This window comes from Panthera tigris, chromosome A2, assembly GCF_018350195.1.
Source record: "Panthera tigris isolate Pti1 chromosome A2, P.tigris_Pti1_mat1.1, whole genome shotgun sequence".
Taxonomy (NCBI): domain Eukaryota; kingdom Metazoa; phylum Chordata; class Mammalia; order Carnivora; family Felidae; genus Panthera; species Panthera tigris.
This window is the reverse complement of record NC_056661.1, coordinates 6797198-6941376: the sequence shown is the minus strand read 5'-3', so window position 1 is coordinate 6941376 and position 144179 is coordinate 6797198. Positions and strand designations below refer to the sequence as shown.

General features: G+C 40.2%; 11 protein-coding genes across 11 annotated transcripts in view; 6 read left to right on the top strand and 5 right to left on the bottom strand.

Moving 5' to 3' along the window:
• Positions 1-42783, top strand: part of LOC102953540 (olfactory receptor 7G3) — a 44782-nt gene extending 1999 nt beyond the window's left edge. The window contains 6 exon segments of the mRNA XM_042978095.1: positions 6984-7135; positions 14273-14384; positions 15272-15374; positions 15942-16000; positions 17143-17269; positions 41841-42783. Of these exon segments, the coding sequence (XP_042834029.1) occupies positions 17190-17269; positions 41841-42783 (1023 nt within the window). The 5' untranslated portion in view covers positions 6984-7135; positions 14273-14384; positions 15272-15374; positions 15942-16000; positions 17143-17189.
• On the bottom strand, positions 284-8620 carry LOC102966633 (olfactory receptor 7G3-like). Its single transcript, XM_007079389.3, has 2 exons — positions 8599-8620; positions 284-1230 (listed from the first exon to the last, which is right to left on the bottom strand). The coding sequence occupies exon 2, from the start codon at positions 1220-1222 to the stop codon at positions 284-286; it is 939 nt and encodes a 312-aa protein (XP_007079451.2). The 5' UTR covers positions 1223-1230; positions 8599-8620.
• A 3656-nt stretch (positions 42784-46439) lies between the features above and the next one.
• LOC102967436 (olfactory receptor 7G1-like) lies at positions 46440-47330 on the top strand. Its single transcript, XM_015541335.2, has one exon. It carries the CDS (start codon positions 46440-46442, stop codon positions 47328-47330), a length of 891 nt encoding a protein of 296 aa, XP_015396821.2.
• Positions 47331-51473: 4143 nt separating this feature from the next.
• On the top strand, positions 51474-52689 carry LOC102953818 (olfactory receptor 7G1-like). Its single transcript, XM_007090709.2, has one exon. The coding sequence runs from the start codon at positions 51495-51497 to the stop codon at positions 52428-52430; it is 936 nt and encodes a 311-aa protein (XP_007090771.2). The 5' UTR covers positions 51474-51494; the 3' UTR covers positions 52431-52689.
• Positions 52690-59234: 6545 nt separating this feature from the next.
• On the top strand, positions 59235-60218 carry LOC102954107 (olfactory receptor 7G1-like; the record flags this gene model as incomplete). The annotated part of the gene is made up of 1 exon (XM_007090710.2): positions 59235-60218. A coding segment is annotated over one exon (984 nt), but the record flags the coding sequence as incomplete, so codon positions are not given.
• A 9675-nt stretch (positions 60219-69893) lies between these two features.
• LOC102954399 (olfactory receptor 7G1-like) lies at positions 69894-70850 on the top strand. The gene has a single exon (XM_007090711.2). It carries the CDS (start codon positions 69912-69914, stop codon positions 70848-70850), a length of 939 nt encoding a protein of 312 aa, XP_007090773.2. The 5' UTR covers positions 69894-69911.
• A 7622-nt stretch (positions 70851-78472) lies between these two features.
• Positions 78473-79432, bottom strand: LOC102954679 (olfactory receptor 7G2-like). The gene has a single exon (XM_007090712.2). It carries the CDS (start codon positions 79409-79411, stop codon positions 78473-78475), a length of 939 nt encoding a protein of 312 aa, XP_007090774.1. The 5' UTR covers positions 79412-79432.
• A 9551-nt stretch (positions 79433-88983) lies between these two features.
• LOC102967720 (olfactory receptor 7G2-like) lies at positions 88984-89901 on the bottom strand. The gene has a single exon (XM_007090674.2). The coding sequence runs from the start codon at positions 89899-89901 to the stop codon at positions 88984-88986; it is 918 nt and encodes a 305-aa protein (XP_007090736.2).
• Positions 89902-101397: 11496 nt separating this feature from the next.
• Positions 101398-102346, bottom strand: LOC102954962 (olfactory receptor 7G2-like). Its single transcript, XM_007090713.2, has one exon. It carries the CDS (start codon positions 102316-102318, stop codon positions 101398-101400), a length of 921 nt encoding a protein of 306 aa, XP_007090775.1. The 5' UTR covers positions 102319-102346.
• Positions 102347-108222: 5876 nt separating this feature from the next.
• On the bottom strand, positions 108223-109161 carry LOC102955263 (olfactory receptor 7G2-like). Its single transcript, XM_015541336.2, has one exon. The coding sequence runs from the start codon at positions 109159-109161 to the stop codon at positions 108223-108225; it is 939 nt and encodes a 312-aa protein (XP_015396822.1).
• A 20101-nt stretch (positions 109162-129262) lies between these two features.
• On the top strand, positions 129263-130228 carry LOC102968009 (olfactory receptor 24-like). The gene has a single exon (XM_007090675.2). The coding sequence runs from the start codon at positions 129278-129280 to the stop codon at positions 130226-130228; it is 951 nt and encodes a 316-aa protein (XP_007090737.2). The 5' UTR covers positions 129263-129277.
• The last annotated feature ends 13951 nt before the right edge of the window (positions 130229-144179 follow it).

Below are 144179 nucleotides of genomic sequence, written 5' to 3'. Positions count from 1 at the left end.
TTAGCTTCAAGCCTAAGATAGCATTGAGTTAATAATCAGGTATGTAATATTAATTACTCTTCTCATTTTATAGGTGAATTGAACTCAGAGTTTAGTTAATAAATGACAGGTGCTAAAACACAGGACAGTAGACCTTAGTATAAAGCTATTTGACTTGACTTGAGAGCCAGGATTAACCACTTGACTAGAATTGAATTAGGGAGGAGTCAGGATTTCTAGCACACCCAGTACTTCATTTCCTTTCACTCATTCTAGAAGCCTACACACAAGTCAGATGACAGAATCATGAAAACGAAGACATTCCAGAGATGAGTTTCCTCAAGGCTCCCTTGATGTCCCTGTTCCTCAGGCTGTAGATAAAGGGGTTCATCATGGGAGTGACTACCGTGTACATCACTGAGGCCACTGCCCTCTTCCTGGCAGAGAGAGAAGATGCAGAACTAAGGTAGACTCCAACACAAGTCCCATAGAATAAGCAAACAACAGACAGGTGAGACCCACAGGTGGAAAAAGCTTTGAACTTTCCACCAGTTGATGGGATTCTCAAGATGGAGGAGATAATTCGGGTGTAAGAGAAAATTAACCCTGAGAGAGGACCAACACCCAACAGGCTAGTCACTAAATACACCAGGACGTTATTGATCAGGGTATCAGAACAGGCAAGTTCAAGGATTTGAGCAAGCTCACAGAAGAAATGGGGGATTTTCGAGTCTGTGCAGAAGGACAGGTGCACCAGCATCAGACTGTGGAGCAGGGCATTCATAATGCTAATGAACAAGGAGAGAAGAATCAGCAGGCCACAGAGGCGAGGGTTCATGATGACCCTGTAATACAGAGGGTGGCAGATGGCCACATAGCGGTCATAAGCCATCGTAGTTAGGAGTAAATTGTCCATACATATAAAAACCATGAAAAAGTATACTTGAATGAGACAGCCTCCATAAGTGATAGATTTGCTCTGTGTTTGGATGTTCACCAGCATTTTGGGGACTATAGTGGAGGTGAAGGAGATGTCGACAAAGGACAGGTTGGAGAGGAAGAAGTACATGGGGGTGTGGAGGTGGGAGTCAGAGCTGACGGCCAGGATAATGAGCAGGTTCCCGAGCACGCTGACCAGGTACATGGACAGGAACAGCCCAAACAGGAGGGGCTGCAGTTCTGGATCCTCTGAGAGACCCAGGAGGAGGAATTCTGATACTTCTGTCTGGTTTTCTGATTCCATGTTGTTGAGGTGCCTGCTGAGTTAGAGACAGGAGTTAGTTACGATGAAACAGACACACAGACGTCACTTGCTTGAGAGACATCTTTTATTTATGCTTTAAATTCTAGTAATATTTAAACAATTCTTCCCATCAGGTTCGTCTACGCCTTTTTCCCTTCACCAAGTAAATATTGAGTGACTTCTATGTATCATCCATTTTTCTAATGCTAACATTAAAAATGAAGGGGTGCCTGGGTGGCTCAGTCAGTTAAATGTCTGACTTCCACTCAGGTCATGATCTCATTCTCCTGAGCTCAAGCCCCAGGCTCTAGGCTGACAGCTCAGAGTCTGGAGCCTGCTTCAGATTCTGTCTGTGTCTCTCTGTCTCTCCCCAACTCACACTCTGTCTCTCTCTCTCTCTCTCTCCCTCTCTCTCAAATATAAATAACATTTGGGGCGCCTGGGTGGCGCAGTCGGTTAAGCGTCCGACTTCAGCCAGGTCACGATCTCGCGGTCCGTGAGTTCGAGCCCCGCGTCAGGCTCTGGGCTGATGGCTCGGAGCCTGGAGCCTGTTTCCGATTCTGTGTCTCCCTCTCTCTCTGCCCCTCCCCCGTTCATGCTCTGTCTCTCTCTGTCCCAAAAATAAATAAAAAACGTTGAAAAAAAAAATTTAAAAAAAAAAATATAAATAACATTTAAAAGAAATTTTTTTAAGTAAAATCTAGGATTAGATTCTGTAGTTTCTTCAAACAGTATCAGACCTGGTTAGATGACTTAATTTTCTCAGAAAATCTTAACTGTGTAGTCAACCCTATACTGCTTGACTCTGTTCATAATTGCAAATCTCAAGTAATCCTGGAAATTATAATCTGACATTCTCTATTGCCTTTGTGTGAGAAGTAACACTATTAACCCATTCCTTTAAATGTTCTCTATTTTACAATCACATCAAATCATTCTTTAAAAATTTTTTTAAGTTTATTTATTTTGAGAGAGAGAGAAAAGGGGAGGGTCAGAGAGTGAGAGAGAGAGAATCCCAAGCAGGCTCCAAACTGCCAACGCAGAGCCTGACATGGGGCTTGAAGCCACAAACTGTGAGATCGTGACCTGAGCTGAAATCAAGAGTCAGATGCTTAACCAACCAAGCCACCCAGGTGCCCCAATGTCAAATCATTCTATTGGGACCTATCTTTTTCGAAGGAATTTCTTTTGCTGGACTTGTGACTTGTCATTTATCATCAGCCTACAATGGATGAGAGACATTATAAGAAAAGGTTGAATGAGTCTTGTTATTGTGTCTGCTTAAGAAATGTCATATCCATAGGGGAAATTCCTATCTGTTCTTTAAAACAAGAATACCAAATGCTTTTTATGAACAACTGGTTATTTTCTCTCATAATCACATTCTTTCCCTTCCCTTCCCTTCCCTTCCCTTCCCTTCCCTTCCCTTCCCTTCCCTTCCCTTCCCTTCCCTTCCCTTCCCTTCTGGCTTCTAGAAAGCTTAGAGCTGGGTATATGGGCCATGTCTAGAAACTCAGAGTTATTTTTATAGCATATTTATTTTTTTATTTTTAATATTTTATTTTGTAAGTAATCTCTAAACCCAGTGTGGGGCTCAAACTCACAGCCCCAAGATCAAGAGTTACATGCTCCACCAAGTGAGCCAGCCAAGTGCCCCTGTAGCATATTTCTTTTGACTAATTTTTTCTTGGTAGCCAGCCACCTTCTAGGATATGTCCAAATGGCAGTGGTTTTGTAATGATCCCCCACCTTCCAAGTACCCTTGAGTGCATTTGATTTTGTGCATCTTTACAGAGCAATTTTCCCATAGGTGCCAGCAAAGGGCCAGCACATCCTTGTGGGATACTTCAATGGCTCTCTACCCATTAAACACCCAAGTCCTCAGTGGCATTCAATTTCCTCCATGATCTGGCCCTGTAATAATTACATATGGGATGATGTAGTCTCAGCAATTGCCACCTCATAAAAATAACATTCCAGGGGAGCCTGGGTGACTCAGTCGGTTAAGTGTCTGACTTGATTTTGGCTCAGGTCATGATCTCACAGTTCATGGGATGGAGCCCTGCATCAGGCTCAGCACTGACAGTGTGAAGCCTGCTTGGAATTCTCTCTCCTTCTTTCTCTGCCCCTCCCCTGCATTCTTGAGTCCTCTCTATCTGAAGGAAAAAAAAAAAAAAGAGTGAATAATTCTAGGAGCTGGTATGCAAATACATTATTGATAAAAATGTATCATTTTCTGCTTTAATCAAAACCAAACCATCTCAGGATGTGAATTTGGAAGGATACATATTCATAATGGAAGTGGAGGGAGGGTGGAATGCATGGAGTCTTGAGAGAACAAAGGAGGTGACTGAGCATTTTTTCCTCTGCCCTCACACTGGCCTAAGTGGGGGGAGAGAATTGTTGAACCAGCCAATGCTAACATCAAGGCCACTTGACAGAATTGCAATCCACAGGATGGTTAATGGAGCAAGGGTAGGAGGACATTAGTCATGAAAGGGAGAAGTAGAGCAAAGGTCAAGGGACATTTCTGTCCTTCAAATGAATAGGATGCTCTATGCAGTAAACAAGATAGAAGGGGCACCTGGGTGGCTCGGTCAGTTGAGCATCCAACTTCAACTCAGGTCGTGATCTCATGGTTTGTGAGTTTGAGCCCCGTGTGGGGCTCTCTGCTGTCAGCACTGACCCTGCTTCACATCCTCTGTTCCCCCCTTTCTCTGCCCCTCCCTCTCTCTCTGTCTCAAAAATAAATACACTTTAAAAAGAAAAGAAAAGGTCTCAGTGCTACAGACATACTCTAGAAATATTGGCTGTTCTTATTGCTGTTATTATTTTTATTAATAACAGTATAGTTGTTGTACTAGCCTTTATACTTGATCTTAGCCAAAAGACCAAGAAACAGTGTGGTAGTCTTTATGAAAGAGAAAATATTCAGCTTGGTTTAGGATGTTCCCTTTCCCTTGATTTCCTGATACACAGGCTGTTAGCTTTTTCAATAGTCACTATTGCAGAAATATGAATGGAGGTTATACATTTGGAATTTTTAAAATTTTTTAATTAAAAATTTTCTTATTGTTTATTATTTCTGAGAGGGAGAGAGAGAGACTGAGAGCAAGCAGGGAAGAGGCAGAGAGAGAGGGAGACACAGACTCGGAAGCAGGCTCCAGGCTCTGAGCTGCCAGCACAGAGCCTGACGTGGGGCTCGAACTCACAGACCACGAGATCATGACCTGAATTTCTGGAAATGGATGGTGGATCCCCACCACACTGCCTGACAGTGTGGATGTACTTAGTACTACCAAACTGGACACTGGAAAATGGTTAAAATGGTACATTTTATGTTATGTATATTTCATTATGATTTAAAAATGAATTAATAAATAAAAAATGTTGAAGAAACTTGCTGATTTGCTTTTTTTATGCTCGTGTCCTTCATGGTGGTTTGAGAAATCAATTGCCCCTCATTTTTCACGCTTCATGGGTGGTTCTTAGGGAACAGAACTCAAGAAGCAGACGGATGAAATAGGTGAAGGGGAGTAAGAAGTACAAACGTCCAGTTATAAAAGAAATAAACCATAAGGACGAAAAGTACAGCAAAGGGAACATAGTCAATAATATTGTAATAACTTTGGTGAAAGATGGTAGCTATACTTGTCATGGTGAGCATTTTTTATTATTATTTTTTTATTTTTTAATGTTTATTTTTGAGAGAGAGACTGAGTATGAGTGGGGGAGGAGCAGAGAGAGAGGGAGACACAGAATTCGAAGCAGGCTCCAGGCTCTGAGCTGTCAGCCCAGAGCCCGACGTGGGGCTCGAACCCACAAGCTGTGAGATCATGACCTGAGCTGAAGTTGGACGCTTAACCGACTGAGACACCCAGGCGTCCCCACAGTGAGCATTTTTTAATGTATATAATTGGCAAATCACTTTGTCGTACACCTGAAACCAATATAATATTGTATGTCAACAATTGTATGTTTCATCTTTAAAAAATCCCCACAGATGTCTGTGTTCTACCCAAGAATTTCCCATTGAGTAGGTCCAGTATTTGCATTTCTAACATGTCCCCAGGTGATGCTGATATAGCTGTGTGGAGGGGACCACACTTTGAAAACCATTGCTGTAGAAGTTTCTAAAGTATGGTGTAGAATGAGCCCAGCTGGATTCAAATCCTGTATAAAGCCAATGAAGGAGGGGCGCCTGGGTGGCTCAGTCGGTTAAGCCTCCGACTTCGGCTCAGGTCACGATCTCGCGGTATGTGAGTTCCAGCCCCGCGTCCAGCTCTGTGCTGACTGCTCAGAGCCTGGAGCCTGTTTCAGATTCTGTGTCTCCCTCTCTCTGTGACCCTCCCCCGTTCATGCTCTGTCTCTCTCTGTCTCAAAAATAAATAAACGTTAAAAAAAAATTAAAAAAAAAAGCCAATGAAGGAAATCCATGAACACGCTTGAGCTTTTGTTTGTTATCTGGGTAATGGAAATGAGAATGTAATATCTACATTCCAGGAATGCATATGAAAAGGAAAAATAAAACACACAGCAGAGTGTGTACTCACTGTTCATATTATTGATATCAGCATCACTGGAATTTAAGAAGATCCTGACACGATTCTTCCTTTTGAGTGGCATGTGTTGGAGGGTGTAGGGGGAAAAGGACAGGAAGAATGAGGAAGTGGGAAGGAGAGAGAGAATAGCCATAGAGCAACATCGGTGAGTTGCAAGGAAGACCAACTTGAAATTTCTACTAGGACCCTTGGTTACATTTAGGGGCAAGTTGACTGGGGAGACTGGTCTCCTTTCCTTAAATCTCAGTGCCTCCTTCAAAGGATTGGATTTAGCATTAACAATGTGACCCTAGAGCAGACAGTTTCCCTTCTGTCATACCTGGGAAATAAAGTGGTGCATTGGAGCAGCCTGGAATCCTTAGAGAACTTTAGAAAGTTTCAATTCCTTTCAGTAGGGCATCAGTCGCTGCAAACTTTGGGTGAGGAAAAGGTGTCCACGGAGTCAGTGGCAATTGTGAATCCAGTGCCAGGGGACTTGGGAATATGCCAAGTAGTTAATAAAAATCCGGAGTTCCTTTAGACAACTATTCTCAATCTTGACCGTGGATCAGACTCACCTGAAGGGTTTCTTAAAACACTGGTTGCTGGATGCCACCCCAGAGTCTCAGCATGTCTAAGTGAGGACTGAGAAAGTGCATTTTAGGGACACCCAGGTTCAGTTAGTTGAACGTCCCAATTTCAGCTCAGGTCATGATCTCGCTGTTCATGAATTCGATCCGTGTATCAGGCTCAGGGCTATCAGCGTGGAGTCCACTTCGGATCCTCTTTTCCTCTCTCTCTCTCTGCCCTTCCCCTGCTCATGCTCTCAATCTCAAAAATAAATAAACATTAAAGAAAAAAAAAGCTTTTTAAATAGAGTGTATTTCCAAGAACTCTCCAGGTGATACTTCAGGTAAAAATGGCTGCATCATTTTCAGGTCCCAAGGCAAAATGAAAACGGGGGACCCTTAGCTCATAAATTTCAGAAGGTGACAGCAAAGCATTAAAGCAAGAGTGGGGTTCTCTGTGACTGCCCAGGCTGTGCACACATGAACCCAGCTCTGGCTGCTGGGCTGGAGACAACATTTTGAGAACCACTACATTAGACTTCCTACTTAATTAACCTAGGACTAACTCTACATGGGAATAATAATAATAATAATAGCAATAGTAAATTGTCCCTTTTCTCCAGAACTTACAAGGGATTTCTGTATCTCCAGGATGACCCCACAGAAGACCACAGGTGATGATGGAAGATGTGGATGTGGAAGACAAATTGACTTTTGAGAATTTCAAGCAGACAGTTATGTGTAGAGTTTCTGGACAAGACACATTTTCTAAGAAGTGACACGGTGTCTTCCTTCCTGGTCTGGTAGGTGTGAGATTGTGTGGATAGGGGAGAGGTGGTCTATTTACAGTTTTTTCTGCCCTGAGAGGTTTTGTCTCCAAAGCTCATTAGCCGATCTTCATTCCAATCCAATTCCTACTTGCCGCGAAGGGAGGAAACTACTGGCTTGTTAATTACCCAACTGGGACAAAAGGAATTTGTCCTTTCCCTCTCCTGCCTCTTTTGTCCCAGAGTTAAAGCTCACAGTCCAGGTCTGATGAAGATGCCCACAGCAGACACCGTCACCATTCACCACGCACCACTCGCTTTTCCAGGAGGCAGTTTGCCAAAACTCAGCCATTTCTGATTGTCTTCATGGTTGTTGCCAATCAACTCTTTTTTTTTAATTTAAAAATTTTTTTTATTTTTGGGGGGGGGAGGGGCAGAGAGACAGGGAAACACAGAATCTGAAGCAGGCTCCAGTCAGAGCTGTCGGCACAGAGCCCGACGCGAGGCTTGAACCCGCAAACCGTGAGATCATGACCTGAGCCGAAGTTGGTCACTTAACTGACTGAGCCACCCAGATGCCCCACCAGGTGCCCCAATTAAGCAATTATTAATTGGCATAAGTTTAACGCATCACAATCCTTTTTTTTAAGTTTATTTCTTTATTTTGAGAGAGAGAGAGTGGGGGAAAGGCAGAGAGAGAGGAAGAGAGAATCCCAAGTAGGCTCTGCATGATCAGTGCAAAGGGCTTGAGCTTCTGGAACTGTGAATTCATGCCCTGTGCTGAAACCAAGAGTCAGAGGCTTAACCAACTGAGCCACCCAGGCGCCCTGGTAAATTTTTTTTTAAGGGGCACTTCAAAGTTAGTAAGGAAAGATTTTCTTAAGGGGGACTCTTGCAACGGGAAGATCTGCAAAGAATATGCAGAACAGGGGAGGGGTGGGTGAACAAAGCTTTCATATGCAGAGGCCGGTGGCTTGGGAAAGGGACAGGGTGTGTCTTGAAACTCAGCAGACTGCCTTAAATACGTTAAATACGGCACTAACAGGAAAGACGAGGCTGGAATGTTCACTTGCAGGCAAGTCGGGGAGGGGTGGGGAATCTGGGCCTGACGTGGAGCAAACAAGTTATAGGGGGGAATTTCTCATAAAATTTAAGGTCCAGCCTTCTCAGTCGATTTATCCTAAATTATGTCAAGCTCAGAGTTTGATCAGTTTCATCAAGGTCTCAGCTGGAACATTAGCTCCTCAAAGGGTGCCTGTGTTGTGTCAACTACAGGTCAATTAAAAAAAAAAAAAAAGCCTACAATCGCTAGTGAGGCAGGAAAAAAAAAAGTTCCTGTGCTCACCAGCATCAATCACTCACTATCCCTTTACGATTTACTTCTCTTGTCCTCTGTGCAGCTTTCTTACTTGATTTTTCTGCATAATTATTAGTTGTTTCTTCCACATTCCTGACATTTAGAATAGTGTATGGTATACAGTAGGCACTCAATAAATATTTATTCAGTGAATGAGCGCTTGATAAAATACCCTGCAAAGAGGTGCAAAGACTTAGACTCTCATAGGCAGCGAATCACTCTATTGAAATTTCTGAGTCATATCTTTCTGGATATTTAGGAAGTACCAAGTAAGCAGGAATTAGGTTAATCAGGGCGTATTCTTTGTTTTACCAATAAAGGCACCAATAAAGTGCCCTGTGAAAGTGTAGTCAAGGAGAATAGGGCGTGTCTTTTAATCCTTTAGTCCTTTCAGTTGCATTACCAGATAAAAGTCAGTGACCTTGTGAGTTTCTTCAGCCAGAAAGCACGCCGTAGGGTAGAAGTACGTGAACATCAGCCTGGCTCAAGCCCTTACCTTGATAACCTATGGATTTCTGTGTCTTGGTGAGTAATGGAACTTGCGGCAGGGGTTCCCCACTACCCTTCACTTTGTAAGGGAATTTTTAATTTGCAGAACGTTTGCTCTTGACTGAGGGCATCAGGGTGAACTTTGAGGTTGGGGTATCTTGTGAGATGGAATTTTCCAATTATTTATGTTGGGTAGGTTTTGTCCACAGGATATCAGGATGGGCAGTATATTACCTTTTAATCATGAGTTCTATTATCAAGGTCAGCTTTGTCCTTTTCAAGGGAGCTTGACTAAAATTACAATTCCCAATGTTTGAAAATCAAGAGATTGTAAAAAAAATAATGTAACTTCACTAAGATGTTATCTGAAATCAGAACTGAATTGACTACATGAGATGAGTTTTGCCCAGTGTTAATGAAATGAAATTTATTTCCCAGATATAACATAACAGGAAAATTAGGTATTAGCTTTGGTTTTAAATGGAAGGGATTTGGTTATAAAAAGAGTACTCTTACAGAATTTGAAGCTGTTTACCTAGATAGAATTCATCTTATTTCAAAAACTCAATATATCTTTTATTGTTGCATATATTTTAGCATTTTTTATCATTTAGTATGTTCACACTAAAAAGTTACTGGAGCGAGTTTTTGTTGCCTGTGAGTGGTCCACAAACAGTTATTACTTGCCTACACTGACCTTGTTACTACTGATAGCTCAGTCCCACAGATTTAATGACAAAAAAAAATTACTAAGTGTCAGGTCCCCTGGAGTTTATAGTCCAGCTATTAAGTGTGATAAATGAGGGTTGATTGTGAATTATTGTAAATGAAAGGATTTCAGGAGAGGACTTGCTTGAAGGGTTCTTGGAAAGAAAAGACCTTGAAGCCGCCATCTTAGAAATGACTACAGGACAGCTAGGGAGCGGGCTGGGGCCCTCGTGGGGCTGGGAATGGGAAAAGCATTGTAGCAAGACGGCTTGTGCGAAATCCCTGGAGCAGCCAGGAGCCTGGAGTGCTCAGGGAACTGAGCAAGACAGGACAGGGCTGAGAATAAAGCAAGAGAGGAGGAAGGTGAGCTAGATAGGGAACCTTGAAAGCAAGATAGGGATTTAATTCTAAGGCTGGGAGGAAGCCATTGTGAGTAGGGGTGGCCCATGATTAGATTATCTTTTTTTATGTTTTTCGTTTTCAAATTTTTTTCATTTAAATTGTAGTTAGTTAACATAGTGTAATACTAGTTTCTGGAGTAGAATTGAGTGATTCATCACTTCCACAGATTTGTGTTTAGAAGAGCTAGCTCTTGGAGGAAGTGAGGATGGAGGGCAGGAAGAACAAGCTTGAGGGGATGGAGATGGGATTAAGGATTAGTCCTAAGCATTTAGGAATGAATGACAGCGATCTAGACACTTGGTTTCAAAGTAGAATGAGGGATGGGGACAGATGTTGGAATGGATTCTTTGGAGACTCATTTCTTTACCCAGGATTCTGGGCACTTGATGTGGCTAGTGATGTGCCAGTGACTAGGTATAGTGTTTAAATAAGAAAAGGCCTCTCTTGTACTTTTGAACATTAGAGTCTAGTGGAAGAGAAAGAATGTAAGTAAGCAAAGAACTAAATATGTAATTATCAATTGTGAAGAAGGCTACTCTTAGTAGAATAGCAGCTCTTAGTAAGAGGAGATTAGCTTTACATGGGGGGCTCACAAAGGTGATTCTGAAAAAATGACATTAAAGAGACCGAAAAACAACAGAATAGAATTATACATGTAGTTGGGGAGATTTTTCTCTAGAGAAAGCACCATTATATGACTGATAGGATTTGGGGGTTGAGAGGGGTGGGGGAGGGGGTGTGGTTTGGATTAGTGTGGGTTTTGACCAATTTCCCCTATCCGGAGTAGTTTTAGTTTCAAGGGATTTGTTGCTGTCTTTGGGGGTGGGGGAGAGAGTGTGACAATATTTTTATTTTATTTTATTTTATTTTATTTTATTTTATTTTATTTTATTTTATTTTATTTTATTTTATTTTATTTTATTTATTTTATTTTATTTTATATTTTTTTAAAAATGTTTATTTCCAAAGGAGAGAGAGAGAGAGAGCGCGCGCGTGAGTGGAGGAGGGGCAGAGAGAGAGACACAGAATCCAAAGCAGGCTCCAGGCTCTGAGCCATCAGCACACAGCCTGATGCAGGGCTCAAACCCACAAACCGTGAGATCATAACCTGAGACGAAGTCGAACGCCCAACCGACTGACCACCCGAGCGCCCCAGAGTGTGCCTATATTTTAAATTTTCAACTGCTGTTGTGGGCTGGGGAGAGGAATGGAGGGTGCTGTTAGGTTTTAATTGATTCCAGCCCATGGGGGACCAGAAGTGCTTGTCAAATGGTTAATCTTGTTTCAGTTAACTACAGCTGTGGGATGGGGGAAGGATGTGATGCCAATAATCCTTTCTGCCTACTTTGAGTAGCCAGGGAACTCATGCCTTACTGAGAGTGCAAATGTTTGAAATAAAACTTTCCTTTTTTAAAGTTTATTTGAGAGAGAGAGTACAAGTGGGGGAGGGGCAGAGAGGGAGGGAGAAAGAGAGAATTCCAAGCAGGCACCACATGGTCAGTGAGGAGCCCAATGTGGGGCTTGAACTCACAAACCTCGAGATCATGACCTGAGCCAAAATCAAGAGTCGGATGCTTAACTGACTGAGTCACCCAGGCACCCCAAAACAGTTTTCTGAAACAGATAGTAACTTCAGTTTTTAAGTTTCATCAAAGGAGTCTATGAAAATTTTAGATGACAGTAGTTGAAAAGCAGCAGGATATGGGGTCTTAAGCATAAATTTGAGATCCCAAACTGGACATTTGCATGTTATCAACTTAGAGATGAAATTTAAGTTCAAGGGGATGGATGGGTAGATACAGAAGGCACAGAATAAGGCAAGAAACAGGCCAGGACTGATCCTGAAGGACAGTCAGCAGTGGGAGAAGAGGCTGAAAGAGAGTAGCCAGGGCAGTAAGATGACCACTGGGAGGTTGTGGTCACAAAAGCCCAGGGAAGAAAATAACTTACAGAGGAGAGCAGTGATAGAGTTTTTCCAAGGGACCAACTTAGTCAAAAACAGAAATCCATTCACTGGATTAGTTCTCATTAATTCTCTTCAATCCTTGGCCATCTTGGCAGAATAGTGTCAGTGGACTGGTGGTGGTGAAGGTGGTGGTGCGAACCAGGTTGGAGCATATTAAGGGAGGTGAGGAAATGGGGAGAGTATGAGGGTAGACTACTCTTGCAAGAAGTTTGGTGGTGAAGAAGAGTGAGCGGTAACCAGAGGGCTAAGTGGGACATGAGGCATAAATTTGTTTCAAGATGGGAGTTAATTATGTTTAAATATTAAAGGTATAAGTACCCTGAAACAGAAGTTGGTGGTGTTACCCAAAACTGGGTTCACCTTGTGGTGGGTATTGAGTCAAAGGACACAAGTAAGCCAAAGAATAGGAAAAGGAAGGGTTTTACTTACAACGAATAAAGGAGAACATGGGCCATTTCCCAAAGCAGTGTCTCCTCCAACAACAAAACTGGAAGTTTAAGCTAAGAGCACATACACATTCATGAAGGGGCCTGTGCAGTGGGGAATCGTGCATGGAATTGGGGCGAAAGTCACCTGAAGGTGATAGAGTCCATGTCTTAGTTGGTGGAATTCACAAGGCCGGCGAAGGTCAACATCATCAGTTCTTAGGCTCCCGTTTGTTGTCTGAGTGATCAAAGGAGTTTAAATCCTGCAAAGATAACTCAAGAATGTGGTTTGGGCAAGTAGTGCTGGTCAGGCATAGATTGCAAGGTGGCCTGGGGCCTGAAATGGCTTCTTATGTCAAAAAAGCTATGTCTCCCTTTTTCCTGGGGACCCCTAACTCTTTCTGCTTACAGTGGTGATGGAAAAGAAGAACCAAGGAATAATCAATAGAGTAAGCTTTCTGAGAGAAGATATGAAGGGATAAGACCAATGATTCTTAATGAGGGCAATCTTGCACCCTAGAGTACATTTGGCAATATCCGGAGACAAGTGTAATTTTGCAACTGGAGGGGATACTACTGACATGTACTGGGTAGAGTCTAGAGATGCTGCTAAGCATATGGGCGCCCCCAGAGCAAAGTATCCAGTCCCAAATGTCAGTAGTGCCAAGGATGAGAAGCCCTGGCATAGAAAGGTAAGAGATATTGGCTTTTGGTAAGAAGGAAGAGAGGTGCCTGGCTGGCTCAGTCAGAAGAGCATTTGATGGGGCGCCTGGGTGGTGCAGTCGGTTAAGCGTCCGACTTCAGCCAGGTCACGATCTCGCGGTCCGTGAGTTCGAGCCCCGCATCAGGCTCTGGGCTGATGGCTCGGAGCCTGGAGCCTGTTTCCGATTCTGTGTCTCCCTCTCTCTCTGCCCCTCCCCCGTTCATGCTCTGTCTCTCTCTGTCCCAAAAATAAATAAAAAACGTTGGAAAAGAAAAAAAAAAAAAAGAATAAAACTCAGCTTTAAAAAAAAAAAAAAAAAGAAGAGCATTTGACTCTTGATCTCAGGATTATGAGTTTGAGCTCCATGTTGCATGTAGAGATTACTTAAAAATAAAATGTTCATTTATTTATTTATTATTATTATTTTTTAATGTTTATTTGGTTTTGAGACAGAGAGAGACAGAGCATAAGCAAGGAAGGGGCAGAGAGAGAGAGAGACCCAGAATGTGAAGCAGGCTCCGGGCTCTGAGCCGTCAGCACAGAGCCTGACGCGAGGCTGGAACTCACGAACTGTGAGATCATGACCTGAGCCAAAGTCGGCTGCTTAACCGACTGAGCCACCCAGGCGCCCCTAAAATGTTTCTTTTTTAATAAATTTTTTTTTAACGTTTATCCATTTTTGAGACAGAGAGAGACAGAGCATGAACGGGGGAGGGTCAGAGAGAGAGACACAGAATCTGAAACAGGCCCCAGGCTCTGAGCTGTCAGCACAGAGCCCCATGCGGGGCTCGAACTCACGGACTGCGAGATCGTGACCTGAGCCCAAGTCGGCCGCTTAACCGACTGAGCCACCCAGGCGCCCCATAATGTTTTTTTTTTTTAATGTTTATTTTTGAGAGAGAGAGGCAGAGCACAAGAGGAGGAGTGGCAGAGAGAGAAAGAGACACAGAATCGAAAGCAGGTTCCAGCCACTGAGCTCTCAGCCTAGAGCTCCATGTGGGACTTGAACTCACAAACCATGAGATCACGACCTGAGCTAAAGCGGGACACTAAACTGACTGAGCCACTCCGGCGCCCCTAAAATCTTTCCTTTTTTTTTTTTTTTTTTTTTTTTTTTTTTAAGGAAGACATCTTGTCTGGAAAGTGAAAGAAGTCATGATGGTGTCGGACTACTTTTGAATTCGTGGCAAAGAGAGGAACGATCCTTCTCATCATTGTCACTATTCCTCTGTGAAGTAAGATATCAGATCATTTGTTGTGGAAGAGGGAAAGTGGAGACCATGTGAAATTCAAAATCCCGGACAAATTGTGAAAAGAGTTTTGGATAACTAGAGGGTTAAATTGCCAGTGGAGCTTTTCCTTTAGTGTTGAAGGCCTGTTTAGAGTAGACAAGACCTCAAATTTTTAGGGCTTCCCATATAACTGGTTAGGTGGGAATCATCCAGGTAGGATAGACAGATGGCTGGAATTATCCAGAGCAGGGGTTACAGCAGGACAGAGAAAGGAACTGGAGGTTTTGGGAAATATATTATTGAAATGATGGGCCATGGCGTTTTATATGTAGTGTCAAGGAAATGGGGGTTATAAATAGCAACGTAATTGGAGGATGGACAGCTTGGATGCCTCTCTGAGGTAAAGGAGCAGGTGCAATACAGATTAAAAAGTGAACAGGGTAGAAATATAGCTACTATGTTCAGGGAGTTCAGGGATGCCCGACTTTTTGCTCTGGAGAGGTTAAGAGTCTTAGTGACGATAAATTCAAGGTTTGTAACTGAGATAAAGAAGCCACGGATGTTTGCTAGTTTATGCCCAAGAACATAGAATCCTCTTGAATCAAGGCAGAGAGTCAAAGAGTAGGAGTCAGGTGCCGATGACTCTAATGAGTCAGGTCTATGTGTTGGTGCCATTGCAGATGACAAACCAGTATAGTTGCTCAACGGAGATGGGATTTTTGACAAATGATGGGTAATGTGGTTTGGTGATATGGTAGATTTGCCTTAGGGATGAGGAAGATCAAGAACCCCTGCCATATTGCTTTGAGGTTGTCCAAGGCAAGGAAAACAAAGACCCAGGATCAAATCGCAAGTTTGCAGGTTCTCTTGTTAATGTTTCTTGATTTCAGAGCCCTGACTGCAGTGGACCATAGATGCAAGAAAAAGAGCATCCTGGGCATGTTTATTCAAAGACTTGCAAAATGGCAGCCACACATCTGTCTTCTGGATTTGGTAAGTTCCTAGGATAGATGCTCTTCACTAGAAATACGCGGTCTCTCCACCCCAGGTGGGTACAGAAGCAGGGAGCTGAGTAGCCACAGAGGAGAACTGGGAAGGCAAGGCTGCAATGCGAGGAGGTGGTGTGGAACTCTACAAACTCTTGGAGCCTCATAATTTGCTCATGTATGATTCAGTGCCCTTTGGGATTTTGGAGGAAAGACAATGCACATCTTGGGGAGATGGAAGAATATTTAAGGGTGGCACTTCATTATCCCATCCTTTTGTTCTGTAAAGTTGGGAAAGATAACTCCATCTTTCTGAGTTTCAGTTTCTGTGCCTAGGAAAATTGAGACTAAATCCATTCCTCGTGGGTATTAAGGCACCCTAGTTTCTGGCTCTGGGGGACAGGGCAGGTTGCTCTAGATAATATGCTTTGTGTGTGTTGTGTGTGTGAATGTGTGTGTGGGGGGGGGGGGTGACTCAACTGATGTGGGGCAATTTCTAGGCTCGTGAGTGTCAACAATATTGGATGTGCCTAGACTCCCATGTCACCTTGTCTTTTATCTCTGCCTGTTCTAGACCCTGCTCATGCCCATGCGAGGGTCACAGAGGTGGAAAACATCCACTCTGTGTTACAGGTGAGTCAGGAATCTTTTTCTTTGTCCTACAATACAATTCTTTCCTGGAGTGAATGTGTTTCCTGCCAACACTCTGGAGTGTTAGCCTTAAAAATAAAACTTGTCAGTGATTTTACCAGCAGAAATGGGTTTATTCAGGAATAGCAGAGCATTGCAGTTTGGGACAAGAAACCTATAGCAAAACTATAGGCAAGTCTGGAGAACAGAGAAGGGGAACCTCTTTCATAGAGGAATGGAGGGAGTTGGAAGGCTCCTATAAGCAAACTATCTATTGAATAAATTGGGAGTTCAATGTATGGTGGCTTTCCATTGGCTAAGTTGAGGCAGTCTCATTCCCTGGGCTGTTGCTTAAGGAGGAGAAAATCTTTTTTCCTCCTGCTGGGGTAGTAAAGGAAGGATTTGCGAGATCTGACTCTTCTGGTTGGGTCTGCAATTGACCACTAGGGGTAGGGGGCGAGAGCTCCCCCTGCTGGCTTCCCAACACCACGTCAGTGAGGTTTCCCTTTGAATTTTCGTAGGAGCCTTACAACCCATCCATGATCTTGAGACCTGATGGCAGCTCAGGGACTTCCAACAAAGTTCTTCCGCTACTCTACTATATACAAATTTTTTTTTCAGTCATCTTTGCTGCCTAATGATGTTAGGGGAAGTAAAAGGATATAAAATGTATAGTCATTCTGTGTGGAAAAATATTCATTTAGCAAGTATTTTACCTGCAGTGTGTTCAAGTCTGTGGTGGATCCTGGAGATAGAAAGCGTAAGACTGTAGGGAAGCCTGGGTGGTTCAGTCAGTTAAGTGTGCAACTCTTGATTTCAGCTCAGGTCATGATCCCATGGTTCATGAGTTCGAGCCCTGTGTTGGGCTCTGTGCTGACAGCTCGGAGCCTGGAGGCTGTTTTGGATTCTGTGTCTCCCTCTCTCTCTGCCCCTCCACTGCTATGCTCTCTCTCTCTCTCTCAAAAGTAAATAAACATTAAAAACAATTTTTTAAAAAGAAGTGAGAGGGAAGAGGACTGAGTCCTAGGATTTTGAAATTACTATGAAAGAGGTCTTTCATTCTCAGTGAGGTCACCATGACCCTCTTCCCAAAAATGCTGGTGGGGTTGATTGCTGGTTGAGACAAAATGTGTTAATTATTTTAGAACTCAATAACCTTTGAGGATGTGGCCATGGACTTCACCGAGGAGGAATGGGTGTTGTTGAATCCACGTCAGAGAAAACTGTACAGAGATGTGATGCTGGAGAACTACAGAAACTTGGCATCGCTGGGTAAGGCTGACACAATTCCTTCCTTTATTTATTGAGTTTGAGCATGGATTTCTGGCATGCGTAAGTCCCAGTTACCTTGTGGTATAGGCTATAGGTTTCTTGTAGGTTTTGTTTTGTTTTGTTTAAAGTTGGCTTTTTATTTTCTTTTAAATGCTTATTTATTTTTCAGTGAGGGAGAGACAGCGTGAAGAGCAGAGAGAGAGGGAGACACAGAATCGAAAGCGGGCTCTAGGCTCCGAGCTATCAGCTCAGAGCCCAATGCGGGGCTTGAACTCACAGGCCATGAGATCATGACCTGAGCCAAAGTCAGATGCCCAACTGAGTCAGCCACCCAGGCACCCTTCTTGTAGGTTTTTGTAGATTTTTACATTTAAGAAAAATAGCTTGTATTAAGATATCATTTACCTACCCTAGTTTAGCCATTTAGAGAATACAAAGCAATGTGTTGCGTATGTGTGTCTGTTTTGTGTTTTTAGCACATGCAGAGTTATACCACCATCACTGCTGTCTAATCCCAGAACATTTCCATTGCCTTGCCTACAGGGCATTTCATTCCTCCTCAGTTTCCAGATCCTTGCAATAACTTATAGATTTGTCTATTCTGAATATGTCATATTAATGGAGTCATACCACATGTGGTCTTTTGTGATGTGCTTCTTTCCCTTAGCATCCTATCTAAGTTCATCCATGTTATAGCATATATCGCTACCTAACTCTTACTTATTGCTGAATAATATTCTGTTGTGTAAACATAACACATTTTGTTTGTCCATTCACCAGTTGATGGACATTTAGATTTTTGGCACTTGCTACTATGAATAGTGTTGCTACAAACATTCATGTAATACAAGTTTTTCTGTGGATATATGTTTTCATTTGTTTTGGGTATGTGCCTGGGAGTGGAATTGCTGGGTCATTTGGTAACTCTCTGCTTAACATTTTGAAGAACTGCCAGTTTTCCAAGTTGGCTGTATTATTTTATTTACATTTTCTCCAGCAATGTATAAATGTTCCAAAACCTCTACATTCTTGCCAACACTTATTTCTGCCTGTCTTTTTGTTTATAGCTATCTTAATGTTTTTAGAATGGTATCTCATTGTGCTTTTGTTTGCATTTACTTAATGACTGATGATATTAGGCAACTTTTCATGTGCTTATTGGTCATTTATATATCTTTTTTGGAGAAATATCCTTTTAAATCCTTTGCCCATTTAAGAATTAGATTGCCATTTTTTTTTTTTCTGTTGAGTTGTGAATGTTCTTTATGTATTCAGGATACTGATCCCTTATCAGATATATAATTTTACAAACTTTTTCTTACATTCTGTGTGTTGCCTTTTCACTTTTTTGGTGGTATCATTTGTGGCATAAAGGTTTAATTTTAATAAAGTCCAACTTATTTTCTGGACTCTCAATTCTATTCCAATGGTTTATATATTTTTTAAAAGTTGGTTTATTTATTTTGAGAGAGAGAGCACAAATGGGGAAGGGGCAGAGGGAGAGAAAGGGAGAGAGAGAATCCCAAGCAGGCCGCCTGCACCACCAGTGCAGAGCCTGATGTGGGACTCGAACTCACGAATCGTGAGATCATGACCTGAGCCGAAGTTGGGTGCTTAACCAACTAAACTACCCATGTGCCTCTCCAATGGTTTATATTTCTATCTTATGCCAGTTCCATGCTGTTGGTTGCTGTCATAGCTTTGAAGTAAGATTTGAATTGGGAAATGTATGTTCTCCAACTTTGTCTTTGTTAAGATTGTTTTGACTATTCTGGATCCCTTGCATTTTCATATGAATTTTAGAGTAAGCTTGTCAATTTCCACAGAGAATCCAGGTGGGATTCCAATGTGGGAAGCCACATTGAATCTGTAGATCAATCTGGAGAGTTGCTAATTTAGCATTATTAATTATTCCAGTCCATGACCATGGGATGTTCTCTCATTCATAGAGGTCTTTATAAATTTTAATTAATTAATTATATTTAAAATTGAAGTATAATTAACGTATATTATATTAGTCTCGGGTGCACAATAGAATGATTCCACAGTTTCATACATACAGTGCTCATTAAGATAAGTGCACATATGCTTAATCTCCTTTACTATTTCACTCATCCACCCATCTCCCCTCTGGTAACCATCTGTTCTCTGTAGTTAAGAATTTGTTTTGGTTTTGGTTTGTCTTTTTTTCTTTGTTTTGTTTCTTAAATTCTACACATGGGTGAAATCATATGGTATTTGTCTTCCTCTGGCTTACTTCACTTAGCATTATACTATCTAGATCTACCCATGTTGTTGGAAGTGGCAAGATTTCATGCTTTTTTATGGTTAATATTCCATTGTATATATATACCACATCTTACTTATTATCCATTTATTTAGTCAATGGACACATGGGTTGCTTCCGTATTTTTGCCATTGTAAATAAGGCTGCAAAAAACATAGAGGTGCAGATATCTTTTTGAATTAGTGTTTTCATTTTCTTTGAGTAAATACCTAGTAGTGGAATTATTGGATCATACGGTAATTCTATTTTTAATGTTTTGAGGAAACTCCATACTGTTTTCCACAGTGGCTGCACCAGTTTACATTCCCACCAACAGTGCAACCCTCTTTTTCCTCACATTCTGACAGATGTGAGGTGATAGCTCATTGTGGTTCTGAATTGCATTTTCTTGATGATTAGTGAAGTTCAGCATCTTTTCATGTGCCTGTTGGCCATCTGTATGTCTTTGGGGAAAAAATATCTATTGGAATGTTTGTTTGCTTGCTTGTTTGTTTTTTTAAGTAGGCTCCTTGCCCAATGTGGCCAAGAGTCACATGCTCTACCAACTGAGCCAGCCAGGCACTACTGTAGTGTCTATCTGGTTTTGGAATCGAATGAATTTGGAAAATTTCCTTCTTCTTCAATTTTTTTTAATAGTTTCAGAAGAATAGATAATCACTCTTTAAATGTTTGGTAGTGCTTTAAGTGTTTGCTGAGCTATCAGCACAGAGCCTGATGCAGGGCTTGAACCCATGAATTGTGAGATCATGACCTGAGCCAAAGTCAGATGCTCAACCGACTGAGCCACCCAGGCGCCACCCCTCTAGTGTACTTTTAATTTAAGTTATTGGGTTCTTCATCTCTGATTGGTCATTTTTATATTTTCTACCCATAGAGATCTGTAGGTTCTGTTAACAATGTATTGTAATTCTCAATGCCTAAGTCTTCTGTGAAATTTATCCTTAAGCGTTTTCTTTCTGATGCTATTATCAATGGAATTGTTTTCTTAATTTCATTTCCATGATATTCATTGCTGGTATATAGAAATAAAATTGATACATTGTATATGATTTTTTATCTTGTAACCTAATAGTTGTGTGTGTGTGTGTGTATTCTTTCAGATTTTCTACTTATAAGCTCATGACATCTGTGAATAGAATTGGCTTTTCTTCTTTCCAAACTGGATAACTTTATATGTATTTTTCCTTGTCTAGTTGCCCTGGATAGAACTCTCAATATAATATTGAATGTAAGTGGCCAGAATGGACATCCTTTTGTTGTTGTTTGTCATCCATTTAGTCTATTTATAACAGATGATTTTAAATCTTTTCCTACTAAGTCCAAAATGTGGGCCTTTTAAGGGACATTTCGTTTTGGCTGCTTTTCTTAGCCCTGTATGTGTGGTATACTTTGTTTCTTTGCATGTCTCAATTTTCTCATGAAAATAACATTTTAGATGACATATTTTATCAACTCTAGTATCAGATGCCTCTGCCATCAAGATATATTGTTTTTATTATTGGTGCTTATTTGTTTAGTCACCTTTCTAGCTGAATTCCAAAGATTCTGTAATCCCTGCAGTGTTCAGTCACAGACTTTTCTCCTACCTTTTCTCATTAGAAAGTGCTTATTTTCATTTTTAAGCCTGGTTTCCTGGTCATTATAATTTAGTAGTCCAACAATGATTAGTAATGCTTTCTTAAATGCCTTGCCTATGTCTCTTCATGTCTTACTAAGTAGATCTGTGTAAGGAATCATGCCTTTAAGCTTCAGGTAACTTATAAGACAGGTTATTTTTCACTTTCTACTTGGGCAGGGTCCAAAAGTCAACCAAAGCTAAGTGACTTGGGTCTTAGCCATTCCTAGATCTTTCCTGGGCGTGTCCATAGCCTTGCTTGTGCACATAATTCTGGATCTCCAGGAACTTATTGGAGCTTTTCAAATTCCCCAAGGTAATGCCTTGGGGGTAAGAGCTTTTTTCCTGCTGAGCTCTGAGTAGAATCCAATAGCCACAACACTCTGAGAATATAGGTTTTCTAGGGAGCTGCGAGCTGAGAAAAATAATAATGACTGTATTCTGGGGCTGATTCTTTTAACAGAGCCAGATCTCTTTGTTGACTGCAAGGCTGGTGGTTTTTAACCATGATGCCATGGAGCTGAGGAGAGGGGAGTAGAAATAATCTGAAGTTAAAATGTCAAAGACCATCTTCTCTTACCAAAGTTCATTGGTTTTTTTTTTTCTTGGTTAGACATTTTTCCATTTGTTCTTTAGCTTTGGCTAATTTCTAGAGTTCTGAATTGATTCTATTTGTTTGGTCCATCATTTGTTGTTCCAGTGGGAGAGACGAGCTAAACGGAATCGTCATCCTGTCATTCTGAAAGTTGATCTCCCAAGTGCTTGACTTTTGCTTTGTCAGCTAGAAATTTGTTGTAATCATGTTGCTGCTCCTGAAGTCACACTTACCTATCTTCAGAACCTCAAAGATGAAGTTGTTACCACAGTTTTGTGGTGGTTTTTGTTGTTACCACAGTTTTGTGGTGGTTTTTGTTGTATACTGCATGGGTCTCTCATGTGCATTGTTCCCCATTATAGAAAAGCAGCTCAGCAGACCTGCTCTGATCACCCAGATGCAGCAGGAAGATGAAATGAAATCAGAGACAAGAAATCACCAAGATACTTGTTCAAGTGAGCAGTGGACATATATGAATGTTTTGTACCAGATCTGGTGGGGCTGAGAGGGAGGTATGTTATGAAAAGTCAAACAGGAAATTTAAACCAAATACCCTTTAAACTCGAGGAGAAAGCAGAGACCGTTTGGTGTGGGCTTATTTGTGTAACTTCAGCGTTCTCTAGTATTTGGCTTTTAACCTGTCATACTTTCTTATGTTCTGAAAGAAAGACCTGTCTTGCCTTTTAATATTTACATTTAGAATCACTGTCTAATTCTTCCCATTTTGCATATATAGCCTTGGTCTTTGCCTGTTAACATAATTTTCAGTCATGATAGAACGTTCCTCAGTAAATTATATAAAACACTAAGGCAGGTAAATATCATTCCTTTGATCAAGAATGTATTTTTCTTGCACATTGTCTTCCTAAGGTTAGGGTCTATTTGAAGAGAAGTCCACATGGGTCTTAGTTGTGTCCTAAACATCCCATCATTTAAATTTTTTTTAATGTTTTATTTTATTTTTGAGACAGAGAGAGACAGAGCATGGACAGGGGAGGGTCAGAGAGAGAGGGAGACACAGAATCTGAATCAGGCTCCAGGCTCTGAGCTGTCAGCACAGAGCCCGACGCGGGGCTCGAACTCACAGACCGTGAGATCATGACCTGAGCTGAAGTTGGAAGCTCAACTGACTGAGCCACCCAGGAGCCCCCATCCCATCATTTTATATTCTGGGTTGTTTCTTACTTGTCTCAGATTGGACTAGGGGTTTACCTGCTTTTGCCAACATATTGTCACCACTTCTTTCCGAAAACTTACTTTCCCCCCAATTTGTTCAGATGGGATAGTTCTCCCTAAAACCACACAATCACAACATAAACAAGATGTTTTGGAGAAAGAAGCACTACATGGCAAGAAGGTAAGAGTCATGTGAGAATTTCTTGCTCTCTATTAGAAGTCCAGAATTCCATGTAATGGAAAAGGAACTCATGAACTAAGGGGTAATTTGAGGTTCTTATTTTAACAATAGAAAATGGAAAATTCTATAAATCATGAGTTGGAAGGAAACTCACGTCCTAGCTCTAAAAATAGTTTCAGAGAATCCCCAAAGTAAATACATTCATAATGGAAGTTAGACATTAAATATTTAAGACATAATTCACTCCAAAGCAATTATATGTTAAACACTAAAGAGACCCTGTTGGGAGCCATCTGGTGTAACATTCCTCTTATTCATGCTGATAAACTCAGACAGGAGCTGTGTATATTCTCTAAGAAAATACTAAGTAAACTCTTACTCTAAGTGTATGTCAGAATTTATGTTGGGGGGGATTCTCAAATCAATACGATTGATGTGATAAATCTTGTGATCATAACTCATTTTAACCAATAGGAACAAACTCATGGAGGCAGACCCATTGAACGGAATAAAATTGCCTTGTGCATGAAATCTAGCATTGCCCAGAATCAGAGAATTCATCCCAGAGAGAAACCCTATCAACGCCTTCACCCTGGGAAACCCTTTAGAGATTGTTCTCACCTTAACCCACATGACAGTGTTCATTCTGGGGAGAAATCCTATGAATGTAAAAAAGATAAAAATACCTTTATCAGGAGTTCTTTCTTAGGTGCACATGAGAGAGAACATACAAGAGAGAAATCCTATGAATTCAGTGACTCTGGCAAAGTCTTAAATTCAACCTTCTACCTTAAGAAGCATGAAAAAACTCACATTAGAGACAACTCTGTTCAAGGTAGGCAGTGTAGTAAAGTATTGCAGAGCCGCTCATCTATTACATTGCACGTGAGAACCCACAGTGGAGAAAAACCTTTTAAATGTAACCAGTGTGGGAAAGCCTACAGTTCAAGCTCTTATCTTAATCGGCACAAGAGAATTCACTCTGGGGAGAAGCCCTATGGATGCCGTGACTGTAGAAAAACCTTCAGAGATAGTTCACTTCTTAGACAACATGAAGAGATTCATTCCAAGGATAAACCCTACAAGTGTGATCAGTGCAACAAAACATTCAGTAGAAGGTCTAGGCTTAACACGCACAAGATATTACATACTGGAGAGAAGCCCTATGCCTGCAATGATTGTGGGAAAACCTTCAGTATTCTCCCGTACCTTAAAAGACATAAGAGAATCCATACTGGAGAGAAATCCGTTGTGTGTAACCTCTGTGGAAAAGCACTAAGTAGTGAGTCATACCTGAAGACACACCTGAGGATACATACTGGAGAGAGACCTTACAAGTGTGGTCAGTGTGGGAAAACTTTTAGAATGAGCTGTAATCTCATAGTGCACAAGAAGATGCATGCTGGAGAGAAACCGTGTATATGCAAGGTCTGTGGGAAATCCTTCAGGGACCACTCGTGTCTGAAAGAACACATGAGAATTCACACTGGAGAGAAACCCTTTGCATGCCATCAGTGTGGGAAAACCTTCAGAGTGAATTATTTCCTCATTTTGCACAAGAAAATTCACATGAGGACGAAACAATATGAGTGTAAGGAATGTGGGAAAGCCTTCAGTGGTGTCTTATCTCATAGGAGACATATGAAAAAGCACACCAGGGAGAAGAAACCCTTCAACTGTAGTGAGTGTGGAAAAGCTTTTAGGAGGAATGCATCCCTTACAATACACATGAGAACCCACACTGGGGAGAAGCCCTACGAGTGTGATCAGTGTGGGAAAACCTTCACTGTAAGGGGTAATCTTACCGTGCACAAGAGAGTGCATACTGGCGAAAAACCCTATCAGTGCAATGTCTGTGGTCGTGCTTTCAGTAAGCTCTTATCCCTTCGGAGGCATCATGAGAGCACTCATGCTGGACAAAACTCCTAGCAATGTCCCTGTGGAATAGTTCTTGAACTCTCGATCTTTATGGCATACAAGCAAATGCAGAGAAAAACTGGATGTAAAGAATGAGACAAGGCCTCTGAATAATCTGTGGGAGAAATCTAAGTTATGTAATGATTGTGATCAATCCTTTATTCATCCCATAGATAAGTGACCGCTTGACAACTGAGAGGAAAAAATTTTAGTATCTCCAAGGCTTGTTACTTGAGAAAAATAAATGCCTAATGTTTTAAGCCACCATATTTACAGTGTGTTCATGTGTGTCTTGGGAGGAAGGTTGTTTTATTTACAAATGACTGCTGTCACTAACCAATATAACCCACGTCAGGTTTAAAAAACTTTTTATATATATAATTTAAAAGTTGGATTATTACAGGGGTAATAATAGGGATATAGGTGTGTTTATCTATTATTATCTTTATCTATTTGATAAAGACTTTAAGTTGCATTTGTAGTTCATCCAGATCATGTTTCTTAACCTACCATTTCCTGACACAAGGTCTGAAATGAATCTTCCCACCAAAATTGTGAATGGTTGAATCTTTGAAATTCTATACTTTTCACAGCACACTGTTTCTACTTAAGATAAGTGTTAAAAAATTTACAACCCAATGAATGTCTGACAAGGTAGAGTACATCTCTACTAACTACTACACACACTGGGCGAGAACTAGAACATTATCAGCACTAGAATCCTCCTTCACTGCTTCCTTCCACTCACTAATCACTCTAATTCCTGCCACCAGAATATATGTACTCTATGGAATCATGCATTTTTTTAAAAAAGATTTTATTTTATTAAAAATTTTTTTCACATTTATTTTTGAGAGACAGAGTGAGACAGGGCTTGAGCAGAGGAGGGGCAGAGAGAGAGGGAGACACAGAATCCGAAGCAGGCTCCAGGCTCTGAGCTGTCAGCCCAGAGCCCGACACGGGGCTCCAACTCACAGACCACGAGATCATGACCTGAGCCGAAGTTGGACGCTTAACCAACTGAGCCACCCAGGTGCCCCTGGAATCATGCATTTTAAGAGCTTCATTGAGATATACTTTACATGTCATAAATTTCACCCATTTGAAGTATAAAATTGAGTGGTTTTTAGTATGTTTACGGATTTATTTGCACTATTGTACCTGATACGTTATCATTTGTGCCTGGCTTCTGCTCAATGTTGTCTTTATGAGATTCATCTATATTCTTCATTTAGCAGAATTTTATTCTCATTGATACATAGCTTTTCCATTGTACGAATACACGCAATTTATTCATTCAACTGTTCTGAATGTTTAGGTTGTTTATAGCTGGGATATTTTACCTGCTATGAACATTCTTGCACATGTTTTAGTTCTCAGTTGTACCTGTTTTTGTTGAGCTAATATTTTAGGAGTGCAGTTTGTGGGTCATAGGGAATACACACAATCACATTTATTCAATACTACCAGATAGTTTTACAAAGTAGTTGTGACAGTATGTATGTCTGTAATCTTGCTAGTATTTTATATTGTCTTTTTCATTTTGGTTATTTTGATGTATATGGCATAGATAGGACCATATTTTGATTTTTAACTTTTTAAAAATTTTGAACTAGTTTTGCACTTCCTAGAAAAGTTGAAAAGATTGTACAGAGTTCCTGTATATTCCTTTTTCCCAATGTTAATGCAATTCATTTTTAGGGTTTTTTTTTGGGGGGGTGGTTTGTTTTGTTTTAGAGAGTGAGCACAAGCAGGGGAGAGAGGCAGAGAAAGAATCTTGAGCACTGTCCACGCTCAGCACCAGAGCCCAATGTAGGGATAGATTCCACTACCATGGGATAATGATCTAAGCTGAGATCAAGAGTCACGTGCCCAACCAACTGAGCCACCCAGGTGCCCTATGATTGTTGGTTTTGATGTCCGTTTTTTAGGCAACCTCCAAAAGTCCTGCCCAAGTAACTAGAAAATTGGTTTCTCTGAACTCTTTACTATAATAGAACTAACCTCATTCACAAAGGAACTTCAGTTAAAAACAAAAAAATTCTTAGAATGACGAGATGATCCGGTGAGATAAGCTCTGTATCCCCAGTCTCTGTCCTTGTGGGGACTTACACACCAATAATATCCGACTTGGAGAAAGCCGGGAATTGGTTTAATGAAAAACTCATCAGCTCTCTTAAGGTCAGACCCAAGAAATCCAAGAATTAAGTTTCCTACCTGGAGGTGAGAGGAAACGTGGGAAAAGAATGATGTATGTCTGCCCTCTTAGGGTCAGGAAATCAGTCACCCAGGAGTTCTTTATTTTTAAAAAAATTTTTTTAATGTTTATTTTTGAGAGACAGAGTGTGAATGGGTGAGGGGCAGAGAGAGAGGGAGACACAGAACCTGAAATAGGCTCCAGGCTCTGAACTGTCAGCACATAGCCCAATGTGGGGCTTGAACTCACAAGCCATGAGATCATGACCTGAGCTGAAGTCAGACACTTAACTGAGCCACCCAGGTGCCCCCAGGATTTCTTTCTATGAGCTGTGCTCCATAGGGATTTGAATTGTCTTGTGGAAGAAATGACAGTACACATTTGGCTAATGAGGAGCTTTGGAAATTGAGCCCCCAGGGCCACAGAAACTGTAGAGTCTACCTGTGACCATTGCCCTCAAAGACCTGCTCAGGTCAGGAAACAGCACACCTAGGTCTCCTTCTGAGATGCTCCCTCGTGCCCAGGAGCCCAACTGACTTGGCCCACCTGCTCTTCTTGGGGACAGATTTCCCATCTCTATCCTTCAGTATCTAGAGGAAGGGTGAATTACTCATTGATGACTTCAAGGTAATCTGATGTGTTCTAATAAATTCTGTGCAAAATTGAACAGTTATTTAAAATCAGTCCATCTGGAGGACATCCAAGAAGTTAGAGAAGGATTAAGGATTAAGTAAGATTAGGTTACATTGAATTTGCAATTAGCTTTCATTTCTGGCTCCTACTTTGCCTTTTAAATTCCAGGGACTCTCTTTTACCACCTGAGCATGAATTCGCCCCTTCAAAAATTGGACAGATGACTCTACAATTCTCTGGTTTCCTCATTTTTGCTCTTTCTTTCTTTCTTTCTTTCTTTCTTTTCTTTTCTTTTCTTTTTTTTTTTTTTTTTTTGGCTGTAAGACTGGGATGGGTGAGTTTGGCTTCTCAATTTTCCCATATCTGGTTTCAGATTTTATCCTTAGAGGAGAACTCAAGTCTTGTCCCTACCTCTTAACTGTGAGGACCTTGGGAGAGGAGGTTGAGACACATTAGTCTACCTTTCCAGTCTTTGAAAACCCCTGCAAAAAATATGGAATATTTTAAACCTTCAAAACAGCACAGTGAGCATTAATATAAACAGCCATACAACGACTGGTGGTATAATATACTATTATATTACCATATAATAGTAAAGTATTATACATACACATGAGGTCCTATTATTATATTTTAAACTGAGTTTTAGATCCAAGTCCCACACAGAAAGACCTTTCTTCGCCCTCAGACAGGGATAACTATCATTATGGACAAATCCTCTCTATTATTTATTTCCCTCCTCCCCTCCCAGAGGTTGCCACTAGGGAATTTGGTGGAGATTTGCTATGCGTAGTTTAACACTATCAGTACGTGTGAACATGTCTCATAAATCTCTACTATAGGAAAAAATTGTAATAAACCCAAATGCCCATTGATGTGAGAATGTATGTTAAATTTGATAAACCAAATCTGCTTGTGTCAGTTTTGATAAATATAGAAAAGACCATGATTAAGCCAAAATAGTTGCTAAATTGAATAGTTGATACTATGTCTAACAGATAGGAGCATGTAATACATAGAGTAACATAAGCATACGATGCTTGTGGATACATCATTACTCATATGAGATATTCCAGGGGAATGATACAGGCAAGACTTCAGGATCCTGTTTAACCATGGGGAAGGGAGGTCAGTATTGAGATTGTGTAGGAATATGCGGGGGCTTCACGGAGATCTGCATTGTTTTATTAATAAAGAACACTGGGGGTGCCTTTGAGGCTCAATTAAGCATCTGACTCTTGATTTCTGATCAGGTCATGATCTCATGGTTCGTGGGATCCGTGCTAACAGTGTGGAGCCTGCTTGGGATTCTCTCTTCTCTCTGCCCCTCCCCTGCTCATGCACATGCTCTCTCTCCCTCTCAAAATAAATGAACTTTAAAACTTAAAGCAAAAAGAAAACTACAGCAGGTGTGGCACAATTTTGAATTTGATCATGCTGGCTGGTGGGCTTGAGCCCTTCATTGTCACTTTGTCCTTATTTGGATACTTAAATAGAACATAAAACATGAAAAACTGGTTTATTTATATTTATATAAATTTCATCCTGCTATAGCTATCATATAGACTATTCTCCTTTAATGATTTTTTCTTAATATATGAAATTTATTGTCAAATTGGTTTCCATACAACACCCAGTGCTCATCCCAAAAGGTGCCCTCCTCAATACCCATCACCCACCCTGCCCTCCCTCCCACCCCCCATCAACCCTCAGTTTGTTCTCAGTTTTTAACAGTCTCTTATGCTTTGGCTCTCTCCCACTCTAACCTCTTTTTTTTTTTTTTTCTTCCCCTCCCCCATGGGTTTCTGTTAAGTTTCTCAGGATCCACATAAGAGTGAAACCATATGGTATCTGTCTTTCTCTGTATGGCTTATTTCACTTAGCATCACACTCTCCAGTTCCATCCACGTTGCTACAAAAAGCCGTATTTCATTCTTTCTCATTGCCACGTAGTATTCCATTGTGTATATAAACCACAATTTCTTTATCCATTCATCAGTTGATGGACATTTAGGCTCTTTCCATAATTTGGCTATTGTTGAGAGTGCTGCTATAAACATTGGGGTACAAGTGCCCCTATGCATCAGTACTCCTGTATCCCTTGGATAAATTCCTAGCAGTGCATCTCCTTTAATGATTTAAAACCATTTTTAAAAATTTAAATTTAAGTTAGCTAACATACAGTGTAGTCTTGGTTTTAGGAGTAGAATCCACGGATTCATCCCCTACATATAACAACCAGTGCTCATCCCCAAAAGTGCCCTCCTTAATGCCCATCGCCCATTTCACACATTCCCCCCCAACCCCTTCAGCAACCCTCAAGTTTGTTCTCTGTATATGAGAGTCTCTTAGGGTTTGCCTCCCTCTTTATCTTATTTTTCTTCCCTTCTCCTATGTTCATCTGTGTTGTGTTTCTTAAATTCCACATGAGTGAAATCATATATTTTATTTTTTAAAATACTTATTTTGAGAGAACAAGCATGTATGTCTGTGCAAGCTGCAGAGGGGGAGAGAGAGAGAGAGAGAGAGAGAGAGAGAGAGAGAGAGAGAAACCCAAGCAGGCTGTCACCATGACCCTGGGATCGTGACCTGAGTTGAAATCGAGAGTTGGACACTCAACCGACTGAGCCACCCAGGTGCCCTCCTTTAATAAATTTTTATTTAATTTTATACAGCTAGCACTAATGTAAATATTTTGATTTTGCATATTTAAAATAATGAACATTTAAAAAATTAAGGATGATATACTATAAAATAATATTAAAATAACAAGGTGTACCGTGACTTTGCCATAACTTATGTATGTATTCCTATAAAGATGTTTATATATGGGGTGCCTGGGTGGCTCAGTGAGTTAAGTGTCCGACTTCAGCTCAGGTCATGATCTCATGGTTCACGGGTTTGAGCCCCGTGTCAGGCTCTGTGCTGACAGCTCAGAGCCTGGAGCCTGCTTCCGATTCTATGTCTCCCTCTCTCTGCCCCTCCCCCACTTGCACTCTGACTCTCTCTCTCTCAAAAGTAAATAAACATTAAAAATTTTTTAAAAAGATGTTTATGTAGATGATTTCTTTCCTCTATTTCATTATACTGAAGGCTCCCAGTGGGGATTTGAGCAAATCCTACTACCAGCCTTGACATTATATTCTTGAGGTGTCCTTCCTTGTCTCTCTGGCTTACTCTCAGCTTCCCTTCTAGACATCAGGACTTGTCCATAACTAAAACCAAAAGTGATAGGAAAAGTCGTTGCAAGGCCCCATACTGCTTGGTGCTTTTCATCTATTCATTTTTCATCCGCACAATAAATAACCTTTATGTATTTTTTTTAAGCAGTTGCCATTATAAACATGAGAAAATTGAATCTTCTCAGAGAGGTCCAGGGGCTTTCCCATGTCACAGATCCATGTTACAATTGGGGGATTCATGATTAAGCCAAGGAGTGTCTGGGTTCAAGTCTTATTCCTAACATGGTTGATGGTTGTTTGTTTGTTTTATGATCCCTTGTCTTTCTTTGCTCAGGACCTCAATTTGTTAAACAAAGGGCTCAGTTTACATGGACTCACTGTACCATTCAACTGTACACATCTTGTGATTCTACAGTATATTTGAGGTACTGTTACAGAAATTCTTTCAGCTCATTACTTCATAAGAATGGTAGGCAGATGCTTAGACACTGTCAGCCCATGACAATCCTTTATTGCCTCTTTTGTGGGCATCAGGATTCAATTTCTCAGGAATCTGGATAAGGCAGATGAGACAGGAGAGGCTTGGAGCTGCTCCTGTGTTGGTCCACCTGGGACTCCTCCCCTGGAGCAGGCACTAAGGTGACCAAACAAGGAATAATAGGAAGGGCGGGGGGGGGGGTGTCTGATCTATGGCTTACTCTTAAATTTTTCTTTATTTTAATTGAGATATAACTGAGATATAACATTGTAATAGTTCTAGGAATACAACATAATGGCTTGACATATGTAAATATTGCAAAAATGATTACCAAAATAAGTTCCAATAACATCCATCCTCACACATGGTTACACATTTTTTTTCTTGTGATGAGAACTTTAAAGATAACATTTTTATATTATCTATGATATAAATGAAAGACCTGGATTAAGGCAAAAATAGGAGGGATCTTTGCTACTGGATAAACAGGGTTAATTTCCATTTCCAGAAACTGCAGTAAGAAAGGAAAAATGGGAGAGAAAGACACTGATGGGATATGCATTAAGGAAGTAAATAAAAGGGGAAATGGATCTATCTATGAATCTAAGCACAGAGCTTCACTATAATGACTTCCATGGACAATTGAAAAATTTTAGGAATTAATTATCCCCTTTCTTTTTATTCATTATGTGTTCAAAGAGTGTTAAGCAGAAAAGATCATGTATGTATATTTTATCTTTATTTTTTGCTATTTATTTTTTAAATTTTTAAATTTAATTTATTTTTTAAATTTACATCCAAGTTAGTTAGCATATAGTACAACAATGATTTCAGGAGTAGATTCCTTAATGCCCCTTACCCATTTAGCCAATCACTCCTCCCACAACCCTCCAGCAACCCTCTGTTTGTTCTCTATATTTAAGAGTCTCTTATGTTTTGGCCCTCTCCCTGTTTTTAAATTATTTTTGCTTCCCTTTCCTTATGTTCATCTGTTTTGTCTTTTATTTTTTTATTAAAAATTTTTTAAAAAATATTTATTTATTTTTGAGACAGAGAGAGACAGAGGATGAGCAGGGGAGCATCAGAGAGAGAGGGAGACACAGAATCCAAAACAGGCTCCAGGCTCTGAGCAGTCAGCCCAGAGCCCGACGCGGGGCTTGAACTCACGGACCGCGAGATCATGACCTGAGCCGAAGTCGGACGCCCAACCGACTGAGCCACCCAGGCGCCCCTGTTTTGTCTTTTAAAGTCCTCATATGAGTGAAGTCATATGACTTTTGTCTTCCTCTGACTGACTAATTTCACTTAGCATAATACCCTCTAGTTCCATCCACGTAGTTACAAATGTCAAGATTTAATTCTTTTTGATTGCTGAGTAATACTCCATTGTGTATATATATATATATATATATATATATATATATATATATATATAATATATGTGTATATTATATATATATACCACATCTTCTTTATCCATTCATCCATGGATGGACATTTGGGCTCTTTCCATACTTTGGCTATTGTTGATAGCACTGCTATAAACATGGGGGTGCATGTGCCCCTTCAAAACAGCATACCCGTATCCCTTGGATAAATAGCTAGTAGTGCAATAGCTGGATCAAAGGGTAGTTCTATTTTTAATTTTTTGAGGAACCTCCATACAGTTTTCCAGAGTGGCTGCACCAGTTTGCATTCCCACCAGTAGTGCAAAAAATACCCTCTTTCTCCGCATCCTCGCCAACCTCTGTTGCCTGAGTTGTTAATGTTAGCCATTCTGACAGGTATGAGGTGGTATCTCATTTGTGGTTTTGATTTGTATTTCCCTGATGATGAGTGACGTTGAACATCTTTTCATGTGTCTGTTAGCCATCTGGATGTCTTCTTTCAAAAGTGTCTGTTCATGTCTTTTGCCCATTTCTTCACTGGGTCATTTGTTTTTTGGGGTGTTGTGTTGGTAAGTTCTTTATAGATTTTGGATACTAACCCTTTATCCGATATGTCATTTGCAAATATCTTCTTCCATTCCATTGGTTGCCTTTTAGTTTTGTTCATGATTTCCTTCACTGTGCAGAAGCTTTTTATTTTCATGAGGTCCTCATAGTTCATTTTTACTTTTGTTTCCCTTGCCTCTGGAGATGTGTTAAGTAAGATTGCTGTGGCCAAGGTCAAAGAGGTTTTTACCTGCTTTCTCCTCGAGAATTTTGATGGCTTCCTGTCTTATGTTTAGGTCTTTCATCCATTTTGAGTTTATTTTTGTGTATGGTGCAAGAAAGTGGTCCAAGTTCATTTTTCTGCATGTCGCTGTCCACTTTTCCCAGCACCACTTGCTGAAGAGACTGTCTTTTTTCCATTGGGTATTCTTTCCTGCTTTGTCAAAGATTAGTTGGCCATACATTTGTGGGTTCATTTCAGGGTTCTCTATTCTGTTCCATTGATCTGAGGGTCTGTTCTTGTGCCAGTACCATACTGTCTTGATGAATACAGCTTTGTAGTATAGCTTGAAGTCTGGGATTGTGTTGCCTCCTGCTTTGGTTTTCTTTTTCAAGATTGCTTTGGCTATTCGGGGTCATTTGTGGTTCCATAAAAATTTTAGGATTGTTTGTTCTAGCTCTGTGAAGAATGCTGGTGTAATTTTGATACGTATTGCATTGAATATGTAGATTGCTTTTGGTAGTATCAACGTTTTAACAATATTTGTTCTTCCTATCCAGGAGCATGGAATATTTTTCCTTTTTTTGTGTCTTCTTCAATTTGTCATAAGCTTTCTATAGTTTAAGTGTATAGATTTTTCACCTCTTTGGTTAGACTTATTCCTACGTATTTTATGGTTTTTGGTGCAATGGTAAATGGGATCGATTCCTTGATTTCTCTTTCTGTTGTTTCATTGTTGGTGTATAGGAATGCAACTGATTTCTGTGCATTGATTTTATATCCTGCAACTTTGCTGAATTCATGGATCAGTTCTAGCAGATTTTTGGTGGAATCTTTTGGGTTTTCCATATAGAGTATCACGTCATCTGCGAAAAGTGAAAGTTTGACCTCCTCCTGGCTGATTTGGATGCCTTTTATTTCCTTGTGTTGTCTGATTACTGAGGCTAAGACTTCCAATATAATGTTGAATAACAGTGGTGAGAGGGACATCCCTGTCTTGTTCCTGACCTTAGGGGGGAAACTCTCAGTTTTTCCCCATTGAGGATGATATTAGCATTGGGTCTTTCATTTATGGTTTTATAATCTTGAGGTATGATCCTTCTATCCCTACTTTCTTAAGGGTTTTTTTTTTATCAAGAAAAGATGCTGTATTTTGTCAAATTCTTTCTCTGCATCTATTGAGAGGATCATGTGGTTCTTGTCCTTTCTTTTATTGATTTGATGAATCACATTGTTTTGTGGATATTGAACCAGCCCTGCATCCCAGGGTATAAATCCCACTTGGTCATGGTGAATAATTTTTTTTTTTAATGTATTGTTGAATCTGGTTGGCTAATATCTTGTTGAGGAGTTTTGTGTCCATGTTCATCAGTGAAATTGCTCTATAGTTCTCCTTTTAGTGAGGTCTTTGGTTTTGGAATCAAGGTAATGCTGGCTTCATAGAAAGAGTTGGAAGTTTTCCTTCCATTTCTATTTTTTGGAACAGCTTCAAGAGAATAGGTGTGAACTCTTCCTTAAACGTTTGGTAGAATTCCCCTGGAAAGCCATCTGGTCCTGGACTCTGTTTTTGGGAGAGATTTTTGATTACTAATTAGATTTCGTTACCGGTTATGGGTCTGTTCAAATTTTCTATTTCTTCCTATTTCAGTTTTGGTAGTTTATATGTTTCTAGGAATTTGTCCATTTCTTCCAGATGGCCCATTTTAATGGCATATAATGGGTCATAATATTCTCTTATTACTGTTTGTATTTCTGCAGTGTTGGTTGTGATCTCTCCTCTTTCATTCTTGATTTTATTTATTTGGGGACTTTCCTTTTTCTTTTGAACAAACTGGCTAGGGGTTTATCAATTTTGTTAATTCTTTCAAAGAACAAGCTTTTGGTTTCATTGGTCTGTTCTACTTTTTTTTTTTTTTTTTTTTTTTTTTGATAGCATTGATTTCTGCTCTAATCTTTATTATTTCCTGTCTTCTGCTGGTTTGGGGGTTTATTTGCTGTTCTTTTTCCAGCTCTTTAGGTGTAAGTTTAGGTTGTGTATCTGAGAACTTTCTTCCTTCTTAGGAAGGCCTGGATTGCTATATACTTCCCTCTTATGACCGCCTTTGCTGCATCCTAGAGGTTTTGGACTGTGATGTTATCATTTTCATTGGCCTCCATGTACTTTTTATTTTCCTCTTTAACTTCTTGGTTAGCCCATTCATTCTTTAGTAGAATGTTCTTGAGTCTCCAAGCATTTGTTACCTTTCCAAATTTTTTCTTGTGGTTGATTTCGAGTTTCATAGCGTCGTGGTCTGAAAATATGCATGGTATCATCTCGATCTTTTTATACTTGTGTAGGGCTGATTTGTGTCCTGGTATGTGATCTATTCTGGAGAATGTTCCATGTGCACTGCAGAAGAATGTATATTCTGCTGCTTTAGTATGAAATGTTCTGAATATATCTGTTAAGTCCTTTTGGTCCAGTGTGTCATTCAAAGCCATTGTTTCCTTGTTGAATTTCTGTTTAGATGATCTGTCCATTGTTGTAAGTGGGGTGTTGAAGTCCCCCACTATTATGGTATTATTATCAATGAGTTTCTTTATGTTTGTGATACATTTATTTATATATTTGGGTGCTTCATATTTGGAGCATAAATGTTTACAATTGTTAGGTCTTCTTGGTGGATAGACCCCTTAATTATGATATAATGTCCTTCCTCATCTCTTGTTACAGTCTTTATTTTAAAGTCTAGATTGTCTGATATAAGTATGGCTATTTTGGCTTTCTTTTGTCTACCATTAGCATGATAGATGGTTCTCCATCCCCTTACTTTCAATCTGAAGATGTCTTTAGGTCTAAAGTGGGTCTCTTGTAAACAGCATATAGATGGATCTTGTTTTCTTATCCATTCTGTTACCCTATGTCTTTTGATTGGATCATTTATTCCATTGATGGTAAGAGTGAGTACTGAAAGATATGAGTTTATTGCCATTATGTTGCTTGTAGAGTTGGAATTTCTGGTGGTGTTCTCTGGTCCTTTCTAGTCTTTCCTGCTTTTGGTCTTTTTTTTTTTTTTTTTTTTTTTTTTTTGGTTTGTTTCATCTTTTCTCCCCTCAGAGAGTCCCTCTTAAAATTTCTTGCAGAGCTGGTTTAGTGGTCACGAACTCCTTTAATTTTTGTTTGTCTGCAAAACTTTTTATCTCTCCTATTTTGAATGACAACCTTGCTGGATAAAGAATTCTTGGCTCCATATTTTTCCAATTCAGCACACTGAATATATCCTGCCACCCTTTCTGGCCTGCCAAGTTTCTGTGGACACGGCTGCTGCAAACCTGATTTGTCTTCCCTTGTAGGTTAAGGACTTTTTTTCCCCTTACTGCTTTCATGATTCTTTCCTTGCTTGAGTATTTTGTGAATTTGACTATGATATGCCTTGCTGATGGTCGGTTTTTGTTGAATCTTATGGGAGTCCTCTGTGCTTCCTGGATTTTGATGTCTATGTCTTTCCCCAGGTTAGGAAAGTTTTCTGTATGATTTACTCACATAACCCTTCTACCCCTTTTTCCCTCTCTTCATCTTCTGGGACCCCTATGATTCTGATGTTGTTCATAATCATTTTTAATGAGTCACTGATTTCTCTGAATCTTAAATGGTGCTCTTTTGCCTTAGTCTCCCTCTTTTTTTCTGCTTCATTATTCTCCATAAGTTTGTCCTCTATATTGCTGGTTTGTTGCTCTGCCTTATCCATCCTTGCCAGTGTTGCATCCATTGGAGTTACAGCTCAGTTCTAGCATTTTTTATTTCATCCTGACTAGCTTTTACTTCTTTTATCTCTGCAGAAAAGGATTCTAATCTGTTTTCGACTCCAGCTAGTATTCTTATTATTGTGATTCTAAATTCTGGTTCAGACATCTTGCTTGTATCTATGTTGATTAATTCCCTATCTGTCATTTCTTCCTGCTCTTTCTTTTGGGGTGAATTCCTTCATTTCGTCATTTTGAAGGAAGAAAAGGAACTAATAAGGTAAAAAAACTAAAATTAAAAAATTAAAAACACACACACAGAAAAAAAATCAAATAAATGTTACTAGATCCTGGGTGGTTTTGGTCTGGTTATTGGAAGGAGCTTGATAGATTAGAGAAAAAAGGGGGAAAAACAGAAAAAAAAAAGAAAAACAAGAAAAAAAAGGAAAACATTTGAAAATTTGAGAAAATGAATACAATAAAATAGAATAAAATGAAATGATGGAAGTAAAATAGAATTTGAAAATTTACAAAAAAGTAAAAAATATGGTAGAAAAAATAAAGAAAATATTTTAATAAAAATTGAAAATAAAAATAAATTTTTTCTCTTTCTGTATTCAAGAAAAAGAAATGAAAAGAAAAAAAGAAAATTGAATAGATAGACCAAGAGTAAAATATGATTGAAATTACATCGTTTTCTCCTAAAAGTCACTATGAAGCATTTTATAGTCCGTAAACTAAGCAGGTGGAGAGACTTGTGTGTGGTTCCTGAAGAGTGAGGTTGGCCCTGTTGGGCAGGGCTTGGTGTGACGGCTCCGTTCTCCACTAGGTGGCGCTGCTTAGTTTACTGGGGTGAATTGTGGCGCTCGTAGGTGTGTATGCGCATGCGCGGGAGGGGTGAAAAAATGGCATCTACCCAGGCTCTAGTATCGGAATTCTGTGTCTCCCCGAGCAGCAATCGCCCGCCTGTCCTTTGTCTTCGGCTTCCATCCACTCCCCGCTCTTTCCCTGTCCGTGAGCAAGCCATCAGGCTGCAGGCGGCACCTCCCTGCTGAGTTTTATCGCAGATGCGGCTTTGTTTCCCGACCCCTCGCTTCTGAGGGGCTGCGGTTTTGTCCCGCTCACACCTTCTGGGGGAGGGTCTCACCGAGCAATGGCCGGTGCCGGCGGCACCCAGGACCGTTCGCGGGACTGTGCCGCCCCCGATGCCCAGAGACTGCGGCTGGGCGCCACCCCGCCCCGGAAAAAGCTCCCATGATCTGTAGCAGCAGCGTTTCAGAGATTACGGAAAATCGCGACACGCGTCTGGCACCAGGTTTCCCCTTAACGCCCTTGTTCCGGCACCAGCGAATGTGGCTGTTCTCCGGTCTGCCGGCACCTTTGCCTGTGTGGGGGCCGCACGGCCTCTACCGGCGGTCCTCCCAGCAGGGGAACCGCCTCTCCCCGTGTGGCCCGAAGGCCCCCGGACTCCACTCTGCTCCTGGGGATTTGCCCTTCCCACCAGAGCACCCCCAGGTATGGAACTGGAGAGTTTCAGACTCTGCGCTCCCCCTGTTTGTAGATTCGTAATGGCATATAAACCCTCTCCTTTCTCCCTTCTCCCTTTTTAGTTCAGCCCCTGTGGCTGTTTCTACTTTTCTACTTTCTCTCCAGCTGCTTTGGGGGGGGTGCTTTTCCCATACTCTCCCCCATCTCTGTCCTCTCTGCACAAGCAAAAACAACTCCCTGCCCTCTGCGGCTTCTCTCTCCCCCAGTTCACTTCTCCACGTGGTGTACCTGCTGAGTTCTGTGGTTCAGGTCGTGCAGATTGTTGTTAATCCTCAAATCAGTTTTCTAGGTGTGCAGGATGGTTCAGTGTTGATCTGGCTGCATTTCATGAACACAAGATGCAAAAAAACCTTTCATGCGCTCTTTTTTTTTTATTTATTAATTTTTTGGTGCAAAAAGGTGATTAAAAAATTCTTTTAATGTTTATTTATTTTTGAGAGAGAAAGAGTGTGAGCATGGGAGGGGCAGAGTGGGAGGGAGACAGAGGATCTGAAGCAGGCTCCAGGGTCTGTGCTGACAGCAGAGAGCCCGATGTGGGCTTGAACTCATGAACCATAATATCATGACCTGAACTGAAGTCAGATGCTTAACACTGGCTGAGCTACCCAGGTGCCCCAAAAGGTGATTTTATTAAAGCATGGAGACAGGACCTGTGGGCAGAAAGAGCTGCCCATGTGTGTTTATTTTAGAAATTACCAGTGAGGAAGAGGTAAGAAGCTTCAATAATTGTCATTTTTTTTCTCCTGAATATAAAGATAATTAGATAAAACACACTCAAATGTTATCTTTTACATGTACCATGCCAAATATTTTGCATTTATTATTTTATATCCCAACATTACCCTGAAAGTGTAATTATCCAGGTGTATTTGCTTCTATTTCCTTCTTTTTCTTCACCAGCCTTTCTGGGGGGCTCGAATGTTCAGAGGCCTCCATATCAGGCAGGGTTAGCTCATTAAGAGATACTTTCTCTTTAGGACTATGAGGATGCACATTTAACAATTTTATTTATTTGCATAAGACCCCTTATATATCATTCTCTCTCCCACTATTCTGTTTAAAAAAAAAAAAAAGGGGGCGCCTGGGTGGCTCAGTCGGTTAAGCGGCCGACTTCGGCTCAGGTCATGATCTCGCGGTCCGTGAGTTCGAGCCCCGCGTCGGGCTCTGTGCTGACAGCTCAGAGCCTGGAGCCTGTTTCAGATTCTGTGTCTCCCTCTCTCTGACCTTCCCCCATTCATCCTCTGTCTCTCTCTGTCTCAAAAATAAATAAACATTAAAAAAAAAAAAAGCTTCACTCTAGCTTCAGAGAAGAACATTTGAGAAAATTGCAGCAACGTATTTTCCCAGCATACTTATTTTTCTTTATCCTGTAGGGTAAGAGTCAAGGAATTTGTGAAACATTTTAAATCCACCACTACCATGAGTAGCAAGGTCACATATTCCAAATGAGACAACTGCAAGACTGTGGGCCCCCAGCAGCCTGGTTCCCTGAGTGTGGCACGGGACCCCTGTGCCCAGTGTCTGTTAACATCAATGACATATGTGCATCTGTCTAATTCGTGACAGATTCACACAAGCCTCCTTTGATCTGGCAGCATTTTCTAAACTTGATTTCAGGCCCTGCAGATGTGCTCTGTTTTGATGTTAGTCACTACACCCTACGAGGGAGCAGACAGGCATGGGAAACTGAAGATCAAGGCATTGACGAGTATAGAGCAACTTTCATGCCTAACCCGTTAAGGGAGACCTGAATCTGTGAGGTTCATTTCAAAAGGACTCAGGAGGCAAGATGAGGAGTGTTGACTGACCAAAGATGGTACATGATACACAATGTTCATTTTTGGATAATGCTGAAAAACAGTTTACTGTTTGAATAAGTGATGAATGCAGGACTCAAGATGTATCCTGCCTTCTAAGAACACAACCCTCAGGGGACCACCTATTTAATTAGGGAGGGTTACTCTTTTATGGAAGTATTTTAGCCAATAAATGAAGACAGAACTAGAATGTCAGCTTTCTGTGACTCCCAGCGGATTAGTGGATCCAGACAATAGTTATTTCAAGAAGCAAGACAGTATATATCTAAAGACATACTTTAAAATGTTTGCACCCCCCCTCAAAAAACAATTGAGCCTAAACCTAATTAGGCTTCTAGACTAGAGGTAGGCAGACTTTTTCAGTAAAGAGCCAGATGGTAAATATTTTAGATTTGTAAGCCTCTGTCACAAGTACTCAACTCAGAGGTAGCATACAAGCTACATGCATGAGGTATAAATGAATGGTTATGTTCCAATAAACCTTTATTTACTGTATCTTGTCCATAGGGCTGTATTTTCTCAAACTGTATTCCAGAGTACAACCTCAATGATTTCATTCTATTTTTTTTAACGTTTATTTATTTTTGAGACAGAGAGAGACAGAGCATGAACGGGGGAGGGTCAGAGAGAGGGAGACACAGAATCTGAAACAGGCTCCAGGCTCTGAGCTGTCAGCACAGAGCCCGACGCAAGGCTCAAACTCACAGACCTCGAAATCATGACCTGAGCCGAAGTCGGAGGCTTAACCGACTGAGCCACCCAGGCGCCCCGTCAATGATTTTATTCTAGAATTATTTACTTGGAGGCATCTTAACAGGACTTTTCAGTCCTCTTTTCTACTCGTTAAGTACCTCTACTTGACAAAGAATTGTAGAATATAAGAACTTGGGACAGGATGGTGTGTGTGTGTGTGTGGGGGGGTAAGTGTTGAGGGAAATGCAAAGCAAGAAAGGGAGAGGAAAAGAGATGGGAGAGAGGGACGCAGGAGAAAAAGATAGATGTATTTAAGAAAGTTTCTCTTAAGTTTTGTTTTCTTGTCACCTCCATCTTTTCTATCAAACCCCTCAGGAACATGAAATCAGGAAACTTCTCAGCTGCTACAGAATTCCTCCTCCTGGGACTGTCAGAGGATCCACAACTGCAGCCCCTGCTATTCTGTGTGTTCCTGTCTATGTACCTAGTCTCTGTGTTCGGGAACCTACTCATCATCCTGGCCATTGTGTACGACTCCCACCTCCACACCCCCATGTACTTCTTCCTCTCCAACCTGTCTTTTGTTGACATCTGTCTCACCTCCACTACCATCCCAAAGATGCTTGTGAACATCCAGACACAGAGCAAATCCATCAGTTACACAGGCTGCCTCACCCAAATCTGCTTCGTCCTGACTTTTGCTGGATCAGAAAATGGAATTCTGGTAATGATGGCCTTTGATTGATTTGTGGCCATCTGTCACCCATTGAGGTACAAGGCCATCATGAACCCCAAGCTCTGTAGGCTGTTGGTTCTGCCGTCTTTCCTCATTAGTGTTCTGGATGCCCTTCTCCACACTTTGATGGCACTAAGGCTGTCCTTCTGCACAGACCTGGAAATTCCCCACTTTTTCTGTGAATTAGCTCATGTCCTCAAGCTTGCCTGTTCTGATATCCTCATCAATAACATCCTTGTGTACTTAGTGACCAGCCTGTTGGGTGTTGTACCTCTCTCTGGGATAATTATCTCTTACACTCAAATTGTCTCCTCTGTTCTGAAAATCCCATCAGCTGGTGGAAAGTATAAGGCATTTTCCATCTGTGGGTCACACTTAATAGTTGTTTCCTTGTTCTATGGGACAGGTTTTGGGGTATACCTGAGTTCTGCAGCTACTCACTCCTCCCGGAAGAGTGCAATAGTATCAGTGATGTATACCGTGGTCACCCCCATGATGAACCCTTTTATCTATAGTCTGAGGAACAAGGACATGATGGGGGCTTTGAGGAAGCTCATCTCTAGAATATCAGCTTCCCATTAATGTGTCAGCTGCTTTGGGCTTACACACACTGCTGCAATTTGACAGAGAAATAATGTGCAATCCAGAAAGCCTGACCAACATTGAATATATGAAACCAGAGGTCAAGTGGTGAGGGTAAGAATTTTGGAATCAGACCAGCTGGGTTTGAATCCTACCTCTGCTGAAACATAGCCATGTGACCTTTGACAATTTATTTTAACTCTCTAAACTCGGTTTCCTCGTCCATAAAATTGGCATGATTATATTAGTTTATATTTGGAGGGGGTGTGAGATACTTCAACTCAATCAGTGAGGATGCATGACTTCAACTATAATAAAGCAAAATTCTCAACTCCAATAGGGTCAGATGATAAAAACAATTATCTTTCCTTACAAAAACTTCAGGGATGGGGCACCTAGGTGGCTCAGTCTGTTAGGTGTCTGACTTCGGCTCAGGTCATGATCTCACTGCTTGTGAGTTTGAGCCCCGTTGAGTTCGAGTCCCGGGTCGGGCTCTGTGCTAACAGCTCGGAGCTTAAAGCCTGCTTCAGATTCTGTCTCCGTTTGTCTGCCCCTGCCCTGCTCTCTCTCTCTCCCCCTCCTCAAATATAAAAATAAATAAATAGATAAAACTTCAGGGATATTGTAGGTCCAGGCAGAGAACCACAGGGCTGCATTTCACTCTGCCGTGGGTTGGCTTTTGCCTACAGTCATCTTCCTGGTGGTCCCTGATGCCTGCAACAGTGCAGAGACCTTTCAGACCCAGAAATGAAAACCAACAGCCTCTCCTTGGGTTTCTTTTCAACACAAACATAATCGTTCCAAGGAGACATCCAGAAGGCATTGTTTTTCTCATGAGCCCAAATTGAGATAAGTGTCCTGTATTGGTGTCGTATTGCCATTGTAACACCTTACCACAAGCTTAGCAGCTTAAAACAACACGAATGAATTCTGTTGCTGTCTGAAACCAGCTACATGAGCTAAAGTCAAAGTGTTAGGTTCCTTCTGAAAGCTCTTTTGAGAAAAAGCTATCATTTAATTGGTACAGAATTTCTGCTTGGGATGATAAAAATGTTCAGGAGATGGATAGTGGTAATAGTCATACAACATTGTGAATATTCTTAATGCCATGGAATTGCACACTTAAAATGGCTGAAATAGTAAATTTTATGCTATACATTTTTTACTCCTCCTCCTCCCCCCTAAAAAAATTCATTCCAATGTACCAAAGCGTTAAACACAAGAATCAGAGGGGTTAAATATTTCAGAAGATGATATAAGAAAATATTTTTATTACCACAGAGAAATTAAGCATTTCTTAAAAGAATGAGCACAATCCAAAAGGTAAAGACTAAGAAATTCAAGCACTTTGGGGCAGCTGGGAGGCTCAGTTGGTTAAGCATCTTACTTCAGCTCAGGTCATGATCTCGCGGTTCGTGGGTTCGAGCCCTGCGTCGGGCCCTGTGCTGACAGCTCAGAGCCCGAAGCCTGCTTCAGATTCTGTGTCTCCCTCTCTCTCTGCCCCTCCCCAACTCACGCTCTGTCTCTGTCTCTCAAAAATAAATAAATGTTAAAAAAATGTTTAAAAAGAAATTCAAGCACTTTACAAATGAGCCACTAAAGCAAGTGACTCATTAAATGAAAATTCAGAAATGTTCTTTCAATATCACAAGAATAAAAAAGCAGGGAAAATAAACTTCCCGAAATATTTCCTGATGAGATCTTGCTCACCCTGCCAGTATCAATATGATTTTAATAGCACAGACACACCTATTAATATGTTCCAGCACAATAAAAAATCAATCCTTTTCTTCCCTCCCCTGGTAACCACATTCTACTTTCTGTCTTTATGAATTTGCCTCTTCAAGTTACCTTAAACTAAAATTATACAATATTTGTCCTTTTTTATCTGGCTCATTTCACTAATGTTTTCAGGGTTCATCCGTATTGTAGCACCTGTCAGGATTTCATTCCTTCTTATGGCTGAATTATGTATATATGGTTCACACCTACAATTCTCAGGCTTCCTGATATCATTGATTACATACAGATGCCATTGGTTCTATCTTAAAATTTTTTTTAAATGTTTTTTCATTTTTGAGAGACAGAGACAGATTGTGAGCAGGGGAGGGACAGGGAGAGAGGGAGACAGAGAATCTGAAACAGGCTCCAGACTCCAAGCTGTCAGCACAGAGCCCCATGCGGGGCTTGAACTCACAAACTGTGAGATCATGACCTGAGCCAAAGTGGACCCTTAACCAACTGAGCCACCTAGGTGCCCCCATTGGTTCTATCTTTAAAAAAAGGAACACTGGAACTCAGCCAAGGAAGGCATGTCCACATTTGCAAGCTCTGTGATATAGATGTGAGCAGAAACAGAGAAATGAGTGGTGAACACCTAGACTCATAAGGTCAACCATCTGGAATTCCTCATTTCTATTGTTTTAGTCTTAAGAGAATTTGCACTGCCTTGGGATCAGAATGACAATATAATTGTTTGGTTAATGAAGAGCTTTGGGTATTGATCCTCCAGAGGCACAGAGACTATAAATTGTGACATCCTCACTCACAGCCCTGCCCTAGTAAAGACACAGCATACCTGTGTCTCATCCCAGCAATGATCCCTTTTGCCCAGGGGCCTGGTGCTTCACTTGGTCCCTTTCCTCTTCCTATGGATAGAGCTCTGGTCTCTATCATTCAACACCTAGCAGAGACGACCTGCATTATTCCACAGTGATGTCACCTAGGTAAACCGATGTCCCATAGTATTTGGAAATGAGGGCATGTATTTTACTACGTTTATCCAGCAGAAACTTTGAGAAGAGTACATACATAAAAGGATTAAAATCAAGATATCTGTTTGCCTCCTTCCTGTCTTCTATCTTGTTGACATGTTCCCTTGTATCTTTCCTCCAATCCCCAAATAGTTATCATTCTGCCAGTCCCCTATTCTCTCTCTATAAGGAAATACTATTTTCCTTCTCAGTAAGAACATGCTCATTTGCAAATACGGTGATTGTTACCAAGAGGTAGCTTGGGCATTTTCCCTCTAACTTTTAATTCCTTTTCTCTTTGCCAGGCTGTGAGGTCTCTGTGGAAGGAGCTGGAGATCCAGATAGACTTATCAGTCTGATTACCTGTTTCTTGTAATAAAGCTATCAAATGGTTTTGTATTTTATTTTACTTTTATTTATTTTTTTTAACATTTATTCATTTTTGAGAGACAGAGAAAGAGCATGAGCAGGGAAGGGTCAGAGAGAGAAGGAGACACAGAATCCAAAGCAGGCTTCAGGCTCTGAGTTGTCAGCACAGAGCCCAATGTGGAGCTTGAATTCATGAATTGTGAGATCACGAACTGAGCCAAAGTCAGATGCTTAACCGACTGAGCCACCCAGTTGCCCCCAAATGTTTCAAATGATCAAAACAGAATGAGTAGTGTAATTTTAAAAATGACAACTCCTCAACTCTTTCCAGAATTAACAAATGTTTACTCGTTGCTTTACTAACTTTAAATCTTTCTTCAAAATAACAAAATAATATGCATAAAGAAGGCATCTCTCCACTTAAGTCTTTCCTTTCCCAACATGGTGCTTGCATTTGGTGATACTCCTGCCTGCCCAGGAATCAACATTTCATTGCCTTGTTACCACATCATTTCCATCAGATTCATCAACAATATGGAACTCAGAAATGAAACAAGCATTCTAGAATTTCTTCTCATGGAAGTGACAGAGAATCCAGAACTGCAGTCCCTCATCTTCAGCCTGTTCCTGTCCATGTATCTGGTCACCATCTTGGGAAATCTGCTCATTGTCTTGGCTGTTAGCTTGGACTCCCACCTCCACACCCCCATGTACTTCTTCCTCTCCAACCTGTCTTTTGTTGACATCTGTCTCACCTCCACTACCATCCCAAAGATGCTTGTGAACATCAAGACACACAGCAAACCCATTAGTTACACAGGCTGCCTCATCCAAATCTGCTTTGTCTTCGTTTTTGCAAGTTTGGACAGTTGTATTCTTTCAGTAATGGCCTATGATCGCTATGTGGCCATTTGTCATCCACTGAGGTACAATGTCATTATGAACTCCCATCTCTGTGGCCTTTTGATTCTTCTTTCCCTGTTTATTAGCATCGTGGATGCCCTGGCACACAGTCTGGTGGTGTTGCAGCTGACCTGTGCAGACCTCGAAATCCCTCTCTTCTTCTGTGAAGTTGTTCAGGTCATCAAGTTCGCCTGTTCTGACACCCTCATCAATAACATCCTGATATATTTTGCAACTAGTATATTTGGTGGTATCCTTCTGTGTGGAATCATTTTCTCTTACACTCAGATAGTGTCCTCTGTTTTGAGGATGCCACCAGCAGGTGGAAAGTATAAAGTACGTGTGGGTCTCACCTCTCAGTTTTCTTTGTTCTATGGGACAGGTTTTGGAGTCTACATTAGTTCTGCCCTTGCTGACTCTTCCAGAAATGCTGCAATGCTTTCAATGATGTACACTGTTGTCCCTCAAATGATGAACACTTTCATCTACAACCTGAGGAACAGGGCATGGAGGGAGCCTTGAGGAAACTGATAAGTAGAACTTCTCTTCTGTGACTGTGTTATCTGCGTGGACTGGGGTTTCTAGAATGAGTCAAGGTGACAGAAATATTGGGTGAGCCAGAATGCCTGATTCTTGCATCCCCAAGTTCTTCTAAAATGACTATAGAACATGATGGGTAGTTTCATCTTAACTTTGGGTTGAAACTTTATTTGTTCTTTGTACAGTTCTGTGATGTTTCAAGAATGAGTTCCATTGTCAAACTCAGTTTCTTTGGTCAGGTCCATAAAGCTGAACCCAAGGTAGGGCATTTAGTGATTTTGTTTGAACACTCAAAGAAAAGAAGTTGGATGGATCATGGAGAGGATCCAAATAAGTCTGTTGTCATAGAGACAAAATTCTGCCAATTCCACAGATTATTATACTTTTTGAACTGCACCTCGAAAATAAGCCTGCTATGACACACAGGAGGAGCTGATCTTTTATACCTAATTTGGCAATTGCCTGAGTGATCACTGGTAAACTGTATCTGTGCAAAGACACTATCAGCATCTACTACACTCAGTTTCATCATCTGTAAAATTGCTATAATCTGATTATCTCAGTGGTTTGAGATGATACTGAAATGATGTATCTTAATTAGTAAACAAAACAAAACCAAACCCTTTGTTCCTGCTAAAAGAAAGTAACTGTGCCTCTAAAAGACACAAGCAATAAAGAATGTTATATATATATTTTAAGTTTTTATTTTAATTCCAGTTAGCTAACATATAGGGTTATATTAGTTTCAGGTGTACAATATAGTGATTCAACACTTCCATACATTACCTGGTGCTCATCATGAGAAGTGTCCTCTTGACCCCATCACTCATTTCACCCATCCTCGCCCCCCCACCTCCCCTCAGGTAATCATCAGTTTGTTCTCTATAGTTAATCTATTTCTTATTTTGCCTCTCTCTCTTTTTTTCCCTTTGCTTGTTTGTTTTGTTTCTTCAATTTCACATATGAGTGAAATCATACAGTATTTATCTTTCTCTGACTGAGTTATGTCACTTAGCATAATATTCAAGTGCTCTGAATGGCAAGATTTCACTCCTCTGAAGCAGCCTCCAGGCTCCAGGCTCCGAGCTGTCAGCACAGAGCCTAATGTGGAGCTCGAACCCATGAACTGCAAGATCATGACCTGAGCCAAAGTCGAAATTTTGAATCTGGCCATTCATGGAGCCCTTGAATATATGATATGATATGATATGCTATAAAAAATATAATAATATATATAATATACCATGTCTTTACCCATTAGTCTATCAATGGACACTTAGGCTGTTTCCATAATTTGGCTATTGCAAATAATGCTGCAATAAACATCAGGGTGCATGCATGTATCTCTTTAAATTAGTGTTTTTGTATTTTTTCGGTAAATATCCCGTAGCACAATTACTGGATCATGGGGTAGTTCTATTCTTAACTTTTTGAGAAATCTTCATACTGTTATCCACAGTGGCTTTACCAGTTTGCATTCCCACCAACAGTGCATGACGGTTTCTTTTTCTCCACATCCATGTCCATGCCTATGGTTTCTTGTGTTACTGATTTTAGCCAAGGAATGTTATATTATTTTTTTAATGTTTATTTATTTTTGAGAGAGAGAGACTGAGCATAAGTGGGGGAAGGGCAGAGAGAGGGAGACACAGAATCCAAAGCAGGCTCCAGGCTCTGAGCTGTCAGCACAGAGCCCAATGCAGGGCTTCAACTCACAAGCTGTGAGATCATGACCTGAGCCAAAGTTGGACACGTAACCGACTGAGCCATCCAGGTGCCCCTGGAATGTTATATATTGTTAAAAAAATTTTTTTAATGTTTATTTATTTTTGAGAGAGATGGAGACAGAATGCAAGTGGGTTAGGGGCAGAGAGAGAGGGAGACACAGAATCCAAAGCAGGCTCCAGGCTCTGAGCTGTCAGCACAGAGCCCAATGCAGGGCTTCAACTCACAAGCTGTGAGATCATGACCTGAGCCAAAGTCGGACGCTCAACTGACTGAGCCACCCAGGTGCCCCAGAAATGTTATATATTCTTGATAACTACTTAAGAGGTAGGGAATATAGAGGAAAAATTATTCATTTTTCCATGTGGTGATTGTGTCTAGGGCTTGTTTCCATCACGGGCACTGATGGCTGCAACAGATACAGGCATCTTATCCAGATATGATGCCCGAAGACAGACGTCTGTCGAACTCTGGCTCTATTGTTACTTGATATTGCCCGGAATCATCCTGAATATATCCCCTTTAATCTATTCTCTGAGAATAGGATTGTATGCCATCCACTTAATGTAACCTTGGTGTGGCAAAAATAATTACTGATTGTATGAAATGTAACTCCTGCTGATGAGTCTACCCTCAAAAGCATTGTAAGCACTTAGGACAACGCATGACAGGTAGCAAGTACTCCACAAGATTTAACTGTTATCATTGTGTTCCATATTTTACATGGCTTAATATAGCCTATATATTCTTAAGTCTTGTCTTCTCACATATTTTTACCGCTGGCTTCAGCAATTTGCTTCATTTTGTTATAGTTATTGTTTTTTAATGTTTATTTGTTTTTGAGAGAGAGAGAGAGAGAGAGAGAGAGAGAGAGAGAGAGAGAGAGAGAGAGAATGAATGAATGAATCTGAAGCAGGCTCCAGACTTTGAGCTGTCAGCACAGAGCCTGATGTGGGGTTCGAACCCATGAACCACGAGATCATGACCTGAGCCAAAGTCAGACACTTAACCGACCGAGCCACTCAGGCACCCCTCTTTAATTTCTTTCATAAGTGTTCTATAGTTTTCAGAGTACAGATCTTTTACCTCTTTGGTTAGCATCATTCCTAGGTATCTTACTGTTTTTGGTTTTAAATGTATTATTTATATCAATATATATGAACTATACTTTCACAACTAAAATTGGTATCAGACTTACTGATGTCATTCTTTGGATAGAGATCCCTTCATTAATAGCTAAAAAAAAAAAAGCAGACTGCATTTCAATTAGTGAAGGATGGTGTACCTATATTTGCAAAGGATTGAAATGGAGATGAACAGACCCAGGTGGACATGGTGTACACCTGGCCTTATGGGGTCAAGAAAGCACCATCTGTAATTCCACCGTTCTAGAGTCTTGGTCTTTAAGGATTTACACTGCCCTGGGATCTCTGGGACAATACAATTTCTTGGTTAATAAGGAGCTTTGGAAATTAAACCTCCAGGGATACAGAGACTGCAATCTGCCTGTGCCCATCTCGTTCAACAATTCCTCCCGTGAAAAGTAGTAGCATTCCTGAGTCTCCTCCCATAGATGATCTGTCTTGTTAGGAGCTTGGGTCTCACTCAATCCCTCTGCCCTTCCTGAGGGCAGATCTTCCATACGGTACATCAGAGATGGCAGTCATCCTTCCACTATGATGCCAACCAGGTAACCTCACACCCCTTACTCAATGTTTGGAAATGAGGGCAGGTGTTTGACTACAGGTTCATCCAGGGGAAGCTGTGAAGAGAGCACACACACCACATGATTGAAACCAACTCACCCAGGGTCCTCCCGTTTGTCCGTTGTCTTCTTCACGTGTTTCCTCGTGCTTTTTATTAATGCTCCATTTACTAATATCATATTCACTCTCGAGTGTGGCCAGGACCATTTCTTCCTGAATAGAAATCTGTCTTTCAAAAAACATGATGACTGTTATAAAATTTTCTGACATTTACTTGCAGTTTAGAAGTGGTAGGAGGGCAGGAAGTTTGGAAAAGTTCACCTTGACATATGTATGTATTATCTCAGTTGTCTGCCTATGACATCTCTGGGGATCCAGACAGACTCTTAAGCTGCCTCACCAGTTTGTTTCTCTTTATAAAATCACCAAATATTTTAATAAACAGAACATCATAAACAATGTAGTTGTAAAAAATGACTACCTAGTCATCCTTTCCAGACTTAACAATTGTTGATGCCCTACTATATCAGCTTCAGTCTTTTTCATTTTTAAAGAAACAGAATAATACACATACAGAAGGCACCCATATCTTATTCCTCTCTATTAGTCTCCATCCCATCCCAAGATGGTTTTTGCCTCCAGTGATGCTCCTCCTGCCAATCTCGGAAACACACATTTGATTAAATCTATCTTTTCCATCAGATTAATCACCAATATGGAATCTAGAAATGACACACGTGTTTCCGATTTCCTTCTCATGAAAGTGACAGAGGATCCAGAACTGAAGCCCTTTCTCTTTATTCTGTTTCTGTCCATGTACCTGGTCACCATCCTGGGAAACCTGCTCATCGTCCTGGCCGTCAGCTCGGACTCCCACCTCCACACCCCCATGTACTTCTTCCTCTCCAACCTGTCCTTTACTGACATCTGCTTAAGCACAACCACGATCCCAAAGATGCTGGTGAACATCCAGGCCCAGAGTCAGAGCATCACTTATGCAGGCTGCCTCACCCAGATCTGCTTTATCTTGGTTTTTGCAAGTTTAGAAAGTAGCCTCCTTGCAGTAATGGCCTATGACCGCTATGTGGCCGTTTGTCATCCACTAAGGTACACAGTCATCATGAAGCCCTGCCTCTGTAGTCTGCTGATTCTACTCCCCCTGTTCATTATCATCGTGGATGCCCTGGTGCACAGTCTGATGGTGTTGCAGCTGACCTTCTGCACAGACGTCGAAATCCCTCTCTTCTTCTGTGAGGTTGTTCAGGTCATCAAGCTCGCCTGTTCTGACACCCTCATCAATAACATCCTGATATATTTTGCAGCTAGCCTATTCGGTGGTATCCCTGTGTGTGGAATCATTTTCTCTTACACTCAGATAGTGTCCTCTGTTTTGAGGATGCCATCCGTGGGCAGAAAGTATAAAGCGTTTTCTACGTGTGGGTCTCACCTGTCAGTTGTGTCTTTGTTCTATGGGACAGGTTTGGGGGTGTACATTAGTTCTGCTTTTACTAACTCTTCCAGAAACACTGCAGTGCTTTCAATGATGTACACTGTTGTCCCTCAAATGATGAACCCTTTCATCTACAGCCTGAGGAACAGGGACATGAAGGGAGCCTTGAGGAAACTGATAAGTAGAACTTCTCTTCTGTGACTGTGTTATCTGTGTGGACTGGGGTTTCTAGAATGAATCAAAGTGACAGAAATATTGGGTGATTCTGAATGTCTGATTCTTGCATCACCAACTTCTTCTAAATTGACTAGGTAACATCATGGGCAACTTGATTGTAATTTTGGGTTGAAATTTGATTTGTTCTTTGTATAGCTCTGTTGTATTTCAAAAATAAGTTTTCATTCCTAAGCTTGGTGTTTTTGGTAGGTTCCTCACAAGCTGTCCCAAGGCAAGGGTTATACTGAAATGTTAAAAGAGAAGTGGGAGAAGTTGGATAGGTCAGGAAAAGGATCAAACAAGCTTGTGTTTTATAGCAGAGATTTGATTCTGCCTAATCTCATGGTTAGGGCCGTGTGGATTATACTCCAGAGACAAACCAATTGTGAGACATGGGAGGAGCTGTTCTTTCATACTCCAGTAATTCCTGATACCTGTCACTGGTAAACTGTGTCAGTGCAGGGTTAACATCAACATTCACTATACTCAGTTTTATTGTCTACAAAACTGTTATTATGTGATTATCTCAGTGGTTCGAGATTTTGGTTACACCTTTGATCCTGATCAGTGAGGAAGCCATCGTTTCTACTAAGACAAAGTAATGCTGATTGTAAAATGCCAAAATAATAAAGATATTTGTATTTCCCTGATGATGAATGATATTAAGAAATTTTTCATATGTCTGTTAGCCATCTGGATTACTTCTTTGGAAAAATGTCTATTCATGTCTTCTGCACATTAAAAAAAATTTTAAATTTATTTATTTAAATTCAAGTTAACATACAGTATAGTATTGGTTTTAGGAGTAGAACCTAGTGATTCATCACTTACATGTGTCACCCAGGACTCATCCTAATAGGTGCCCATCACCCATTTAGCCCATCCTCCCACCCAGCTCGCCTTCAGCAACCTTCAGTTTGTTCTCTGTATTTAACTTCTCTTATGGTTTGTCTCCCTCTCTGTTTTTATCTTAGTTTTCTTTCCTTTCCCCTATGTTCATCTGTTATGTTTCTTAAATTCCACATACAAGTGAAATCATGATATTTGTCTTTCTCTGACTAACTTATTTCACCTAGCATATTTTTAAATTGGGTTATTTTGGGGGGGGTGGAGTTTTATAAATTCTTTACATATTTTGCATACTATCTCTTTATCAGATATGTCCTTTGTAAATATCTTCCCCCATTCCATAGGTTCCCTTTTAGTTTAATTGTTTCCTTCACTGTGCAGAAGCTTTTTATTTTTACAAAGTCCCAATGGTTTATTTTTGCTTCTGTTTCCCTTGTCCAAGGAGACATATCTAGAAAGAAGTTGCTACAGCCAGTGTCAAAGAGGTTGCTGCCTGTGTTTTCCTCTAGAATTTTTATGCTTTCAGGTCTCATATTCAGGTCTTTAATAATTTTGAATTTATTTTTGTTTATGGTATAAGGAAGTGGTCTAGTTTCATTTTTTTGCACGTTGCCATCCAGTTTTCCCAACACCATTTGTTTTTTCCATTGGATATTCTTTCCTGCTTTGTGAAAGATTAATTCACCATATTGTTGTGGATTCATTTCTGGGTTTTCTATTCTTTTCCACTGATCTTTGTGTCTGTTTTTGTGCTGGTACTGTACTGTTTTGATTACTACAGCTTTGTAATGTAACTTGAAGTATGGAAATGTGATGCCACTGGTGTTGCTTTTCTTTCTTGTTTTTCATTTTACAATCAGAAAGAATGAAATCTTGCCATTTGCAACTACATGGATGGTACTGGAGGGTATTATGGTAAGCGAAATTAGTCAGAGAAAGACAAAAATCATATGACTTCACTCATATGAGGACTTTAAGAGACAAAACAGGTGAACATAAGGGAAGGGAAACAAAAATAATATAAAAATGGAGGGGGACAAAACAGAAGAGACTCATAAATATGGCGAACAAACAGGGTTGCTGGAGGGGTTGTGGGAGGGGGGATGGGCTAAATGGGTAAGGGGCACTAAGGAATCTACTCCTGAAATCATTGTTTCACTCTATGCTAACTAATTTGGATGTAAATTTTAAAAAATAAAAAAATTTTTAATTATATCCAAGTTAGTTAAAATATAGTGTCATATTGGTTTCAGGAGTAGAGTTTAGTGATTCATCACTCACATATAACATTCAGTGCTCATCCCAACAAGTGCCCTCCTTAATGCCAATCACCCATCTAATCCATTGCCCTACCCACCACTCCTACAATAACCTTCAGTTTGTTCTCTGTATTTAAGAGTCTCTTATGATTTGCCTCCCTCTCTGTTTTTAACTTATTTTCAGAATTCCTTTGGCTATATGGGATCTTTTATGGTTCCATACAAATTTTAGGATTGTTTGTTCTACTTCTGTGAAAAAATGCTGTTGATATATTGATAAGGATTGCATTAAATGAATAGATTGCTTTGGGTAGTATAGACATTTTAACAATATTTGTTCTAATCCATGAGCATGGAATGTCTTTCCATTTCTTTGTGTCTTCAATTTCTTTCATCAGTATATTATAGTTATAAAAGTCTAGGTCTTTCACCATTTTGGCTAGGTTTATTCCTAGGTATCTTGTTGTTTTTAGTGTAAAACAAAATTGTAAATAGGATCAATTCCTTATTTTCTTTTTATGCTGCTTCATTATTGCTTCATATAAATGCAACTGATTTCTGTACATTGTTTTTGTGTGCTTTACTGAATTTGTTTATCAGTTCTAGCACTTTTTTGTTGGAGTCTTTTGGGTTTTCTGTTTAGAGTATCATGTCATCTGCAGATAGTGAAAGTTATTTCCTCCTTGCTGACTTGGATACCTTTTATTTCTTTTTGTTTCTGATTGCTGTGGTTAGGACTTCCATCACACACAAAAATAAACTCAAACTGGATTGAAGAACTAAATGTGAGACCTAAACCCATAAAAGTCCTGGAGGAAAACACAGGCAGTAACGTCTTTGACAATGGCTGTAGCAACTTCTTTCTAGGTATGTCTCCTGAGGCATGGGAGACTAAAGCACAAACAAACTATTGAGACTTCATCAAAATAAAAAAGGTTCTTCATAGCAGAGAAAACAACAGAACTAAAAGGCATCCTATGGAATGGGAGAAGAGATTTGCAAATGACACATCTGATAAAAGGTTAGTATCCAAAATATATAAAGAACTTATAAAACTCAACACCCAAGAACTAAATAATCCAAACAAAAATGAGCGGAAGACATGAATAGACATTTTTCCAAAGAAGACATCCAGATGGCCAACAGACACATGAAAAGATGCTCAATATCACTGACCTTCAAGGAAATACAAGTCAAAACAACAATGAGATATCACCTCACACTTGTCACAATAGCTAAAATCAGCAGCACAAGAAACCGGTGTTGGTGAGGATGTGGCGAAAGAGGAACCCTCTTGCACTGTTAGTGGGAATGCAAACTTTTGCAGCTACTGTGGAGAACAGTGTGGAGGTTCTCAAAAAGTTAAAAATAGAACTACCATATAATTCAGCAATTGTACTAACAAAAAATACAAAAAATACTAAACCAAAGGGATTCACGCATCCCAATGTTTATAGCAGCATTATCTACAATAGCCAAATTATGGAAACAGCCCAAGCGTGCATTGATTGATGAGTGAATAAAGAATACAATGAAATATTACTCAGTCATAAAAAGGAATGAAGCATTGCCATTTGCAACAATAGGGATGGAGCTAGAGAACATTATACTAAGGGAAATAAGTCAGTCAGAGAAAAATACCATACAATTTCACTCATGTGGTTTAAGAAATAAATGATGGGGAACCTGGGTGGCTCAGTCGGTTGAGTGTCTGACTTCAGCTCAGGTCATGATCTCGCAGTCCGTGAGTTCGAGCCCCACATCAGGCTCTGTGCTGTCAGTTCGGAGTCTGGAGCCTGCTTCAGGTTCTGTGTCTCCCTCTCTGACCCTCCCCCCACTTGTGCTCTGTCTCTCTCTGTCTGAAAAATAAATAAAAACATTAAAAAAATAAAACAAATGAGCAAAGGGAAAAAGGAGAGAGGCCAAACGAAAAACAAACTCATTTATTCTGTTTTACTTTTCTTCTTTTAAAAATTTAAATCCCAGTTAGTTAACATATAGTGTAATGATGATTTCAGGAATAGAATTTAATGATTCGTCACTTACATATAACACCCAGTGCTCATCCCAGCAAGTGCCCTCCTTAATGCCCATTGCCCATTTACAAAGAACAAACCTTCCATTTGTTCTCTGTATTTTAGAGTCTTTTATGGTTTGTCTCCCTGTTTTTATCTTATTTTTGCTTCCCTTCCCCTTTGTTCATCTGTTTTGAAGAAACAGACTCTTAACTATAGAGAAGAAACTGGTAGTTACCAGAGAGGTGGTGGGTGGGTGGGGCTGGGTTAAATAGGTGATGAGGACCATGATGAGCACCAGGTGATACATGGAATTATTGAATCACTGTATTGTGAACCTGAATCTAATATAGTACTATATGTTAACTAACTGAAATTTAAATAAAAACTAAAAAAAAATGGGAAAAAAAGTCTCTTCAACAAATGGTCTTGGAAAAACTGGGCAGCCACATGCAAAAGAATGAAACTGGACCACTTTGTACACCATACACAACTTTCATGATTTTTAAGTATGCAATTTAATGGCAAAATTACATTCACAATATTGGGCAACCATTGCATCTATTTTCACAGCTTTTCAGAATCAAACAGAAAATCTGTAGCCATTTAGCAATAACTCATTCTAATGTCACACAACCAGCCCTTGACAACCTCTAGTCTACTTTCTGTCTCTTATGATTTCTCCTACTCTAGATATTTCATATAAGACACATCATAAAATACATGTACTTTTGCATCTGGCTTATTTCACTTAGCATGATGTGTTCAAGGTTTGTCCATGTTTTAGCATGTTTCAGAACTGCATTCCTTTTTTTGTTGCTATATTTTTATTTTTTTTTAATTTATATTCTAGTTAACATACTTGGGGAGTAGATAAAGAAGACATGGTATATATACACAATGGAATACTACTCAATGATGAAAAAGAATGAAATCTTGCCATTTGAAACAACATGGTTGGAACTAGAGGGTACTATGCTAAGTGAAATAAGTCAGTCAGAGAAAGACGTATATCATATGATTTCACTCATATATGGAGTTTGAGAAACACAACAGATAAACATATGAGAAGGGAAGGAAAAATAAGATAAAAACACAGAGGGAGAAAAACCGTAAGAGACTCTTAAATACAGAGAACAAACTGAGGGTTTCTGGAGAAGAGTTGGGTGGGGGGATGGGTTAAATGGGTGATGGGCAGTAAGGAGGGCACTTGTTGGGATGAGCACTGGGTGTCTTATGTACGAGATGAATCACTGGGTTCTACTCCTGAAGCCATCTTAACACTGTATGTTAAATAACTTGAATTTAAATCTAAAAATCTTATTTAAATATATACATATAATATAGCATAAAATATATACTATTTAAGATATATTAAAATATATATAATAGATATATGAACTTGCACACTGTACTCTTACATCCCAAATAGGTACCAAAATTCTTGATGTCATTGATTAGAGAGCAATGTCTTTGTCCACAACTAAGACAAGAAGACTCTTATCCAATTAGAGAAGGATGGTGTGTCATTTACCAAGCATTTGAAATGGAGATGAGCAGACATAGGTGAGGAAAATTACATGGTGTGCACCTGGACACACAGGGTCAGGGAAGTCCTTCCTTCCAGAGTTTTGGTCTTGAAGGATTTGCACTGCCCTGGGATCTCAGTGACAATAAAATTGTTTGACTAATGAGGAGCTTTGGAAATTGAATCTCTAGGGATACAGAGACTGCACTGTGCATGTGACCACTTACTTATTTCAGCAATCCTTCCTATGAAAAGTAGTGGCATATCTGAGCCTCCTCCCATAGATAATGCATCTTGCTCAGGAGCTTAGGTCTCATTCAGTCCCTCTGCCCTTTCTGAGTACAAATCTCCCAGATGGTGCATTCGAGGGTAATGTCAATCATTATTACACTGTGATACCAGCCAGGTAACCTACATCAATGTTTGGAAATGAAGGCAGATGTTTTACTACAGGTTCATCCAAGGGAAGCCATGAAGAGAGTACATGTATTAGATGATTAGAACCAACTTATCCAAGGTCCTTCTGCCTATGCTATTCTTCATATGTTTCCTTGTACTTTGCACCAATACTCAGGTGTCTCCATTAATTAATGTTGTATCCACTCTCTAGTATGGCTAGGACCATTTCTTCCTAGGTAGAAAGCTGCTTTTTAAAAAAAATAAAACAAAACAGGATGACTGTTAAACAAGTCTGTGGCATTTACTTACAATTTTGTGGCAGTGAGAGGACAGGAAATTTGGTAAAGTTTACCTAATCTTCCTATTCCTGGTTCTCGACATAATTGTATATTATCTGAGTTGCCTACCTCTGAGGTCTCTGGGGATCCAGACAGAATCTTCAGCTGCCTCCCCAGTCTGTTTCTCTTCATAAAATTACCAAATGTTTCAAATAATCAAAATGGTACAGATAGTGCAATATTTGAAACTAGCTACCTCTTGATCCTTGTGGGAATTAACAATGGATGACCCTCTGGTGTATCAGCTTCAGGTTTTGTTAAAGGAACAGAATCACATGCATACAGACGGCACCTTCTTCTTAATCCTCTCTGTTAGTCTCTGTCCCCTCCTAAGACAGTGTCTGTCACTGGTGATGCTCCTCCTGCTGGTCTAGAAAACACACATGTGATTGTGTTGTCACTCCACCTTCTCCATCAGATTCATCGACAACGTGGGACCCAGCAACAAAACAGCAGTTTCCGAATTCCTTCTCTTGGGATTGACAGAGGATCCAGAACTGAAGCCCTTTCTCTTTATTCTGTTTCTGTCCATGTACCTGGTCACCATCCTGGGAAACCTGCTCATCATCCTGGCCGTCAGCTCGGACTCCCACCTCCACACCCCCATGTACTTCTTCCTCTCCAACCTGTCCTTTACTGACATCTGTTTAAGCACAACCACGATCCCAAAGATGCTGGTGAACATCCAGGCACAGAATCAGAGCATCACTTATGCAGGCTGCCTCACCCAGATCTACTTTGTCCTGGCTTTTGGTGGTTTGGAAAGTTTTCTTCTTGCGGCAATGGCCTATGATCGCTATGTGGCCATTTGTCACCCACTGAGGTACACAGTCATCATGAACTCCCACTTCTGTGGCCTGCTGATTCTAGTCTCCTTGTGCATTAGCACTGTGGATGCCCTGATGCACAGTCTGATGGTGTTGCAGCTGACCTTCTGCACAGACGTCGAAATCCCTCTCTTCTTCTGTGAAGTTGTTCAGGTCATCAAGCTCGCCTGTTCTGACACCCTCGTCAATAACATCCTGATATATTTTGCAACTAGCCTATTTGGTGGTATTCCTGTGTGTGGAATCATTTTCTCTTACACTCAGATAGTGTCCTCTGTTTTGAGGATGCCATCCGTGGGCAGAAAGTATAAAGCGTTTTCTACGTGTGGGTCTCACTTGTCAGTTGTGTCTTTGTTCTATGGGACAGGTTTGGGGGTGTACATTAGTTCTGCTTTTACTAACTCTTCCAGAAACACTGCAGTGCTTTCAATGATGTACACTGTTGTCCCTCAAATGATGAACCCTTTCATCTACAGCCTGAGGAACAGGGATATGAAGGGAGCCTTGAGAAAACTCATGGGTAAGATACCATTGTTTTTTCAGGAGTGTGTTGTTTAATTTCCCTATACTTGTTAGTTGCCATTTTTCCTTCTTACTTATTTCTAGCTGCACACTGTGATGGTCAGAAAAGACACTGTACGATTTCAATATTTTAAATTTATTGAAACTTGCTTTGTGGCCTTGATATGATCTATCCTGGAGAAGAATGGGTCTTGTACTGTGGTTGGATGGAATGTTTACATATATTGGTTTTGTTTGTTTATACTGTTTTTCAAGTTCTCTCATTGATCTATCCAAGGGCACTAACCTTTGTGGAAAGTGATGTATTGAAGTCTCTAAGTATCATTGTGGAAATGTGTATTTCTTACCTCACATCTGTCATGTTTGCTTCATGTATTTTGAGGCCCTGTTGTTTAGTCTATGTATGTTTATAATTGTTATATCATCTTGATTATTGACCTTTTAATCCCTGTCTCTGTGTATCTATTTATTTTCCATCTTATTTTCTTTGTTAATTTTAATATTTTTGACTTAAAGTCTATTTTTCTTCTCTGATATTAGTTCTTTTTTGGCAATGAATTGGCTGGAGTCTATTTTTCTATTTTTTCATTTAAAACCTATTACTGTTTGTGGATCCATAGTGAGTGTCATAAACAACCTATATTCACATCATGTTTCCTTTTTTTAAAAAATTTTTATGCTTATTTCTTTATTTTGAGAGAGAGACAGAAAGAATCTGGGGTGGGCCAGAGAGAGGGGGAGAGAGAGAATCCCAAAGAGGCTCTATACTGTCAGTTCAGAGCTCGACATGGGGCTGGAACTCACAAAGTATGAGATCATGACCTGAGCAGAAACCAAGAGTCTAATGCTAACCAACTGAGCTACCCAGATGCCCCATTCACATCTTGTTTCCTTTATCTTTCTTCCAATCTCTACCTTTTGATTGGAGAGTTTAATTACTTACTTTTAACATACTTATTAATAAGGAGATACTTAATTTTTCCTTGAAAAATTTTATTTTATTTATGTCTGATACCTTTTTATGTTCTTTATTTCTTCCATGAATGCCCTCCTTTCTTCCTTGCTGATTTATTGTAGAAATATTTTGGGATCCATTCTCGTTGTCTTTTTGGAATATATCCAAATAATTGTCTCTATGGTTATCATGGGCATTACATTTTATATGCTAAATTTATAAAAATATAGTTTGAATTCATGCCAGTTTTATTTCAATAGCATGCAAAACCTCTGCTCAAAACCTCTGCTGTTATATTGCTTGGTCCTTTCTTCTTTGTGTCACAAATTAAATATTTATCCATTGTTGCTGATAGTATAGATTTAAAATGTTTTACATTTTTTTTTTACAACCAATGGGAAATAAAAACTGGAATTATTAACCAAAAATACAGTACTGTTTTTTATTTGTCCATGCATTTATCTTTATCAGAAATCTTTATTTTTTTTCATACAGCATTGAATTACTGTGTAGTGTCTATTCATTTTAACCTGAAAGAATCTGTTAGATATTTTCGTAGAGCAGGCTTAGGGGTAATGAACTCTTTCACCTTCATTCTTCTGGGAATGTTTTACTTCTCCCTCATTTTTGGAAGAAAAATTTTGTTAGATATGAAGTTGTTGGTTGACAGTTTTTTTCAGCACTTTAAATACATCATCCCAATGCCATCTGGCCTCCATGGTTCTGATGATAAATTGGCTGTTCATCTTATTGAGGCTCTATCGTATGTGCAGAGTTGATTTTCTCATAAGTTCTTGTACGTGATGAGCTCCTTTCAAGATTCTCTTTTTCCCTTTGGCTTTGTCAGTTTGATGATAATGAGTTTTGGTGTTAGTATCTTTGAATGATCCTCCTCGGAGCTCACTGGGTCTCCTAGATTTGTGGGTTCATTTATTTCATCATGTTTGGGAAGTTTTTATTCATTTTATCTTCAAATAGTCTTTTCACTTTCTCTTCTCCTTCTGGGACTCCCATAATGCATATGTTTTTTCACTTGATGATGTCCTATAGGTCCCTTAGGATCTGCTCACTTTTCTTCATTCTTTTTTCTTTCTGCTTTTCAAAGTCAATAGTATAATAATAGCTCTGGGTATCCGAATCTCCTCTTTTTCACAGTTTTATTGAGAAATAATTGACATACATCACTGTATAAGTTTAAGGTATACAGCAGGATGGAGTGCTTTATGTATATTGTGAAATGATTAGCACAGTAGGTTTAGTTAACATCCATCATCTTATACAGACATAATAAAAAGGAAAGAAAAATATTTTCTCCTTGGGATGATACTTCTAAGGATCTACTCTCTTAACAACTTTCCTATATATCATATAGCAGTGTTAACTATAGTCATCATGTTGTGCATTACATTTTTCACACTTCCTTATCTTATAACCAGAAGTTTGTACTTTTTGACTGCCTTGCTCCAATTTTCCTCCACCCCCACCTCTCACCTCTGGTGACCACAAATATGATTTCTTTTTCAATGAGTTTAGTGTTTTAATTTTTTAGATTCTACATATAAGCGAGATCATACTGTATTTGGCTTTCTCCGTCTGACTTATTTCATTTAGCTTAATACCTTCAAGGTCCATCCATGTGTGTCCATTAATGGATGAATGGATTAAGAAGTTATAAGATACATATATATCACACACACACACACACACACACACACACACACACACTGGAATATTACTCAGCCATAAAAATGAGGAAATCCTACTATTTGCTCTTCAAAAAATTGTTGAAAGTGGCAGTAATCTTTATAGGGACTTTCCCAGAGTGTATTTGCAAAGACTTTAATTATTTTTTTTAATTAAAAGATTAAAAAAATTTAATGTTCCTTTTTGAGAGAGAGAGAGAAAGAGAGAGAGTGCACGCGCACAAGCGGGGGAGGGGCAGAGAAAGAGAGGGAGACACAGAATCTGAAACAGGCTCCAGGCTCTGAGCTATCAGTACAGAGCCTGAGCCTGGTGTGGGGCTTGAACTCAGGAATGGTGAGATCATGACCTGAGCTGAAGTCAGATGCTTAATGGACTGAGCTACCCAGGCGCCCCTAAATATTTTTTTTTAGTTTATTTATTTTTGAGAGAGAGACAGAGACAGCGCGCGCGAGAGTGCGCATGAGTGGGGGAAGGGCCGAGAGAGCGGGAAACACAGAATCTGAAGCAAGCTCCAGCCTCCAAGCTGTCAGCACACTACACTGATGTGGGGCTGGAACTTGTGAACCACGAGATCATGACCTAAGCCAAAGACGGATGCTTAATCGAGTGAGCCAACCAGGTGGCCCGCAAAGAGTGTAATTCTTACTGTATGTGGTCATTGAAATCTATATTCCTTCTTTTGTTCAGCTAGTGCTTTGACAGATTTCCTTAAATGCCAGGAGTGATACAAACAAACAGCTCTCTCGGTCTTTGTAGATTGGATCTGTGCTGCAGTACTCTTTCAACACTTAACCAGTTTGCACTGAATGTAGAGATCAATGTGAAAGTTTAGGATCTTCTGCTCTTTTAGAGTATATGTCTTGCCATGGCATGCATGTGGCTTTCTAAATTCTTCCATATACTTGTTTGCATTTTTTTAAAAAAATGTTTATTTATTTATTTTTGAGAGAGACAGAGAGAGTGCGAGCAGGGTTGGGGCAGAGAGAGAGGGCCTAAGCAGGCCCTACACTGTCAGCACAGAGCCTGACACAGGGTTTGAACTCACGAACCATGAGATCATGACCTGAGCTGAAATCAAGAGTCAGACGCTTAGCCAACTGAGCCACCCAGGTGCCCCTACTTAGTTGCTTTTAAACATCCTAGTTTCCTAAAGAAAAATTCTCCTGTTTTGCTCTTGGGCTTAGCAGAACTACATTATGTTTTGACTTTAATCTTTTACCATAGGTGTGTACAGGCTGCTAGTTTGTTTGGTGGTGTTTTTTTTTTTTTTTTGTTGTTGTTGTTGTTGTTGTTTTTTAAGCTCAAAGAATTTTATTTTATTTTTTAATTTTTTTTCAATATATGAAATTTATTGTCAAATTGGTTTCCATACAACACCCAGTGCTCATCCCAAAAGGTGCCCTCCTCAATATGTTTGGTGGTGTTTTTGAACCATGCCTACTATTTTTGCAGCCTGAGGTCATTCCTTGTGTCAGTCCTTCAGGTAGCTCCCAGGCCAGTTACAACAGACATACCGAATGATTTGAAAAAAGATCTACTCTGCCTCTTCACAATACCTGGACCCAGGTCTCATACTGAGAACACAGGCTGGGACCTTTTCTGAACTGACTCTTGTCATGCCGGGGAAGGGGAGGGGCAAGGACAGGTAAAAATGACACAACACTTTTCTACCAGTTAGAAATTGCTTTTTTCTTCATTGAGCACTCACTTGGTTGCCATAATTTATTTTTTTAGAGAGTCCTAGCAGAGAATGGACAGAGAGAGGGAGAGAGAATCTTAAGCAGGCATCGTGTCCAACACAGAGCCCAGTGTGGGGCTTCATCTCATGACTGTCAGATCATGACCTGAGCCAAAATCAAGAGTTGGACATTTAACTGACTGGGCTATGCAGGTGACCTGGTTGCTATAAATTTTGACTATTTTCAAGAGCTTTGTCAAAGTTGTGCCAATTCTGCTTGTTTTTTTTTTTCCCAGTGTTTCTGTGAGAGGACAAGACCTTTGGGCTGCCTAATCTGCCATTTTGCTGAGGTTACTTTTCCACGCATAGTTCATTTTGATTATAGGGAATACATTAGAAACTACTGAATATAACATGTAGAAACAGACTACAATGAGCCATACATGTAGTTAGTCTTTAGAATTTGCTTTTTAGGGTATATATGCTGTATTATCATGCATATTATCTCTTGCATTTTATAGGTTATGTATCTACCCATCCATCCATCCATCCATCCATCCATCCATCCATCTATCTTATCTATTCATCTCCATATAATAAACCATATTTTTGAGTTTAAATGTCCTGTCTGTCCTCCTTAGATTGTTGCCATAAAGGGTGCCTTTGAATGTACCTTAGAAAACAAGGCTAGAATCTAATTACAGAAGGGAACTGCATCCATGTATAAAAGAATCTTGAAATGGATGTGAAAAGAAATAGGTGGACAGACAAGAATCACAAACATTTGGCCTCCCGGGATGAGGGAATTAGTCAGTTGTAAGTTGTTCCTTCTCTGAGCCTTGTTCCTTAAGGATTTTTGCTACCCTAGGATCAGCAGAATAGCAAAAGAATTTGACTAAGGAGGGACTTTGGATATTGAACCCTGAAGGGCCACAGAGTGCAAATTGTCTGCCTGTGGCCACTCTGCTCAGGTCACTAGGTGGCACATGTGAGCCTTTACTCAGGGACCATCACTTTTGCACAACAGTCTAGTTCATTCTGTGTTTTCATTCTCCCTGAAAACAGGGCTTCCAATGATCTCCTTTAGTATCAAAGGGAAAGCAATGCTGAATGCCATTCCTTAGGCCTGGCAGCTAGGTACTCTGAAGTTCCCTAGTCTACGGTTTTCACCTAGGGAGAGGTGTTTGTCTACTAGTCCTTCGGGACTGTGGATGGGAATATGCTGAAGATGCCCTGATCATATTCACCTGTGAAGTGACTAATTATTCATCATCTGACATAAATATGTTCTTTTGCAACAATACCTAATAGATCTGCTTATTTTCTACCCTGAACCCTAGGGGCTTTTTTCCATCCTCAGGAGAAAATTTCCCTGGCACAATTTTGTGGAAAGTTCTAGAATTCTCTAAAATGTGTCTTAATTTCGGACACAGAATTGAAGTGGATGGTCAGCATATGTTTTTCCTTCCATGTCTGTTTTTTTTATATCCCTTTGTAGGGATGACCATTGGTCTTGACACTTGTGCCTGTCTATGAGGATTCTGACACAGGAGATGGACCAACTACAGTGGTTCACGAGTTCAAGCCCCACGTCTGGCTCTGTGCTGACAGCTCAGAGCCTAGAGCCTGCTTCGGATTCTGTGTCTCCCTTTCTGTCTGCCCCTCCCCCACTCTTTCTGTCTGTTTGTCTCTCTTAAAAATAAATAAAAATATTAAAAAAGGCTTTTTCAGTTTATTTATTTTGAGAGAGACAGTCTGAGTGGGGGAGGGGCAGGGAAAGAGGGAGAGAGAGAATCCAAAGCAGGCTCTGCACTGTCAGCACAGAGCCCCATGTGGGGCTTGAACCCACGAAGCCCTGAGATCCTGACTTGAGCTGAAACCAAGAGTCGGTTGCTTCACTGACTGAGCCACCCGTGCACCCCTGATGAACCTTTTTTAAAAAGTAATCTGCACACCCAGTATGGGACTGGAACTCACAACCTAGAAATCAAGAGTTGGATGCTCTACCGATTGAGCCATCCAGGCAACCCCTGATGAGTTATTTACCCTGAAAGCATCATTAGAGAAATTTTTCTAAATCATTGCCTCATAAGAATTATAGACAATATATGGATGCACCCAGGACTGAGCCAGTTAAGTCTTCCCTGTTTGGAAGAGTCTACCATCAATATCCTAAAAATATCTCATCTTAATCCAGGAAATGGGAGTGTCCTAGAGTTGATGCTGGTGCATATCTTCTGAATACATTCAGGAGGCTCTGCCCAAAGCTGCCTGACCCAAGCTTTAGTGGGGCACAATTAGAAAGAAAAAGGAGGAGTGCCTGGCTGGCTCAGTTGGTAGAGGATGTGACTCTTGAGGTTGTGAGTTCAAGCCCCATGTTGGGTTGTAGAGATTACTTAAAAATGAAATCTTAGAGAAAAAAAGAAGGAGGATTGAACTTGCATGGATGGGTTTTTTATAGTGTAACCATGACACATAATCAACTAATTAATTTCTAAAAGTGCTTTATTTTAGAGATGATTGACATGTAAAAAAGCTATACATACTAACATATACAACTCAATGAATTTGGGGTAAGTATACACTCATGAAACCATCACCACCATCAAGACCATAAACATACCCATCATTTCCCCAAAGTCTCCTTCCTTCCTCCCTCCCTTCTTTCCTTCAGTCCTTCCTTCCTTGCTCTTCCTTCCTTCCTTCCTTCCTTCCTTCCTTCCTTCCTTCCTTCCTTGTTCTTTCTTTCTTTCTTTCTTTCTTTCTTTCTTTCTTTCTTTCTTTCTTTCTTTCGCTATCCTATCATGTGTAAGGTGATTTCACGTTGTAGTTTTGGTTTGCATTCCTCTAATGATGAGTGATTTTGAGAACCGTTTCTTATACGTGTTGGCCATTTGTGTGTCTTTGGGGCAGAAATGTATTTTTAGGTCTTTTGATCACTTTTAAATGGGATTGCTGTTTTTTGCTATTAGTTTGGTTAGTAACTCGTTAACAAATGTATGATTTGCAAATATTTGTCCAATTTTGTGGGTTGTTAGTTCATTTTGTTCTTTCTTTCCTTTTGCTGTTCATGCTGTTTAGTATGATGTGTCCTAGTTGTTTATTTTTACTTATGTTGCTTGTGCTTTTGGTGCCCACAAACCCATTGCCAAGGCCATGCCAAAGGGCTTTATCCTTATGTTTTATCCTAGAAGTTTTACAATTTTAGGTCCTCTAAGTCTTTATAGTCCATTCGAGTTTATTTTTTTAATGAAAAAAAATTTTTAGTGTTTATTTTTGAGAGAGAGAGAGAGAGAGAGAGAGAGAGAGAGAGTGTGAGTGAGCAAGGGGTAGAAAGAGAGAGGGAGACACAGAATCTGAAGCAAGCTTCAGGCTCCAAGCTGTCAGCATAGAGCCCGACACGGGGCTCGAACTCATGAATGGTAAAGATCATGACCTGAGCCGAAGTTGGACGCTTAACCTACTGAGCCACCCAGGTGCCCTGTCCAGTTGATTTTTTAAAAATATGTATCTCTTTATTTTACTTTTTTTAAATTGGAGTATAGTTGACACACAATGCTAGGTTAGTTTCAGGCATACAACATAATGATTCAACAAGTTGATAAGTCATGTCATGTTCACCACAAGTGTAGCCACCAGTTATCCTGATACCTTGCTATCAAAATAACATTGACTCTATTCCTTATTCTGTGCCTTTATTCCCATGACTTATTCATTCCATAACTGGATGCTTGTATCTCCCACTCCCTTCTCTCATAAATAGAGGAAAAAAGATAAGGAAGATGTGATATACACTTACAATGGAATATTAGGCAGCCATAAAAAATATGAGATTGTGCCATTTGAGACAACATGGGTGACCTAGAGGGTATTATGCTAAGTGAAATAAGTCAGACCCAGAAAGACAAATACCATATGATTACATTCATAATTTTTTTTGGTAGGGTTAAGATATGCATCCAATTTCATTCCTGTGCATTTGGATATCCAGTATTCTTAACACCATTTCTTGAAGAGACTACCCTTTCCCTATTGAATATTCTTGGAACCCTTGTCAAAGATTAGCTGACTATATATGTGTGAGTTTATTTATGGGCTCTCTGTACTGTTCCATTGGCCTCTCTGTCTGTTTTTATGCCAGTATTCTACTGTTTTGATTACTATAGATTTGAAATATAGCTTGATATAAGGAAGTGTAATGGCTTCAGCTTTGCTTTTCTTGCTCAAGATTGCTTTGATTATTTGGGGTCTTTTGTGGTTCGATATATATTTTAGGATTTTTTTTCCCATTTATGTTTATGTATTGTATAGTGAATGGTATATATCCAGCCTCAGATTAAAAAAAAAAAAAGGCAGTCATCCTGGATTCCTATCTCTGGAGTCTTGGCATTGAAGGATTTGTACTGCCCTGGATCACAGTGACAGCAAAATTACTTGGCTAATGAGGAGCTTTGGAAATTGCATCTCCAGGGATACAGAGACTGCAATCACCCTGGGACCACCTGCTTCAACAGTTCTTCAGAAAAGAAGTAGCACATCTGAGCCTTATCTCATAGATGATCCTTGTTTCTCTGGAGCCCGAGGGTCACTCAGTCCCTCTGCCCTTCCTGAGTATACCTTCTATATGGCACATTCAGAGAAGATGTCATATCATTCCAGTACAATACCCACCAGGTAATCTAATGACCCTTCATCAATGTTTGGAAATGAGGGCAGGTGTTTTACTATAGTTTCATCTGGAGGAAGCTGTGGAGAACACATGCATCAAAGCCACCCATGGTTTTCCTGCCTGTCTGTCATCTTCCTTGTGCTTTGCACCAATACTCAAGGACCGCCGATTTACTAATATCATATGAATGTTTACTACGGCCAGGAACATTTTCGTACTGAGTAGAAATATGCTTTTTTCTCTAACAGGATGGCTGTTATAAAAGTATCTGCAATTGGTGGTGGGAGGCAGGAAGTTTGGTAAAGGTCACTTTATCTTCCCACTCCTGGTTCTTGACAAAATTACGTTATCTCAGTTGCCTGCCTCTGAGGTCTCTGGGGATCCAGACAGTCTTTAACTGTGACCCCAGTCTGTTTCTCTTTATAAAATTACCAAATGTTTCAAATAATCAAAATGGTACAGATAGTGCAATATTTGAAACTAGCTACCTCTTGATCCTTGTGGGAATTAACAATGGATGACACTCTGGTGTATCAGCTTCAGGTTTTGTTAAAGGAACAGAATCACATGCATACAGATGGGACCTTCTTCTTAATCCTCTCTGTTAGTCTCTGTCTCATCCTAAGACAGTGTCTGTCACTGGTGATGCTCCTCCTGCTGGTCTAGAAAACACACATGTGATTGTGTTGTCACTCCACCTTCTCCATCAGATTCATCGACAACATGGGACCCAGCAACAAAACAGCAGTTTCCGAATTCCTTCTCTTGGGATTGACAGAGGATCCAGAACTGCAGCCCCTAGTCTTTATTCTGTTTCTGTCCATATACCTGGTCACCATCCTGGGAAACCTGCTCATCGTCCTGGCCGTCAGCTCGGACTCCCACCTCCACACCCCCATGTACTTCTTCCTCTCCAACCTGTCCTTTACTGACATCTGTTTAAGCACAACCACGATCCCAAAGATGCTGGTGAATATCCAGGCACAGAATCAGAGCATCACTTATGCAGGCTGCCTCACCCAGATCTACTTTGTTCTAGTTTTTGCTAGTTTGGAAAGTTTTCTTCTTGCAGCAATGGCCTGTGATCGCTATGTGGCCATTTGTCACCCACTGAGGTACACAGTCACCATGAACTCCCGCTTCTGTGGCCTGCTGATTCTAGTCTCCTTGTGCATTAGCACTGTGGATGCCCTGATGCACAGTCTGATGGTGTTGCAGCTGACCTTCTGCACAGACGTCGAAATCCCTCTCTTCTTCTGTGAAGTTGTTCAGGTCATCAAGCTCGCCTGTTCTGACACCCTCGTCAATAACATCCTGATATATTTTGCAACTAGTGTATTTGGTGGTATTCCTGTGTGTGGAATCATTTTCTCTTACACTCAGATAGTGTCCTCTGTTTTGAGGATGCCATCCGTGGGCAGAAAGTATAAAGCGTTTTCTACGTGTGGGTCTCACCTGTCAGTTGTGTCTTTGTTCTATGGGACAGGTTTGGGGGTGTACATTAGTTCTGCTTTTACTAACTCTTCCAGAAACACTGCAGTGCTTTCAGTGATGTACACTGTTGTCCCTCAAATGATGAACCCTTTCATCTACAGCCTGAGGAACAGGGATATGAAGGGAGCCTTGAGAAAACTCATAAGTAGGACACCTTCTCCTCTGTGACCATGTCATTGGCATTGGACTGGGATTTCTGGAATGAGTCAAGGCGACCAAAATATAGGGTGAGACAGAATGTCTGAATTTTGCATCATCAACTTCTTCTAGAAATACAAGGTATCATAATGGCCATGTGCATTAGGAGAATGAATTTGCACTTTATCCAGCTCTGTTGTGTTTGGCAAGTGATTTCAAATCTCTAATCTCAGCTTCTGAGTTAGATTCCCCAAAAGAAGAACCTGAGTCAGGGGTTCTTGTGGTAGTGATTTTGTGAGGTTTGTTTTCAGAAGAGAAGTGGAATAAGGTGGATAAGGCAGGGCAAGAATCTAAATGAGGATGTGGTGATTCTACCCAATTCCAGAATCATACTGTGAGAATTGAACTTCAGTGTTGGAACTCCTTGGAGGCCACATGTGGAGATTTTTACCCCAGTTCAGTGATCACCCAGTCCAGTCACTGGAAACTGTATCTGTGGAGGTCAACATCAGCATCCACTACGCTCAGTTCCATTAAATATACATTGACATTATTAGGTTATCTTAGTGGTTTGACATGATAGGGGATAATTAAACTTTATTAGTGAGGAAGTCTTTGATTGTAATAAGAAAAAGATCCCCTGATTCTAATATGCTCAAAACATGAAGTTTTTTGAGGTGAAGGATATGTTAATTAACTGTCTTGTGGTAATGAGTACTCAGTGTATACGTAAATCAAGTCACCACCTTGTACACCTTAAATTTACCCAGTTTTGTTAATTATATCTCCATAAAGCTGTACAAAAGAGATGTTTCGTTGTAAGGACTTCAGAAGTAGGAACATGCAGGAACTGGACAGTAAGTCTTCATTCATTGTTCCACATGGTGGCTTCCTCTTAGGTCTGGCTCCCCTTGTGGTCCAGATGGTTGTAACAGATGGAAGGGATCTATGGAAGAATGCATTTAGAATCTGGAATATGAGCATGTTTCCTAAAGTTTTCTTGTTAAAATATATACAAAATAGTACATAAAATGTACCTATAATTAAAAAAAAAAATAGTAGCCTAGTGAAAGACATATACCTCTCACCCAGGTGAAGAAATAGTGCCACAAAGAATCCACTTGATGGTGTCCCAGCCACATTACCCTCTCTCTCCCCAGTGACAAACACTGTATTACATTTTGTATTTATTGTTTTGTTTGATGTTCTTCTATGAGGTTGAATCCTATGAAGTTGTCAGTATTTGATCATATTTGCCCTGTAAAATGGGCAATGGGATTCAATGTTATTATCACCCATATGTATCCCTATCCATTTTGTCAATTTTCTTCTTTTTGAACAAGTTAAAAGTTAAATTTTAATGTATGCATTTTGTGTCTTGATTCCTTTTCTATCTTTGTGTTTTCAAAGTGATTTTAGCAGTAATTTATTTTCATCTCTGTTATTAAGTATCTGTGACAAGATAGGTATTCTTGTGAGGTTGAAAGATGTTTTGGCTGGTATTGTCTTCATCTATAAAGAAAATTGCTTTTCAAATCAGTTTGAATATTATCATAAACTTTTTTTTTTATTTTAAATGTTTATTTTTGAGAGACAGAGACAGAGAGACAGAGCATGAGCAGGGGAGAGGCCAAGGAAGGGAGACACAGAATCCAAAGCAGGCTTCAGGCTCTGACCTGTCAGCACAGAGCCCAACACAGGCTGGAACTCACAAACCATGAGATCATGACCTGACTTGAGCTGAAGTCAGACGTTTAACTGATTAAACCACACAGGTGCCCCTGAATATTATCATTAACATTTAATGGAGGAGAAAAGAATGTTTTATATTTGGAATCGATTATTATGTATATGAATATACTTCTTCTCCTTTAGATATTTCTTTAAGTTTATTTTTTTTGGGGGGGGGGGGAAGGGCAGAGAGAGAGGGAGAGAGAGAGAATCCCAAGCAGGCTCCATATGGTCAGTGCAGAGCCCAACACAGGGCTTGATCCCATGAACCATGAGATCATGACCTGAGCTGAAATCAAGAGTCAGATTTTTAACCAGCCGCACCACCCAGGCACCCCTGGATATTTCTAAAGACTTTTCCTAAGTGATTGAATCACTTAACAAGCTCACCAAAATTTCCTGGTGATGCATATCATCACCTGCATGTTTTCATTTATACTGATAATCTAGCAGGCATAAAATTCTTTTATTATTTGGCATTTCCCCTATCAATGAGGTTGAATATTATTTCATATATTTATGAACCATTTATTTTTACTCTTGTTAAATATCTGTTTATGGGGGCACCTGGGTGGCTCAGTTGGTTGGGTGTCCAACTGCAGCTCAGGTCATGATCTTGTGGTTTGTGAGTTCGAGCCCCACGTCGGGCTCTGTGCTGACAGCTCAGAGCCTGGAGCCTACTTCAGATTCTGTGCCTCCCTCACCCTTTGCTCCTACCCTGCTTATGCTGTCTCTCTTTCAATAATAAGTGAACATTAAAAAAAAAATTTTTAAAATCTGTTTATGGCTTTTCTTTTTTGCAGAAGTTCTTTTTTTTCAGCTTTAAACCATTTTATTTTATTTTACTTTTTTTTTTCCCTGGCTGGATATTTATGGTTTTTCTTTCTTTTTTTGTTAAATTTATTTTTGTTTTTTGACAGAAAAAGAGAGAGTGCGAGCTGGGGAGGGGCAGAGGAGAGAAAGAATCCTAAGCAGGCTCCAGGCTCAGTGTGGAGCCTAACACGGGGCTTGGTCCCACTGCCCTGGGATCATGACCTGAGCTGAAATCAAGAGTTGGACACTCAACTGATGGAACCACTCAGTCGCCTCCGTCTTTATTTTTTCTGATTGAGGTACAATTGGCATAAAACATTATATTAGTTTCAGGTGTACAACACAATGATTCAATATTTGTATATATATTTTGAAATGATCACCACAATTAGTAGTGGTCATGATAAATAGTTACAAATATTCTTTCTTGTGATGAAATTTTTAAGATTTCCTCTCTTAGCAACTTTAAAATATGCACTACGATTTATTGCATTACATCCCCATGATGTATAATTGGAATTTTGTACCTTTTGACCACCTGCACCCATTTCACCTACCCCACCCCCCACCCGTCCCTACCTCTGGCGACTACCAATCTGTATTTTGAGGCTCAGGTTTTTGTTTTGTTTCGCTTCATTTTGAACTCAACATATAAGTGAGATCATATGGTATTGCCTTTGTCTGTTTTACTTATTTCACTGCACATAATGCCCTCTAGGTCCATCCATATGTCTTGAATGGCAGGATTTCCCTCTTTTTTATGGATGAATAATATTCCATAGTTTGTATGCACACCCGTGTGTGTATACATTCATCTGCCAATCACATTTCTTTATCCATCTATTGCTGTTGGACACTTAGGTTGTTTCCATGTCTTGGCTCTTTGTAAACAATGCTGCACTGAACATGAGAGTGTACATATCTCTTTGAGACAGTGATTTCATCTTCTTCAGACATATTCCCAGAAGTGGGGTTGATGGATCATATGGTAGTTCTATTTTTATATTTTTGAGGAACATCATACTGTTTCCCATAATGACTACACCAATTTACATTCCCACCAATAGTGGGCCTGACTTCCCTTTTCTCCATATCCTTGCCAACACTTCCAAAAAGAAGTGTACAGAAACCATTTCAGGCTTCCAGAGGAGCTCAATCAGGTTACAGATACAGGCTTATTAGAGCCCATAACTTGGGCAACAGTTGGGGAAGTATGCAGTCAAACACATTACAGGAGAAAAGTGGGAATTGTACCTCTCTTGTCTTTTTGGTGATAGCCATTCTAACAGGTGTGAAGTGATACCTTATTGTGGTTTTGATTTGCATTTTGTGATGACTGGTGATGCTGAGCATCTTTTCATGAACATGTTGGGCATTTGTATGTAAAAACCTACAGCTAATATCCTAAGTGGGGAAAAACTGAGAGCTTGTCCTCTATGGTCAGGAACAAGACAGGAATTTCCACTGTCACCACTGTTATTTAACAGTACTGAAAGTCCTGGCCTCAGCAATCAGACAAGAAAACGAAGCCAAGAGCATCCAAATCAGCAAGGAAGAAGTAAACTCACTATTTGCAGATGATGTTATACTATACATAGAAAACCTAAAACACTCCACCAAAAATTTGCTAGAACTATATGTCTTCCTTAGAAAATATCTATTTAGTTCCTCTGCTAAATTTTTATTTTTATATAAATGTTTGTTTTGAGAAAGAGAGAGAGAGAACAAGCAGGGAAGGGGCAGAGGGAGAGGGAGAGGGAGAGGGAGAGGGAGAGGGAGAGGGAGAGGGAGGGAGGGAGGGAGAGAGAGAAAGAGAGAGAGAGAGAGAGAGAATCCCAAGGAGGCTCCACACTGTCAGTGCAGAGCCCAACTCAGGGCTTGATGCCATGAACGGTGAGATCATGACCTGAACCGAAATCAAGAGTCAGATGCTCAACCGACTGAGCCATGTAGGCGTCCCTTCTCTGCCCATTTTTAAATCACAGTGTTTATTTTTTCTATTGAGTTATATGTTTTTTAAAATATATTTTGGCTATTAACCTCATCAGATAGATGATTTATAAGTATTTCATTCCATAGTTAGGCCTTTCATTTTGCTGTGCAGATGCTTTTTAGTTTGATGTAGACACACATTTATTTTTGCAATTGTTGCTTATGTTTTTGGTGTCATAACTGTTGCCCAGACTAATGTCAAGGAGATTTTCCCCTATGTTTTCTTCTAGGAGTTGTATGGTTTTCAGGACTTATGTTTAAGTCATTAGTCCACTTTGAGTTAACTTTTGTGAGTGATGTAAGATAAGGGTTCAATCTCATTCTTATGCATAAGGATATATAGTTTTTCCAACACTGCTTACTAAAGAGATTATCCTTTCTCTTTTGAGTATCCTTGACTCCTTTGTCAAATACAAGTTGATTGTATTATGTGAGGGTTTATTCTGGGCTCTCAGTTCTGTTCCATTGGTCTATGTGTCTGATTTAATGTGAGTATCACACAGCTTTGATCACTGTAAGTTTGTAGAATAGGTTGAAATCAGGACATCTGATGCCTCCATCAGAATTGTACAGAAACCAGGGCACCTGGGTGGCTCAGTCGGCTCAGTGTCTGACTTCAGCTCAGGTCATGATCTCACAGTTCATGAGTCTGAGCTCTGTGTTGGGCTCTGTGCTGACAGCTCAGAACCTGGAGCCTGCTTTGGATTCTGTGTCTTCCTCTCTCTCTGTTCCTCCCCCACCTGTGCTCTGTCTCTCTCTCTCTCAAAAATAAATAAAACATTAAAAAAAAATAAGTGTACAGAAACCATTTCAGGCTTCCAGAGGAGCCCAATCAGGTTACAGATACAGGCTCATTAGAGCCCATAACTTGGGCAACAGTTGGGGAAGTATGCAGTCAAACACATTACAGGAGAAAAGTGTGAGCCTTGTGTTTTCGCAGCCTCCCTCTTTGCTGAGCCCAGGAGTATAACCACATGTACCTGTGTAAAAACTGCCCATTGGTTTCCTGTGGTATCTGGGGACTTGTAATGCCAAGCCACATTGCTCTCAGCTAGATGATTTGGGAGCCAATCCCTAAGGTTTACCATAAAAGTTGGCGCCCTATGTGTGTGGTCCTAACCCTTCACTCCTCAGGGATAAGCTGAGTCTGGGATTCTCTCCTGGTTGTAAGGTGCTGTCCCAGCGGGTGGGGTCGATGGTATGAGCATAACTCAGCTTTTCTTACCTGTTTCTATGTAGGTCCTTTCTCAGTCCCCTGATATGTATGAGCCACCCAGCCAGTTTCTGAGTTTCTCTCAAAGGAAATTAATCTGTGTGTACCAGTATGGTCAGTGTAGGAACCTCATATTCTGCCATTTGGTGATGTTGGTGAGAATTCATTAAGTTTAAACTTCTAATAAGGTCAATATAAGGTCAAATTTATTTAATTCATAGAATTGGGTAATGTTAAGGAGTGACAAAGACACATTAGGGTCCTATAAAAATGACAGTTTTGTGGGATAAGAATGATCAAATACTGGAAATCAAATACTGGCTGCATGAGGGGTGCCTGGGTGGCTCAGTCGGTTGAGCGTCCAAGTCTTGGTTTCAGCTCAGGTCATGATCTCACAGTTTATAGTTTCGAGCCCCCTGTCAAGTCCTCTTCTGTCCCTCCCCTGGTCACACTCTTGTGTGCTTTCTCTCTCTCTCTCTCTCAAAAGAAATAAATTAAAAAAATACTGGCTGTATCAATGTAATATCTGTCTCCACGGTCACATTGCCTCTTTCTGTGTCTCCTTCACTCCCATCTATTTTATAAGGAAACATATCATTTATGGTTAGGACCCACCCATTTAATGCAGTATAAGTACATCTCTTGCAAAGGCCCTTTTTCCAAATAAGTATGTTCATCCTTTCATTATATACAAGTTACTTTACTTTTTTTTTAATGTTTATTTATTTTTGAGAGAGAGAGAGAGAGAGAGAGAGCGAACATGAGCAGGGGAGGGGCAGAGAGAGAGGAAGACCCAGAATCTGAAGCAGGCTCCAGGCTCTGAGCTGTCAGCACAGAGCCCGACATGGGGTTTGAACCCATGAACTGCGAGATCATGACCTGAGCCGAAGTTGGACACTTAACCAACTGAGCCACCCAGGCGCCCCCATTATATATGAGTTACTAATCACAAATTAAGGGGATTGGGATATTAGCCATATTGGACTGAGGGCCACCATTTAACCTCCACCAGATGTCTTTTGGTTGACTCCATCAAAAGGCCTGTTATCATCTGACCCTGGGAAGGACAATTTTCTGTCTCTGGAAATCAGGTGCAAGTATGGCATCCATATTTGCTGCCACTATCTTGTGACTTGAAGAGAACCAGTCCTAGGACAAAGCCACCAAATGGAGAAACAGAGTGAGGCCTACTCCCCTGTTCCTGTACATTCCCTATCTCTAAAGTCCTAGTAATGACAAACAACTGTTTACCGTTTGACCATATTAGAGATAGGAATTTTTTCTTATTAGAACCGAAGACTTCCTCACTGATGAAGTACAAATAGCTCATAATTATTTCAGACTGAGATGATATCATCATACCAATTTTATAGATAATAAAACTGTGTATAGTGAATGCTAAGATTGCCTCAAAAGAATACAGTTTACCAGCGAATGGTCTCTATGATTACTAAATTGGGGTGTAAAAGGTGAACTCCCTTGCCTCACTGTAGGCCTGACTTTGGGTTTCCACTGACACGTTCTATTGTGGGATAGATGGAAGCCAGTGTCTAGATCTGACCACAGCTGCACTTCTATCCTGTCTCTGAGCTATCCATATTCTACAGCTTTCCTTTTTCTGAGAATCATCCATATAAACATTATAAAACTTTAACTTCTGCCTCAGGTTCTGCTTCTATGGAACTGAGAAAAAAATTGAGGAATTGCAATAATTGGTCAAACATAACAAAGCTAAATAAATGTAAAAGTCAGGTTTCAATCCCAAGTCAAAATATACTTGGCCGTTATGTTATCTAGTCATGTTAGAGGCATTTGATGAAAGAAGAATCTAGCATCCGAGTCCTCATATGACTCCTATAACTTTGATTTATTCTAAACACCCAGCCCAAAGTGGATGGCACAATCACAGAAGAGAAGGTATCCTACTGACAAGTTTCTTCAAGACACCCTGCATGTCACTGTTCCTCAGACTGTAGATAAAGGGGTTCATCATTTGAGGAATGACAATGTACATCACTGAAGCCATGTTAGTCTTCCTGGAAGAGTCAGTAACTGCAGAATTAATGTACACTCCAATACTTGTCCCATAGAACAAGAACACAACTGACAGGTGAGACCCACAGGTGGAAAAAGCTTTATACTTCCTGCCCGCTGATGGCATTCTCAAAACAGAGGAGAAAATTTGAGTATAAGAGAAAATGATTCCAGAGAAAGGAACACCCCCAAGTAAACTAGCCATAAAATATACTAGGATATTATTGATGAGGGTGTCAGAACAAGCAAGCTTGACCACCTGACCAAGCTCACAGAAGAATTGTGGGATGTTCAAGTCCTTGCAGAAGGAAAACCGTAGCACCATCAGACTATGGAGCAGGGCATTGGCACTACTAATGAACAGTGAGAGCACCATCAGCAGACCACAGAGTCGGAGGTTCATGATAACGGTGTACCTCAGGGGATGGCAGATGGCTACATAGCGGTCGTAGGCCATTGCTGCAAGAAGAAAATTTTCCAAACCAACAAAAACCAAGACAAAGCAGATCTGTGTGAGGCAGCCTGCATAAGTGATGCTCTGATTCTGTGCCTGGATGTTCACCAGCATCTTTGGGATCGTGGCTGTACTTAAACAGATGTCAGTAAAGGACAGGATGGAGAGGAAGAAGTACATGGGCGTGTGGAGGTGGGAGTCTGAGCTGATGGCCAGGATGATGAGCAGGTTTCCCAGGATGGTGACCAGGTACATGGACAGGAACAGACTAAAGACTAGGGGCTGCAGTTCTGGATCCTCTGTCAATCCCAAGAGAAGGAATTCGGAAACTCCTGTTTTGTTTCTGGGTTCCATGTTGTTAATGAATCTGATGGAAAAGATGGAGTGAAAATAAAATAAGATGAGTGGTCCCCGACCGAGTGGCAGCAGCATCAATGGGGACCTTGTTAGAAATACAAATGCTGGTATCACTCCAGACATGCTAGTGATAAACTCTGAGGTGAGGACCAGCGACTGATGTTTTGGCAAGCTCTCCGGATGAATTTGACATATGCCAAAGTTTGAGAGCCAGTGCCTTCTAAAAAATGAAAATGAAAAAAAAAAAAAACCTATTTAGAATCAATGTGAACATTTCAATCTTTCCCTCTGCTAATTTTTCCCTCTATCATCTTCTTCCCTCTTTTCCCACTATTGGCCTTTATATCACCAGCTCTGTTTCACACACTGTGCTAAGTGCTGAGTCTAAAATGAATAAGAATGGTGCTTCCTTCAGAAGTATTTCTTGCCTTCGAACAAATAGATGAGAATAAAGTTATCCAATCTCTCCTGCAGAGTATGCTTCCCAAACTTTGACATGCTCAGAATCATCTGAAGGTTTGTCAAATTACTGATGACTTAAATCATATTACTCCATTCTCCCCTGGGGACACTCAGATGAGACGAGATTATATCATGGATGTGAAGTACACAGTGTGTGGAAAAGACTAGATCTGAGTTCAGGTTGTCTGACTGCTGATTTGATGGTCTTTTTTTTTTTTTTTAATTTATTTAAACTCCAGTTAGTTAAATACAGTGCAGTTTTTAAAAATTTAAATCCAAGTTAGTTAACATACAGTATAATAATGGTTTCAGAAGTAGAATTCAGTGATTAATCACTTACATATAACACCCAGTGCTCATCCCAACAAGTGCCCTCCTTAATGCCCATCATCCACTTAGCTCAATCTCCCCACCCGTCTCTCCTCCAGCACCCTCAATTTGTTCTTTATATTTAAGAGTTTCTTATGGTTTGCCTCCCCCTCTGTTTTTGTCTTATTTTTCATTCCCTTCCCCTCTATCTGTTGTGTTTCTCAAATTCCACATATGAGTGAAATCATGATATTTTTCTTTCTCTGACTGACTTATTTCACTTAGCATAATACACTCTAGTTCCATCCATGTTGTTGCAAATGGCAAGATTTCATTTTTTTGATTGCCAAGTAATATTCCATTGTGTGTGTGTGTGTGTGTGTGTGTGTGTGTGTGTACCACATCTTCTTTAATTATTCATTATTCATGAACATTTGGAGTCTTTCTATACTTTGGCTATTGTTGATAGTGCTGCTATAAACATTGGGGTGCATGTGCCCTTTTGAATCAGCAAATCTTTTATTTGAATCAGCAGTATTTTATTGCATTTTAAATACAGTGCACTATTAGTTTCAGGTGCACGATACAGTGATTCAACATCTCATAATACCAGGTGCTCAACACAAGTGCCTTCCTTGATCCCCATAACCTATTTGACCCATCCCCCCACCTCCTCCCCTCTGGTAACCATTAGTTTGTTCTCCATAGTTAAGAGTCTGATTCTTGGTTAGCCCATATCTCTCTTTTTGCTCTATGCTCATTTGTTTTGTTTCTTAAATTCCTCATATGAGATGAGTTGAGTGTCTTGACCAATCATTGTTAATGCCTCTGGATGATGCAGCATTAGCATTCTTAAACCATTTCTCATGTTTCATAATTTCCTTTTAAAATTTTAATATTTTCATCCTGAAAAATGCCTCAAATCTTTTCCCTCAGCTACAAGGCATGTCCACCTGTACCCATGAAATAGAGTAGCAGTGTGAAAAAATACAGTAGGTCATGGCATCCATTCAAGTATATCCTCTGCACCTAAGCATAGATTTTAAAATGTTGCTTATAAACCTGAAATTCATAGGACTCCTCCATGGACATGTTAGTCACCTGTGTTAGTGATTCATTCTAAGAGAAACTGGACAACTATGTCAATGATGTTCTCCATCCTAAGGGGACTTTTCCGACCAAGGTGATAGGTAGGGTATCATTTTTAAAGAACAGCTAAATGAGAGAAAAAATAAAATGCATAGACACTTAAGGAAATAAAGGGAAATCACAGCAGTTATTGACCCTTGGAAGACAAAGACTTTCAAGAGAGTACAGATTTATAAGATACTCGTAAGATAATCAAGTGCCCTAACAGAAATGTTTCTGTAAAGCAGTCGTTCTCCTTTGCCTGGGGGAGACAGAAGTGGTCATGACAGCCTTTATCATTTGGTGTGTTACTTAGACTCAAACATTCTGAATTTAATCCAAACCACCACTTGCTTTGTGAATAGGGAAAATTGTTCAACGGTATGAGATGCCTTGGTGTCCCTGATGTAGAGTGGAAATTGTCAAAGTCTTATGGGGATGCTGCAGTGATGAGCAATGCATAGAAAACAAGCAGCCAGCACAGCACTGAGTATATGGGACCCTCCTAATAACATTTCCTATTGTGTGTGTGGTGTTTGGTCCATGAACAATGGCACCTGGAATATTTCAGTTCTCAGAAGGAAGCAGTGGGGTGGGCAACAGAGGAAAGACAATAAAAAAAGAGTACATCCCTAGCATGATAACTGCAAATTTCAGGGAAGCATTTATGAGCTGAACCTCTAGCTGGGAACCTTCATTGTGTGGAAAAGGTATGAAATGAACACGAATGATATCAATATTCATTTGGCATGGGCAGATGATGAAATATATAGCAATTAAAATGAATTAAATAGTAAAATGAATCATATTTATAAGTTGAGAAAAAATAAAAACCTATATATTATGCTAAGTGAAATTAGTCAGAGAAAGACAAAAATCATATGACTTCATTCATATGAGGATTTTAAGAGACAAAACAGATGAACATAAGGGAAGGGAAACAAAAATAATATAAAAGCAGGGAGGGGGACAAAACAGAAGAGCTCATAAATATGGAGAACAAACTGAGGGTTACTGGAGGAGTTGTGGGAGGGGGGATGGGCTAAATGGGTAAGGGGCATTAAGGAATCTGCTCCTGAAATCATTGTTGCACTATATGCTAACTAATTTGGATGTAAATTTAAAAAATAATAATAAAATAAAAGCAAAAAATGTAAAAAAAACCTATAAAAATTTATATGACAGTAAGTCTATAGCATGAGAAAACATGAAATATATATTGAAATCTTTCAGATAGTAATCCATAATAAAAATAAACCCAAGCAAAAAATAGCAGAGATAACAACAAAGGTCCATGTTTCCCACTGGTTGACATCATTAAATTTAGACACTTTACTGTCCTCATTCTAGGTGTTTTTATTGTAACATAATATAGATATAGGTGAAACCCCCACATCATAAATCTGCACCATCAAATCTTGATTCTTTTCCTTCCCCAGGGGAACCACTACACTCACTTTATATACATTATTCCCCTGTGATTTTTACTATGATTGGTATTATCATTTTATGAAAATTACATTCTCTTGCATTTTAAAAGCTTCATATAAATGGAACCATACAGCCCATACCATGTAAAATGAGCATTCTTATGGAATTTATTTTCTGATTATGTTGGTATATTTATTACTATTTATTTCTCCATTCCCTATCAGATAGATATGATGTTAATGCCTTTTATCCTATACCTGTTTATGAAAACATGTGCAATATAAAGCCATGCATGGGGGGATGACATCATATTCAAGATTGTATTGTCTCTGAGAAGGGGAACAAAGAAGAACTGGGTAGGGACGCCTGGGTGGCTCAGTCGGTTGAGAGTCTGTCAACCTAGGTCATGATCTTGTGGTTCCCAAGATTGGGAACCACATCGGGCTCTGTGCTGACAGCTCAGAGCCTGGAGCCTGTTTTGGTTCTGTGTCTCCCTTTCTCTCTGCCCCTCCCCCACTCACGCTAGGTCTCTCTCTCTCTCAAAAATAAACATTAAAAAAAATGAAAAGGAGGTGTATAGAAAGAGGTGCTTTCTTTTTGCGCGCGCGCGCGTGTGTGTGTGTGTGTGTGTGTATAACTTTATAAAAATGACCTGAAGCCAATACAGCAGAAAGTCAACATTTAAATGTTTACTAATTCTGGAATGAGTTGAAGGGTGATCATATGTTTTTTATTGTATATCTCTGCTATAGTTATATAAAATGATTGGTAATTTTACCGAGAAATATGTGTACTAGGAAGGTAGCCAGCTATATCTTTGTATCTTGTGTCTCCTTTGTGTCCTCAAGGAAGCTACAGGGATAATACACCCTTCTATGCAATGGTATATCAAGAATCAAGAAGGCAAATAAAAGGAAAAGCTGACCAAACTCGTTCCCTACAACCACCACAAGAATTCAAGTAAATGTCAGAGAGTTTATAATAGTCATCTTGTGTTAAAAAGAGCAGATTTCTAAACCATCAAAATCCTAGAGAAGAACATAGGCAGCAACCTCTTTGACCTTGGTGGCAACTTCGTACTAGACTCGTCTCTGCAGGCAAGGGAAACAAAAGCAAAAATGAACTATTGGGACTTTATCAAGATAAAAGGCTTCTTGCACAGCAAAGGAAACAATCAACAAAACTAAAAGGTAGCCAATGGAATGGAAGAAGGTATTTGCAAATGACACATCTGATAAAATGTTAGTATCCAAAATCTATAAAAGAACTTACCAACCTTAAACTCAAAAAACAAATAATCCAGTGAAGAAATGGGCAGAAGACATGAACAGACATTTTCCCAAAGAAGACATCCAGATGGCTAACAGAAACATGAAAAGATGCTCATCAGGTAAATACAAATCAAAACCGCAATGAGATACCACCTCATACATGTCAGAATGGCTAAAATCGACAACACAGGAAACAAGTGTTGGTGGGATGTAGAGAAAGAGGAACTTCTTACATTGCTGGTGGGAATGCAAACTGGTACAGCCATTGTGGAAAACAGTAGGGAGGTTCCTCAGAAAGTTAAAAACAGACCTACCCTATAACACACTAATTGCACTACTAGGTATTTACCCAAAAGATACAAAAATATTCATTTGAAGGGGCACATGCTGAGAACAGAGGGTTGCTGGAGGGGAGGTGGGGGGGAGGAGATGGGATAAATAGGTGATGGGTATTAAGGAGGGCATTTGCTGTGATGAACACTGTGTGTTATGTGTAAGTGATGAATCACTAAATTCTACTCCCAAAACCAATATTACAGTATATGTTAACAAGAATCTAATAAAAATTAAAAAAAAAAAGAAATTGAAAAAAAAAAAAAAGAAACCAAAAAAGGACAACAAAAGTTCCTTGTAAGCTTATACCTATAGGTGACTTTTCTTTACATTAATATTACACATGCTGCTTTGTTTTGTTTTTTTTTATTTTTTTTAACATTTACTTATTATTGAGAGACAGAGAGACACAGAGCATGAGCAAGGAAGGGGTAGAGAGAGGGGGAGACACAGAATCTGAAGCAGGCTCCAGGCTCTGAGTTGTCAGCACAGAGCCTGATGCGGGGCTCGAGCTCACAAATTGCGAGATCATGACCTGAGCTGAAGTAGGACGCTTAACCAACTGAGCTACCCAGGCACCCCTACCCATGCTGCTTTGTAATTTACTTTATCCACTTGAAAGTATATCATGATTTGCTTCACATGTCAAATGTCCTTTTACATTAAAAAAAGGGAGGGGGAGATTTCCACTCAGGAGGGAAACAGGTTCAGTTATTTTTTATTTTTCTGTCATTTTTAAGAGAGTTTTGGAGACCAGCAGATTGAGAATTGGGTGAGTGATTGGTACAAAGATAGATGGGAACTAGTCAACAGGAAGTCAACCTGGAGTGCCATTGGATACTCGGTTCCCATCATTCCATGCATGCACACCCCTCATTGCTTCTTCTGGATGAATCTAGTAAAATACCTGTCCTCCTTACAGAAGCATTAACTAAGGTACTTTCATTTACCTGGCTGGCATCAATGTGGAATGATGTATGACATGTCACTGAGATACAAAGATTGAAGATCTGTCTTCTGGAAAGGCAGAGAGACTGAGTAAGGCAATGGGCTTGTGGTCAAGAAAGATCATTCCTGGATGGAACCTCAGGTGTGCTTCTTCCTGACTAGGCAAGGGCTGTTGGAAGAAGCTGTCACAGGCTGGCACTTTACAGTGTTGTATCTCTGGGGATCAATATCCAAAGCTCCTCATTAGACAATACTTTTAATGTCATTCTGATCCCTGGGCTGTGAAAATCCTTAAAGACCAAGACCATAGAATAGAGGAATGTATGATGGCTAATCCTTGACCCTATTAGGCCAGGTGTATGCCCTCTATTTTCTCTACCTGCTCATGCTCACCCTCATTTGAAATACCTTGTGCACATATACACAGAATCCTTTTCTAATGAATTCTAGGTTTCTTTTTTTACAGTTACAAAGAGAGGCATCACTATGTGATTAATGATGTATTGAAACCTGATTCCAATTTTAAGTGTGCAAATATTGTTTATGTACTGGGTATAAATACCATATTTGTGATTATAGTTAAGATATTGTAAAATTCAAACTCCTAGGCATATTTCACCTCTAGAGTTACTGAATGTTTCCTGTACCTTTTTTCCTTTTCTCCGTATTTTACATGGCAGATTCTCATCTATCCTTTGTGATCCTTGTAGCTGCGATCAATGTAGATAGGCTTCATCCTCTCCTTTTAAACTTTCATAATCACTGGTTCCAATTCCACAAATGGGTTCAATGTATATTATTCTTCACACTGGGAAATTTTGGATTGAATTATGGTTCTTCATTTTTTTTAAGTTTTTTTATTTTTGAGAGACAGAGAGAGACAGAGCATGAGCACGGGAGGGGCAGAGAGAGAGAGGGAGACACAGAATCCGAAGCAGGCTCCAGGCTCTGAGCTGTCAGCACAGACCCCAATGTGGGGGTCGAACCCACAAACTGTGAGATCATGACCTGAGCCAAAGTTGGATGCTTAACGGACTGAGCCACCCAGGGGCCTCTGGTTCTTCATTTTTAATTGTGTTGTGGTAAAGTACAACATAACTGAAAGGCGGTAATGTACAATTTGTCCATTACCCAGAGATTTCATCTGTGATTTAATAGGTATAGATGATATTCCATGTTAATACTCAAAAATATTTTTCTTTAAGGACTTCAGTATTTTCATGTATTCACCAATTTATTTCACATTTTAACACCCTCTAAAGGAATTTTCTTTATATTTTGAAATATAATTTTCAAAAATAAAGTTATGACAAGATGGCCTTGTAATATCACTCTTCCCCATATTAACACTAATGAACTTGAAACACATGAATAATAGGGAAATACGAAGACTTTGCTGAGGTCAAAAAATGATAAAGTTTCCCACGTACCAAAAATAAACAAATAAACAAAAAAACCATAATTGGTAGGTGGGCTGGAGCCAAGCAGTTCTGCTGATTTATGTAAACAGGTGAGTGGATACTAACTCTTCTTGGTAATGAGGATTAAAGAATGAAACTGGGTCCCAATCTTACACCACTCACAAAAGTCAATTCAGAATGGATTGAAAACTTACACGGAAGATCTGAAACTGTAAAGCTCTTAGGAGAAAATGTGGAGGATAACCTCCCTGACGTTGGTCTTGATGATGATTTTTTGGACTTGACACCAAAAGCAAAGGCAACAAAGCAAAAACAAACATGTCAGACTATATCAGACTTAAAAGACTCTACACAGGAAAGGAAACAATCAACAAAATGAAAAGGCAACTTGTGGAATCCAAGAAAATCTGCAAAGCTCGTATCCAATAAGGGGTTGATATCCCCACTATATAAGGAACTCATACAACTGAATGGCAAAAATACAGATAATCTGATTTAAAATAGGCAAAGGACCCAAATAGACAGCTTTTTAATTCATTAATTAATGAATTTTAATGTTTATTTACTTTTGAAAGAGAGAGAGAGAGAGAGCACAAATGGGGGAGGGACAGAGAGAGAGACAGGGAGACACAGAATCCAAAGCAGGCTCCAGGCTCTGAGCTGTCAGCACAGAGCCTGACACGGGGCTCGAACTCACAAACCATGAGATCGTGACCTGAGCTGAAGTCAGATGCTTAACCGACTCAGCCACCCAGGCGCCCCTATTTTTTATTTAAATTCCAGTTCGTTAGCATACAGTGTAATATTAGTTTCAGGTGTATAATTTAGTGATTCAACACTTACAGCTTTTTTTAAAAAAAGACATAGAAATTGCCAAAATGTACATAAAAAGTTTCCCAACATCACTAAACATAGGGAAATGCAAATACAAACCTCAATGAGATATCACTTTATACCTGTTAAGATGGCTATGAGTAAAAAAGACTAGACAACAAATACCAGCAAGTACATGGAGAAAAGGCAACCATTTTACACTATTTATTGGAATATAAACTGGTACAGCTGCTATGGAAAACAGTATAGCAGGTCTTCAAAAAAATTAAAAATAGTTATAAATAAGACTCAAATAAATAGAAAGAACACTCTATTTTTGGATAGATATATACAATAGCATAGAAATGTCAATGTGTAGGGCACCAGGATGGCTCTGTGGATTAAGTGGCTGGCTCTTGGTTTTGGCTCAGGTCATGATCTCATGGTTCATGAGTTTGAGCCCTGCTTTGGACTCTGCACTCATAATGCAGAGCCTGCTTGGGATTTTCTCTCTCTCCCTCTCTCTCTACCCCTCCCTTGTTCACTCTGTCTCTCTCAAAATAAATAAACGTAAAAGAAATGTCAATTTGCCTTAAATACCTTTATAGATTAAATGGAAATTCTGAGATGTTACTGTATTTGAGGGACAGATTTTAAAATTTATATGAAAGAGCAGTGGAGAAAGAATACTTGACTTGATGAGAGAGAAGAACAAAGTAGAGTAATTGCTTTCACATCTATCAAGATTAATTATGGAGATACAGTAACTAAAATGGTGTGGTTCTGGCACAGACTGAAAAGCAGAACCAATGAAACCTGCACACATGTGAAGATTTATTGAGGACAGAAGCATTGGACAATTTACTTATGACAATGTGTTTTTGCAGGGGAAGGATGGTGTCATTCAACAAAAGCCTTTAGCTTATAGGACTCAGAATATTTAAACAAATTGGTTAGCAGGAAGCTGGCACCATTGGAGTTCTTGTTATAGAAGATTATCAGGAGAATTGGTAAAGGAAAGGAGACCTTAATTTGCCAAATTCCTTCTCTTTCCTAAATTCACATAGGCTGATTATCTCACGCTGAGAGACTAAGAAATCTATGCTTTTCTCTCTACCTCCTTTTAAAATTATATGTTTAAGGTGCACATAATGATTTGATATACAATGGGATGTAATGGAATTATTACCTTCTGCTTTGATGGTTCCAAAAAAAAAAAAAAAATCAAGCTCAGAGTGTCCACATAAATTTTCAAAGATACCAAAGTTAAAGAAAACTAAAGTTGTTTTTCAAACTAACTTGAGCTACTCTTATGGTATTTAACCACTGAAACTTAAGAACTTAATGAAGGAAGGGTCAGACAATCTGACTCTCCCAATATTCCTGCACTTTGGCTTACCCTAGAAGCCCAAGACCAAGACAGGTAACACAATAATAAAAAAGGAGATGTTTCTCAGATCAGTTTCCTCAAGGCTCCCTTCATGTCCTTGTTCCTCAGGCTATAGATAAAAGGGTTCAACATTTGAGGGACCACGGTATACATCACGGAGGCTACTGCAGTATCCTTGGAAGAATGAGTAACTGCGGAACTAATGTACACCCCAAAAGCTGTCCCATAGAACAAGGAAACCACGGAGAGATGAGACCCACAGGTGGAAAAGGCTTTATGTTTCCCCCCAGCTGATGGCATTCTCAGAATGGAAGAGACAATTTGAGTATAAGAGAAAATAATCCCAAGGAAAGGAATACCACCCAAAACGCTAGTCACTAAATACACCACGATGTTATTGATGAGGGTATCAGAACAGGCGAGCTTGATGACCTGAGCAAGTTCACAGAAGAAATGAGCAATTCCCAGGTCTGCGCAGAAGGAGAGTCGCAGCACCATCAGACTGTGGAGTAGGGCATCTACAATGCTGATGCTCAGGGAGAGTAGAATCAGCAGGGCACAGAGGTGGGGGTTCATGATGACTGTGTACCTCAGTGGATGGCAGATGGCCACATACCGGTCATAAGCCATTGCTGCAAGGAGAAAGTTTTCCAAGCCTGCAAAAAACAGGACGAAGCAGACCTGGCTGAGGCAGCCTGTGTAACTGATAGATTTGCTCTGTCTTTGGATGTTCACAAGCATCTTGGGGATGGTGGTGGTGCTGAAACAGATGTCAGTGAAGGCCAGGTGGGAGAGGAAGAAGTACATGGGTGTATGGAGATGGGAGTCAGAGCTGATAGTCAGGATGATGAGTAGGTTCCCAAGCACAGTGGTCAGATACATGGTCAGGAATAGCCCAAAGAGAAGAGGCTGCCATTCTGGATTTTCTGAGAGACCCAGGAGGAGGAATTCTGTTACACCTGTTTGGTTTTCTGGTTCCATGTTCTTGATTAAGTCTGATGGGAAAAATACAGGTGAGACAACACATAACAGAGAGGACACATAACAAGGATGCCTTATTTTAAAGTTTGTTTATTTAGAGAGAACGAGTGGGGAAGGAGCAAAGAGACAGGAGGACAGAGGATATGAAGCAGGCTCTGTGCTGACAGCAGAGAGCCTGCTGTGGGGCTTGAACTCACAAAATGTGACATCATGACCTCAGCTGAAGTCGGATGCTCAACTGACTGAACCACCCAGGCACCCCAGTGATGCCTTATTTTAGAAAATCCTGACATGAATCGAATTGAACTCAGGCTTCCAGACTTTGGAGCTGAACTCATAACACCATATGATGCAATCTCTGACTAGTGCAGATTTAGGTGTCCTAAAGCATTGATCAGACTTCATCGCTTGCCTTTTGGAAGTTTCCACTGGCATAAGACTGCAAGTGCTTTCCTGGTGCTTTAAGCTGTTGTGGTTATTATTTTAATAGGATTCCCTTTTCTCCTAACATTAGAGTATTTAAACACTCACAGGGTGCCTGGGTGGCTCATTCAGTTAAGTGTCTGACTCTTTTTTTTTTTTAAGTTTATTTATTTTGAGAGAGCAAGAGAGAGCGAGAGCAGCGGAGGGACAGAGAGAGAGAGGAGAGAAAGAGAATCCCAAGCAGGCTCCTTGCTGTCAGTGCAGAGCCCAACACGGGGCTCAGATTCACAAACTGTGAGATCGTGACCTGAGCTGAAATCAAGACTCAGACATCTAACCAACTGAGCTGCCCAGGCGCTCCAAATATCCAACTCTTGATCTCAGCTCAGGTCATGATCTCATGGTTTTCAGGATCGAGCTCCAAGTCGGGCTCTGCTCTGACAATGCAGAGCCTGCTTGGGATTCTCTTTCCCTCCCTCTCAGAGCCTCCCCTGCATTGCCTGTGTGCTTTCTGTCTCTCTAAATAAATAAATAAATAAATAAACAAACAAACAAACGTTAAAAATGTAAAAAAAAAAAAAAAAAACCCATTCTTATAAGGTGATACATAACACATCTCTGTTTTTTTCCCCCAAACTGAGGAATTGGACGAAGGAGGAAATGCACGGGGGCCTTGAAAGAAAGAGAAAAAAAAAGCAAAAACAACAATTTGTTAGTATGTTAAAAGCAGAATCCTGGGATGAGAAAGGTAAAATCTACGGGCACTAATGTTCAGGATGTTTGACAGGAGCATTGCTGCAGTAGTGAGAAGAGGAAGCAGATTGTCAAGTTAACCCTAAGAGGGGAAACGGAAATCAAGAAAGGTATATCTGGATACCTCAAACCCCTTGCTGGTGGGACTTAAAAAGTTTAATCAATATAAATGGGAGCTTAGTTTTAGGAATGACTTACCTTCCCCCACCAGGGACAGGGACACACACACACACACACACACACACACACACAGAGCAACAGCATATGAAATAAATACATGTACACTCCTTAATTGCCAGTCACATTTTTACATGCAAAACAATGGGAAAAGACTATAAACAAATTCAAATTTTAGAATAACAAGTTGATCATTATCTTCATTAATAAGCAATTACTTCTAAATCAACTTTGACTGTTTTCCTTTCCAAGGTACCTTCTTGAGATCAGTGCCTTCTTTCGTTTTCCTCTTTTTATGGTAGTTTATGGACCACCCAGGCACCCCTCATTTCCCTCTTTTTTTTTTTTTTGCTTAAATATGAAATTTATTGTCAAATTGGTTTCCATACAACACCCAGTGCTCATCCCAACAGGTGCCCTCCTCAATACCTATCACCCGCCCTCCTCTCCCTCCCACCCCCCATCAACCCTCAGTCTGTTCTCAGTTTTAAGAGTCTCTTATGTTTTGTCTCCCTCCCTCTCTAACCTCTTTTTTTTTCTTCCCCTCCCCCATGGTCTTCTGTTAAGTTTCTCAGTATCCACATAAGAATGAAAACATTCCCTCTTTTTACGGTAGTTTATAGAAATAATCAATCCCTTCCTACTCAGCAGTTTAATTGATTTTCTGTTGCTTTTTGACAAACGACAACTCTGTCTCTATTGTAAAACAGATAATTTTAAGGAAAGAAATGTTGAAAATCAATGATAGAAATTTAGATCATCCTCTTTCTATGTCTTTTAGGCCCCATCAAGGTCTGGGTCAGGCAGCATTGGCCAGTCGTTTCCAAAGGAATCCTTAGTTTATGTATCAGGAAGAACTCAATGACACTCCTATTTCCTGTATTACAGTGAGCTCCTGAGAATAATGTTATTGGATTACCTCAAACAGACAAGACATAATTGGCTATGTCCTGGGTGCATCAATGGACCTGCTAGATACTCTTATGAACCAAAGTTTTAGAAAAAGTCTAAAAAGTTTTCTTCTGTGAACAGTCCATTAACATACTAATGTTTAGAACTGAATGGCCCTAGGTAATCTCTGTTTCACCAATGAGAAAATATGAGCCCTTAGCATGGAGTCATAAAAACAAGCAACCGAGAGCATCCATCAGTATTTCAATTCGGACACATCTAAGTTTAATTCTGTCTCCAGTACTTGCTTTGTAAAGAAGGGCATTTTGTTTTTTCAACTGTGTGAGAAGACTTGGTCTCATTTGGATAATGTGAGACACTGTAAAACCTTATGGGAATGTTGCAAGAATTAGTAATGAGTAGACCAAATCACCAAGCACAGTGTTTGATATATGAGACACTTTTAATACTTCCTATTGTGATTTGGTTCTGTCACAGACACAAGTGTACCACCTGGCGTGATTCATTACAAAAGGGAAGTGATAGGTGGGACAAAGTGTAGGAAGAGAGGAGAAACAAAGGATATCTTTAGCATGGCAACCATAAAATTCAGGGAAAAATGGATGTGTTGAATCTCTTTGCAGAATAATTGCTTACATAGGGAAACAGAGGTGAACAATCTGAATGGACATCAATGGTTAATGCTCATTTCTCATAGACATGATAAAATGTATAGCAAATAAAATGAATACATTAGACCCAGATGTATCAACACAAATAATAAAAACTCCAAAGAGAAAGTAATTCGCCTAACAAGACCTATATCATGATACAATTTAAGTGTTTTAAATAACACTGATCTTAAAACTTTAATTTCTTATTATAAAACATTTCAAGTATACAAAAAGTATAGAGAAAACAAAGTCCTGGGTATCTACCACTAAGGACCACTAAATTAAAATGTATTGCCATATTTTAGTAAATATTTTAAAGAATTAAATTAATACATATTTATTTTCCCATGTCCTCAATAACTTTTTCTTGCCCAAGGGAATCACCATATTGAATTTAGAATTCATTATTCCCTTGTGGTTTTAATATTTGAATAAAAATACATAAGCTTTTGTTTTGCATTTTAAACCTGACATATTGCGTTTGATTTTTGTTTATTTTTTAGGAAGTTTTTAAAACTTTATTTTAGAGTGAGAGAGCAACATGTGCACGAGTGGGAGAGAGAGGCAGAGAGGGAGAGGGAGAGAGAGAGAGAGAGAAAGAACCCCCAAGAAGTCTCCCTGCTCAGCACAGAGACTGATGCAGGGCTCAGTTCCATGACCCTGAAATCACAACCTCAGCCAAAACCGAGAGTCAGATGCTCAACCGACTGAGCCACCCTGGCACCACTACAGTTTGCTTTTAAAAATAATACATTTAAGGTCTTGGTACTTTTTTCTCTGGTTTATTAACTTTAACTATCTTACTTTATTCTAATGTCTTATTACATCACAATTTAACTTTTTTCCAGCTGAGAAGCATTTTATTGTTGCCTTTTATACATCCCTCCCCCCCCCCCACACACAATGTGTAAACAATTTAAATAACATGTGGAGACCAACCAAATTCAAGACTGTGGTTGCCTCTGGGAATGGAGGGGAACAGAAAGGGTATGCTGTCTTTATTTATGTTATTTTGTTACCTTTTAAAGGTTTTTTTTTTTTTATTCCAGTATAGTTAACATACAGTGTTGTATTAGTTTCAGGTGTACAATTTAGTGATTCAACAATTCTACACATTACTCCGTGCTCATCACAATAAATGTACTCTTAATCTCCCTCACCTATTTCACACAGTGCCCCCAACCCCCCGCCGTGTCCCTCTAATAAACAATAGTTTGTTCCATGTTATTTTGTTATTCAAGAAAAGAACTCTGTGTGAAAAATAATATGGATGTTCCTCAAAAAGTTAAAATAGAACTACCGTATGATACAGCAATGGAGCTACTGGGTATTTACCCAAAGAATACAGTAACACTAATTCAAAGGAACACACACTCCCTTTGTTTATAGCAGCATTATCTACAATAGCCAAAATATGGAAGCAGCTCAAATATCCATCAATTGATGAATGGAGAAAAAAGAGGTGGTGTATATGCATACAATGGAATATTTTACTCAGACATAAAAAAAGAATGAAGTTTGCCACTTGCAACAACATGGATGGAGCTAGAGTGTATTATGCTAAGTGCAATAAGTCAGTTAGAAAAAGACAAATGCCATATGATTTTATTCATGTGGAATTTAAGAAACAAAACAAATGGGCAAAGGAAAAAAAATAAGAGAAAAAGAGAGAGAGAATAAGAAACAGACTCTTAACTATGGTGAACAAACTGATGGTGAACAAACTGATGGTTACAAGAGGGGAGGTGGGGGTGGTGGTGAGTGAAATAGGGGGTGGGGATAAAGGAGTGTCCTTGTGATGAGCACCAGGTGTGGTATGAAAGTGTTGAATCACTGAATTGTACACCTGAAACAAATATTACACTGTATGTTAACTAACTGGAATTTAAATAAAAACTTAAAAGAACTCTGGTGGCAAAATAATCAAGTCTTACTAAATCTTGAAGCATGGGTACATGCTTATTTGTTTTATTATTCTATGCTCTTTTGTCTTTTAAATATTTCATAGATTACTAAAAAGAAACAGGTAGGCTGTGGTGTAGTTTTGGGATCTGCCTCATTCTCTACCTCCTCTTTCTCAGAATACTTACAACCAGGAAACAGTGTCAAAACCAAAGATCTCCTCTAGAAAGGAGTATCATGAGCCAGGAGAGGAAAGGAAAGGAGAGGCTGGCCATACATCTCTGTACTATGCCGAAGAAATTTTTAAAAATGTTAGAGAATTCTAGAATTGTATTCAAAATTGAGCAAAAGTAGATTGCTCTTGAGAAGGGAAAAAGTACCAGGAATTTAGGATCGGAGTCGGTGATTAGCAGGATGAGAGATGGTCAAGCATTGGTGCAAAGGTGAAATCAAACAGGTGGAGGAGAAGATTGATGGACCATTAGGGAGGCACCTCAGAGGTGGCCCAATTCTCATCTTCTGCGTGTTCTCATCTCAAAATCGCCAAATGGACCTGTAAACAAAGAACTGTCCTTATTGTAAAACATAAAGTACGGGACTTGAGATTACCTGGGTGTCAACAGTAAGGAATAACATTCAGTTCTTCCTTGGGTGTGAAGAAGAAACACGAAAGCCCTGTTCTCATTGAGCACAGAAAGATAGTGAAGCACTGGACTCCCCTGCAGAAATAATGGACCCTGAGACTAGCCCCAGGTGGGTGCGGCTGTTGAGTGGGGTGGTCACAGGTAGACTATTTGCAGTCTCTTTGTCCTTTGGGGGTTCAATATCCAAAGCTCCTCATTAGTCGAACTCTTTTACTCTCATGTGATCACAGGGCAGCACAAATCCTGGAGGCTTGTGGCTCAGAGATGAACTCTGTTTCGTCTGATGCTCTCACTCTGAGTGGTCAAACATATGCTTATCTTCTTCCTCCACAGTTCTTGGCTCACATCCATTTCAAGTCACCTACACACCCAAACACATCTTTCTTCTGTTATTAGATTCTAGTCTTTTTTAGAGGTCTGTTTATTTGTTTTTTTCATGTTTATTTATTTACTTTGAAAGGTGGGGGAGGGGCAGAAAGAGAGGGAGAGAGAATCCCAAGCAGGCTCTATACTGGGGACAGCCTGACACAGGGCTCCGTCTCACAAACCGTGAGATCATGACCTGAACTGAAACAAAGATCAGATGCTTAACTGACTGAGCCACCCAGGAACCCCTAAAGGTATATTTAAATTCAACCCTGTTTTATTATTTATTTATTTTTTTTTTTCAACGTTTTCTGTTTATTTTTGGGACAGAGAGAGACATAGCATGAACGGGGGAGGGGCAGAGAGAGAGGGAGACACAGAATCGGAAACAGGCTCCAGGCTCTGAGCCATCAGCCCAGAGCCTGACGCGGGGCTCGAACTCACGGACCGCGAGATCGTGACCTGGCTGAAGTCGGACGCTTAACCGACTGCGCCACCCAGGTGCCCCAATTCAACCCTGTTTTAATAACAATCTCAAGAAGACCTACACATACTACATTTGAGCTAAAAACATATAATTTCCTTCCATGGATAGATAAATATTACCTGGATTAATACATGTGATAATGTAGGAAATATGCCTTAAAAATGCAAACACTAAGGGCTAATGTTATGTATGGCTCATTGAGTGCTGATTTCACCTGTGCATATTATATTTAGCAGTTGCTGATATAGTCTATGTACTCAAGTGTAACAGACATTTGTTCTCTTTATAAAATTTCATTACCAACTTTTCCCAATTCAATATTAATGGCTTAAATACACTTTTTTTTTCACATCAAGGACCATGGGTTAAAATTATGGTTCTTGGCTATCCATATTGTTGCACTAAATTACAAATTATCAGAGTAGCAGTCAATCTGTGATGCCATATGGCTCTGAGGATGTAATCATAAGATTTGAGGACTGTTTACTTGTTGGGGACAAGAAATTTTATTTTAGCTGTAGGATACAATTTTTTTTTTAAAGTAGACTTCATGCCCAACACAAAGCCCAAAGTGAGGCTGGAACTCACAACCTAGATCAAGACCTGAGCTGAGATCAAGAGTCGGACATTAACCGACTCAGCCACTCAGGCACCCCATGTTATGAGACAATTATTAAGACATTGACAGAGACAAGTGATCAGAAGCAAGAGCCCAGATATGAACGGGCAACTTTTTTTATTGAAGAAGTGGGATTACAGTGAATGAATGAACTAATTAAAAGGTACAGGGACATAAAATGAATTTAGCTACCGATATCACATCATAGTCAAGGTCAAACTCCAGGTGGGTTCATGCCTCAAATGTACAAGCCAAAGCTATAAATCCTTTATTTTGAGGTAAGTATGGGTTATAGAAACAAGACTATTGAGAACAAACCACTCAAGAAAACATTGACAAATTCAACAGTAGTAAAACTAAGCATTTATGTTCATCCAAAACACATTGCAACTTATTTACAAAATAAAGTACAAAGTTTTTGAAACAAATTTTCAATGTATGTAACTAAAAACAATTTACCATCTCAATTAAATAAAAACTCCTATGAACTAATAAGAAAAAATAGGTAGCTCAATAGAAATACCATAAATAGATATTTCACAGAAGAGGAAAAATAAATGGCCCATAATAAGTGACAAGATACTCTCTCTCAGAATAAGAGAAATCTAAATTATTGAGATAATGTTTTACAACCACTAGATTGTTAGAGTCGTGTTAGGAAGTGATGTGGATCTCAAGAAACATCATATGAGAATTAAAATTGACTCAACCACTTTGAAAAACTTGTTTGAACCACCCAAAGGAGAATAGGCCCTTATATCCAATAACTTGGTTCCTAGTATAAAACTTTCCCTCATTTTTGCCAGGAGATACATATGAGATTATTCAAACTGTGGTATTCATAATAGTGGAAAACAAGCTACCAAATGTTCTATCCATGTAGGAATGGACTACTATTTTGTGATATCATCCTTCACAATGTCAAATTATATGATATAGAAAGTGAATAAATTAGTGCTATACCCCACAAAAGGTTTGAAACCCAATGGCAAAATGATGCAAAAAATAAGACACAGAATTCAAACTTAAAGACTAAACTTTTAATAAGTTCAAAAAGAGGCAAATTTATTTGTAGAATATAGTTAACAAATGGTATAGGGATATATACAGGGTGATAGAAAGACGCAGTTGAATCCTATGAATATGTCTGAGTGTAGAGGAAACATGACAAAATACAGGCAATTTCATAGAATTCAATGGACTAAAACATTAAAGAAATGGTGCATATAGAATTCAGAATAGTGGTTACCTCTGGGATGGGAAAGGTGTTGTGACCTGGAAACTCTTTGAGTATATTCTTTTTCTTTTTAAAAACATTTTTTTTAACGTTTATTTATTTTTGAGACAGAGAGAGACAGAGCATGAATGGGGGAGGGTCAGAGAGAGAGGGAAACACAGAATCTGAGGCAGGCTCCAGGCTCTGAGCTGTCAGCACAGAGCCCAACGCGGGGCTCGAACTCATGGACCGCGAGATCATGACCTGAGCCAAAGTCAGATGCTTAACCAACTGAGCCACCCAGGCGCCCCTCTTTAAGTACATTCTATGCTTTAACCTGGTAATGGGTATTATGTTTTCATCATATTACCATTTAAGAACTATAGATGTATTTTATATGCCACTTCATCTACGATGTTTTAACGAGTAAAATTGAAGTAAGGTCTTTCATATTCTGAAATACAAATATATTCTTCCACTTTCTTTTAATATTTATGTCATGTTTCTCAGACTTTGGAGTGTATCAGAAATTTACAAAGTACTTGTTTACAAACTCATCCTTTCGATGTCTCTCCAGTGATACAAAGTCAGTAGTTCTCAGAGGCAGATCAGAAATCTGCAGTGTGGACAAGTGCCTCAGGCCATCCATCTGTGCAGGTGTTCTGTGGGTGTCAATGGAGAGAGTTCTGCATCAGAAGACTCACCAGGGCAGCAGGCAGGGAGCTGTCCCCCAGCTGGGTGCTGACACAATACCTCCTCAAGGAATGGCACTCTTTTGGTTATCCTGGGAGACCTCTGTCCTTCTCCCCTAATACACACATCCATAAAGATACTTCTGTCTGATGGCTCCACATTTTTGTACTTGTGGAAAAAGTGATGGCCCCTAATGCTACCAACTTCTTTTCTCCTGTCTTATTTTACACTCAACGTCTTCTCTGCAGAAACACTGTTTTCTTCATAATAACACATGATAATGTTTTGCATAAAAGCCCTAATTTAGTAGCCAACTCTTTAAGACTTCAGTCATTCCATCAATTTTACTCAGTCATATATGTCTGTGTGGACCCCTCCTGAGATGAGTGAGAAATACTGCATGGAGAGGTAACTAAAGAAATAAATTAAAGCACAGATAATTCTTTTATTTTTTTAAGGTACATTCTTTTTTTAAATTTTTTTTTTCAACGTTTTTTTTAAATTTATTTTTGGGACAGAGAGAGACAGAGCATGAACGGGGGAGGGGCAGAGAGAGAGGGAGACACAGAATGGGAAACAGGCTCCAGGCTCCGAGCCATCAGCCCAGAGCCTGACGCGGGGCTCGAACTCACGGACCGCGAGATCGTGACCTGGCTGAAGTCGGACGCTTAACCGACTGCGCCACCCAGGCGCCCCCAAGGTACATTCTTAATACATCAAAGAGGGGCACCTGGGTGGCTCAGTGGGTTAAGCGTCTGACTCTTGATTTCTGCTCCGGTTATGATCTCAAGGTTCGTGAGATGGAGCGTCGTGTTGGGTTCTACACTGACAGTGCAGAGCCTGCTTGGGATTCTCTCTCTCCCTCTCTGCCCCTTCCCCTCCCTCTCTCTCAAAATAAGAAGGCTTTTTACAAAATAAATAAATGAGTAGGAATCAAAGCAAATAGAGTGTCAGAAAAAAAGATGAACACCCATTATCCTACCTACTCAATAATTAATGATTATATTGCTCAGACCAGAAAAGCTGCAGTAAAGATAAACATATAAATGTAGAAACAGGTGGCAAAAAGATGTGAGTTCAAAAGGATTATTAAACTTATGTATATAGATAAGATATGAAAAACTATGATACCAGTTAGATGCTGTTGAGTTCCCCAGTATGTCAGGCATTGTATTAGGTGCTTGTAATAGTTATGACAGTTGATTGTTCAACAAGAATTAACCTCAGAAAGTCAGTCTAAGGCTTTGATTTTAATCATTTCTCCCACACCAGTAATTAGATTAAGAAGGAGCATATGATTCTCTTCTCAGCGATGAGACTTAAGGGGATATCTTCTGAATGATGCCATGGAAAGACCAATTATCAAATAGCTCAGGGAAAGACAGTATTCTGTCCCTGGGCATCATGACTGAATATGACACCTGTGTCTGCTGCCACCATCTGTCCTTGAATGAAGCCACTTCATCTAAAGCTAAATAAATTCCTACTCTCCCATCCATGTACATTCCCTATCTCTGAAGTCCCTGTATGAAAAATAGCTCCTGGAGAACCTGAGTGGCTCACTCGGTTAATACTCTGACTCTTGATTTTGGTTCAGGTCACAATCTCATTATTTGTGAGATCAAGCCCCAAATGGGGCTCTGTACTGACAGCGTGGAGCCTGCTTGGGATTCTCTCTCCCTCTCTTTCTGCCCTTCCCCTCATGCTCATGCTCTCTCTCTCTCTCTCAAAATAAACAGGTAAACTTAAAAAAAAAAAGAAGAAGAGGGGTGCCTGGGTGGCTCAGTCAGTTAAGCATCCGACTTTGGCTCAGGCCATGATCACACAGTTTGTGAGTTTGAGCCCCACATCGGGCTCTGCACTAATAGCTCAGAGACTGGAGCTGTCTTAGGATTCTGTGTCTCCCTCTCTCTCTACTCCTCCCCCAATTATACTCTGTCTCTCTCTCAAAAATAAATATTAAAAAATTTTTTAAAAGAAGAAAAAAGATAGCTAACTTTCTTGTTTGAGAATATTAAAGAAATTGTTCTTTTTATTATAAGAACCAAAGACTTTCAGTTTCAAGTTCACATATCTCACAACTGCCTAAAACCACTGAGATAATCAGATTTCACTGATGCTACAGATGATAAAACTGAGTTTGGTGGATTCTTATGTTGCTCCAGAGAGATAGAGTTTGATAGAGACAACTCTCAGTGATTACTGCGTGGGAGTAAGAAAGGCCAGCTTTCTTGCCTCATGGTGTATGCCTGTCTGGGGGAAGATTCTCACGGTCTTAACTGTGGGATAAGGTGGAAGTTAGTCTGTACCTGTAACCATGACGTTGCATATACCTTTTGCCTGCCCTATCCATCTTCTCCCACCTTATTCTGAACATGCTGTCCCCCAAAATCACTATAACAAGATCCCAGGATTCAGGTTCTCCCTCTATGGAACATGACCCAAAAAAACTGATTTTAGACATTTGAAATCACTTGTCAAACATCACAAAATCAGATATGAAGCCCAAGTTGATGTGGCCATCATGTTATCTGGTCATTTTAGATGATCTTGGTGATAGATATGAAACACCAGAATACCTTTTACTTTGTTTGACTCATTCTGAAAATCTGACCCAAATATGATGACAGAATCATTAAATAAAAGTTATCCTACCTGATGATTCTTCTCAAGGCTTCCTTCATATCCCTGTTATGCAGGCTATAAATAAAGGGGTTCATCAATTGAGGAACCACAGTGTACATCACTGAAGCTACTGAAGTCTTTCTGGAAGAGTCAGTAACTGCAGAACTAATGTACACCCCTAATCCTGTCCCATAGAACAAGGAAACAACTAAGAGATGAGACCCACAGGTGGAAAAGGCTTTATAATTTCTGCCAGCTGATGGCATTCTTAAAAGTGAAGATAGAATTTTAGTATAAGAGAAAATGATCCCAAAGAGAGAAATACCACTCAGTGTACTAGCCATAAAATTAGCCAAGAGGGTATTGATGAAGGAATCAGAACATGCAAGCTTGATGACCTGTGCAAGTTCACAGAAAAAGTGGGGGATTTCCAAGTCAATGCAGAAGGACAATTGCAACACCATCATACTGTGGAGGAGGGCATCCATGATGCTAACATACAAGGGGAGGAGAATTAACAATCCACAGAGGCAGGGGTTCATGATGACCGTGTACCTCAGTGGGTGACAAATGGCAACATAGCGGTCATAGGCCATTGCTGCAAGGAGAAAATTTTCAAAACCAAGAAAAACCAAGACAAAGCAGATCTGGGTGATGCAGCCTGTGTAACTTATGTGCCGATTCTGTGCCTGGATGTTCACCAGCATCTTTGGGATCATGGTTGTGCTTAAACAGATGTCAGTAAAAGACAGGTTGGAGAGGAAGAAGTACATGGGGGTGTGGAGGTGGGAGTCAGAGATGACAGCCAGGATAACGACCAGGTTTCCCAAGATGGTGACCAGGTACATGAGCAGGAATAGGCAGAAGAGTATGGGCTGCAGTTCTGGATCCTCGGTCAATCCCAGAAGAAGAAACTCTGATACATCCGTTTGGTTTCTGGGTTCCATGTTGTTGATATAAAATATTGGGTGACAAGAGAATAAAATGTATGGCCACTGGACCAACAGCAACAGTACCTGGGAATTTGTTGGAAATTGCAATTTTTGGACTCCAGACTTATTGAGGAAAAGCTCCAGGGTGGGTGATCAGCAGTCTACTTTAACAAGGTCTCCAATGATTCTGACATATGATAAAGTCTGAGAACTGCTGTTCTAGAAAAATGTTTATCTATATTGTGAACCTAAATGGATATTTGAATCTTTCCCTCTGTGTATTTCTCCCTGCATCCTTCTTCTTTCCCTCATCTTCTTCCCTCCATTCAGTTAATCAGCCAAAATTCTAATGAGCAATGAATGTCTAACACATTGTGTCAAGTCAAGAATGAAATAGAGAAGACATGGCATTATTCCTTTAGAATTATTCCACACCTTCAAACAATCAGAAATATAAGAATAAAATTACAAAATCAGTCTCATCTTTAGGGATCTTCTTCCGCTAATACAGTAGGTGACATATGATTACAAACAACAACAACAACAACAACAACAACAACAAAAAGCCCAAGCTAAATGGGAGAAAGGATGAAATGCATAGACATATAAAAATAATAGCAATTTGTCTTTGGAAGACAGACTCATAAGATGACACTGGCACCAGGCATCCTAAGAGGCTTGTCCCTGTGCAATAGTGATTGTCTTTTCTTGTGGGACACAGTGGCCATCAGAGGATCAATCACTTGGTATAATACTTAGATCCACACACTCTGAACTGAATCCAGGCTCCAGTACTTGCTTTGTGAATAGGGAAAAGGTTTTAACTGTATTAGAATCTCGGTATTCTTGTGTGTATATTAGGAACTATCAGAATACTTTATGGAGTTGTGATGATAAAAAATGAATAGGCTTGGGGCGCCTGGGTGGCTCAGTCTGTTAAGCGTCCGACTTCGGCTCAGGTCATGATCTCACGGTCTGTGAGTTCGAGCTCCCTGTCGGGCTCTGTGCTGACCGCTCAGAGCCCGGAGCCTGTTTCAGATTCTGTGTCTCCCTCTCTCTCTGCCCCTCCCCTGTTCATGCTCTGTCTCTCTCTGTCTCAAAAATAAATAAACGTTAAAATAAAAAAAAAAAGAAAGAAAAAAAATGAATAGGCTTAAATCAGTCTGCGCAGTGTTTAGCTAATGAGACCCTCATAGTGACATTTCCTATTGTGATTTTTTTTTCTGTCATAAACAACAGCATCTGGCATGTTTCACTCCTAGGATGGGTTGGGGCAAGTTGAGGAAAAAGAAAAGTAAGAAGACATCCTTAGTGTGATAATTGCAAATTTCAGGAATGGGTTTACGTGCTGAAACTCCCTTGGAGAATCTTGATCATATTACAGGGGAAAGGGGAGAATATCAATATATCAATGTTTATTTGGCATGGACATAAAGCAATTAAAATAAATTAAATATTACAAGAAATTGGATCTGTGAATCAATATAAGAAATGAAAACCAACAAGAGATAAAATTATTCATATAAAATACCATAAATATATACACACATATCATATACATATACACACATACAACATGAAAGCATGCTTGGGGGACACCATTACTCTGGTGTTTCCTCTGTGAGGAGGAAATAAGGGGTACAAGAAAAGAATGCCTTCTGCATTTACATTATTTTGTTAATTAAAAAAATAGACATGAGATGATATAGTAGAATGCCAACGTGTTAATTCTGGAAATGTGTTAATGGTAGCATATTAAATGTATTGTTATAATATCTATGCCATTCTTGTAATTTAAAATATGTGGTATTTTTATGAAAAGGAATGCACAGATAAAGGAGATAGCCTGCTCTGTCTGAGTCTACACTTCTTTCTTCTAGGTTTTCACAGCCAGGCTACAAATATAACACCAAGGTTCTTCTGTATAATGTACGGGAGTTAAAATGAAGCTGATATCTCTCCCTTCCGCCACCAAAGGATACAAGTAAGTGTCAGAGAATTTCATAATAGTCATCATGTTTGTGAAGGGGAGGATTTAAGCTCATGAGCAAAATGGTTCCTGCCATTAAATAGACGGAATAGAAAACTAGCAGAATAAGAGCCTCATTAGCATTGTTGAGGAGGTACGAAATAACATGTCAAGATGATGATATTCAAGCAGGAGTCCCATTGGGGATTTAGTACTGGTCATCTTAGGCATGGACTCTCCGGATGGCTATGCAGGGTTACAACTCTAGTAAACACCTTCCCTCATGTCCAAAGCATTGTCTAAGGGACTCTCTGTTACCTGGCTGACATCATTGCTGGATGACACTTGACATCTCTGGATTTGAATGATGGAAACAGAAGGTCTGCTCTGATAAGGGCAGAGCGATCGAGTGAAGCCCCACATTTCTAGGCAAGTGGGATCATTTCTGGGAGGTGCCTCACGTGTTGTTTCCTGACTGGGCAGGGCTGTTGAGTGAGGTGGTCATAGACAGACTATTTGCAGTCTCTGCATCCCTGAGGGTTCAATATCCAAAGCTCCTCATTAGATAAACACTTTTATTGTTATTTGGATCCCAGGACAGTGTAGATCCTTAAAGACTAAAACTGTAGAAGAATAGAATTCAGGATAGTTGATCCCTGACCCCGTGAGGTCACACACACACACACACACACACACGCCATGTAGTTCTCTCCATCTGTTCATGCTCACCCCCATTTCACATACTTTGCATGTGTGGACACACCATCCTTCTCTAATTGGATTCCTGTCTTTAAATTTTTTTATGTTTATTTTATATGAAAGAGAGAGCACAAGCGGTGTAGGGGCAGAGAGAAAGATGGAGACAGAATCTGAAGTAGGATCCAAGCTCTGAGCTGTCAGCACAGAGCATGATGCTGGGCTCAAACTCAGGAGCCATGAGATGATGACCTGAGATGAAGTCGGATGCTCAACCAACTGAGCCACCCAGGCGCCCTTGGATTCCTGTCTTTAGATATAAGCAAGGGCATCTCTATCTAATTAGTGATATCAGGAAACCAGATTCTAACTCTAAGTGTGAAAATATGTTTATATATGTGGGTATAAAAATATATATTTATAAATACAGATAAGCTACATAAAAATGCAAACAGTGATGATTTTTTCCAAGAGTCATTGAATGTTTCTTGAACATTAATTTTCATTCTGTATATTTCATATGGCAGATTTGAGTCTATAATCTGTAAACAATTCTGACTGTGATCAATATAGACAAGACTTTAGAATTTCATAAACAACATTTTCAATTTCATCATGATGGTTTCAGTGTACATTTTTTTCACATCAGTGGATCATGGGTTGAAATTATGACACTTTTTAAAAAATAGAGTTATGGGAAATTACAATGTCATGGAGAAGGCAATAGTATGCTGGTTCATCCATATTCTCCATGAAATGAGTGTGATTTCAGCCATAATTTAATAGGTAAAGATGCTGCTTCATGTTAATACTTAATTACAAACTTTCCATTATTTAATGAATTTAATATATTCATGCGCTTATCAATTTATTTTTATCACATGTTAACTTTTCTATATAACTTCATTTTTAAATCAATAGAGTTCTTGCTCTAGTATTTGAAACCAACATGAGACAATGTGGCATTTGAATGTCATCCCTTGGGGCACCTGCATGGCTCAGTTGGTTGAACATCTGACTCTTGATTTCAGCTCAGGTCAGGATCTCATGGTTCATGAGTTCAAGCTATGCCTGGGGTTCCCCACTGACGTGCAAAGACTGCTTGGGATTCTCTCTCTTTCCCTTTCACTCTGCCCCCCCCTCTGTTTGCACATGTGCGTGCTCTCTCTCTCTCTTTCTCTGTCTCTCTCTCTCAAAATAAATGGGTGAACTTAAAATAAGTAATTTCTTTAAAAAAATAAGAGAAGAGATAACATGTTGGCAAAGGTGTGGAGAAAAGGGAATGCTTGTGCACTGTTGGTGGGATGCAAATTGCTACAGCTACAATGGAAAACAGTATGGAGGTTCCTCAAAAAATTAAAAATAAAGCTACTATATGATCCAGCAATTCCACTTCTTGGTATAGATCCAAAGGAATTAAGATCAGGATCTTGTAGTGATATCTGCTCTAGCATGTTCACTGCAGCATTATTCACAATGGCCAAGTTATGAAAACAACCTAAGTGTCAGCAGATGAATGGGTAAAGAAAACATAGTATATATACAGCAAAATATTATTCAGCCATGAAAAAGTAGGAAATCCTGTCTTTTGTGACAACTTGGATGAACCTTGAGGACATTATGCTGAATAAAATGAGTCAAACAGAGAAAGACAAATACTGTATAATGTTATATGTGGAAAATCTAAAAGAGTTAAACTCACAGAAACAGCCACCAGGGGCTGGAAAGTGGGGAAAATAGAGCGTTGGTCAAAGGATATAAAACTTCAGTTATAAAATTAGCAGATTCTGGGGATCTAGTATAGATCATGATAATTATAGCTAATAGCAGTATATTATATACTTAAATATTGATAAGAGAGTAGAATCTTAAATATTCTCACCACTAGAGAAATGGTAATTAAGTGCCAGGATGGAGGTTTTACCCATGCAATGGTATAAAATCTGCACATTGTATACCTTAATTTTACACAATGTTATATATAATTATATCTCAGTAAAGCTGGGAGAAAATGACCAAATACTGGAAATTAAATACTGACTGCATAAATCCAATTTCTGTCACCATGGTTACATTGCCTCCTCTTTTTTTCTGGGTCATTTCCATTTCTGTTTATCTTATAAGGACACATGTGATTCTATTTAGGGCTACCCAGAAAATAAGGGAATAAGCTAATATACAAAGACTCCAAATAAGTACAATTCACTCTTTTATCACAAAATGTTAATATGTTAGAGGACTAAGACATGGACAAATTCTTTTGAGGACCACCATACAACCTGTTGCCATTGTGGTTCTAGTTGACTCTTCTAGTTGACTCTGTGGAAAATTCTATAATCATCTGACTCAAGAAAGGACAGTCAAAATTCTTTCTCTGAGAATCATGCCCAAATATGACATCTCCATCTGGTGCCACTACCTCATGACCCTGAGGAGAACCAATCCTAGGTCAATAGAACCCATGGAGGACTGAATGAATCTCTACTACCCTGTTCCTGTACATTCCCTGCCTCTAAGTGCCTGTAATGAAAGATAGCTCTCTATATTGTTGGTAATATTAGAGTTAGGGATTCTTTTTCTTATTGCAACTGAAGATTTCATCACTGATAAAGTTTGAATATCTCACAATCATCTCAAACCACTGAGATAATGTAATCACATAATTTTCATAGATAATACAATGAAATATGGTAGGTGATGAATTTCCTCACAAACATACAGTTTATAGTCAACAAATTAATTACTAAATAGGTATATAAAAGGTCAATTCCCCTACTGTATTATAGGTATAACTCCTAAGTGCAATTGCCATGGCCCTACACTGAAATCAGGTGGAAGCTAGTCTCTAGATATGACCACAGTCTTGCTTCAATAGTTTCCCTGTCCTATATACTTTCTTCAGTATTCTTTCTGACAGTGATCCAAAACAAAACAAAACAAAAAAATAAAACAGAACAAAAGAAACCAAACCCAAAAAACCATTATAACTAGAACCCTTGCCTCAGGCTCTGCTTCTGCATAAAACCCAAGCAAAGAAGCTGAATTTAGAGAATTGAAATCATGTGTCAAACATCATAAGACTAATCAAAAAAAGCAAAGTATGTTTCAACCCCAAGTTAAAATTAGCTTGAGCAATCTGTTGCCTGGCTAGCTTAGAAGAATTCGGTGATGGAAGAATCAAGAATTATGGCTCATCCAGGATTCCTATCCCTTTGCCTCCTTCTAGAAACCCAAGTCCAAAACATATGGCACAATCACAGCAAAGAAGGCATACCATTGATGAGTTTTCTCAAGGCTCCCTTCATGTCTCTGTTCTGCAGGCTATAGATAAAGGGGTTCATCATTTGAGGAACCACAACATACATCACTGAAGCTACTGCAGTCTTCTTGGGAGAGTCAGTAACTACAGAACTAATGTACACTCCAACAACTGTTCCATAGAACAAAGAAACAACTGATAAGTGAGATCCACAGGTGGAAAAAGCTTTGAGCTTTCCCCCTGCTGATGGCACTCTCAAAACGGAGGAAACGATTTGAGTATAAGAGAAAATGATTCCGGAGAGAGGAATACCACCAAACAGGCTAGCTACAAAATATATCAGGATGTTATTGATGAGGGTATCAGAACATGCAAGTTTGATGACCTGAGCAAGTTCACAGAAGAAGTGAGGGATTTCCAAGTCCTTGCAGAAGGATAACCGTAGCACCATCAGACTATGGAGCAAGGCAACCACAGCGCTAAAGAACAGTGAGAGTAGAATCAGCAGAACACAGAGTTGGGGGCTCATGATAACGGTGTACCTCAAGGGGTGACAAATGGCCACATAGCGATCATAGGCCATTGCTGCAAGGAGAAAATTTTCAAAACCACCAAAAGCCAGGACAAATCCAACCTGGGTGAGACAGCCTCTATACGTGATGCTCTGATTCTGTGCCTGGATGTTCACCAACATCTTTGGGATCGTGGTTGTGCTTAAACAGATGTCAGTAAAGGACAGGTTGGAGAGGAAGAAGTACATGGGGGTGTGGAGGTGTGAGTCAGAGATGGCGGCCAGGATGATGAGCAGATTTCCCAGGATAGTGACCAGGTACATAGACAAGAACAGGCAGAATAGGAAGGGCTGCAGTTCTGGATCATCTGTCAATCCCAGGAGAAGAATTTCTGGAACACCTGTGTGATTTCTGGGTTCCATTTTGAAGAATCTAATGGAAATGGAAAAGATGGGTTAAAAATAAAATAAAGTGAATAGTCCCTGGATGAGCAACAGTAGCATCATCTGGGAAATAGTTAGAAATGCAAATTCTTGGTATCACTCCAGATACACTGCTGATAAACTCTGAAGTAAGGACCAGCAATCCAAGTCTTAACAAACCCTCCAGATAAATTTGATATACATTGAAGTTGGAGAGCCAATGCTTAAACAAAAAGAAATCTTTATGTATATGGTAAACCCAAGAGAATATTCAAATCGTTCCCTCTGCTAATTTCTCCCTTCATCATCATCTCTTACTTTGCTCCACTCAAAGTTTTGCTTTGATTTTTATTGATCACCAACTCTTTTTCACACATTGTGCCTAGTGCTAAGACTGAAACAAAGAATAAACTATGGCACTTCCTTCAGAAATATTCCTCATCTCAAACATACAGAAAGACGAGAATAAAGTTATCCAATCTCTGTTAAGAGTTTGGTGTCCAAACCTTGGAATGCCTCAGAATCAACTGAAGGGTTTGTCAAATTACAGATGAGTTACATCGTACCATCACTCCATTTATCTATAGGAAAACTTAGGTGAGGTGAAGTACACAGTGCCTGGAAAAGATAAGATGTTAAGTGGTTTGACAGCTCAGCTGACTGTCTAGACCAATTATTGGTAATGCCCCTGGATAATACAGAATTAGCATTCCTAAACCAACACCCAGATTTCATAAAACTTCCTTTAAAATCTTAATGTAGTCATCTTGAACAATGCCCCAAATCTTTTCCCTTGTCTACAGCACATGTCCACCCCTACTCATGAAGTATGGTATAGTAGGTGCACGACATCCATCCCAGTATCTGCTCTGTACCTCAGCAAAGATTAGAAAATGTTGCCTATATGGGTGTCTGGGTGGCTCAGTCGGTTAAGCGTCTGACTTCAGCTCAGGTCATGATCTCGTGGTCCGTGAGTTTGAGCCCTGCGTTGGGCTCTGTGCTGATAGCTCAGAGCCTGGAGCTTGCTTCAGATTCTGTGTCCCTCTCTCTTTCTGCCCCTACTCCTGCTCACACTCTCTCTGTCTTTCTGTCTCTCTCAAAAATAAATAAACATTAAAAAAATTAAAAAAAGAAAGAAAATGTTGCCTGTAAACTTGAAGCTGATAATCCCCATAAAAACACTACTCACCTGCACTAGCAATTAATTCTAGGAGAAGCTGGGCAAATATCAGTGCATTCTCTACCTTATCCTAAGGAGACTTTTTCCCTAGGTGATGGGGGCAGGCATATCATTAAAAAACAAACAAACAAACAACAGCTAAATGAGAGAAAAAGCATAGGCTTCTAAAAAATGGGTGAAAATAGGGGCACCTGGGTGGCTCAGTTGGTTAGGCATCCGACTTCGGCTCAGGTCATCTCGCAGTTTGTGGGTTCGAACCCCGCGTTGGGCTCTGTACTGACAGCTCAAAGCCTGGAGCTTGCTTCGGATTCTGTGTCTCCCTCTCTCTCTCTGCTCCTCCCCCACTCATACTCTCTCTCTCTCTCTCTCTCTCTCTCTCTCTCTCTCTCTCTCTCTCTCAAAAATAAATAAAGCTTAAAAAATTAAAAACAAATAGGTGAAAATAGCAACAATTATTGGTCCTTGGAAGACAGAGAATTATAAGCTAAGACAGACTTATATGGTACTTACAAGATAATTGGGCATCCTTAACAAAATTGCTTCTGTGAAGCAGTGGTCAAGATGGAAGTAGCCATGACAACCTTTATCATTTGGTGCATCACTTAGACTTAAACACTGAATTTAATTCCGATCAGTACTTGATTGGGGGTAGGGAGAATTGTTCACCTGTATGAAAAGTCTAGTGTCCTCATTTGTATGATGGGAACGATCACAAAACCTCATAGGGAAGTTGCAGTGATGGAAATGAATAGAAACACATCTGACACAGTACTCAGTGTATGGGACCCTCATGCTAATATTTCCTATTGTGCTTGTGTGTTTTTTCCTTCCACGAACAACGGCACCTTGTATATTTCAGTCCTCACAAGGAAGCAGTGGGGTGGGGCCAGTTGGGGAAAGACAACAGAAAGGAAGAACCCTAGCATCATAACTGCAAATTTCAGGGAAAAGATTATGAGCTGGGAACATTTATTGTGTAGAAGAACAATGAAGGAATCATCAACCATATCAATATTTATTTCAGATGAACATATGATGAAATATATAGCAATTAAAATAACATGATAAAATGTATTAGTTATACAAATTAGTATAAATAATGAAAACTTATAAGAGAAATATTTTCAAGTGACAAAGTATACATCATTAGAAAAATTTTAATTTATTTTGTACTGTCGTAAGGAATAATCCATAATAAACATAAACTTAATGGTTTTTGTTTTTATTATGGATTATTCAAGTGAAAAAAAGACCCACAGAGATAAATGAAGGATGGTACCCACCAATCAACAGTATAAAATTCATACACATCACCATCTTCAATCTAAGTGTTTTTATTGCAATAAATATTACAATATTATAAATATGTGAAGCCCCCACATCATGTATTTGAACAATCTTGATTCTTTTCTTTCCCCAGGGGAGTCACTACATGAACTTCATATACATTATTCTCTGGCATTTTTTTACTATAATTTGTATTATTGTTAATATGGTAACATAAACAACTACATTATTTTCAATTTTGAAAGTTTATATAAACAAAACCATATAGTACATGTCATTTACATTTGGCATTCTTATGTAATTTATCTTCTTTATTATTAAAATATTTAACCTCACTTTATTAATTTTAATTGCCAGAGAGTAATCCACTGTATTGTTATGTTATGATTTATTTCTCCATTCCCTAACTGATAGGTAATATGGTTAATGCCTTTTATCCTGTATATGTTTATGAAGACATGTACAATATAAAGTCATGTCCATCACATTCAAGATGATGTTGTCTCTGAGACGGGAGTAACAAGAACTGAGAATACAAAAGAAATGGCTTCTGTAAGCATATTATGTCATTAAAAAGACATGAACTTTGTATAGCAAAATGTCAACATTTGTTGATTCTGGAGTGCATTGGAGGGTGTTTTAAAATGTATTGTACTATCTCTGTTGTTCTTCTTTAAAATAATTGGTAATTTTATAAAGTAGAAGAGGTATATTAAGAAAGCAGCCAGCTAGACCTCTCTGTCTCCACTTTCTCCCCACCGTCCTCAAGCAAGCTACGGGGATAATAAGACTCTTCTGTGGAATGGTGTATCGAGAATCAGGAATGCAAATAAAAGGAAAAGCTGACCAAAACCCTTCCTCATGACTACCACAAAAATTCAAGTAAATTCCAGAAAGCTTCATAACAGTCATCTTGTATGAGAAGGGACAGATTTCTGCTCAGGAGAATAACAGATGCTGCCATTTTCTAGGGAGATTAGGAGACCAGCAGACTGAGAACAGGGTGAGTATCACTGCAAACATAGATGAGAACTTGTCAGCAAGAAGACTGGAGTGCCATCGGACACTAACACTCGGTTCCCATCATTTCATGCATGCACACCCCTCATTGCTTCCCCTGGATGAATCTGTAGTAAAATACCTGCCCTCCTTACAGAAGCACTAACTAAGGGACTTAAATTACCTGGCTGGCATCAGTGTGGAACGATATCTGACATATCACCTGAATATTGAAGACCAGAAGATCTGTCTTCTGGAAAGGCAGAGAGACCAAGTGAGGCAATGGGCTTGTGGTCAAGAAAGATCATTAGTGGATGGAGCCTCAGGTGTGCTTCTTCTTGACTAGGCTAGGGCTGTTGAATGATGTTGTCACAGACTGACTCCACAGTCTCTCTCTATGTCCCTGGGGAATCAATATCCAAAGCTCCTCATTAGACAAATATTTTTAGTATCATTATTCTCACCAGGCTGTGCAAATCCTTAAAGACCAACACAGGAGAGGAAAGTAATTCATGATGTCTAATCCCTGATCACGTGGGGCCAGGTACACACCATGCTGTTCTCTCCACCTGCTCAATGTTCACCTCCATTTCACATACATTCATGTGTAGACACACATCCTTCTCTAATTGGACTCCAATCTTCAGGTTTTAGAAATAGGCAAAGGCATCTCTATCTAATTAGTGACATCAGAAAGACAGATTCTAAGTGTGAAAACATAGTTTTATATGTGGGTATAAAATATATATTTATAAATACAGCTAAGCCATGTAAAAATGCAAACGAGAAGTGATGATTTTGTCTAAGAGTCATGGAATGTTTCCTGAGCATTCATTTTCATTCTGTATATTTCATACTGCACATTTTGACCTGTATTCTCTAACAATTCTGACTATGATCAATATAGACAAAACCTGAGAATTTCATAAACACCATTTCCAATTTCATCACTATGGTTTCAGTGTACATTTTCCTTCACATTCATGGATCATGAGTTGAAACTATGACATTTATTTTTTTTTTTCACTCTGCTACTCTTTTAAAAAGTTTTGCGGGGGGGGGGGGCGCCTGGGTGGCTCTGTCAGTTGAGCGTCCGACTTCGGCTCAGGTCATGATCTCACGGTCTGTGGGTTCGAGCCTCGTGTCGGGCTCTGTGCTGAGGCTCAGAGCCTGGAGCCTGTTTCGGATTCTGTGTCTCCCTCTTTCTCTGACCCTCCCCCATTCATGCTCTGTCTCTCTCTGTCTCAAAAATAAATAAACATAAAAAAAAAATTTTTTAAGGTTTTGGGGGCACCTGGGTGGCTCAGTTAGTTAGGCATCTGACTTCAGCTCAGGTCATGATCTCACAGTTCATGAGTTCGAGCCCCATGTTGGGCTCTCTGCTGTCAGCACAGAGCCTGCTTCAGATCCTCTGTCCCCTCTTTCTCTGCCCCTCCCCAAATTTAGTTCTCTCTCTAAATAAATAAATAAGTAAATAAACAAACATTTAAATGAATAAGTAAATAAATCATTAAAAAAGTTTTTATTGGGGCACCTGTACGGTTCAGTTGGTTAAGTGTCCTACTCTTGACTTCGGCTCAGGTAATGACCTCACAGTTTGTGAGATTGAGCCCTGCATGGGGTTCTGTGCTGACAGTGCAGATCCTGTTTGGGATTCTCTTTCTCCCTCTCTCTTTGCCCCCACCCCACTCACATTCTCTCTCTCTCTCTCTCTTTCTCAAAATAAATAAACATTTTTGGGGGCACTTGGTGTCTCAGTCAGTTAAGCGTCAACTTTGGCTCAGGTCATGATCTCACGGTTCATGGGTTCGAGCCCTGCGTCGTGCTCTGTGCTGACAGCTCAGAGCCTGGAGCCTGCTTCCAATTCTGTGTCTCCCTCTCTCTCTGCCTGTCCCCTGCTCATGCTCTGTCTCTCTCAAAAATGAATAAATGTTTTAAAAATTTTTTTAAAAATTTTTTAAGTTTTTATTTAGGAGAAGAGTTAAGATGGCAGAGAACTAGGGGAACCCTGGGCTTTCCTAGTCTCAAACACAGCTGTATTGAGTCAGATCATTTGGGGCACCCAGAAAATTGATCTGCAGACTGGCAGAAGGATCTCCACAGCTGGAGGGAGACAGTGTAACAGGTGCAAGGTGAGTGGATGTGAATTGGGGGAGAGAAAAATGGCAGTGCTAGGAAGGGGACAGAGTCCTTTTCTTGGAGAGACAAAATGGAAAGAAAGAGAGAAGGGTTAAGAGAGTATGGCATCAGGGTCGCACCAGAGGAAAACCTCTCTGGACCACGGACTGGGGGGAGAGAGAAGTACTGAGTGTTGAGGGGTTTGTTTGTTTTTTGTTTTGGCAAATAGTGTTTCGAGTTCAAACACTGTTTTAGAAGTGCTCAACTTTATCATGAGGAGAGCTGTGGCACGCCCTCCTGGGGAGGAGAGAGCTGGTCCCAGAGTGCATAATGTAGGGATCTCTGGGGCACACTGAGAGAGAACATTCCCCTTCCTTTTGGAAGATGGTATATTGCCTCCCCAAGGACAAAAGACCCTGCAGGTGCCAACAAAAGGGTTTTCATCAGCAGGGGACAGAGGCACACCCAGAGAAAATATAACCTTTGCTGCTTTTAGCCGTGCTACACCATAGATTCCGCACACTGTGCAGGCATGGGACTGTTTTTCAGGAATAAAGGACTTCAGACACAGCGCAGAGATGCTCTACTCCAGAGGAGGGGGTGGGTCTGGGTGGTGTCAGGTCCTTTAAGACTTCAAGTTTTGGGTGGCTCAGTTGGTTGAGCGTCTGACTTCAGCTCAGGTCATGATCTCACGGTTCGTGGGTTCGAGCCCTGTGTCAGGTTCTGTGCTGACAGCTCAGAGCCTGGAGCCTGCTTCAGATTCTGTGTGTCTCTCTCTCCATCCCTCTCCCCCTCATGCTCTGTCTCTTTCTCTCAAAAATAAATAAACATTAAAAGAAAAAAAGACTTCAAGTTTTGAATCCCAGCTGCGCACCTAAGAAAAAGCTCATCAAGGGACGCCTGGGTGGCTCAGTCAGTTGAGCATCCGACTTCAGCTCGGGTCATGATCTTGTGGTCCATAAGTTCAAGCCCCATGTCAGGCTCTGTGCTGATCACTCAGAGCCTGGAGCCTGCTTTGGATTCTGTGTCCCCTCTCTCTCTGCTCCTCACCTGCTCATGCTCTATCTCTCTGTCTCTCAGAAATAAATAAACATTAAAAATTTTTTTTAAAAAAGAAAAGAAAAAGCTCATCATAAGTGCCCTCTTTAATGCCCATCACCTATTTAACCCATCCCTCCCCCCCAACTCCCTCCGGTAACCCTCAGTTTGTTCTCTATAGTTAAGAGTCTGTTTCTTGGTTTGCCTCTCTCTTTTTTAGTCCCTTTGCTCGTTTGTTTTGTTTCTTAAATTCCACATATGGGTGAAATCATATGGTATTTGTCTTTCTCTGACTGACTTTTCTCACTTAACATTATACTTTCCAGCTCCACCCATGTCATAGCAAATGGTGAGATTTCATCCTTTTTTTCTTTTATAATAGAGTTATTAGAAATCTCAAGGTCACTGGCAAAGCAATAATATGTTGTTTCATTCATACTCTAGGTAGAATGAGTGAGATTTTAGTCCTAATTTAATAGGTGAAAATGGTGCTCCTTGTTAATAATTACTTACTTTTCTTCAGTTAGTGAATTTAACATGTCTAAAAGAAAATAAAGAAGTACAGAATTCTGTACGCTTAATGCAAAATTAATATTTTAAACACATTGCTCGGTCAAGTTTTGTTGAATTAATGCTATTTGACAGTAAGGATTTGACAAATTAACTTCCGCCCTTCAAATCCTTCCTGCAATCTGTAGCAGAATCCATTGCAAATGTTGCCAACATCACCAACCCACAGAGCTTCATGGCCCTCAGTCACCTCTGTGTCAACGCCGTTGACCAAAACTGATGAAGGTTCTTCCCAGAGCATCGTGTTGATCTCCAGAGCAGATGTTTATGTCGTGAGTCATGCTGTTGCAAGTGTCAGAAATGCTTGTGGCTAATGTATTTTCTTCTTTTTCCTTTCTTTTTTTTTTTGAAAGGAGCAAGCTTTTTTATTGGTTTTTTTTTTTCCTGTAACCCATTTCATTTTATTTTTTCTAAACTTATTTATTGTTTAATTTACATCCAAGTTAGTTAGCATATGGTGCAACCATGATTTCCGGAGCAGATTCCTTAATGCCCCTTACCCAGTTAGACCATCCCCCCCTCCCACAACTCCTGCAGCAACCCTCTGTTTCTTCTCTATATTTAAGAGTCTTTTATGTTTTGTCCCCCTCCCTGTTTTTATATTATTTTTGCTTCCTTTCCCTTATGTTCATCTGTGTTGTATCTTAAAGTCTTCATATGAGTGAAGTCATATGATATTTGTCTTTCTCTAACTGACTAATTTCACTTAGCATAATACACTCTAGTTCCATCCACCTAGTTGGAACTGGCAAGATATCATTCTTTTTGATTGCTGAGTACTACTCCATTGTGTGTGTGTGTGTGTGTGTGTGTGTGTGTGTGTGTGTGTGTGTATACCACGTCTTATTTATCCATTCATCCATCGATGGATATTTGGACTCTTTCCATTCTTTGGTTATTGTTGATAGTGCTGCTATAAACATTGGGGTGCATGTACCCCTTTGAAACAACGTATCTGTATCCCTTGGATAAATACCTAGTAATGCAATGGCTGGGTCGTGGGGTAGTTCTATTTTTAATTTTTTGAGGAGACCCCATACTATTTTCCAGAGTGGTTGCACCAGTTTGCATTCCCACCACCAGTGCAAAAGAAATCCTTTCTGTCCGCATCCTCGCCAGCATCTGTTGTTTCCTGAGTTGTTAATTTAGCCATTCTGACAGGTTTGAGGTGGTATCTCATTGTGGTTTTGATTTCTATTTCCCTGATGATGAGTCATGTTGAGTATTTTTTCATGTGTCGGTTGGCCATCTCGATGTCTTCTTTGGAGAAGTGTCTCTTCATGTCTTTTGCCTATTTCTTCACTGAATTATTCATTTTTTTAGGTGTTGAGTTTGAGAAGTTCTCTATAGATTTTGGATAATAACCCTTTATCTGATATGTCGTTTGCAAATATCTTCTCCCATTCCATCGGTTGCCTTTTAGTTTTGCTGATTGTTTCCTTCACTGTGCAGAAGTTTTTATTTTGATGAGGTCCTCATAGTTCATTTTTACTTTTGTTTCCCTTGCCTCTGGAGACGTGTTGAATAAGAAGTTGCTGCGGCCAAGGTCAAAGAGGTTTTTGCCTGCTTTCTCCTCTAGGATTTTGATGGCTTCCTGTCTTACATTTAGGTCTTTCATCCATTTTGAGTTTATTTTTGTGTATGGTGTAAGAAAGTGGTCCAGGTTCATTCTTCTGCATGTCACTGTCCAGTTTTCCCAGCACCATTTGCTGAAGAGACTGTCTTTATTCCATTGGATATTCTTTCCTGTTTTGTCAAAGATTAGTTGGCCATGCGTTTGTGGGTCCATTTCTGGGTTCTTTATTTTATTCTCTTGACCACCTTTGCTGCACCCCAGAGGTTTTGGGCTGTGGTGTTAACATTTTCATTGGCCTCCACATATTTTTAAATTTGCTCTTTAATTTCTTGGTTAGCCCATTCATTCTTTAGTAGGATGTTCTTTAGTCTCCAAGCATATGTTATCTTTCCAAATTTTTTCTTTGGTTGATTTCAAGTTTCAGGGTTCATCTATATTGTATCATGTGCCAGAACCCCATTCCTTTTTATGATGTAGTAATAATCCATTATATGCACATACACTACTGGGCTGTCCTTGTGTGTTAACAGATGCTAAGTAGCATCCCTGACTTCTACTTGCCAGATGGCAGGAGCACTGTTCTCAATTGTGACAACCAAAACATTGCCAGATATCTGCTGGAGCACAAAATCATCCTGATTCAAAACCACTATCTTTGCTTCTTTCTACCTTAATTCACTAGGGAGATATACATTCAGGAATGACATTCATATTTAAATAATAGAAACATCATTACTGAGGCCTAGCTGACAATTTCAATATGGCACTCTACTGAGGTCATAATGTCTACCCAAGGCTGACACTCAGGTAAGCTCCTATTCGAGGTGTAGAATTCTTATCTACTGGGGCTCTCAGGGACCGGGGTTCCCCCTTGTAAATAGGCAAGAGTCACCCACGTACTGATCATGTTCCAGAGTTTACCGTCAGAGGGTGCCCACCCTTACTCATCTCATTCCACATGGCTTCGTGCACCTGTAGTCACATAGTAGGTGTTGTCCCAGCACATAGTAGGTGTTGTCCTTCTGTGTATTTGTACACAATTCTCCACAGTAAAATCTGACTCATAATTGTGTGTCTAATGGGATACCATTTTCTTCTAAGGAAAAGAAAATTATACCTATATCTGTATCTATCTATATCCATTTCTCTCTCTCTCTCTCTCTCTCCCCCTCTATAGATAGATAGATAAGATCAAAGCCCTGGGCAAGAAGGATCAAATCGACTTCCCCTTTCTGAATGCAAATAAGAAACACCAAGTCAGTCAACCATAGTAAATTCCCATAAAACCAAAAATTTTGTTTGATTTTTTAATCTCATGAGAGGCAGAGTTCCCATCCTGCTCATGCTTTTTTGTCACTTTTTATTTTGAACTATTTTTCGACTCACATAAAAGTTGCAAAAACAGCACCAAGAGCATTTCAGTGTACATTTCCCAGAGCTCCCCTTGATGGTGACATAATCTTTCATAATCTTCGTAAATTACCCAAACAAGGAAACAGACCTTAGAGCAATACTATTAACTAGAACTATATGCCTTACTGGGATTTAACCTGAGTTCCCTTTTGGAAACACAGAAGAGACAAGGCTTAATGCATTCACGCTGAATCAGATCGGAAGCCTTTGTCTGATCAAAGTCTTAGTTCACTCAAAGAGGACATAGCCATAGTTGAAAGTATGAATAATCTATCCATTTCCAGGCTCCATGTGTGCCAGTCTGCATTCATCAAAAAGGAAATCACTCTAGGACACCCCTTTTTACATTAATCCACATGCATACATGCATGTCTTTTCTGTCTCAGTTGCTCCAGGCTTCAGCTCTCAGGCCTGGCTGTACTTTCCAAACCTCTCATAGTGCTTTTGAAAATTCCAGTGCATGAGACTCCTACTGGAGCAATTATGTTAAAAATCTCTAGAGGTCAGATTTTTAAAATTCTCCAAGGATCCCAAACCACAGCCCAAGTTGAGAATCTCTCTCACAGATTTTGCAATAAGACTCAAATCGACAGTATCACAGGCTAACCATAAGCTGTAGTGGAAGACAGCCTCCCCACTGAGTTTCACATCAAGGCTCATTTTAATTTGTGTGGCTGAGAGCTGAAGGGACCTGTCCTCTACTGCCCTCCAAGATCATCATGAACAGCTGGCCAAGAAAGAAAGAGGACAGAGAAAGACCACAACCAGAGGCCACTTGTGAGCTAATGTCAAGGAGAAAAATTTGACATCACATCATTTAAAAAATATCAGAAGACATTAAAAAAAATTCTCTACTGGTCTAGTCTTTAGGAGTGGTCATATTATAATCAGACCCAAAGGAAGAAAGTCAAACAGAAATGCCCAGCAAGGGAGTTGAACCTCCTCGTTTACAAATGTGATTACCAGATGGTAAATCTGAGAGCAGATTTCTGTAACATCCAGTTAGAATACATAGGACTGGAAACAGCATACTGCAGGCATGCAAAAAATGACTTAGTCCCTTGAAGTTAAGACTACGAACCAACTAAAATAACTTACTTATCAAGACTAATACTAGGCTCGTTAAGATTCACTTCCACTCTGTGTTGTGACCATCATGCAAAACTACTGTGTTATAAACTGCCCTATCCTAACCAGTCCCTTGCCTTACAAGACCCTAACTTGAAATCACCCACCCAGCCTAAGACCCTACAAAGATCCTTCCTTGATTTACCCCTCTTGGACAGTATTGAGATTCTCTCAAGGTGGTGTTTTCCTTTGCTATGGTAAATCTAATAAGCTCAGTAGCTTGTTTTACAGCATTTTCAGGTGGTGTTTTGAAGAGTCAACCGTTGACAACAGCTTCAAGATTCATGGTTACATCACACTTTAAAAGTCCACATGGGGGAAGAATGATGTCAGCAAGATGCAGCATAAGGGTCACTGGTGATCATCTGTTCCCAGAAACATCCTTCAAAACGATGAAGCACACAGGAAAATACCTTCAGGAGATCTAAGATTCAGGTGAGGGATTACAGCACAGAAATAAGAGAAGATGCATTGAAGCAGATGGGGAAAATCAGTTTCACATTGCCTCAGCAACCCTCTCCCAAGACCAGGCAGCACAGATGGATAGAGACACCTTCCTGGGGTGCAGGGAGAGAGAAGTGAGCGCCCTCTTTCACCATGTACACCAGCACCAGGGTAACTCTCACGGATCCAGGCTCCTGGCCCACCTCAGTGCCAGTCCAGCCCCTGTGGACCTAGAATCTGAACCAGTTTCCATAAGCTGAGATTCCTGGAGCACCCCAGCACTCTGGCAGACCGAGGCTCTAGGCAGGTTCCCAGGCACTGAAGCTCCTGGCCAGACTAGTGCCAGGTCAGCTATTATAGACCCAGATTCCTGGCTCACTCCATGGCCAAGCTGAATCGTGTGACCCCAGGTCCCTGGCTTGCCCCAACACCAGGCCTGCCCCTGTGGACCTAGAATCCAGACCAGCTCCCCTGGACCCAGGCTCCTGACACACTATGGCAATGGACTGACCTCTGTGGCCCCAGATTCCAGGTAGGTACCCACAGACTCAGCTTCCAACCTTGCCCCAGGACCAGATCAGCCCCAGACTCCCAACTGGCCCTAGCACTTGGCTGATCCCTGTGGCCTTAGGCTCCAGATTGGCTCCCATGGACTCAAACTCTGGTCTTCCCTGGTGCCAGGTTGGCCCCTGGACTCCCAGACCAGGTACCACAAACCCAAACACCAAAGCCACTTCAGTAGTCTCTGATGCCTGTTTGGTCTCCATGAACCCAGGATCCAAGCCCAGTCATATGGACTCAGGTCCTAAGCCCAAGTCTGTGAATCCAGGTTGGTCCCCATGTATCTAAGCACTGGACCCCTGTCCATCTGGCAACCCAGGTAAGACTGCCTGCTTGAGAACTCCAGTAGCAAGCATGTAAAAAAGCCAGTTTTATTGGTCAAAAATAGTGGAATGTTGGCAATTTCATATGACTCAGCCTAGTATTACGTTCTCTACTTTTGCCTATGGTTGGCTGATTTCCATAATTAAAGGTTTTTAAAAACTGGCACTTAATGTATCAATCAGTTCCGTGGGTGCTTATTGAGCGGACATATGACCTGAGATTTCTGGCAGTGACCTCCTAAAACTGAATTCCTAAATATGCAAAGATAGAGACTCCCACAGATGCCACCCTGGGACCAATATTCAGAGCAAGGGTCTGGTTGCAGACCCATGCAGCCAGCCTCTCTCTTGGCGTGTGTCCATCAGGTGAGATTCCACTTGCCCCCTTAGCAGAACTGGAAGGCAGCCACGGTGTCTTTACAGACAGCTGCCCTCTTGGGGGTAAGTGGGGCTGGAGGTAGTCTTTGTTTCTTGGTGTGACATCACTGGGTGAATGTATGGAGGTATTTCTTGGTTCTTGAGCTGATGAGGAACACTGGCTTCAAAGAAGAGTGGTCACCTCCTCTAGGGGAAGCCCTTGACCTTGGAGAGATCCCCAAGGAGAGGTTGAAGAGCCATTGGGAAACCTACAACTTGCACCCAGTTGCCTCCTAAAGACCTGAAATAGTCAATACAGGCGTCCTACTTCCATATCCCAGCCCCCACAGGAAACTGAGGTATTCAGGGAACAGACGTGAAATTGGACAATTTGTCTAACAAGGAGCCTTGGGAATTGACTTCTCATTGGCCCAGAAATTGTAAATATTCCCTCTGTTCTTACAATTCATCCCCACCCTAGCTTGTCTTCTTTGAGCCAGGTGGATACCTACCTGTGCCTCTGTGAGGCATCCTCTTTGTCTCCGGGATCTGGTCCTCTTTGGGCAACAGAACCAGGATCTCCATTGACCATCACCAGGGAGGAAACTGAGCCAAGTTTGCCTCAGTGATAATGTCAAGAAGAGGAAAGATATCCCAGTAAGTGGGTTTGGAGGACAAGGAGAGAGAGCAAGAGAGAGAACCTTGATGAATGTTGGCAAAGTGAGTAGGTGGCAGCCTTTGTGTTTCCAGAAACACTGGGAGATTTTATGTGGCTGAGTTCACTCATTTCCCAGCCCAGAATTCAATAACCACACCTATCTACCTAGCTCAACCTCATGCAGCTATGATGCCACCAATCTCTTTCCAAAACCAGTGATTTATAACACAGTTCCTAGTATCTGAACCTGATTTTCCAAGCCCACTTGAGCACCTTGAAGAACAGAGGCATTCCCTCTAAGACATTTGTATTATTCCCACCACTGAGTCCTTGAAGCCCTTGGATTTCTTGATGTTTTCAGGCTGAGAGGCCCTAGAAACAAGTCCGGGGATTCATCTAGGGTAGGATTTAGGCCTACTTGAGTAGAGCCTAACCAAGAAGATGAAGGGAGCACATGAGTCTCCCAGTTCCTGAGACTTAAAGCTTTCCCAAGAGCTTTGGACAGACAAGGAGGGACAGAGTAAGTGGGTGATAGCCTAGGTGTGCAGGACAGAAGAATGTGAGATGAGCACATTGATTCAGTTAGTAATTTAATCTATAGGGTACTCACTAGCTCCTTTTAGTGTTAAAAAAATACCTGAGTCTTTTAGCCAAATTATGATACCATGAGGTAGGATGTTGTCAGTGCCACAGAGTGGCATAGCCTCTGATCTGATGCCAAAACACAGAGTAAGAAACCACCTTTGACAAGGGGGCTCTGTAGCAGTGAAATCTGGTGGAGCATGGTCAGGGGGACAGGGAACTCCAGGAAGAAAGAATATAAAAGGACAGTGTGCCTCAGTGGAAAGGCTGTGAGCTTTGGACTCAGGAAGACATACAGCAGAGCGAAGCTCACCTTTAGGAGCTGTGGGAGCTACGCCTCCTTTCTCCTCTTTGGGCCTCAATGATCACACCTGTAGAAAGGGATCATAATCCCTTCCCCATGGTTTGTCACTAGGATGATATGTCATATATGTAAGCATCTATCCTAGTGCTTGGCACATATTATGAACTTATTAAATGATTTGAAATGTGAAGAAGCATGGAGACAGAAATAGCAGGGAAGGATGGGATTTTAATAAAGGGATTGACCTACTGTCCCCCAAATCTACTGTAAAACATAATTTTAGGAGGGCAGTAGTAAATAAAGTGAGAAGTATAGATTTGCATGGGTGTCTGAACCTTTGAAGAAATAAACACTTCTTCCAGACTTCATGGACTGACTTCAGTAAGAGAACAATTTCACTTGTGGGCGGGGGTATGCTGGAGCATGTGGTGACCCGGGGTCTAGCCGTGTGGGGTGCTAAGTGCAGGGGCTTGTGGTGGCTTGGACAGGGAGGTGGTGATGTCTTTTCAGCCCAGACTTCTGGGACCCACAGCGTTGACACCTGTGTGGTGGGTGGTCCTTGGTGAGTGCTGCAGGGAGGTCTACAGTGGCTGCAAGGGCTCTTGGGGTCCTCAGCAGTGCCTTCAGATCCTTCGGCTAGGGAACTCAGCAGGCAGCAGGGGTGGCTGGAGCCAGTGAGGTGCACGCACTTGGCTGTGGGGACCAGGGGCAGGTGCCTATATATGGCAGGGGCTGGTTGCAGACACACATGTAGTGGGGGGGGCAGGGTAGCAGCAAGGGCTGAGGCCAGCTATGGACTCGCTGGCAGCTTGTGGAGGCCCTGGCTATTGGCATGCTTTCCCATGGCTGCATACACGGAGGCCAATAATGGGTAGCAGGCCAAGAGCTTGTAGGTACACAGCTGGGGTGGCTGGTCCCAAGCACACACATGGTTGTGAGGGTCAGCAGGAGAGTCTAGTCTGGCATCTTGCACTTGTGTGGCTGCAGAGGCCTGAGCTGACTGCAGGTGAGGTTCCTGGGTTCTTGCCCGGGCAGGGAGGGACCCAGGCAGCTGGCTTCCATGAATGGAAATCCCTGTGGGGTGAAAGCTGGTGAAATCTTCAGGTAGTCCTGGCAGCTGTGCTTATTTACCATTGATTCCTTCTTCGGGGGTAAACTCTGCTGAGTTTAATCTGCAGAGCAGATCACTGGGAATTGTAGTCACTTATACTGTGGGGCTGCTTTTCTTCCTTGTTTTCAGCTGTCTCTATACATTTCAGCTTTGTAGGGTTTGGGGAGGGTAAAACCGAAGCGAGTCCTTTACACGGTGCTCCAGAAGGCTGGAGAAGCTGGCTGCTCGCCTGACTCCTTCTTTACTGGTAAGGGGATCTCTCTGCAGCTGGGAATGTCCCTCTTGATGCTTACCACTGCTAACTTGGGGGATAGGATAGTGCAGGCAAACAGATGCTGTCTTTCTTCTTCTCTTCTGTGATTGATCTCTGGTTTTGTGTTCCACTGAGTTGTGAAAACTCCTTGAGTGGATTCTAGAGTTCTCCCAGAGCTTGTTTTTATTCAATAGCTGGCTAATTGTTGATCTTTGCAGAGGGGCAGAAAGGCTGGGTCTTCTGTGTTGCCATTTTGGTCCTTTGTGCTTCTTGGCTGATTTTAGTCAACCTGGGATGATTTAAAAATATCCTTTAGCTGTGGGGTGCCTGGGTGGCTCAGTCGGTTAAGTATTTGACTTCGACTCAGGTCATGATCTCACAGTTGTGGGTCTGGCATCATGCTCTGTGTTGACAGCTCAGAGCCTGGAGCCTGCTTTGGATTCTGCGTCTCTCTCTCTCTCTCTCTCTCTCTCTCTCTCTCTCTCTCTCTCTCTTTCTCTGCCCCTTCCCCGCTCATGCTCTGTCTCTCTCTCACGCAAAGACAAAAATAAATATCCTTTAGCTGTAATGACCATGACCACGAGTATAAAAGCTTTCAGTGAGATCTCTGAGTCTTTCTAGCAAATTGATGAACCGCAGGGGGCTTGGGGACCCCCTTGAAACTTGCAATTGGTGTCAGACATGGGAATGATCTTGTGGACTGTGTTCTCTTTAATTTTGTAGTGTGCCAACTCCCCACAGTCAGTGTCAGAGCGGAATTCACTAGAATGACCCACTCACTGAAAAACATTCATTCTTCCACTTTGACTCTTGGATGACCTCAGGGTAACCCTGTGTATGGAACCGAAGCTGTGCTGTAATCAGTTATTAGAGATAAAAGTTATCCATAGAATTTAAAAAAGATGGATCTAAATCCTGAGGATTGGCTCACTGAATGCATCAGGAAATATAAGCTAACAAGAAATTAGCCAGTTTCCAGGCAATCACTTAGTTACTATTACCTGTAATAGCTAAAATGTAGTTGAAGGACAATATTGGGGCAGATCCTGACTCTGGTCCAAGTTTGAATATAGGACAAAGGAAAGTCTGCATACAGAGCTGGTGAATCAGACGGATTTGGTGACTGAGGCTCCAGATGGCTGTTGATAGGACACTTACTCTGCACTGGGCTTTTCATACCCAGTGGCAGATAAAAATGCTCAAGATACTATGAAAGGGCTGAATCAGAAGACACTGTATCACTGTGGACCACTTAGTCACATCCGATCAAGGAGCACACTTTCATCCTCAGAGTAGTAGTTTGGTGGAGCATTGCAGTGAACATTTGAAACAGTGTTGTCTAAAACAGGAGAGATATAAAGTCATGATGTGTTGGCTTACATACCTTTACAAGTGTGATACCACACTGAACCTGAAGGTGCCCAGGAATACCTTCACCAGATAAACCCCTGCACTTATCTAGGGGATCTGGGTCAGTAAGTTCGGGGCAGGATAGTGTTGTGGCTATGCATCTTCCTTACATCAACTTTATTTTTCCTGCTTGATGCAATGGTCCCAGGACTGGTGCTACTCTGTGCATGCTGGGTATGAGGAGAATCCCTCATCAAGGAACTCTAACTCTACTTCTAAATCTTTATGTCAGAATTCCCAAGAGCCTGACAACTTAGATTTTTGCCTTCACCCCATCTAGGAAAATTGGGGTAGTCGAGACAGCCACTAGCTCTATACCCGTAAAACTTCATTCCATACAAGTGGGGGCAGACTGAGGGGGTAGCACTAGGTCGAATATTTCTGCCCACCATGTGGACCAGCAGACTCACAGAACAAAGGTGTGCAAGGTTAGGTGAAAGGAAGTGATAAATGGGAAAAAAGGAGGAACAGTTATTGAGGGTAGAGGAATACATAGACTAGGCAGTTAGGGAAACCCAATATTCTACTGGTGCCTTGACGCAGGCTCTGAGCAAAGGATGATATTGTTTCTTAGCTCAGTTATAGAAGATGCTGAGGCCACCACTCCTTTTGGAACCTGACCAAGTCAGATGGAAGGCTGCCAGTCTGAATGGCATTGCTCTGGATGACATTTTGGTCATATGATATGAGAACGGACTGGACTCATTGTTAGTGACTGAGTGCAACTCTGGTAATGTTCCCAGTGTCTTTGACTTGTGTTTTTCAGTTTGTATCTTCTAATATCCTGCAATATATTATAACATTAACACTGTTAGTAAGAATATAATACTGATATTGATGGCTTCACATATTGGGAAATTGAGTTAAAATCCCCCTCATTATGAATACTAATGGAAAATGGTCTGAGGAAGAGCCGATTTTAGTAATCATCAATTACTTTCTATGCTAAATAATTCACAAGCTTATCATAATGTATAAATAGAGGTAGATAAAGCGACAAAAATACAACAATGGATGTAATGGCTTTATAGGGTGGATTAGTTATTTCTTCAAATTTATCCCTATCCATACTGATGGCAAGAAATGTTAGGCATATCATCATTTTGCTGTAAGACAGCCTTAGCCAAGGACAGCAGTGTTTGCCTGTGTGATAAAGAATTTATCCCTGCTCAAAAAATTTCTGGGATGTATTCTCTAAGCCCTTTGAATGTCATGCCTTGTAAGAGAGTCTTAGTTTGTCTGGAGATCTTGAGTCACATTTGTTGTGATTTGAGGTGGGGATTGGCCCTACCAGATAGTCTTAGGGAGGAAATGGCCACAATAGGTAGTAATAACACGATTTCAGGAGGGGATTTGGGTCACATGGTATCAGCCAATCTTCAGAGGACTGGAGCTTAGAGACTGATATGAGGGACGAGGACAGTCATTTGTTCCCACGTGATGGAGTCTCCGTAAAAATTCCAAACACTGAAGTTAAGGAGAGCTTCCCTGATTGGCAATATTCTGTGTGTATTAAAGACGATGCCATCTTGACTCTGGTGATAGTTGACAACGGAGGCTCAATATTTGGTATTTTACTGGGCTCTGCCCTGTGTGCTGCTTTTATTGGTTGATTTTAATCTGCACCCTTTAGCTGTAACAAACTACTTTTTAATTGAAGGATAGTTGACATGCCATGGTACGTTGATTTCAAGTGTACAACATAGTGATTCAACAATTCTATACATTATTCAGTGCTTACCACAATAATACAGTTACCATCTGTCACCATACAAAGTTATTAGAATACGATTGGCAGCTGTAATAAACTCTAACTGGGAGGATAATAATTGTAACCATGAATATAACAGCTGTGTGTCTTTCTAGTGAATTATGAAAATGTGGGTTGTTAGGGAGCCCCTAAACATGCAGTTAGTGTCAGAATGAGGGCAGTCTTGTGGAATGAGTTCCTTCCGACTTTATAATGGGCCAACTGTCACACTCTGATAGCATTTGGTGATTTCCATGGTGTAAGTAAGATCACAATGATCAATTTTAGACTACTGACATTTTAACAAAATTTATTAAAGTTTAAGTATCTACTCTTGTGAGACAATATAAATAAACTTCAAAACACCTTTCCTGTTCCAGGTGGTATGATGAAAATCTCTTTATTTCCGATGTATCCATCATACCAAGTTAGAAGTTAACTTCATACCAAGTTAGAAGTTACATACTCTATGTTCTTTATTTTAGTGGTTTCATAAAATCTTTTATCATATGTGTTTGACAAAGAAGGTCCAAAATACTCGATATTTCTATTCTCCTGCAAAGCAATACAAGGACATTGTAATTTTTCATTCTAATTACCTCTATTGTATTCTCTGTTATTGTTGCTTAATATTTTAATTCACCTTGATTATGCACATTTTACAATTATTACTTTATAGACTCAGTGTTTTGTTTAAATTTTTCCTACACATATACCAATTTCTTAGTAAACCATTGCTTCTTGGACATCACTTACTCTGTGGATTCGATTTATTTTAGCCTGACACATATTCTTGAGTAATTCTTTCAGCAAAAACCCATGCGTGCTGTCCTCTCCCAATATGTATCTGAAGTGGCAATACCCCAGTCAAGGTCCTTTGAACTGAGTCTTCAAACCTGTGTTGTTGCAATGTATCAATTGTTCAAGGTGCAAAATATGTATAAGCTAGTATTGTAAATAACACAGATAAGCAATTGGTTATAAGCTCATCTAAACTTCTGGACTCATCTCCATGGCATTCATGTAACTTCCCCCTTTCAATACTTTCAGAGGAATGATACCCATGGAACCAAGGAACCAAACCAGTGCATTCGAATTCATCCTCCTGGGGCTTTCAGAAACTCCAGAGCAGGAGACCCTCCTCTTCGCTCTGTTCCTCTGCATGTATGTGGTCATGGCCATGGGAAACCTTTCAATCATCCTGGCAATCAGCTCAGACTCCCACCTCCACACCCCCATGTACTTCTTCTTAGCTAACCTGTCTTTGGTTGATTTTGGTCTGGCCACCAACACAGTCCCCAAGATGCTGGTGAACATCCAAATCAGGAGCAAGTCAATCTCCTATGCCTGCTGCCTGACCCAGATGTACTTTTTCCATTTCTTTGGCATCGTTGACAGTGTCCTGATTGCCGTGATGGCTTATGACAGGTTTGTGGCTATATGTCACCCCTTACACTATACCGCCATCATGAGCCCACGCCTCTGTGGCCTGCTGGCTGGTAGCCCATGGGTGTTTTCCTACTTTATATCCCTCACTCATATTCTCCTGATGGCTCGTCTGGTTTTCTGTGGGAACAATGAGCTACCTCACTACTTCTGTGACCTCACTCCCCTTCTCAGGCTTTCTTGCACTGACACGTCTGTGAACAAGATCTTTGTGCTCATTGTGGCTGGGCTGGTGATAGCCACACCTTTTATCTGCATCCTGGCCTCCTATGCTCACATCATTGTGGCCATCATGAAAGTCCCTTCTGCAGGGGGCAGGAAGAAAGCCTTTTCCACCTGCAGCTCCCACCTCTCTGTGGTTGCTCTCCTTTATGGGACCACCATCGGGGTCTATCTGTGTCCCTCCTCTGTCCGCACAGCTGTGAAGGAGAAAGCCTCTGCTGTGATGTACACTACAGTCACCCCCATGCTGAACCCCTTTATCTATAGCTTGAGGAACAGAGATCTGAAGGGGGCCCTGAGGAAGCTTGTCAACAGAAAGATCATTTCATCTTCCTGACCACAAGGACACCTGGAAACTTCCAGGAAGTAGGATCTCAACATCTAGGGTCTTGGGCACAAGCATAGAATTGCACAGTTTGGGAAAACAGCCACTTTGGAGTTTGAGTTGTAGAAGTTTCGAAGGAAATCTCAAGATGGCCCTGTTACTATGTTCTCAATTACTGGGACAAGTAAGGATGTGTCAAGATCAGTCTAGCCCTACCAGATTGGATTTGTCCTGATTCAAAATCCAGTTAGCTTTCCACAAATATTTATTGAGTTCATATTCTGAACTTGATATAGGTGCTAGCCAGGGAGTGGTGAGGAGACACAAGATTCCTATAGTGTGGAGTTTATAGCTGCATGTGGGAGATGACACTGGCCACTAAATATAATAGAACGAAATATGCACACAAGGGCAAGGATAGGGCAGAGTAGGAACACCCAACAGAGTCTGGAAGGGGGGATCAGGGAAGGTTTCCTAAAAGAGATGATCCTTCACCTCAAAGGATAAGATGATGTTTTTCAGGCAAATATGAGGAGAAAGAGTATCAGGAAAAAAAAAAAACAGTATGTGAAAAGACGAGAGAGCAAGAGAAAGTGAAAGTGAAATATCCAGTTATGGTGAATGACTTGGGTCATGCCAGATCAAGGACTTTGGGACCACCTCAAGACTTTTGCTTTTTCCAGAGAACCAGGCAGTTAATTGACTTCCAGGGACCAAAGTCAGGGAGCATGTGAATGAATCATGCCCCCCCCACTTCACTCCTATTCTGTCTTCTGGAGAAACAAGATGGCATGACCTAGATAAAAGTTGCACAAGTCACAAGGGAAAAAATTCAGACCATGCATTAAGGGGATGAGGAATAGTATAAGGCTTTCAAAGAGAAAAATGCCAATCAATTGAATCATTAATGTCTAAGCCAAAAGGAAGCTAAGGCATATCTCCATCACCATATATATGCCTGTGGAATGCATAGGAGTAGTAACACTGCTTACAACAGAAGTGAGAGCTATTCATTATGAGTTTATCTTGTGCCATACACCGTACTGTGTTTCTTCTCTTCGTTTCATTTAGTCATTCTAAAGCCCCTATGAAGGTAATACATTTCTTTTTTTTTTTTTTTTATTGGGTAGTAGTGCTAATACTCATATGGAGATTTACAACTGAAGTGAAATGAGTGGTGCCTTTTCAGGGGCCAGAAATTTTCAAATGGTGCTAAGGAGCTGACATCATCTTAAGCTGAATGGCTTTGAATAATCACACATCCAATTTGCTTTTGGTACTTCCTTCCATGAAAATTAAATTAGAATTTCTCAGTTGAACAAACAGATACCAGACCTGGTGCTGTTATGGCAACTATTAGCGACAGCACAGGTAGAAAAATACATTTAGTGGGGGAATGTCCTAATGGATAAAATACAGAATTTAATAATTTTGGAGTTTGCAATGGAGTACCCATGCATCTGGTCATGGCATGTTTTGGATAACCAAAAACACAGGCGAAAGTTGATCCACAGCCTCTCCCTTCCTAAGTTTCCTTCCATTCTCTTGCCACATGCATGGAAGTAATCACAGTGTTGGCTGGGAGAGAGTTGGAATTTGCAAACTTGGAAGACTGTTACAACCTGGGACTCAGAATATTTGTGAATATTTCTCTCTGATACAGAAAGATATGGCTTCAGCTCAAGCACTGATTTGACCCCCTCCCCCTCTATGGAATGAAAGATTCATTGTCCAATAAAAATCTCTTAAGGTTTTGTTAGCTAAACTGCTTCAATTGTTTTATGTTAAGACATAAAAAAATGCTGATTCAAAGGGGCACACATACCCCAATGTTTATAGCAGCACTATAAACAATAGTCAAATTATGGAAAGAGCCCAAATGTCCATCAGCTGATAAATGGATAAAGATGTGGTATGTGTGCATGTATGTATGTATGTATGTGCGTATGTGTGTGTATGTGTATATACATATACATGATGGAATATTACTCAGTGATCAAAAAGAATGAAATCTTGCCATTGTAACAACGTGGATGGAACTAGAGGGTGTTATGCTAAGTGAAATAGGTCAGTCAGAGAATGACAAATATCATATGATTTCACTCATATGTGGAATTTAAGAAATTAGGAGGAGGGAAGGAAAAATAAGACAAAAAGAGAGAGGGCACCAAGCCATAAGAGAGTTTTAAATACAGAGAACAAACTGAGGGTTGCTGGAGGAGAGTTGTTGGGGGGGATGGGCTAATGGGCGGGAGCATTAAGGAGGACACTTGTTGGGATGAGCAGTGGATGTTTATATGTAAGTGATGAATCACTAAATTTTACTCCTGAAACCAATACTACATTATATGTTAACTAACTTGGATTTAAATAAATTAAAAAAAAATTTTTAGGGGCTTCTGGGTGACTCAGTCCCTTAAGCGTCTGACCTCGGCTCAGATCATGATCCTGCGGTTCATGGGTTTAAGCCCCATGTCAAGCTCTGTGCTGACAGCTCGGAGCCAGGAGGCTGCTTCAGATTCTTGTTTCCATCTTTCTCTCTGCCCCTCCCCCACTTGGGTTCTTCTCTCTCTCTCTCTCTCTCTCTCTCTCTCTCTCTCCCTCTCTCTCTCTCTCAAAAATAAACATTAAAAATTTATTTTTTATTTTTTATTTTATTTTTATTATTTATTTTTGAGAGAGAGCAGGGGGAGGGGCAGAGAGATAGAGGGAGAAAAGATCCCAAGCAGGCTTCATGCTGTCAGCACATAGCCCAATGTGGGGTTTGAACTCACAAACCGTGAGATCGTGACCTGAGCTGAAATCAAGAGTTGGACATCAACTGACTGAGCCACCCAGGCACCCCCCACATTTTCTTTTTTTAAAAGGAGATTGCATCCTCTGGGCAAATATCTAGTAGTGCAATTGCCCGGTCATAGGGTAGCTCTATCTCTAAGTTTCTGAGGAGCCTCCACACTGTTTTCCAGAGTGGCTGCACCAGTTTGCATTCCTGTCAACAGTGTAAGAGGGTTCCCTTTTCTCTGTACTCTCACCAACATCTTTTGTTTCCTGTGTTGCTAATTTTAGTCATTCTGACAGGTGTGAAGTGATATCTCATTGTGGTTTTGATTTGTATTTCCCTAACGATAAGTGATGTTAAACACTTTTCATGTGTCTGTTAGCGGTTTATGTGTCTTTGGAGAAATGTCTGTTCATGTCTTCTGCCCATTCCTTCACTGGATTACTTATTTTGAGTGTTGAGTTTGATAAGTTCTTTATAGATTTTGGATACTAGTCCTTCATCTGATATGTCATTTGCAAATATCTTCTACCATTCCATTGGTTGCCTTTTAGTTTTGTTGATTGTTTCCTTTGCTGTGCAGAAGTTTTCTATCTTGATGAAGTCCCAGTAGTTCATTTTTCCTTTTGTTTCCCTTGCTTCCAGAGACATGTCTAGTAAGAAGTTGCTTCAGCTGAGGTCAAAGAGGCTGCTGCCTGTTTTTTCCTCTATGGTTTTGATGGTTTATTTTCTTACATTAGGTCTTTCATCCATTTTGAATTTTTGTATATGGTGTAAGAAGGTGGTATAGTTTCATTCTTCTGCATGTCGCTGTCCAGTTTCCCCAGCACTATTTGTTGAAGAAGCTGTCTCTTTTCCATTGGATTTTCTTTCATGCTTTGTTGAAGATTAGTTGACCATATAGTTGTGGGTCCATTTCTGGACCCCATTTCTGGGTTCTCTATTCTGTTCTACTGATCTATGTGGTGTTTTTTTTTTTGTGTGTGTGTGCCAGTACCATACTGTCCTGATGATTACAGCTTTGCAATACAGCTTGAAGTCCAGAATTATGATACATTCCACTTTGCTTTTCTTTTTCAACATTACTTTGGCCATTCATGCTTTTCTTTTTCAACATTACTTTGGCTATTCAGGGTCTCTTCTTGTTCCATACAAATTTTAGAATTATTTGTTCTAGCTCTGTGAAAAATGCTGCTGTTACTTTGATAGGGATTGCATTGAACGTGTAGATTGCTTTGGATAGTGTAGACATTTTGACAATATTTGTTCTTCTAAAATACTGATTTGAAGGGGCGCATGTACCCCAATGTTTATAGTAGCACTATCAATAATAGCCAAATTATGGAAAGAGCCAAAATGTCCATTTACTGGTGAATAGATAAAGAAGGTATGGAGGGGATATATATATAAGATGGAATACTAATCAGCTATCAAAAGAAAGAAATCTTGGCATTTGCAAAGACATGGATGGACCTAGAATGTATTATGCTAAGTGAAATAAGTCAGTCAGAGAAAGATTTCACTTATATGTGGAATTTAAGAAACAAAACTGATGAACATAGGGTAAGGGGAAGAAAAATAAAGTAAGATAAAACAGAGAGGGAGGCAGCCCATAAGAGATTCTTAAATATAAAGAACAAACTGAGGGTTGCTGGAGGGGATTTGGGACGTGGGCTAAATGGGTGACGGCATTAAGGAGGACACTTGTGATGAGCACTGGGTGTTATATATAAGTGATGAATCACTCAATTCTGCTCCTGAAACAAATACTATACTATACATTAATTAACTTGAGTTTTAACAAAATATTGGAAGAAAAAAACTTAATAAGAAGATTGAATTGGTAATCCAAAATCTCCCAAGAAAGAAAAGCTTGGGACCAGATGGCTTCAGTGGTCCAAACTTTTAAAGAAGAATTAGCACCACTACTACTCAAACTCTTCCAGAAAGAGGACGAACACTTCCAACCTCGTTCTGTGTGGCCAGTATTGTCCTGGTATCAAAGCCAGGCAAAGACACTATAAGAAAATAAAATTACAGACCAATATCTTTTATGAATACTAATGCAAAAATCCTCAACAAAATACTAACAAACCCCAACATAGTGACAGGATTGTACATCATGACCAAGTGAGATTGATTCCTGGAATGCAAGAATAGTCCAACACAAGAAAAATCAGTCAATGTATATAGCACATCAATAGAGTGAAGGGGGAGAAACACATGATTATTTCAATTGTTGAAGAGAAATCACTTGATGAAATTTAACAGCCTTTTGTGCTATAAATACCCAAGAAACTAAGGATGGAAGGAAACTACCTCAATACAATAAAGGTCAGACATTAAAAAAAAATAAAAGAAAAAAAACCAACAAATATAGCTGACACCATACTTAATGGTGAAAGACTAAAAGCTTTTCTTCTAAGATCAGGAATAAAACAAGAATGCCTGATCTTATCACTTCTTTTCAACATAATATGAGAAGTCTTAGCCAGAGCAATTAGGCAGGAAAAGTAAATAAAAGACATCCAAAATGGAAAGGAAAAAGTAAAATGGTCTCTGTTCACAGATGGTATGATCTTATATGTAGAAAACCCCAAAGATGTCACACACACACACACACACACACACACACACACACGCGCGCGCGCTAATAAATTCAGTAAAGCTAAACACACTAGAGCTAATAAATTCAGCAAAGCTATACAAAGTTGTACAAAGGATATAAAATCAGCACACATAAATCAGTGTGTATCTACACACCAACAATGAACCATCTGCAAAGGAAATCAAGAAAATAATCCCACTTACAATAGCATCAAAAAAGGATACAATATAATGCTTAGGAATAAACTTAACCAACGGGCAAAAAATTTGTATACTGAAAACTACAAAACATTGTTGAAAGAAACTGAAGAAGACACAGATAAATAAGAAAAACTTCTGTATTCACAGATTGGAAGACTTAATATTGTTAAGATGTCAGTACTACCTAAAGCAAGTGACAGATTCACTATGCCATAAAATCCCTATGCAAATTTCAGCAACATTTTATGCAGAAATAGAAAAATCTACCATAAAGTTCATACGGATTTCAAAGACTCTAAGTAGCCAAGTTACTCTTGAAACATAGGAACACACTCAGAGGTCTCACACTTCATGGTCCTAAAACTTACTACAAAGCACAGTAATCAAAATAGTATGGTACTAGCATAAATACAGACATAGAAATTAATGGAATAGAATAGAGGGCCCAGAAATAAACCCTTGCATATATGGTCAAATGATTTTTGATGAGGGTGGCAAGACAGTTCAGTGGGGTAAAGGACTATCTTTTCAACAAATGGTGTTGGGAAACCAGAATCCACATGCAAAAAAACTGACCCCAAATGTTGGGCCCCTACCTTCCACCATATACAAAAATTAACTTAAAATGGATCAAAGACTCAAACCTAAGAGCTATAGCTATAGAATATTTTGGAAGAAAACATAGAAGGGAAACCTTAGGACATTGGATTTTGCAACGATTTCTTAATTATGGCATCAAAGTCACAGACAACAAGAGAAAATCCAGATAAATTGTCCTTCATCAAAATTTAAAAATTTTGGAGCTTTCTGAGTGGTCTGTATGCCCCAAAGGTACCACAAGGGAAAGCTAGTGGGAGCTGCTGCCTTGTGCCCACTGGTAGATCTGGGGTCACTGTGGTCTCCTGCTCCACCTGAAACTTCCAAACCTTATGGTAATGTCTCTTAGATCAACTCTAACTCAGAAAGGGATTGTGGAAGACCTGATTCAGGGTTAGACACTTTAGACACAGTGTGAAATCACCCCATGAAGCATTGTTCTGTTCTACTCTTTTACTGAAATCATGTACATGTGTGTCCCCATATGTAAATGTGGTTGCCAGTGGTTAAATTATGGGTTTGGTTACATGCAATAAATATAAAATTTGTATATAGAAAAAATTTTTTAAAAACTTCTGCACATCAAATGACACTATCAACAGAATGAAAAGGCAACTCATGGAATGACAAAAATGTTTGCAAACCATGTATCTGATAAGGGATTAGTATCTAAGATATATAAAGAACTCCACGTCATCAACAATGACAGAACCAAACAATGCAATTAAAAATGGGAAAGGATTGGGCGTCTGGGTGGCCCAGTCAGTTAAGCATCAGACTTCAGCTCCGGTCATGATCTCACAGTTTGTGAGTTAGAGCCCCGCATCGGGTTCTGTGCTGACAGCTCAGAGCCTGGAGCCTGCTTCGGATTCTGTGTCTCCCCCTCTCTCTGCCCCTTCCCTGCTCACTCTCTGTGTTTCTCTGTCTCTCAATAATAAATAAATGTTTAAAAAAATGGGAAAAGGTTTAAATAGACATTTTTCTAAAGACAATATACAAATGGCCAATAAGCACATGAAAAACTATTCAGTATCATTATTCATTAGGAAAGTGCAAATCAACCCCAATGAGATACCACTTCACACTTATTAGGATGACTATTATAAAAACAAACAAAACAAATGGAAAAAAAGTTTTGGCAAGTATATGGATAAACGGGAAACTTTGCTGGTTAGAAATATAAAATGGTGTAGATGTTATGGAAGATAGTAAGGCATTTCCTCAAAAAATGAAACCTAGAATTATCATATGATCCAACATTCCACTTTTGGGTATATGCCCCCAGAAATTTAAAGCAAAGACTCAAATGGATGCTTATACATCTATGTTCATAGCAGCATTATTCACCATAACTACAAGTGTGGAAGCAACCCAAGTGTCCATTGCTGCTACAACATGGATGAATCTTGAAGACACTATGCCAAGTGAAATAAGCCATACACAAAAATCCAAATACTGTGTGATTCCACTTATATGAGGTGCAAAGAGGAGTCAGATTCATAGAGACAGCGAAATGGTACTCCCAGTGGCTGGAGGGAGAGGGGATGGGGAGTTAGCCTTTAAGGAGACAAGGTTTTAGTTTGGGAAGATGAAAAGTTCTGGAGATGGATGGTAGGGATTCACAAATGTCAATGTGCTTAATGCCACTGAACTGTACAGTTAAAAATGGTTAAAGTGGACGGGTACCTGGGTGGCTCAGTCAGTTAAGTATCCAACTTCGGCTCAGGTCCTGATCTCACAGTTCATGAGTTCGAGCCCCACATCAGGCTCTGTGCTGACAGCTCAGAGCCTGGAGCCTGCTTTAGATTCTGCATCTCCTTCTCTCCCTGCCCCTCTGTCTCTCTCTCAAAAATAAACAAACACTAAAAAGGTTAAAAATGGTTAAAGTAGTAAAGAGAGATAAAATCTTTTCCTTTAAGCAGTAAGAATATGAGTGATTTTACTTTCTCTTTTGTGCCTTCCCGTGTTTTCCAAGTTTCCTTCAATTAACATTCTTGCTTTGGTAAAAGAAAGAAGCATGGATGCATTTAAAAAATACATTTTAAAGGATGTTCAAGAAAAATAAAGGCTATTTTGAAAGTTGACTCTTATCAACCACGTCTAATGGCAATAGCATCAGGGAAAAAAAGAACAGGGGAAGCGAAATCATATTTTAGAGGCAATTTATAAGGTGACTTTAGTGAGTGGAATACTGTCCACCTCCCTTCCCCGAAATTCATGTCCACCCAGAACCTCAGACTGTGACCTTATGAAGATTAAGACTTTTTTTTTCAGGTGAAATAAAGGTAAGGATTTTAAGATGAAACCATTTTAGGATTGGCACTAAATCCAACAACTGGCATCCTTATATAAGGAAGGGATAGCTTTGAGGCACACAGAGCAGAAGGTCATGTGAGGACGAATGCAGATATTGGGTTTATATAGTCCCACGCCAAAGAATGCCAAGGGTCTCCAGCTGCCAGAAGAAGCTAGGATAGAAGCAGAAAATGGATTCTTTCTCAGTTTCCAGAGGGAGCTAAGCCTGCCCAAACCTTGATTTTGGACTTCTGGCCTCCAAAACTATGAGAGAATAAATTTTGGTGTTAAAAAAAAACGTTAAAAATACAGGGATTCAAATAATGATTGAAAAAAACCCCACACTCATTGTCACCTGTGGAAAATGTTAGACAGCCAAGAAATTATTTTGAAAATCAATAAATAGATGGAAATAATATTAAGATTCAAGCTTTTTTTTTTTTTTTTTTTTTTTACCAACACTCCTCTACAAATAGTACCTCAGACTGACCAGAGACTTAAGGAGGGGAAGTTTATTTTTGTAGTATTCCAGCTCATAAATGAATGCCTGGTAGACATTTATTTGCAATCTTTCATCAAATATTGTGTTTATACAATGAATCTCAATGACTGCAGATTTCACAAAAAGAGAGACAATGGAAAATATGTGCTTCGTCCAGCATTACCGTTTGTAGGGATATAAACTGGTGCGGCCACTATGAAAAACAGTGCAAAGCTTCAAGAAATAAAAAAAAATGGAACTACGGTATGATCCAGCCATCTCACTTCTGGGTATATGTCCAAAGGAAATGAAATCAACTTGAGGAAATACCTATATGCCCATGTTCACTGCAGCATTATTCACACTAGTCAAGATAAGGAAACAACCTAAGTTGTCCATTGACGAATGAATGAGGAAAATATGGTAGGTATATGTACAATGGAATATTATTCAGTCTTAAAAATGAAGGAAATCCTTATACTAAGTGAACTAAGTCAGAAAAAGACAGAATATCATATGTTTTCACTCATATGTGGAATTTGAGAAATTTAACAGAAGACCGTGGGGGAAGGGAAGGAAAAGTGAGTTACAAATAGAGAGGGAGGCAAACCCATAAGAGACTCTTAAATACAGAGAACAGACTGGTGGGGGGCTGGGGGGCTGGGAAAATGGGTGATTGGCATTGAAGAGGGCACTTGTTAGGATGAGCATTTCGTGTTACATGTAAGTGATGAATCATGCGAATCTATTCCTGAAGACAAAACCATATTGTGTACAGTGTATGTTAGCTAACAAGACAATAAATTATTTTTTTAAAAAAACAAAAAAAATGAAGGAAATCCTGCAACAACTCGTATTGTTTGTAAAAAGATAACAATTTTTCAGTTATAAGATGAATAACATCTGGAGATATAATGTATACCATGGTGACTGTAGTTAATAATATTGTACCATACCATTGAAATTTGCTAAGGTAGTAGAATTATTCTCACTAAAAAAAAAAGTAAACCTGTGAGGTGATGGATACGTTAATTAACTTGATTGTGGGGATCCTTTCACAATGTATGTGTATATAAAACCATGACTTTGTATGCTTGAAATATATCACAAAACAATTTTATTTGTCAATTATATCTTAATAAAGTTGGAAAAAGATATATGCCTTCTGAGGAAAGTGTAGCAACCACCTGTGGAGTATCCTTCTTCCCCAATATCAAGCCTGATTTTGATTCAAGTGTATACATCTAAACATAAATTTATAATTACAACCATTGCGAGGCATATTTGAGACCATACCATACAAATCAACCAGTAAAATCTAGACCACTTCAACAGATAAATTCCAAGAGGGCATAAACAAGAGGGAAAGAAATCCTAGAACTTAAAAGGGACTTTAAGCAGCAATCAATTAAAAAAAATTTTTTAATGTTTTATTTATTTCTGAGACACAGAGGGAGACAGAATGTGGGCAAGGGAGGGGCAGAGAGAGAGGGAGACACAGAATCCGAAGCAGGCTCCTTCAGGCTCCGAGCTGTCAGCACAGAGCCCGATGCAGGGCTCGAACTCATGAAAGGTGAGATCATGACCTGAGCCCTGAGTCAAACGCTTAACCGACTGAGCCATCAGGTGCCCCTAGACAGCAATCAATTAATTGGAACATATGGGTATTTTGGGATTCTAAACATGAAAAACATGTGAACATTCTAAACATGTGAAAAACATGATAAAAAGCTATGAGGCAATTTGGGTAATTTGAATATTTGAGGATATATATTTATTATTAATATTTTAAAGTAAAATAATGGTATTGTGTTTATTCTTTTAAAAAGAAGGTTTTTTGGAGCACCTGGGTGGCTCAGTTGGTTGGGCGTCTGACTTCAGCTCAGGTCATGATCTCATGGTTTGTGGGTTCGAGCCCCACGTCGGGATCCGTGCTGACAGCTCAGAGGCTGCAGCCTGCTTCAGATTCTGTGTCTCCCTCTCTCTCTGCCTTCCTATGCTCGCGCTGTCTCTCTCTTTCTCTCTCTCTCTCAAGAATAAATAAACATTAAGAAAGATTAAAAATAAAAGATTTTAAGAAGAAGGTTTTTTGGGGGTGCCTGGGTGACTCAGTAGGTTAAGCCTCTGATTTCAGCTCAGGTCATGATCTCACAGTCTGTGAGTTCAAGCCCCACATCGGGCTCTGTGCTGACAGCTCAGAGCCTGGATCCTGCTTCAGATTCTGTGTCTCCCTTTCTCTTTGCCACTCCCCTGAGCACTCTCTCTCTCTCTCTCTCTCAAAAAATATTTTAAAATTTTTAAATAAATAAAAAGAAGGGTTTTTTTTAAAACAGGCATACTGAAATCATATGATATATGGAATTTGCTCTGATATAATTCTGGTTAAGAGCTCAAAGTAGAATACAGGTGAACAAGACTCTGAATCAATAATCATTAAAACTGAGTGACAAATACACATGGTTTCATCACATTAAGCTGATCCATGAGAAAAATTGCCCATCTTCTTGGTCAAAAATGGTAGAATGTTGGCAATTTCATATGACTCAGCCTAGTATAATGTTCTGTACTTTTGCCTACGGTTGGCTGATTTCCATAACTTAAGGTTTTTAAAAACTGGCACTTAATGTATCAGTTGGTTCGGTGGGTGTTTATTGAGCGGACATATGACCTGAGATTTCTGGCAGTGACCTCCTAAAACTGAATTCCTAAAAACGCAAAGGTAGAGACTCCCACAGATGCCGCCCTGGGACCAATATTCAGAGCAAGGGTCTGGCTGCAGAGCCATGCAGCCAGCCTCTCTCTTGGCGTGTGTCCATCAGGTGAGATTCCACTTGCCCCCTTAGCAGAACTGGAAGGCAGCCATGGTGTCTTTACAGACAGCTGCCCTCTTGGGGGTAAGTGGGGCTGGAGGTAGTCTTTGTTTCTTGGTGTGACATCACTGGGTGAATGTGCGGAGGTGTTTCTTGGTTCTTGAGCTGATGAGGAACACTGGCTTCAAAGAAGAGTGGTCACCTCCTCTAGGGGAAGCCCTTGACCTTGGAGAGATCCCCAAGGAGAGGGTGAAGAGCCCATTGGGAAACCTACAACTTGCACCCAGTTGCCTCCTAAAGACCTGAAATAGTCAATTCAGGCGTCCTACTTCCATATCCCAGCCCCCACAGGAAACTGAGGTATTCAGGGAACAGACGTGAAATTGGACAATTTGTCTAACAAGGAGCCTTGGGAATTGACTTCTCATTGGCCCAGAAATTGTAAATATTCCCTCTGTTCTTACAATTCATCCCCACCCTAGCTTGTCTTCTTTGAGCCAGGTGGATACCTACCTGTGCCTCTGTGAGGCATCCTCTTTGTCTCCAGGATCCGGTCCTCTTTGGGCAACAGAACCAGGCTCTTTATTGACTGTCACCAGGGAGGAAACTGAGCCAAGTTTGACTCATGCCTCAGTGATCATGTCAAGAAGAGAAAAGATAGTCCAGTAAGTGGTCTTGGAGGGTAGGAGGAGAGAGTGACAGAGAGCGAGAGAGAGAGAGAGAGCATGCGCGCAAGAGCGAGCAAGAGCTTGAGAGCCCTTGGAGAGAATGCACACAGTAGAAAGAGAGGACAGACACTGTGTCCTCAGAGAGTGAATGATTCTACCGGGCTCTAGATAGCACCTAGGTCACAAGCCTGAATCCAGTGACCACCCATGCATCTGCTCAATGTAGTCCGGCTGTGATGCTAAGCAAGCCCTTTCCAAAGCCCATGATTTGTAGCATTATCTTTTTTAAATGAATCTATAAATTTTATTTAAAAAAAATTACTCAGTGGGGCGCCTGGGTGGCTCAGTCGGTTAAGCGGCTGACTTCGGCTCATGATCTCGCAGTCTGTGAGTTCGAGCCCCGCGTCGGGCTCTGTGCTGACAGCTCAGAGCCTGGACCCTGTTTCAGATTCTGTGTCTCCCTCTCTCTGACCCTCCCCCATTCATGCTTTGTCTCTCTCTGTCTCAAAAATAAAAAAAACGTTAAAAAAATTAAAAAAAAAAGAAAACTAAATTGAAACTTTAATTCATGTTGTTTGGGTTAATTCAAAAAAATAGTCATTGAAACTCTTGAGGTTTTCAAATTCAATAGCTCAATGATAACTGTTTCTTTAGGCAGACAATTCTTTGAACTGGAGACTTTAAGTATAAGGAGTCTCACTTCTCCTGCAACAAGAATGAAGCATAATCTTAGTATGTGGACCTGCTTTCCCAAGCCCACTTGAGTATCTCCAAGAAGAAAGTGTTTCCACCAGGCTCTGTTGGAGTTTGAGTTATTTCCATCACTGAGCTTCTCAAGTCATTGGAAATCCCTAATCTTGCCCAACTGAGAAACCCTGGACACCTAGCTCTGGGGCTCCATGTGGGATACGAGCTGTGTGCTTCCTTGAGTGGAACTTCATTAAGATGATTAGGGAGCATGTGAGACTTCCAGTTCCAGAGACTTAAACTTTTCCCAAGAGTTGTGGAAAAACAGCAAGTGGCAGAGTAAGTGAGTGAGAATTTGGTGGAGGATGGTACGGGGGCCAGGGAAAGCCAGAAAGAGAGAATGCAGAAGGGCAGCGTGGCTCAGTAGGAGGGCTGTGAGTTTTGGACTCAGGTGGACACGCACTGGAACCAAGCTCATTTAATAACTGTGGGAGCCTCACAGAATTCTCCATGCTGGGCCTCAATCATCTCATTTGTAAAAAGGGGAGCATAATCCCTTCCTCACAGTTTGTTGTTAGGACAACATGTCATATATGTAGTATGTCTACTATAGTGCTTGGCACATACTAGGGATTCATTAGGTAATATGAAATCTGAAGAAACATGGAGACAGGAAATGACGGGGAAGGAGGGGTGGTGAGGGGGATTTGCATATTGGTTACCCTCCCCCCTCCAATCTGGTATAAAACATAATTTTAGGAGGGCAGTAGTAAATACAGCAAGACATACAGGTTTGCCAGAGAATCAGATTTCTTTCATGTGAAGGTAAACATTTGGA

Excerpts from the sequence above, each read along its gene's own strand:
- LOC102966633 (XM_007079389.3), bottom strand. The coding sequence starts at position 1,222 with ATGGAATCAGAAAACCAGACAGAAGTATCAGAATTCCTCCTCCTGGGT.
- LOC102967436 (XM_015541335.2), top strand. The coding sequence starts at position 46,440 with ATGGAACTCAGAAATGAAACAAGCATTCTAGAATTTCTTCTCATGGAA.
- LOC102953818 (XM_007090709.2), top strand. The coding sequence starts at position 51,495 with ATGGAATCTAGAAATGACACACGTGTTTCCGATTTCCTTCTCATGAAA.
- LOC102954399 (XM_007090711.2), top strand. The coding sequence starts at position 69,912 with ATGGGACCCAGCAACAAAACAGCAGTTTCCGAATTCCTTCTCTTGGGA.
- LOC102954679 (XM_007090712.2), bottom strand. The coding sequence starts at position 79,411 with ATGGAACCCAGAAACAAAACAGGAGTTTCCGAATTCCTTCTCTTGGGA.
- LOC102967720 (XM_007090674.2), bottom strand. The coding sequence starts at position 89,901 with ATGGAACCAGAAAACCAAACAGGTGTAACAGAATTCCTCCTCCTGGGT.
- LOC102954962 (XM_007090713.2), bottom strand. The coding sequence starts at position 102,318 with ATGGAACCCAGAAACCAAACGGATGTATCAGAGTTTCTTCTTCTGGGA.
- LOC102955263 (XM_015541336.2), bottom strand. The coding sequence starts at position 109,161 with ATGGAACCCAGAAATCACACAGGTGTTCCAGAAATTCTTCTCCTGGGA.
- LOC102968009 (XM_007090675.2), top strand. The coding sequence starts at position 129,278 with ATGATACCCATGGAACCAAGGAACCAAACCAGTGCATTCGAATTCATC.